The sequence below is a fragment of the Sceloporus occidentalis genome, unplaced genomic scaffold (assembly GCF_023333645.1).
Source record: "Sceloporus occidentalis isolate IW3139 unplaced genomic scaffold, rSceOcc1.0.p SCAF_10, whole genome shotgun sequence".
NCBI classification, from domain to species: Eukaryota; Metazoa; Chordata; class Lepidosauria; order Squamata; family Phrynosomatidae; genus Sceloporus; species Sceloporus occidentalis.
Genome location: NW_028316990.1, coordinates 20,448,834 through 20,562,250, shown reverse-complemented (window position 1 = coordinate 20,562,250; position 113,417 = coordinate 20,448,834). Strand labels below are relative to the sequence as shown.

Sequence of the window (113,417 nt, the reverse complement as noted above, 5' to 3'; positions counted from 1 at the left end):
CCAAGCCAGAAGCACAGCAGCCCAGGGGCCTGGATGGGGAGCAGCCAAAGGCCAGCTTTAAAAGGATGGGGAGCAGCTGGTTCCTTCCGTAGGGACACATCCCACCGACACAAAGCCAAGGGTCCCTTGATGGGAGAGCAGCCAAAGGCACACAAGGCCAGATGCAAGAGCTCACAGGCACAGAGGCATTTGGACCGAGCCAAAGGCACAAAGAGATCTTCCATGCAAGCTCCACCTGGGTCTTCAGCCCAAAGCCCCAAAGCAAGGGTCCCTGGATGGCGGCCGAAGAAAAGGCACCCAAGGCAGGTGGGCTCCTCCAGAGCAATGTTGTGGAAAAGAAAATCAATTTGGAGGTGTCCATTCGATTTCGTTTCTGGTCAGCGTTCCAACATTTCAGCACCAACGTAGCCGACTGCGTCTGCATTGCCAAACCCAATGGGTTTCCCAGGGAGAGCTCTAGTTCCTCTGAAATTATTTTTAGCTGAGATTCACCGATCCGGCAAAACCAGGCCATGAATGCACTCGATGTTTTCAGAAGCCGACACAATTGGAGGCCTCCCAAACCTGGCTGTTATCTTTGGTTTCAAAATCTCCGTGCAGAAAGTTGGCACACCGCTCTTTCACGGTTAAGTATGGCTGGCACTCATCGCCCGATGTTTGCATCATGCGCTCATGGATTTCCTTTGGAGTTTATTATTATTATTATTATTATTATTATTATTATTATTATTTTGCAGAAACAGGAACTTCATGTTCAGCACTTGAAAGCGCTTTTCCTTAACTGGTTCGGTCAATGATCTGAAAGTTTTTAGACATTAGAGCTACAATCCGGCAAATTGGCAGTTTACAATATGGGGGGAAAACATCACTTTTTCAAGGTGTGGTGACAAAATTACACTCAGGTTTTGGGAAGTGGATCAGTTCTGAGAGCTTGAAGAGCAGCAGTGGGCAAAGCATGGCCCAAAGTCTGAGGATTCGAACCTTAGTCTCCCAAAGTCCTAGTATAGCACTCAAACCACTACACCACACTGTGGTTATTATCACTATCACTATCATCATCATCATCATCATCATCATGGTTCAAAGTTTAGCAGGTGTTACATTTTAGAACCTCTGTGGTTTCGATTTATCCAAGACGACACTATACTTCTATTGACGCAGCCTTGAATCGCATTGGCCTTTTTAGCTGCTGCATTGCACTCTTGGCTCATGTTCAACTTGTGGTCTACTAGGACTCCTAGATCCCTTTCACATGGAGTCTCATTAAGCCAAGTGTCCCCCATCCTATATCTGTGCATTTCATGTTTTTTCTCCCTAAACGTTGTAGTATCTTACATTTTTCCCTGTCGGAGTTCATTTTGTTCGTTTTGCCCTAGTTTTCTAATCCATTAAGGTCATTTAAAATTTTGATATACACTCATCCCTCCACATTTGGGGCTTTGATATTTGCAGATTTGATTATTCACAGATTTGATTCACATGTTCTCTCTAGGAATATCTAGCTCCTCCAGTGCAACTCTATGGTCAACTTTAACTAAACGTTGCACTGAAAGACTTAGAGACTCCTAGAGAGAAGACTCTACTAGGCCTTTGTAGCTCCTCCAGTGCAGTTCAATGGTCAGTGTCTGTCGGACGTTGACCACAGAGTTGCACTGAAGGACTTAGCGATTCCTGGAAAGGTGTCCTCTCATGTAAAAACATGGTGTTTTTGTTATTTGCAGTTATTTCCATATTCACGGGGGTCTTGTGCCCCTAGCCCTAGCAAATATGGAAGGACAAGTAGTTAATATCATGCACTATGCAGTTAGATTTGCCCAAGCATCTGAGGAAGTAGGCTCAAGTCTACAGAAGCTGATGCCACCAACGTCTCTCTTGCACTTAGACTCCAAAGGTGCCACAAAGATCCCTTTGCATATTGATCTTATTGCATGCTTCGAAAAGGTCCCAAGTGAGGAAGTTTCCAAACTCTCTTCCCGAATGGTTCTCAAAGCCGTGGAGGCATCCTTCTTTCCCTTCCTCCATTGCCCCCTGTTGCCTTTCCAGCGTCAAAGCAACCAAGGTTGCAAACTGATTTCTCAACGCTAAACAAACCCACACATTTCCCATGTCTTGAATATATAGAGAGACACACACAGCGCAATGACTCACCTGGTTTAATAGGCCAAGGTGTAAATTTATGTAGCCCTGAAGACATTGCTTGGAAAAGGGTTGGCCTCACCTTGGCTTGGAAAAGATGCAAGTCACGGTCTCTCTCTCGAAAACAATAACCTTCATCTGCCCATCCCTCCACTTACATAAAGTGATGGGAAGTCAGGGCATGGCTCCAGTTGGGCCTCCGTTGTTGTGGCACTTCTGACACCTTGGGTTCAAGCCATAGGTGTGACGGCGACAAAGATAGACATCCAGGAAATTTTTAGGAGCCTGCGCTACCTGCAGATGGGGTTATACTGGAAGGAGGCAATGAGATGCCTTCTAACTTCTGGGGATTGCTGTCGTCACCTCAAATTTTATCTCAAAATTCATTAATATAAAGATAGCCATGGAAACCCACTGGGGAGTTGATCACACTGGGGCTAGTTTTGGCTTTAAAAAGAGATTAAATGCATTTAAAGCATCCTGCAAATAAAGCGAATATGGCAAGCAATTGCACAAATGATTATCATACAATAAAGTGGCTTTTGGGGTGCCTTACAACTCTATGGTCTCATGTCTGTCCTGAAAATTAAGATAAAATTAATCTTGACCATGCTGGAGATTTCCCATTCTATTGGCCTACCAAGAAGGGATCCTTACTAGTTGCTTTTTAATGTCCCCATTTTTCTCTCCTCTTCCCACTTTCCCTCATTCTCCTCAGTTTCCTTCAGTTGCTGCAGACAAAATTAGTTTGCACTCAGTTTATCCAGTTGGATTGAATAGAGGTGCAATGGTTTGGATGTCGGACTAGGACATTGGGAGATCAGGGTTCGAATACTGTCTCGGATATGCAAACCCATTGGATTACCATGGGCAAGTGACACTCAGCTTCAGAGGACGGCAATGGCAAACCCGCTGTGAAGAAACTTTCCAAGAAAACCCCATGATAGGTTTGCCATAGGGTCACCATAATGTCAGAAATGACAACGTTGAGAAGAGAGGAGATGCCAAAATCTTGCCCTTCCCAGCAGGTTCTGGCAAAACCAAACTGTTGCAGCCTTTCTTAGGTTGTGTATTTTTCCTCTTTAATAACTTCTGCCATCTTGACCAGTCTGTGACATTGCTTGGCCCATTTTACATTGGAGGGTATGATGATTTCTCCTTGAGAGCAAGTTCCTGGCCGCTGGTAACCCGATGCCCCATTCCTCTGCATTTCTACCTCTCCTCTTGTTGACGGAGTGGATCTGCCACCTTGGCGTTTTTCATCGCAACCCATGGGCCCCGCAATTAACGCCACAATGGAGCCAGTCCTTCCCGGGGGTTCTTCTTCCTTGGTCGTGAGTCTCCTTATTGACACCTTCTGTCCGCAGGTGTATTCGTTGCTGGCCCTATTGCAAAGAAATCCCCCCAGGAGTGTACCAGGACATCTCGAGATTGGCATATTTGAGATCCGTACATGTCCAGAGAGGACTACCTTTTCAACTGTTTTGCAGAGCAAACTGTGGATGGAAGCAGCGGATAGGCAGAGCTGGATTTGTGTCGCCACGAAGCACGACGAATCTGCGGTCTTTAACTAAGGAGCACGTTTGTCCATATTAATCTTTAATATCCCGTCCGCAGCATACTAGGCATACTCCACAATGCTCAGAGGAGTCCAATTGATTTATTACCTTTAAGGGCACCAAATGCAGTTGCTACTGAACTACAATCCTATGCACACTTACCTCAGACTATTGCCTATTGCATTCAGAAAAAAATATACTGTATATACTCATGTATAGGCCTAGAAATTTATTTTGTAAGTTTGTTGGCATTGTTTTTCTTTGTCATTTACATCCTTCATGACATGCCCCTAGGTTTTGCCTCCGACTTATCCATGGGTCACATCAAAATGCATAATTTTGGCCTCAAAATCTGCCCTTGACTGATACATGAGGTTGACTTTTCTTTTGTTTTATAAAATTTCATTCCTGTGTGCTTGTTGTAAGCTAGTTGTTTTTGCGTGCCTTCCAGTTGTTTCCAACTTATGGCGACCCTAAGGCGAATCTATCATGGAGTTTTCTTGGCAAGATTTGTTCAGAGGAGGTTTGCTATTGCTTTCCCCTGAGGCTGAGAGTATGTAACTTGGCCATTTGTGGGTTTCCATGGCTGAATGGGGATTCAAACCCTGGCCTCCAGAGTCGTAGTCCAACACTCAAACTGCTACGCTGTGCTGGATCCTGCTTTTTGTAGCTGGTGTCATCTATTTGGGCAAAGAAGCTAGGATTTGGGGGACGCAGACTAATCATGCTGCAAACCTGAGTCCTCATTTCCTATGCAGAAATCTGACTTTTTGTCCTACCTGATCTAATGGGTCCAAATGTCTCCCCCACTGACCCATTGTGAGAGCACAATGACAGTCCATGGTTTATTGATGGCTTCTGGGTAACACAAGCCAACAGAGGTGGCTCTGGGCCCGGCTCACCGATAGAAATTTGACCAGGCATGAAATAATTCAAAGATGGAGGGAAGGGGGGCTGAAAGCATGCGCAGGCGCAGAAGGGACCCTTCGCTCTCCAGCCCAGATCTATAAAAGCAGGCAGGTTTCTCAGGTGGAGAGCATCCTGCCACCTGGACGCCTCTCTCCCGTTGCAAGAAAAGGCATGGCCACCTTCGTCCCGGTAAGAAACCTGTCGTAGGATTGTTGTTGTCGCTCTGTGCCTTCACGTTGTTCCCAACATATGGCAACTCTAAAGCAACCCTATCATGGCTTTTTTGGTTCAGAAAAGGTTTGCCAATGCCTTCTGCTGAGGCTGAGAGAGTGTGACTTGCTCAAAGTCACCCAGTGGGTTTTATGGCCGAGTGGGAATTGTGGGGTTCATGGCCGAACGGGGTTGATCACCTCCAAGGATTAATATTTGCAGTCCTCACTTGCCAGAATTACTCTGCCCCAGTGACAGACGGTGGCTTCCATGTCAGTGGGGTTACAAATCCATTCTAGGTTTTGCATTACTTCAATGGGGCTTTCCATGGTGCTGAGGCTAGTTAGGACAACGTTCAGGCCTTTAGGAAGGTCTTTTAAACCCAGAATTTAACCTGGAGTGAATTCATTGCCTCACAGACACGGGAACTACAAACTGCTCCTACTCTGCCTATGCTGTTTAAAAGAAGGGAAACCATTTCATCCTCACATACTTGCAATGGGTTTTTCCCCTGCTGCAGGAAAAAAACAGATATTTCCCCATAATATTCCTCCCATACTAGCGTGATCTGAAGCATTGCAAAATAATTATTCTGCAGAGAAAAATATGTGGCGTTTTTACTCTGAAAAACAGTTCTCTCTGCAGATGACTGGTTTCATGCATGGAGGAAACATCCTGAACTAGAAACCTGTTCTCTGCACAGAAAACCCAAAACAGGGTTTTGTGTGGTTTTTTTGCACAAAAAGCCATGCGATTTCTTTGGCACAACAATCCCTCTGCAATAATTCAGGACATTAGAAAACCAGAAGGAAACTGCACAAAATTCTCACTGATCTTTTATTCTTCCTATGAAGGTCGGTAACTCTTGAGAAACTTGTTTCTCAAGTTGGGAACGAATAATAGCAAATATTCTTCCTATCCGGCTATTGTTGGTCATAGGGGATTCCTTGCTTTTTTCCTTATGGTTAAAGAAACATTTTAGTTAAATAGAAGGCACAGGGCTTCAGAAATATGGGAGAGCTATTTGGTGAGAATGGAGGCAATGATGGTTTTGGCTCACAACCAGCTTTCTGAAATGGATGTAACAAGAAGCCAGTTACTATCTTGGATTAACTGATTGGATTGATTTGCATCGGAGGAAAGAGACCAAGTCTCCGAAAGCTTATGCTGCAATGTCTTTTGCTCCGTCTGTCTCAAAGTTGTTACAAGATCCTTTTGCGCTTGGGTTGACTGACTGATGGAAAATTAACTGGTCAATACACACACACACACACACACACACACACATCCATCCATCTGATTCCTAACTATATATGAGGGGATCTAAAGGTGTCTTACAGGTATGAACATTTGTACACCATTTAAGCAAATTAAAGCAATTCCCAGTTTCGTAGACATAAGTTTATTTACTCAGATGCAAAACAAAAAGATCCTTCCCGCGCAATCCAGTATGTCTCAATCCTTTGTGAGGCCACACAGGAGATGGTCACTTTTGTAAGTTTTTAATTGCAGTGTGCTTTTAAATTGCAAGCCGCTTTGAGTGCCAAATTTTGGGGGGGAAGCGGAATAGAAGTCATCATCATCATCATCTCCTGCTTTACCTTCCTCCCCAGTATGCCTCCTGCTATGGGAACAAGCAAGCAGTGCAACTCCTGGGCCGCAACAGCTACTTCTCCCTCTTTGCCAATCCTCCCTGCTTGATCAGCCAGCGCCAGCGGTTGTCATGCCAGGCTCCGGAGATGACTTTACGGCAGATCACCCAATTGATCCGGGTCCTGAGGCAGCTGAACCTCCGAGACGCCAAGGGGAAACAGCTCCCTGGCTCCCAAAGGTGAGTGACGCCCCAAAACATCCCAAACCCACACAATAGCCATGCCTTTAATTGGCCAAACAAAATGCACCAAACACATCATGTAAGCTTGTGAAGCTCCACTGGCTTCTTCATCAAGCAAAGATGCTAAGGATCATTCGTTGTTGTTGTGTGCCTTCGAGTTGTTTCCAACTTATGGCGTCCCTAAGACAGTGGTGAATCTATCATGGGGTTTTCTTGGCAAGGGTTGTTCAGAAGGGGAGGGTTGCCATTGCCATCCTTTTCAGCTGAGAGTGTGTGACTTGCAGGGTGACCAGATGTCCTCCTTCTCCAGGACATGTCCTACAGTTCAACCTACTGTCCAGGAGGAATTTCAAAATGTCCTCCATTTTGAGCATGACTAGGCAGCATGAATTTACATTATTGTTTTTGCTTTTATTTGGTCAAGTGCCACATTTTTCTTGAATGTCCTGCATTTTGCAGTGGCTTGTTCTCCTTTGCGGTTAGGACATCTGGTCACCTTGTCCAGTGGGTTTACATAGCCGAGCATGGATTCCAACCCTGCTCTTCACGTGTTCTAAATCCAAGGTCCAAACCTTTGTGGAAATTAAAATGCTATCAACCTGCTGCAATTTTACAATTTGGACACACCACTTAGGCTGCATCTGCAATGCAGAATTAACGCACTTCGACACCTCTTTAAATGCCATGGCTCCATCTTGTGGAATCCAGGGATTTGTTGTTTCTAGTGGTGCCCAGAACTTGCTAACAGAGGCTAAACAGCTCTCAAAACTACAAATCCCAGGATTCCATGGCAGTTAAAGTGCTAACAAACCGCATCATTTCTGCAGTGCAGATGCAGCCCTAGGGAGTTAGTTTATACTACCGAGTCTAACCTTGCAAGCTTCACTTGGTTCTTTTGCTCTTCCTTTGCCTTCCAGGAGCCGATCCAGCAGTTCCTCCACAGAATCCCAACAGTCACAAACTTCGGACCAGCATTGCCTGTCCTGCTTCCACCCGAGACGCAATTCTGGCCCACCTTGCGTTGGATGATGAGCTGTACCACCAAGAAGATCAGCTCAGTATCCCTCTTCCCTGCTTTCTTTCACTTCACCCTCAAATAATATTAGGGAGACCACATTCAAGGTGGCCCAACTAAGCAGAAGACCACCATTTTCTTCCAGAGTCTGAAACCTAAGCTTCACTGGACCAGGAAAGGCCCAAGTCTGGACTGTCACAGATTTATTATAGCATTGTTTATTTTTTGTGAGCTAGTGTGCATATCAGATGCATGAAGCGTTCCCAGCGAATCTATGCGCCTGTTCACTTTCATGCTGAGAAGAGGGAAGGTGACAAGCTGTAAAACTATTTCTCTCTGATAATAGGCCTGCTATCTGAGGATAACACTTCATGCATCTGGGGAAACTGGTGTGGTGAAATGAAAGCATCTGTCACAATAAATCTGTAAAGGTTGTAAAAGCTTGACAGTGTGGAGATAAGTTGTTTTTTGTGCTGGGAGACAGGTTGTCTCTCCCCCCCCCCCCCCCCGCACCGAAATACAACCACCTTCTCCGAAAGGTTTCCATAGATAAATGATTGGCTGATCTCAGTCCAGTTCAGGAAGGGTAGACCAGGGTTCTAATCCTTGCTCAGTCATGGAAGCCCACTGGGTGATCCTGGGCTACTCACACACTCTCAGCCTTAGGAGAAGGCAAACCACCTCTGAACAAATTGTGCCAAGAAAACCTGTGATAGGGTTGCCATACTTGAAGGCACACAACAAAGGATCTAAGCAGGGCAAACCCCAAGTGGCTACTGTGAATGGAGAGGGGCAACCCAGGCCTTGGAGTGTTACGGTAGACAATGATCGACAACTGGATGAGAGACGCACTCCCATGACCACCCATAAGCCATGCTAGTGTGTCAGTGGGGCACTGGAGGGACCCTCATGTCATTTCCAGTCACTGTTTTCACCTGAAAAGGCTTTTGTGGATGCAGGGGAACAGCTTGAAAACACACAGAAAAATTGTCCCTAAGTTGTCCAGTAATAAACAAACCAACAAAATGAAGGGCAGCTCAGGAAGCTTTAGGGGGGCTTAATGAATTGCAAAAGTAGGTCTCAAGGGACCACATCTGCACTTTCCACACCTCTGCTGTAAAAGGATGCTGGAGCACATTTCTGGGAAGAGCCTGGCAATCTAAAAAGTTTTAAGAAGGAGCACAGAAGATGTAACGCAGACTTATGTACTGCCTGCTATGTGAAATCAGTACCGAGGGGACCTACTCACATGTCCACCTTTGGAGCAATTCAGTGGGTTCACTAAACATGGCAGGGACGACTTCATCTCGAATACAAGCATTCTGTTACTGGCAAAAAGACCGTGACTTGCAAACTGCAAAAAGTGAGACAGCGAGGCCGCTTTATAAAAGGTTCTCATTTTATTACAGAATATACACAAATACACTCTCGTAACTACAAAGCTTTGAAAAATGACAACGGAGGCAGCTTCCATGCTCTGGATGGGCTCAGTAAGCCCAGATCCAGGTACTGAAGGTCCAAGCCCAATCCAGTAGAGCTGGAGCTCAGATTCTCATTTGTACAAAAATAAGGTTTTTGTAAATTTTCCTGGCAAGAGAAGATTCCCTTCGCTTGGCCAAGTCTCAGGACTAGAATGCATTTCAGCATCAAAAACACAAGATATTAGTCTTGTGATCATTAATCCCAATGACCATTGGTGCTTTTTCAGTTCTCAGGCCCATCTTTCCTTGCAGCATCCATTCCTAAGTTTGACAGACTGGCTGATTCCCATCCCACAACTACTGCCATTCCTTGGGAAAGATGCAAAGGTGCACACATACACACCCTAAAGCACAAGGATACAACTATCATTTTAAAAAAGGGACCAAATAACTCAGCTTCATTAAGCTCTGTCAATTCAGCTGTTTTGAGTTTTTTATAAAGGAGGCCCCTGAAGAGAGAAATGAAAGTTCTGCCCACCACTTAGGGCATAGCTCACTTTGTACCCTGGCACTACCCTGTCCATGGGGGAAAAAGCAATTAATTTAATCAAGCCAGCATACAAGAACAAAGTGCTCTACTGTGTTTTAGTGGGAAGCTGTGTTAGCTTTGATCCTTCCATTTCTGCAACACAAAGAAAATTTTAAGCCAAGGAAAGGCAGTTTTGTGAAGGAAAAATATTAATACCAAGCCCTCAGGCTCCCAGCTGTGGTGCCAATGTGTCTACCTGATTCTTCAAGAGCATTTGCTTCACACCTCACGCTTGGATACTTGCTCACGAAAGCCTCTTTCAGTCCACATTGCAATGATTGCCTTCTGAACGCAAAAGTGTCTTTCTTTGAATTCTGGAGAGGTTTTCCTGAGGCACTAAAGCCTCAAGGAGCTTGTAAGAGGCTCCTAAGACTACCAGTCACCCATCCCAACAGCCCAGAAGACCACCAGTAATCCATCAAGAGCACAGTCACCCATCTGAGCAGCAACCTGGAAGAGGCAGAGCCTCTTGGCTTGTCATCCCTACTGAGTCCATGGCCAGTCCAGTCGAGGTTTTGGGAGCAGACGGTCAGAAGGTGCTCTCCAGCAAACAGTGGCAGCCACAGCCCGTGGGACACACTTCCTGGGTGCGGAACCACTCCATCATGTGGCTTGTGTGTCCCCCATGCCCACAGGTCAGGCAGAAGTTGGAAGAGCCTCGCACAGCCACATGGCAGATGGCGCACTGGAATGCAAACCCCTTGCAGATGGCGCATTGGATACCACGCACCTCACTGCGGCAGTAACTGCAGTAGACACCAAATTCTGCCGAGAGAGCAGAGGAAAGATTGTCATAAGAGCCCTAAAGCCAAGATGATGACAAGAGGGGCCTCTTCCAGCAGCAGGCAAAGCACAGACACTAGGTTTGCCCCCAATCCTGCATTGGTCCCCCAAACTTCCCATTTCAGAAAGAAACTTGATGCAACATTCAGGCAAACAACCCAATGTACATCAAATGTGTGCCAACCAACCAACCCCCTCAAAACATCACAGAACTCCACATCCCCTTATTTCCTCTCTGTTTCCCCTTCAAAATACCAAGAGGAAGCAACACAGCATCACTTCTGGTCATCATTTTGGAAGAGAAGCACAGAGGAAAGAAGGTAATTTGGTATGCTCAGGGGGGAGGTAGGCCCACAGGGGTTGGTCAATTTGCTCCTGCCCCCATGTAATTGCCCACCCCTGGCTTATATAGAAGCTGGAAGCCTTCGACTATCATGGGTCCCTCAGCCTTCCACATGCAAAGCCTGTGTCCTACCATAGAGTTATGACTTCTCCAGAGGAGGGTCCAGAGCCAGGCTTCAACTCACCAATCCCCTTGTGAGGGTCAGGGGGACAAGAGACAAACTTGAGCACTTCGGCTCGCTTCTCTCTCAGGCCCCAGCGATAAAGGATCTCTCCATAGCACTTCTTGAAGTCATCAAACTGCTGGACATTGGCCGGGTCCAGAAGCCTGGAGGAAGAACACAAGAGTTCCCAACCTCGCCAGAAGTGGAAGCCAAAAGAGTGTGTCATTCGTCCTGGCCTATAACAGCCCGGCTCCTCTATTCTCCTCCCAATCCTTCTACTGGGATTTATAAACTAAGTCATAATATCCTTGAGAGACGGTGCTCTCTCAGTCCCAACACTGTTACAGCTCCAGCGAGGAAAAACATAGGACACAGCCTTTTCAGTTGGTATGTTCCTTCAAGTCATTTCTGAATTATGGTGACCCTAAATCTATCATTGGTTTCCTGCAGCTGAAAGTGTGTGCCTTGCCCAAAGTCACCCAGTGGATTTTCATGGCTGAGTGGGGATTTGAGCACTAGGCTCCAGAGTCAGAGTCTGAAGCTCAAATTAGTACACCACACTGGCAACATACACTGTACATATATACATAATCTGAGTAGCTGCAGAGTCTCCATCAAAGCCAAATCGAGGAATTGAAAGATCCAACAAACTCTTTCTTACCTTTTGTTCCTGTCGTGCTGATCCTTTTCCCGATCTCGGTGGTCAGGGTAGGCCAAGTTCCCCAAACGGAAGTCTTCAGGAGACGATTCACACCAAGCTGGCGTGTGGTCTGCCTCTTTGTTAACTGAGGAGGTCAAAGAATGGTTAGCAGGTGGTGGGCAACCAAATTGGTCAAAAGTCACCAAGGCCTTTGAGGAACAGTTTAAGGAGGTGAGCATATTTAACTTGGAGAAGAGAAGGCTGAGAAGCAATATGATAGTCAGCTTTAAATATTTGAAAGGGTTGTCATGTAGAACTTGGAGAGAGCTTGCTTTCAAACAGACTGAAAAAACAACAACACATCAGCATAAACCACCACAGATAGGATCCAAGTTACAAAAAGGAATACTGCTTGGAATGAGCCACTTCATCCAATGATATTTCATGGATTCCTAGATTCTTAAGACAGAATCTGAATCATGAGAGTCAGTAATATCCGGCAGACTGTGCAACTGAGAGATGATGATACAGGTATAACTTGGTCAAGAAAGCCTCTTCTAAATAGAGGTATTCCAAAATCCCCCCAAAATCCAAAATTTCAAAACACTTCTGATCCCAAGCATTTTGGGTGAGACTCAACCTGTATATACCAAAGTGGGTTTCAGTGCCAAAAAGCAGATACAGAACCCTAAAATATAAATGGCCATTCTGTCAACTATGTAAGAATATGATCCAAACAAAGATGGGAGGTAAGGTATCTAAGACCAGGGGAAGATGCAAGAGCTCCTTCCTCCAGGTATTTTGATGCAGACAGTCATCTGCCTACCTATATTCCAGCTGCTTGTGCTGAGCCCAGGGTCTGACATACTGGAACAGGAGCCTGAAGAGGTAAAGCTGGGCTGCCATGGAAGAAACAAAAGGACATACCATCACAGGTGGAATTGACATAAGACTAGGATTTGAAGGGAGAGAAGAAGTGGAGGGGAAAAAACAATGTCTTCCCGTACATATCGGCTGTGGCTAGCGGTGCGCTGAGGTAAGAGTCCCATGGGACTGAGGGCTCCCTGGGGTTTGGTTTGGGCTTCAAAGATGCTGCACAGCATGGCCAGGGTCTGTACATCATGGAGCTGGCAGTAATGTGCCACCCTGCAAGGGAAAAAACAATGGCTATGAGGAAAAGCCAAATCCTCTGGGCTTTTTGAGCATTTTAAGCAAAAATAAAATAAAATACTTATTGCCATGTCATTGCAATACAGTGGGGGACAGCACCCCTCTCTTGGGAGCCAATGCAGTCCTCTAACCCCTGACAATTGCCACTGCTGTGACACAGATATATAAAATGTCCCAAAGTGTGGTAGAAGAACCATTTCACCAGAATGCCAATAAGACTGGGAGACAGCCAATGAAATTACTGGGCAAGAGGGACAAAAGGAAGGATTCCCCTTCAGTTTCTAATCTAGGCGATCTGGTGTTATAAAAATAGGGTGATATCAATAATAATAATAATAATAATAATAATAATAATAATAATAATAAAACCTACCTTGTAAAATATGTAAAATAAAACCACTGTTACTCCCACCAATACAACAATTAAAATTCCTTTATAACAATAAAATATCCAGTGGCCCCAGATGGCTTTAGAAAGGGATTAAGACAATTTATGGAGGTCTATCAAGTCCTGAAGAGTTGATGGGACCCCACCAAGGGCAGCTTTCCTCTGAATACTATGTTCTGAGGATGGAAAGAAGTGTGAGACTGCTGCTGCACCACATTTGTGGGTTTCCCAAAGGGGACTGATGCTGCACAGGGGGAAGGGGAATGCTGGATAAGGGAGATCTGTAGTCTGAACCAACAGGGTTTCTTTCAGGCCCACTGATAATTATTTCCACGCAGGTATATATGGTTCCAGCTCCCCCAATGCCAACCACACCTTAGACTGCAATTACTGTGGTCACCAGCCACAGCACAAAGAATCCAATGATAAGGAAAAGTCCAGAGAAAGGAAACAAGGGAGCCCTTGGCACTAAGGGCTGTTTCAACTTGCCCCTCACACCTACTTTGCCCACCACTTTCCCATTCCAGATTTGGTCTTACAGAGACTCCAGAAGCTGGCGACCAAACGGATGCTGGGCCCAGGGGGTTTCCAAGTCTGGATCAGAATTTGGGTCGAGGCAGAGGTCAGTTGCTACTGTGGCCAATGACCAGACCTGGAAGGAAAGTTGTACAGGTCAGTGCCAATACCCCAGAGATGTTCACCTCAAGCTGAACAAGTTCAAAAACAGACTTTTTGCAGCTTAGACAAAGATTTCAAAATAGCTTTACAGTTGCACAACCCCTCAGCCGCACCAGAACAGCCATTTCTCTGCCTTGGCCAAAAAAATAGAGAGTAGGTCAAGCAGCCTTTGGGGCCTAATTTACACTTCACAGCTCTGTGGCAGCAACAAAATAAGTCCAGAAAAACCTGGACAGATGAATGAAGGGAAGCAGAATTCACACAGTGGTATATAGTGAGGGCCAGTTCCAATTCCTGGGGCAGGACTACAATTTGACATGAAACAGGAAAGTTGGTGATGGCAGGCAAAGAGCTCATCGTACCAAGAAAGAAACCAGGCGAAAACATCTCTTGCTGGGAATACAAGGGATGAAGGGATTCCCTCCTAGACACAAGCTCCTCACTCCCCATCCTAAAATGTTCTCCAAGCAGTATCGCTCAGTAGGGCTCTTGGACTAAGAACTGTACCTGCAAGAGATCCCTCCGCCCCACAGTCAACGCTGAAGCTGCGTTCTTCTGGCAGGTCTCCTGAATGTCAGCCACGTTGAGTCTGAAAGGGAACAGGGAGAGCAATTCATGGCCAAGGGATATGGTCAGAGCTTTCTCCACATGCCTTCTGTGGAATCACTAGCCCATGGGCAAAAAAGGAACTGTCTATTTCTCCCCCAGGATAGATAAGATAGAAACACCATGTTCCTGGTCTTTGAATGTTGGGATCTCACATGCACTGTGTTTTGTATTCTGTGTGATGAATGCAAAGGAGAAATGGGGGAAAGATTTAGGAATGCAGGCAAGCCAAGATAACCTTTCTGCTCCGATCAGGATGAACTTCACACACAAAGAAGAGCTGCCAAGTGAAATGGCCAGAACAGAAAGTCGAGGTCCTTAGCCCCTACAGACAGACCACCACCACACCGGAATGAATCCCTTCCACAGCTTCTACTGGGCACCTAGCATACCATGTCTGTATTCATGTACTCACATGTACAACTCCCCTAGTGATTTGTGGACAGGGAGCAGGCAAGATATGTCCTGAATAATCACTTTCCCAGCGGCTTTGATGGGCCGGTTGCTGGCATCGGCTCCCTCGCGTTTGCTCTTCCATCGTCTCGATTTCTACAGTAGACAAGGAGGGGTGTTATTGGCTGTGAGAGTGTCTTCTTCCAGGGTGGCAAAGCTTAGGAAGGACAGCAGACCATGGCCCTCAAAGCTCTGCCCTAACTAACCATCCAAATAGAAAGAGCAGCTAAGACACAGACAGAACTCCATAAAAGGCAGTCAGGACAGCAGCAAAGAGAGAAGGAAGAGCTGTTGGGTTTCAGGGACAGAGCCTAAAAGGGAGCAGAAGAGGCAACTAAAGCAGGAATGGGGGAGACTGCCTTATAGCAAGTCAACTCATCAGCCCATCTAGCTCAGTGGTGTTTACTCTGACTGGCAACAGCTCTGCAAGATTTAAGGTAGGAGTCCCAGTCCCATTTGGAGAAACATCTACTGTTTCCTTACCTGGAAACTGCTGCCTGCAGAGCACCTGCCCTGCCACTGAGCTAACATGCTTCCCCTGGAATAAGGTAAATCTCTACAAAAAGATATGCTCCTAGCAACAGACCAGATTCTGAAATGTCTGTCACCTGTGTCATACAGAAAGAAAAGTTTGCAAAAAGAAAACTTTTAGAGAACTCAAGGGGCAGTCAGCCTTGCAGTATGGTGAAAAGGGATAACTGTGTGGTCCACAGGCTTTACAAGGAGCTTTGAGGGGATTCCATGCAGCCCCTCAAAGGCCTGGCACCCTCTCCCAAAACAATTTGGTCAAAATGGCAGGGGCTTGGTTGAAAACAAGCCACTGTTCAATGGTTAGAAACCCCTTTATGGGGCTACTGTTGAAGGTGCATCCCAATCTAAAACAGCAAAAAAACTCACCCATCCCCAAAGGTGACCCAAAAGGGACACATTGCCACTATCGGTCACCAAAGCAGCAGCCACAATAGCATGCCTGCGGCCCTCTAGAAAAACAGCATGCCCTGCACCTCATGGCTTTTGGACATGCCCTAGGCAGGAAAGAAGACAGGAAGGAAAGAAAGGCTGGGAGATAAGTATCATTTTTTAAAGATATGGAGAAAAGTAAAAAGTTTAAGAAATAGGATATATTTAAGATCAAGATGAGATTAGGAATTGGGGACCAAAGTTACATCTGCTAAGGAGCAAGGAAAAAGAGGTCTGCTCTAGGCACAGGCACGAAAGGGAACAGATTCAGACCAGATGGCCATACTGAAGGAGATCTCAGCAGCCAAACAGGTCAGTGGGCTTCCACTGGGTTCACAAGAGCTACTGGTTTCACTGGGTTTCGTGATTTTTTTTGTACCTATGCCTATGTGTCTCAATGATGCTTTGCAAGATGATACAGGTGAACATCTTACAGGGACTGAGCACAGATTACATTTTCAGAGTGACTTCAGGTGTAAAAAACCCACCAACCCTTATTCAAGTAGCATAACACTCTAAAGGTGGAGGCACATATTGCCCACATCCTAACAACTTCTTGCAATGGGTTCTCTGGCCCCATCTCCTCCTCTTGAGTAGGAGAGAAGCCACATGAAGACTATCTAGCTGCCCCCACTCACTAATTTACCCCATATGGCTCAGTAACCTAGTAGGAAGTTACTGAGGGGTTTAACTTGCCATGGCATATCTGTCTCTGAACAAATCTTGTCAGGAAAATTCCATGATAGGTTCACCTTATGGTTGCCACACAACAATACAACAACAGACATAGAATGCTCAGCCAAAGGGGTCCAGTGTTTCCCCAAACTATAACAAAGGTTGGATGCGCATCCAGATATGCGAGAGACAGGCAAACAGTCACAAAGCTAATGGACAAACCAAGTACTTTTCTCTTCTTCTAAGCATCAGAGACACCGTGGAATGAGGTGTGGAAGCAGGAATGGCACTCCACAAGCACACAGCCAGCCTATGCCTGCACTAACACACACACACACTCATGGGAAGGGACAGCCATAACACCCCAAAAATAAAGACACGGAGCCTGCCCAAGAATAAGCCACTGGTGGCTTTGTAGCAACCACTGAGGTCATTTCTTGATCAGCAGGGCTTAAGAGAAGGAGGTCCCAAAGACCATTCTGGCAACCTGCGCACCGACGTCCTTCAGCCATAGATGAAAAGTAATGGAGCCCTGGATGCTTCCTGCTGGAAGGTTGTGCTACAAATGGTACAACACCTCCATCATGTTCTATTTGTATTAATTTCCCAATTATTAATTTCCCAATGGCGGCACATCATGCACATGACCACACTGGTACGGCAGTGTGCACATACCATTGGGTTGAATGGGGTGAGGCCATCTGCGGATGCTCAAATCTGTGAATGGCAAGCCCACAGATAGTAAGACCGACTGTACAAATTCTAGGATTCCTTAGCATGCAGCCACATAAGTTAAACTAGAACGAAAGTGCTATAACTGCTATACCATGCTGGCTCATAAACTATTGTTTACAGTCCTGTTTACTTTCCTATTACTACATTTTTACCCTCAGGAAGAGGTAATTGCAAAAGGTACCGTCACAGCTACCATAGACATTTCATATACTATATAGACCTTCATATGGATAAGTGGAGGGCACTGCTCTACCTTAGCTGGCAAAATGTCTTGGACTCATTCTAATGGTGATGATGACTGCATAGCATGAAGTTGGGAGAAAGACCTTCACATATCCATTCTATTAGCCAAACCACCATTATTGCCATGCAAAATGGAGGATGGGGCCCAGGCCCAGGCTTGGCATTGCCATAGGAGCCAACAAAGACAAATGAAAGTGAAGGAGTGAAAGTGCTTAGCATGCACACACATGGTCCACCATAGGCTCCCTTGAACTCCATCCTCACTCTAAATTTGCAAGAATACTTTTAGCCCTGAAATAATACAATCCAACCCCATATTACGGGTACGGCATGTCTCTCTAGTTTTCTTCCTACTTTGAAAATCTAGTTTTTCTTACAAAGGCACTGTGAGTAACATTACTCTTTATTTGAGAGGACCTCAAGGGCAGAAGTCAAATGTGGGGCTATGTCCTTTATCAACAAGAAAGCAGCATTCAGAGGGGATAAAAGTGGAGCAAATTTGGAGCACAGAAAAGACAGAGAAAGAGCCTGTTCTTCTTCCATCATTACCAAAGATTAAAGCAGGGATTGAAGTAAGATTGGGCTGCAGGTCAAAAGTGGATCCCAAAACTGTTTTGACGGCGTCCAAGAAACCCCAGGCTAGTTTTGAAAAAATTAATTTCTTTAGAAACGGCTCAAACATACCTGTCTGGGCAATTTGAGGTTTGGGAGGATGTCTGTCAAAACCAGAAGTGACTTTGAGTCACCTTTTGTTCTGGAAGAAGGCCTCTCCCGGGCCCAAAAGAGTTCCGAAGTGAAGCAAAAATATGGTGAAGTAAATTGGAGTGGGGTGGGGTAGGGGGTATGGTTGGCCCTTTATAGTTTGGTAAGAGGTATACAGTATGAGGCTCCCAGACCTCTGCCTTAAGAGAGACTCAAGGCCCTCTGGATTCTGCCAGATCTAACCTACTGAGAAAGGCCAGACGTGCACAGGTATTACCTTCGTTGACCCCCATTCCTCCCTCATTTCCAGCTATAATCCAGGTTCCACAAAGCCAGGCAAGTGGCAGGTTATTCTTGGGCCTGCAGGCAATGGACAAAGTTAGTCAAGGGCAATGGTAACGCAGGACACAGTACCGGGAAGTCGTTAATCGCTTGTATGGACCAACGCCGTCTGGCAGAGCAAGGAGACATCTGCACAGGAGTGTTTTTATGCCCAGGAAGAAGAAGAGGAGGAGGAGGAGGAGGAGGAGGGAAGAAGGAGAGCCGCCAAAAAAATAAGAGGGAGAAAAGAACACAACAGCTGAGAAACTCTGAGCTGAGGGTCCAAGGGGCTCCGAGTCGCAGGAGAGCAAAGAGGGCAGCCCAGAACCCTCGCTCCCAAGGGGAAACGCACCCTTTTCCATGGCAGTCACAAGGGGGGTAGGGATGTCATTGGTCACATTCAACAAGGCAAAGATGGGGAGGGCATAGCACAGAAGGAGTCGATTAACCAAGTCCAACCTGGCTCATCTGTCTGGAGTTGAACTTGTGATCCTAAAAGAAGCCACTAGCCCCGGATAACAAACTGTTTCCCCAGGGTCTGAGCTTCCTCATACCACCCTCCAGTCCTTGCTACTCGAAGGGGAATCTGTCAAGCACAAATAAGTGCTACTGGCAGGACTTTGAAGTCAGAGCCCTTGGGTTCAGAGGAACATGAGGCCCTGGGGACACAGAGGAGCCTGGGAAAGGAAGTCAGCCCTCCTGGCTGTGCTCACTGATGACAGACAAGAAGCAGCAGGAACGCTTTGCTTCCTTTGCTGTGTTAAGAGATCTCCCCCAGCTTGGTTATAAGTCACAAGACCAGACTGTTGCTGTTAAGTAAGGGTGGGCAAAGTGCGGCCAGGATCCAACGCCAGCGCTTCCATTCTGCTTTTTTCCAAGGAGGTTTATTTTTAAACTACGAGGGGGGAAGAACCTCGCTCTATATTTTTGCAGCTGTGATTCTCAAATTCTACTCTTGCGGTTGTTGAGATTTCACCTCCCAGATGTCCTATTCAGTATGGCCAATGCTCAGGAATTATGGGAGTTGAAATCCCAAACCTCTGATGGACAGATTTTGAGAAACAAACAGCTGCCTCATCTTCTGTCATATCAGCAAAGTTGGTCAGCACTGCTACTGTAAGGAACACTCTGAGAGATGGCCTCTGTCTGTCCTGTAACAGTATAACAGAGGCTGAGAGAGCTTCTTTACATAAATTGCCTGCTCATGAATGTGTGCTCCTGGTCCTCTTTTGAATGTTGCCTACTGTTGTGGCTGCCACCCCCAGGGAACGTATCCACCTATGGTAACTTTCGATGCATCAAAATAGTCCCTAAGTTTGACCAAAGGCTGGTGCCAAAAAATTATGTTATGGTCCCTGTTGGCTGAGTGAAATTTGGTGTCCAAATTAGCATAAACTCTATGGCATGTATGGCCAGCTCCCTGGGTTGCACTGGGATCCATTTTGAAGCAAAGGAATTTTCCAGCTGGGTCAGAAACTTCCATTTTAAGATGACAGACAGCTGCAGACCCTCTAGTTCCGAAAGCTACAAGACCCCTTCCTAGTGGTACCATTAGCTTCTGTGTCCTCACAAGGAAGGTTGGTTTCCTGCCACCCAACCATTTTACTGGAGAGCTCCCAGTGTGTTTCAGAAACATACCCAATCATTTGTCACAAAACCTCGCACCCTTAGCCAGGATTCAATATTCAGATGCCTGCTTTCTGTCTAGGCTGTATGTTAAGGGAATGTAGCAATTTTGCCCTGTGGCTTTTGCAGAAGAGCTCATCTGTCCTCTCAAGTCAATGAGAGATTGTATGCCATAGGCAGGTTTACTCTTTTATATTTGTTGTTTTTATGTACAGCGCTGTGCAAATCTACAGCGCTATATAAATGAATAATAATAATAATAATAATAATAATGAGATAGCCCTAAAGATACTTCAGTTTGTGCAGTTCTTTCTCATGTCTGCAAGACAATCCTGAGAAATTCCACTAACCAAACACTTACCCTTTCCTTGTAGTAAAAGGAGCTGATGGAAACCTGTTCCTTCTCGCTACGTGTGGGACTCCCACCGTACAAGCGCAAGTTGCCAGGGGTCTCTGTCCGGATCTTCATGGGAGTGATGAGGCCACTATGGTAGGCTGAGAGTGCCGACAAGGATCTGAAGGCAGGAAACAGTCCAGAAAGTCATTTGTACACACTGCACACTGAGGTTAGAGCCAAGAATATTTGAACATCTTGGGAATTTGCTTTCTATTGAGTCAGGCCATTAGTCTAATAATAATCTCCAAGATCTCAGGTAGGTGAACCTCAGCAGCTTAAATCCCAGTGAATGAACCTGAGAACTTCTACATATAAAGCCTGTGTTGCACTACTTTGCAAACATCCCAAAAGCCTTAATGAATTTATACTGAAATGTCTACCTCCCTCATTCTCATAAAAGGAAAGAGAATCCACAGTACGCAGAGCACACTACGACTAACACAAAACTTGTAAAATTGCTTTTAAGAAGAATGTGTGTGTATGTATGCATTATCACACTGATGCCACCCACAACTGAAGAGTGGTACTACTACAGTATGTGTTGTACTCATTCTTCTTCAAAGTAACTTTCCAAGTTCTGCCCTCACACCTCTTCCCACTGGGATGGTTTCTTTAAGTACAGTCTACTACAATTACTGATCTAGTTACCGGGGAGTTGGTTCTGTTGGAGAGACTGTGCGGTGCATTGTCATAGGTCTGGTGAAGTACACCAAATAACCTGCAAAGATTAGAGACTCACATTGAAGAATACAGCACACGATTATCAAATAAAAAGATGGCACCATCTGTAGATGAACTCTGTACAGTGAAATAAGCTCTAACAACAGGATGCATATCTCAAGCTGGCTCTAATTACATGGAAAGGCAACTAGAATCAAGTCTCTGAATATTTTGCTATTCTGATTGAGCATGGCATACAGTCCCAGATTAAATACACAGCATTTGGAGATCACAGTCTCTGTATTTATCTGAAACAGGAACTTGCTGACTCTAATAACTGTGAAGCGCATGGATGAGACCCAGAGAAATCCCATAAGACCAGCCAGGAACTTTGATATTCAGCATCTCCACTCCCTTGCAGTACACTTCCTTTCCTCATGTATTGCAGAAAGGAAAAAAGAAATTAGGCACACTGGGGAAATGAAAACCTCTTAGAAGCTCAAACAGATGAGTCAACCAGGGAGTGAATAGGGGCTGCTACAGAGAAAGTACTGTTGGGTGTTCACACCAAAGTGTCCTCACAAGGTGTTGGGACATACAAAAGGGCCTTGCTGAAGATCTTGGATTCAAGTATCATCATCCTTACTTTACACTTTTTATTTTTAATAAATAGCAATTGTTGGAGGACATTTTGGGCAAAAAGAATTATATTTTTGGGATGGATGGGGACAGAGGAAGGAGTCCCTTAACCTCTAACTCCCTAACCTCATGCTACTGCATGTGCCCTCCATGAGCACACTTTGCAATTTTAAAAAATTGAGCACAGAGCTGAAGAGATTACCCTCAGGTGGTCACATGCATCCTGCAGGCCACACTTCACCCAACCCCCTTGTTTAGAATCACCATAGTTAAACCTTAACCAACCTGCCCCACAAAACCGGGCTCCAGAAGTGCGTGGGAATGGAATATTGGAATCCTGATAGGAACCGTAGGCATTGGAGACCCTGGGAAAGGTTGGTAAAGGTGGAGTTACCGAGTTTGGGAGTGCGTAGAGGTTGCCAGAGGTGCTGTCCTCTTGGTTCTGGAACAGAAAAACCACACAAAATTGCATACACAGCCAACTTCATTTGGTCTTGTGGCTTCAAGACTACAGAACCAACAAAGGGACCACAATCCAGGGATAGAGTATGTGGCTCTCCCACAGCTGGTTTTCTGCACCACTGTCTCATATTTTTTTCAAGTGTTTGAACTGCTAAGAACTAACAATCCATTTCCTACCACAACAGACTCCAGGCAGGAGACCAACTGGCGCAGACATGGCTCTAGGCAGCACTGGTTCCGCTTCACTTTCTGCATGGATGTATCCTTCAAGATCTGCAAGAGGGCCCAGATGAAATTTGAACAGTTTGGTTCAGCTTTACCCTCAGCCTTCCCACAAATTTACAGACAAACTGAAGGTTCCAAAACTGAGGAGTCATCCTGAGACTCCTCAGGAACATAGCTTGGAAAGTTATGTTTAAAGTAATTTGTCCCTGTTATTCAGTTGGATAAACAAGCCGTGAACTTTTACTCAATGTGATGTCACAAAAATAATTTGCCACATTACTTATGCTGTACATTACTTTTCTATTACTTTCAGCTTAGAAAGAAAAACCTTTATGATAACAAAATGGAATAAAACACCTATTACGAATAATAATACTAATAAAAAGCCCCTAATTGTGCCTGCCATTTTAGGCCCAGAAGGAGCCTTTTTCCAATAAGGAAATCAACTGAAAATCAATTTGTAATCTTTTTTTAATATAAAAATTGCCAAATGGCAAGGGGGGGGGGGGGGGCTTGCATGAATCTCAAATTCTCCCCACCACACAGGCACTTTGCCATAGCCACCAGTCATCCCTAGCCACCCTCCAGAGATATGATTGCATACAGTCCCCACCTTGAGCAGCTTGGCTTTCATGGTGGAAGGGATGGTTGTCTGGTTGACAAACTGAAAGGAAGGGGCAGCATTGTTGGGATACTGTGCGGGGAACATCACCAGCATCTTCACCCGGTGGTTACTGCAATGCACTGAGACCGTACAGCTGCGATTCACTGCATCCATCTGCACACACAGCAACATCATGAGAGAGAGTTTCAAGTGAGAGGTTACATATGAAACTGTGAGACGCTTTCTTTCAGTGGCCTCCAAGGGGCCTAAAGCCACCTAACAGCTTGGAGCCTTCAGTACAGAGATGAAAATCATGTGGCCCTCCAGATATTGCTAGACTGCAAGGCCCAGAAACCCTAGCCAGCATAACCAAAGTTGGACTGCAGCTTCCAGCATCCTTCAACAACAATTGAAGGACTGCATGATTCATACCTTTTCCTCATTACCCAAAATATTTGGAACCAGTGTTATGGGTTTCTGAGTTTTTCAGATTTTGGAAGATTTACATATACATAGTAAGACATGTATCTACACATTTAGTAAGATATCTAGTTTGTGAGGCTAGCTATGCCCCAACAAAATCATCTGGACCAGAGAGACCAGATAAAGGAGCCCAATCCTTTCCGAGGAAATACTAGGCAGGATCTCACCAATTCCACCCTCTCAGAGCTCTAGTACAGTAGGCCCCCAAACATTCAGACCCCCTTTCCCCTCACCTCCATGTTAACGTTTCGGATCTGGACGTTGATCAGAGAGAACTCCTGTTGCAGGGTCTGGGGCAGCCCCAGTTGATCCAGCTTCTTCCCCACCAAGAGGCTTTTCTGGGAGTCATCTTTTAAGGCTGCCAGGGAGAGAAGGAAGTACTCAGCAAGAGCAGCATGTTTGTGTTCTGTCCCCTCACTTCACTCCCCAAAAAGGAGATAAACTAAATGCACAGGCTAAAAGATGGCCAAGGGTACACAGTGAGTCCACTCAAGGGCAGGGTTCATGCTGGCTGGCAGACTCTGGGAGCTGCGGTCCAAAAACCAGGCAAGTCTCTAAGAGCTGCAAACTGCAGGACTAGCAGAGGAAGTGTATAAAATAGAAGAGGTTTATGTCTACAGAAATTACTCCAAACTGAACTTTGGATCTATTCTGCTACAGCAGTTTTTTGAGGCATGTTTACCTAGCTTGGTGCTCTCCAACTGCATCAAGTCCCTGTTTCCTCCCAACATCCAGCTGCCATCATCATTATTTTGGCCCAGAAAAGGAGCGTCTGGAAAGGAGAACCTGGAAGGGCTGATACAGCCCCGAGACCACTTTTTATTCACCTGGGCTCTAGAATGACTCTGGAAAAGGCAGGAGAACATTTGCCTCACCTTCCTCCTCCCCATGGTTGGAGTTTTGCTGGGGCTCAGCATCTTGGGCAGGCAGGGACTTGTCCGTCTCTGGCAGGAGAGAAATTCCATCGATGAGCTCCTCCACTCCATCCAGGAGGTCATTGGAGCACAGCTAGAACAAGAGGCAGCAAATGCAACCAAGCAGCAAAAAAAGGCAGGCAAACCAAGGCAAGGATGAGAGACAAGAGAAAGAACAGCAGAAGCAAGGTGCAACTGAGGACTTGACAAGCAGAAAGGGTGGCCCTTGAGGACTTGGTTTCTGGCTCTATTGCTCGATTTCTGCTCAGCACTATAGATACTGATGGAGATATATAAGAAACAACAACAGTAATATTCCATGGCACTCAGCTCCTTATGTCTAGAGACCATACTAGTCATATCTGTATGATGCTACAGCACTTCCTTTCCTTTGCAAACACATGCTCTCTCCTTTCCATCCCTATTCTGTCCTAGCTAACATCTGTATGCTCCCTTGTTCTGTGACACTATACACTGTACATGAGTTTCAGTCACTCTCCCTCTCTCTCATCCACCCATCCAGTTAGTTAACCTCTGCAACAACCACAAAAGCATTTCCATCTCGCAAATCTTGGAGGGGGGAGAATGTTAACAGGGTTATCACAGTCTGACAAGCCAAATTATGCCAATCATTAATGTTGTCATTAACCACCTTCGAATAAATCCCAACTCACGGCAGCCCTGTGGATAAGACATCTCCAAGACCCCCTATTCTCCTCTGCTCAGGTCCTGTAAATTCATATCGATTTATACAGTCTATCCATCCAGCATGCTATCTTCCTCTCTTTCTATATCCCTTCATCTTTCCTAGCATTGTTGTCTTTCCAAATGAGTTGTGCCTTCTCCTGATGTGGCCAAGTACAACGGCCTCAGTTTAATCATCTTGGCTTCCAGGGAGATTTCAGGCTTGATCTGTTCAAGGACCCATTTGGGTTTTTTGGCTGACCATAGTATGCCCAGCACTCTTCCCCAGAAAATCATTTCCCCTCCTCCTGCCCCAATTCTCTTAGGGAAGGTCACACAACACTTTCAGAAAGTCATCTCAGAGGAAAGATGCTGCAAGGACATGATTTCTCTTTCAGGACCACTGCCCAATTGGCATTGAGCATAGTGGCTATGGTACCCAGGTTACTGAGAAAAAGAGAAGGATCTGAGCTACATTTGTAAATTAAACTGTGGGAACATTTCTGGGATGAAGTAAGAAAAGAGATGTTGACCAGAGATGCTATGCAGGCATCCTCCCTGGAGATATCTGAGCAGCTGATGCATTTCTTTGGATTTTTTGCCAATGCAAGCCACAAGGAATCTAACAAGGTAATTTCTAATTGATGGGTCGATTCTGTTGAATTCAACCCCAGGCTAGTAACAAAAAAGGAGTTTCATTATGACAGGTACATAAGACACCAGGATCTACAGCAGATCCACCAGAAATGGTCGCCAGGTGATCAGTACAGGCAGTGAGACTGGCCAAACTGTTTTTCTAGACTTCATTCTCTCAAACCTGCAAGAGGAAAGGATCGATCTGCCAACCACCATACCTACCCGCTGCAGCTGGCAATCAACACGCCACATCCGCAGTGTCTGATCTCGAGACCAGGTGACCAGCTGGTAATCCTTTGACCCTGAAAGGAAGACAGAGGATGCATTTCAGAAGAAAATTAAAACTAATCAATTTCAATAAAGGTAGGGGAAAGTTGGGTTCCTTTTGGAAATGCAGCTTAAACTTACATCTTGAGGCAGAGCTATTTGTTACAGGAATTCTGTGCTTTGTGGATCAAGAGAGGCAACCAGCACAAAAAGCCCACCATGTGGGTCTCTTGTGAACCACGCACCTTCCTTCTGCTTCCTCCACTGGAATTCCAGAACCACATCATCGTGTCCTACGAAGGTGTGGACTGGTGTGTTTAAGTCAAAGATGTTCCAGAGCAGAAGGCTGTTCTCCCTCCGCAGCTGGGGCACCATCACAGTCACCAATCCATTGCTAAAGGGCTGGGAAAAGATAGGAGGAAAGATTATGGCCCCAGCACTCACATAAAACACCTCAAAACATTTTGGACATGCCTTTGCTCCTCACAAGGCATGCATCTTCCTAATATGATGATCAACTGTATGAGGCATGTCATCCCTGAGTGGATCACAGTAAATTGTGTGCCTCTGGTCTTGTGCTAAAGGTGATGAAGCTTTCTTTCATAGAGCGTCAGTCCACAGGATCTCTTTTAACCATCAAGACATAATGAATCTGCTTTATCTCAAGTATGTCCTCTTGTTTAGGAACCACCTGCCTGAAAGACAGCATGGCTCATTTAGTCCAGAATGCTTTGCAATGATCTAACAACAGCCACACAGGAAGCTGCCTTATCTGCAATCAGATCCTCAGCCCATCTAGAACTGCAGTGTCTACACTAGGGACCATCAGTCTTCAGGCTTGTGGGATCTACTTTCTTTTTAACTACACTCCTGAGCTCCATCAACTGGGACTTATTGCAAAAGACACAAACTGAGGATTACAAGCAATACAAACTCCATCCTTACCGTGTATCTGGCTTTCCAAACTGGAACCTGACAGGCCAGGATATTGAGGTATTTTCGAGGCTGTCGGTAATCCCAGAACTTCAACAAAAGAGATAACAAGCCAGCTCAGGAGGAGGCAGCTTAACAACAGCAAAACACACACCCTGGGAGATCACAACATAATGAAATCACCACAACATTAACAGAGCCGCAAGTGAATAGATGGCTTGTAAAGTGAAAATTTTAATAGACTATCATATATTTTTTATAGTGCAAAGGTGTCTCTTGTAAAAAAAAAATGTGTATTGATATTTGGCAATGCATTTAGAGATACCATGTAATTGGAAAGGCTTAAATGCCTTGTCACTTTCTTGATGGATATTCAAAGAGTTTGGAACACCATGCTGATGGAAAAATTAACTGTAAGGGTAAAAGCAGCTACAGATAACCAATGCCACTTTATATTCTATGGGCTCCAACTGGATGTGGCCTTCTCATCATAAGGCATGTTAACACTGGTATAGCCTGAAAGAAATGAGGAGCACCACAGCCCTAGAAGCAGGTAGCTGTCAGGCTTCTTGGAGCCAGAGGAGCCCAAAAAATGTGTACCTAGCAGCCTGGGTTTGTCATCACTTCCACTGCTGTTTTGCTGCCCAGCCAGGCTGTGGGTCTAAGGGGGAGAGTCCCAGGGGAAGGCAACTTGGGTTCCTTTTTTCTCCCTCCATATATAACTCCAACACCCACCTACCTACCCTGACGGAGTTGTCCTGGCTTGATGTAGCCAAAATGTTCTCATTGTCCGGGTGCCAGTCCAAACCATGGATTTTGGAGAGATGAGCTGCCAGATACTCCACAGCGGTGCCTGGTTTCTGTAAGGAGAGAGAGAAAGAAACTTTGCATAAATGTTTGTAGACCATCAATCTGTAAAGCATATTACCACAATCTTGCTTCAATTTTTCCAGAAATGTTAATCTTTTTTCAAAAAACCTGAGAACAAACATGTTTTTCCCATAAGGCTCCAAAATTTCTAGAAATTTTACATATTTTACATGCCCCACATGAGGCAAATTGAAAATGAGGCCCTAAACATTCCTGTGGTTAAGATACAGCCATCTTGGCACATCTTAGTTCCTTGTCCCTACAGTGAAAGAGCCAAAGGATGTTACACTGATGGTACAGTGATCACACAGACCATACTGTGGTCTGTTTTTAAGTGAGTTCCTCCTACTTATGACAATACAGAGAGAGGGAGATTCAATGGAGCCTGGAGTCAACACTGCACCAGTTCAAAGAACCATCTTGGGATGTCAACAGGCAATCCTTTTTTCCTCAAAGAGGGTGAGTGAAGGACTCACCCGTTTGTCCCAAATGCGCACGTCCCCATCATGGCTGGTGGCCAAGCAGTTGGCACTCTTCTTATTCCATTTTACCTGGGAGGCTCCAGCTGCAAGAGAAGAGCATTCTGGGTTAACATGTATCTTTCAGAAACTAAATATCAGCATGCCAGTAGGGTCACACAGGTACAACAACCCTATTGGGAAAATTAAATAGACGGCCATTCAAAGCTATCAAGGGCTTCTATATTCTGCCTGATGCAGTCACATTCTCTCAAGCCTCAGAGGAAGGCAATGCCAAACCCCCCTCTGAAGAAACTTGCCAAGAAAACCCCATGATAGGTTCACCTTCAGGTTGCCAAAAATCAGAAATTACTTGGAGGTACACAACAACAACAACAACAACAACAACAACAACAACAACAACAACCAACTGCTGTGTGAAGCCAATATTTAAAAACAAACTTTTGACTGGAAAGTGTCTAGGGAGGAGGCAGACAGGAATCTGTATCTATGGGGAATGTCTTGATGTTTGTTTGTACTAGGAGGTAACAGGCCTCTAGGGTTGTTCAAGAAGTGCATGAACTAAGGATGCTGTTCTACCATTCGGTACTCACCCACTGCAGAGAGCGAGACAGAAGGCTTCCGGGTGTCTCTGAAACATAACAAAACTGGCACAGTTCAGTAAAGATCAGTACTCCCTCAATATATTTTCTCCCTGAATTAAAAACTGGAGACATTCCTTCATTCTTGCACCCCAAAAGAACAGGAAAGACTCAATCAAACCTAGCTGCTGTTTCTGCCTGCATCACTGATCCATGCAGTACTTCTGTACAATAAGGAGCATGCTCAGAGTGTGACTCATGCTGAAGATGCAGCAGCAACCGCCGCCACCCACCTCACACTTTGCCCAATGACAAATGACACAGAGAAACGGCAGGAAAGATAACTGAAAAAGGCCAGAGCAGTAAAGCATGCCGGGACATGGAAAGTGATCTTCTCTGTGGGTGGAAACTTTGGGCATTTAGGTTATATCTCTGGACACAGAGATGGTAAACTGGACTGTATGATATTGCTTCATCCTAAACCCACGCAAAACCCATTTCCAAAGATATCATGTAACAACCATTATTAGGAATGCTTCTCCCCTACTGGACCACCCTGCTTCAGCAATATGCCCCAGAAGCACTCACGGCAACTATGAAAGCCAGGCTTATCTTATCATATGCCCCCCTTGCTCTTACTTGATATCCCAGATGTAGATGTAAGTGTCAACTGAACTGGTAACCAACAGATCTGGTTCAAATACGGCCCAGTCCAAATCACTAGAGGAGGTATAAACAAAGAAGATATTAACTTTTTACTAAAAATATCTCCTATGTCTTCTAAGGCTTGTAGAAATTCTGACATCCTTTGGGGCTTCTTGCACTGTTGTAAACCTAAGACAGACCTATTTTCAGCCAGGGAGCAAAATGTTAAATGGCCTTCCATTTTACTTCCTAGTTAAAAAGGCCTCTCTGGGGATCTAATGCAACCCAGTGAGGCCTAAAATGTGGCAAAATTGGTCCCCAGGTCCCCTAAATTTCCACTACTTGTAAAAAATACAGGGTAGATACAGCCCTTCAAAGTCTCATGGGAGGCCAGTTCAACCTTCAACAGTTGGGTGATTTGGAAAATGATGTGGGCATGAACTCTGGATCCCCTACAGCTACCCACTCCATCTCAGTCCACCTATGAGAGATGTGAGCTTCTTCGGGACCATACCTGATCACACGTGTATGCCCTTGCAAAGAAGTGCCAACCTCTTCATTTCCATCTTTCCATTTATAGAGGTCCACTCTCTGGTTGCTCTGAAAATAAACCAGAAGATATGAAGAGACACCAAAACAGGTAACAAAATGTTTTGCAGCTACAGTTTGCTCCCAAGAATCTGAGCTTCCCGTCTTCCAAAACTGGCTGAAAGTACCTTGTTCTGAAGGCCATCGACTAAAGGGGGGGGGGGGGGGGACTCCCCAGCATTTGGTTACAGCAGTGCCCCCCTGATCCTTCCTTGAGTCTGGCGTGAACGCCTCAAGGTGATTCATTGATCCACTTCCTATTTTTACCTTTTTGGGAACAATGTAAATCACAGCTTTTGATCTTTTACGCCCCTTCACTGTTTCCAGAATAGCGCTCTCATTTTTAACGACTTATTGGTTTATTTATTTTAGGAAGATGTTTTATGGATCCCAAAATGTGTTGGCTTTTTGAATATCAAATGAGAACCATAAATGCCTACTTAAAACAACAGCAAACAAGCTATTTTCTGACTTTCAGTCTATGGAAGAGGTGCACCCTTCCCTGCCTATAACATTGCTTAAAATTACACACCACCATGAAAAAACTCCCATTTGTCTGTGCGACAACAGACAATGCAATACTTTCAACGTAATCCTTCAAGTGAAGCATCCAGACTGACAGGGTAAAGAATGCTCCAGCGTCATCTCTGCTATCAGTAGCTACTTACACTGAAAGAAAAGGTTTCAGTCATGTACATACCAAAAAAGCTATTAAAAGATGTTCGTGGGGAGATGTGCTGTTAGCACATCCCCCCCATTAGGCTCCTTGTGCAAGAGGGCAGGATAAAAACGTACAAGTGCATACATCTGTGTATGTATGCACACAGCCCCCTTCCCACATGTTAGTTGGACACTGGTGTTGCACTGTTAGCATCCAAAGGGGGAGAAATTATAGCTAGAGAATCAGGGTCAACAAGCGGTATACCGAAGCAGCGAAGTAGTGTGCGTGGCTCTCATGTGGATTCCACTGCACAGCTCCGATGTCCCACTTGCTCTGGCGGGAAATCTTGCGATGCCCATCGGCAGGTGAGTCTAGGTTAACAATGTAGAGGAAACGTCGCCTGCAAAGACACATGCAGAAAATGTCATACTGGGACTGGCTGGTGAAACACTTCCATCCACGCAGTAGAAGAACAAAGCATGGTGCTGACCAACTACAACTTAGCCTGGCTACTGGAATAGTAAAGAAATGTGAGAGATTTGGGGAGGGCGAAGGAGGAGGTCTTTATTACTACTTGTCAAATGTCTTTCATTATGTCTGGGGGCAGATTTACAGATGGAGGTGCTTAGCATGTGTTGTGGTGACAGACTTGCAATTCCTGCTGGGATCTCCATTGGGGAACACAAGACTATCCACTGATGCCTGAAAGCAGATTTTCAGTGTTACGAAGCAGGAGTTGAACCCTGAGGGAGCACTGTGGAGGGCAATCACTGTCAGGGCAAGGGCAGACAATGCACAAGGGATCTGGAACTGCTCCTACTAACAAAACGCTTCCTACATCCTTATGAGGACAACAGTGGATCTATAGTCATATTTATTTATTTTATATTCCACCTTTCTCCCAAATAGAATTTAAGGTGACTAAAAGATACAGCTAGAACACTAATGTACAATGTTCTAAAACACAGAAAAGATGAAGTCGGGGGGAAACCAAGTAATAGAAGCCACAAATAAGGCAGCATTAAACTTGGCTTTTGGGAAATGCTGCAAAGACAGCAGAATCCCATGTGAAACATTCTGGACCAGGAGAATGCAGGATGCGCCAGCTGGACATCAGGCTTCTGGAAGGGCTGGTTCGCTGGATGGGACTAAGAGAAAGTTAAGACTGCCAAAGCTTCAGGACACCATGTTCCAACATGGTGTCTGACATTGCACCAGTGAGACATTGCCAGAGAGAGCAGCGAGGCACATCTGCATGGGATGCTTCCCAAGAAGCTTAACAATAATTACAGAATAACCCATAAGTCAGACCTTTGACTTAGTCCCAGTAAAAGGCAGAGGAGGGTAGAAATGTGTTTCTGGACTTCACCATTTACTCCCTTCAGGTGGTGCTCCTAGGATTGAATGCTCCTCTCACCAATTCTGAAAACCCTGCACACAGAAAGCTAGCATATGAAGGAGCAAAATTTTAACCCAGCCTACATCCCCAGGAGACCCTTGTTTTCTACATATAAGGGTCATGTATCAAGGAAACAGCATTGCACCAAATAAAGCTGCACTTGTAATTTAGCAAAAGGTTCGCTGTCTCCTTTGCAGACTGCAAGAACTAGAGTACAATTTAGTGGAGTGCCTAGCCTGAGAGACTGAAGACGGGCTAATTTCTGATAATGTCAAATTCTACTAATAAATATTTAAACTGAATGCCTTCTCGTGAGGCTAAAGCTGGCTTTTTATCATGTAAGCAATGAAAACACATCTGCTCTGAAATGCCAAGTAGGCACATGGAGGACTCCACTACAGAGAGGCACATTTGAATGAAACATTTATCACAAGGTTCATGTTACGGCAGTTTTGGTCACAACACAATTTTCATGCTAAGTACCACTCAGGGAAGGCAAAAAGGAATGGGAATGAAGACCCTTTGTATCTTGAGAGCTTACCAGCCACTCACTCTTCTGACCGTGAAGATTTCAGAAAGAGTTCTCCAAACAATATTTTATAAAGGAAAAAAAGGAGCTAACATTATCAGAATGTTAAATCGTGTGTCGAATACCTATACATCCCTGTACAGCTTTGGTCCAGGATATCTGAAGAGCCATATCATCCGTGTATGACCCTGCCTGAGCAATACACCCTTTGCTCAGTCCCACTGCCTTTTCCAGACAACTTTGGTGACTAAAAGGGAGAGGGCCTTCTTGGTGGCTTCTCCAAGAGTTTGCAATTCCCTCCCTAGTGAGGCTACTATGGCTCCCTCTTTGCTCTCCTTTCTGCCAGCAAGTTAAAACTTTACTATTCTAGAAGACTTCTATGGATCGACTTCAATGGGCTTTTAATGGTTGTACTGTTTGTCGTTTTTTATATTACAGTGGCTCCTTATTATCCGCTGGGGTTTGGTTCCACAATTCCCTGTGGATAACAAAGAGGGCCAACTGTATGTCTTTTAATTGATTTTAATGGCTTTAACTGTACAGATGTTATGCATTTTTGCTGATTTTTGTTTGTTTGTGATCTGTTCTGGTTTTAATATTCTAAAAGCTGCCCTGAGCTCCAATGTTGAGGAATATGTGGGGTATAAATTAATAAAAACAACACTATATTCTTTAGACTGCTGCAAGCCTGTGGAATCACAGTATATGGACATCCTTGACATATTGTGAGACAAAGCATTAATGAAAAAAGGCACTAGTACAAATACATTAGCCCAAGGGTGGTGTGATGCCAAACTCCAATTGCATGCAGGCGATGAATGTCTGCATTGAGCCTTTGTGGTTATTAGGGAAAGATAGGGAGAGCATGCAGCTAAGACATTGGAAAACATATGCACAAGGACATCAGATGATCAGAAGCAGAAGGTCAGTAGCTGAACAAAGCAAAACAAATGCATGAAGGGATTCCTGATAAGGCAGAGAACAGCTTCAAATATCAGCAGCGTAGAAGAGAAAAGGGGATGTAAACTGAAAGACTTCACATTGAAAGACTAAGCTTGCCACCAGAAGTCAACACTTCTTCATTTTGGATCCGAGTGCCAAAATTAATAGGCTGTGCTCCAAGAACTCCATTCACAGTGTCACTCTTTCAGAAAGAAAAAAACCCACAAGGGCAAAACAGTTGAGGGCTCAGCAAAAATAAGAGGAAATGCAGTCCTCCATATCCATGGATTCTGCATCCATAGATTCAACTATTGATGGCTTGAAAATATATTTTAAACGTCCAAAAAGCAAACCTAGATTTTGCAATTTTATATAAGGGACACCATTTTATTATGACACTGTATATAAAGGGACTTGAGTATCCATGGGAGATCTTGGAACTAAGCCCCAGTAGATACCAATGGCCCACTGTTTTTATGTAAAGATTGTGTTTTAACTATGTTGTAACCTGCCTTGAGCCGTGAGGAGAGGTGGGTAAGAAATATCATCATCATCATCATCATTATATTCTTCCTATCTTGTATAATGAACCCCTGGGATTTATTGCCACAGGGTGTGCCAATTGTAACCACCTCAGCCTTTTAAAAAAACATTGGACAAATTCAGACAGAAGGAATCTTTCCAAAGGGAAGAGCTACTCAATAATAGAACTTCCATGTTGAAAAGCAGCATACTCTGGCAGCAAACAGGGCAAGAAGGCTGTGCATGAGGGCTTTGGACATCCACAACTGAAAACTGAGCACTGGACTAAAGGACTCTTGCATTCCTTCGAGGAGAAGTTCCTCTCTGTGCTTTTGTGCCTGGGATCCTGTATCAGTTCCTCCCCTTCTGCCCCACTGAGAATGAAAAGCACTGGGACTATGAAGGAGGATCCTTAAAGCAATCCAGGGAGAGGCCTCCTTCTGCCCTCCAACGTCCGCCTTCAAGGACTCTCCCCACAGCTGCCAGCATTAACTGCAACTCTATCCCAAGGATGTTGGCACTCACCCAGAAAGCACTGCATGCTGCCCAAGACAGTCCACAGACATTGCCGTCGCCTGCGGAAAGAAAAAGGGCAAGAGAAGTCAGCTTCTTCACACTCATCAAAACGTATCAAAATCATATATTGACTCATCAGGGAAATGAATTCTCTTTCCCTACATGAGGCTTATGGGGAAAAAAGAGAGACGGAGCATTGAAGTTGGCCCAGCTGAGATGAAACTGACTTGTTTAAAAATGCAACTAGAAACTAAGGTCATAATCCTGTATGACCTTACTAGGATACAAATCCCATGAAAAGCAATGGAGTTTATTTTTGTGTAGACACAAATAGGGTTGCAATGCAAGGAAGGGAGCTGGTCTGAGAGCAAGGGGAGGAAATAAATCTGCAAATGAATTGTTCCAGAGTTATAAATCCCCTTATCTCCTTGTTCAGTTTCTTTATTCCCTTTTAAATTTGTTATGATACTTTTCAAAAATGGCTTTTGAAACCTTGGGGGGGTGGAGGGAATCCTGATTTTTGACATGCTGGATGTGCAAGTATATTGCAGCGCTAGATAGCAATCGGTTTGGCGTGGGATGAAAGAGAAACCCAATAAAAGCCAAGGAGCGATGGAAAGAGGCTGCTTGAGAGGCTGCCTTCCAACATCTTGTCAATGTGACTGGCTGGGTCAGTAGGTAAACACAACAGCTGCTGGAGGAATGTGGGCTGCAGAGAAAGATGAGCTCAGCTCTGAAAAGGAAAATATGCCCCAGTATCAAGAAAACAAAAATAGAAAAATCTCAAGGCTCAGCCTTCGGGGAAGGATTTCTTTGTCACCTCTGAAAGGCTGCTGAGCCTAGGCCCAACCGAAACAGAAACAGGCCCTTGGAGCATCCACAGACTTTCTCCCTTTACGGAAGAGCACCAAATCAGCTGCAACATCAGTGAAGAAATGAGAGCCGCAAGTCATAGAACCCACAGAGTTGGAAGAGACCCCAAGAGCCATCCAGCCCAACCCATTCTGCCATGCAGGAAGTCACAATCAAAGCATCCCCATTGACAGATGGCCATCCAGCCTCTGCTTAAAGACCTCCAAGGCAGGAGACTCCAGCACCCTCCAAGGCAGCATCTTCCACTGTCAAACAGGTCTCACCATCAAGACGTTCCTCCTAATGTTTCGGCGGAATCTCTTTTCTTGTATCTTGCATCCATTCTCTGGAGCAGCAGAAAACAAGCTTGCTCCACCCTCAATATGGCACCCCATCAAATACTTCAACAGGGCTACCATATCACCCCCTCAACCATCTTTTCTCCAGGCTCAAGATACCCAGCTCTCTAAGTCTCTCTCCATAAGGCATGGTTTCCAGAGCCTTGGCCATTTTGGTTGCCCTCCCTTTGGACACATGGCTCCAGCTTCTCAACATCCTTGTCGAATTGTGGCGTCCAGAACTGGACACTACGCAGCTTCCCAACAGCTCCGGAAACGCTTTCGGGGTTGTGCTGCAAAGTCAGGCCGGTTCGACACTTAAGAATGGCGGTTTGGAAAGCTGAGATCTGATGGTTAAAGCTGCGCTCTGGGCCCACAACAGACTCCAAGATGCCAGCCATGGTCTAAGCACACCTTCTTTAAATCATATCCTAAACCTAGTCTAAACCATGACCCAAGCCAACCTGGTTCAAACCACAGTCCAAACCCAGTTTAAACCATGACCCAAGCCAACCTTGTTTAAACCATAGTCTAAAGCTAGTTTAAACCATGACCCAAGCCAACCTGGTTCGAACCATAGTCTGAACATAGTTTAAACCATGACCCAAGCCAACCTTGTTTAAACCAGTCTAAACCCAGTTTAAACCATAGTCTTAACCTAGTTTAAGCCATGACCCAAGCCAACCTGGCTTAAACCAGCCAACCATGTCCAACAAAACAGGGGCCTTAAGTATACCTTAGGGAGCCCCCCTGCAAAACCCGAGGGTTCCCCTTCCCTTTGGCCTGGAGCTCCTTATAGAAGGCGGACTACAACTCCCATGATCCCATCGCACACAAAACCCCGCCAGGGACGATGGGAGTCGTAGTCTGAGGGCCGCTGGAAGGGCTGCGGCCTAGGAGAGAAAGGGAAGGTAACTTCACCAAAAGGAAGAGAGGGAGGCTGAGAGTTACCTGAGAGTCCCGGAACTCGACCACAACATTCTCGCTGCTCCAGCGCGCCGCCATCTTGGGCCCCGCCGGAGCCCTCGACGGAGGAAGGGGGACGTTGATATACGTCACGCCTACGTCATCGCGAGCGCGCGGGGCGCGCCGGGAAACGTAGTCTTAACGAGAGACCCTTTCTCTTCTCGCGCATGCGCCCTGGCGACTTCCTGGCTTTGGAATGCTGCTGAGTGGCCAAAGCTCTGCTCTTAAATGCACTTTGTACGCGCTCAGAGGCTCACTCTGCTTCTGTTCCAGGGCAGAGAAGCTCAGTGGCAAAACTCAAGGGCTTGTTTTTATCTGCCATGCCAATGACATAAATACATATAAATCAACTGCATTATTTCTGCAGTGCAGATGCAGCCCTAACCTCTCTCCTGGTGTAACATTGTTTGTTTGTTTGTTTACTTATTTATTTCATTTATATGCCGCCTTTATCCCAGGGCGGCTCACAGATACATTAAAAAAGTCAGTAAAATTTTAAAAAATTGAAATCATTTAGGAATATAAAATCACATAAAAATATACAAAAGTTATTGTTATTGTTATTATTAAACCCAGTGTAATATTGTATAATGTTGTAATATTTATAGATTACATATATTTTATATATATTACAATATAAAACTATTACAATGGCTTCAATAATATATCAGAATAATATATATATAACATACACACATACATATATAACAGATATAATATATATTATTATTAAACCCACTGTAATATTGTATAATATTGTAATATATTTTGCTAAGATCAAGTGAAGTATCGTGTAGTTTGTGTAATATTATATATATATATATATATTATAATATTATATTTTATTGTATATACATATACAATATATAATAAAATATAATATTTATTTATATATATATTGCATATATTACAATATTATATTTATTTTATATATATATATATATATATATAATAAATACATATATTACGTATATTACAATATTATATTTTTATATATACATATATATAATAGTAATAAAATTTATATATATAATGCATATATTACAATATTATATTTACTATATATATAAAATTATAAAATATAATAATATTTATATATATTACATATATTACAATATTATATTTTATTATATATATAAAATAATAAAATATAATATTATTATTTATATATATATATATATATATATATATTACGTATATTACAATATTATACAATATTACAGTGGGCTTAATAATAACATATATAATAATATATGTAATGTATATAATGATATATATTATTATATATTAATAAAACCATAACTAATACTCAACTACCCCATTTAAAAAGAAACACCCCGATACAAATTATATATGAAATTCCTACTTGAGTAAAAAATGTGTTTTTAATTTTTGTTAAAAATAACGCAAACGGATTAATTCAATGTTGTACGAAGCAGAAAACCAGCAAGATGGGAGTGCGATATGTCAACATTTGCTTTGCCCCGGAGCGCATTCCCAGTTGCTGCAAGGATCTTTGCTGGACCTTGAGCTGCAACAATCCTGATGCTTTACTAGAGCCATAAATTCTTCCTCCATGAGATCAGGCTCCATCGGCACACTGCTTTTGCTTTGCTACCCAGGAAAGGGATAACATTCTTGCTGCATAAGATCAGGGAGCAAAGGGTTTTTCAACAGCCCTTGCTCCCTTCATGCCAGGTAAGCTTCGCAACCAGCCAGCCAGACAAGCTCCCGGCTTTGTGCCTAAAAATGTGTGTCAAGGGCTATTTTGGGAGTCCTCTTGGGCATAGAAGTGACTGGAGCAAGAGGATCCTTGCATCGGTTCCCTTGGATTTACATGAGGTCCTCATTTCCACTACCTTTTAAACTATTTGAACCAGTTGAAATGACCCGGGTTCGCACTTAATCCGAATCGCTGAAGCGGTTCGGAGAGGGGGGTCCTTGCTCCAGACCCATTTAACCCCCATAGCCCCACTTCTTTTCCGATAAACTGATTCTGCGCAATCGTGAACCGCAAGCGGGTCGGAATCGATTCAAATTTCCCCTTCGTCCGGCTGGAACCGAATCGTTTTTTGAATTGATTCATCAGTAAATGGGAACCGCAAGTGGGTTATTTTTTGATGCCAGGAATTGACACAAAATGCAATCGGGGCAAATGTAGTGGGAACCATGATCTCTCGCCGCATCGATCCATCGATTCGCATTGCGTGCCGATTTATCTGTAAGTGGGAATGAAGCCCAGGAATTGTGGCGGCGGTGGTTTTGTGCCTCCAAAACAAACCCTTTCCAACTTATGGCAGCCCTAAGGATGCTAAAACTGTGGGTTTTCTTGGCAAGGTTTGTTCAGAGGAGGTTTGACATTGCCATCCTCTGAGGCTGAGAGAGTGTGACTTGCCCAAGGGTCACCCAATGGGTTCTTAGGCTGATCTGGGAATCGAACCCTGGTCTCCAGAGTCATCGTCTAATGCTCAAAGCACAACACCACAATGGTTTTCCTCGGCAAGGAACTTCTCGTTGTGTGCCTTTGAGTCGTTTCCCACTCATGGCGACCCTAAGGCGAAGCTATCATGGGGTTTTCTTGGCAAGGTTTGTTCAGAGTTGCTCTGGCCTTTGCTGAGGCTGAGAGAGTGTGACTTGCCTAAGGTCATCCAGTGGGTTTCATGGTGGAGAAGGGATTCAAACCCACCCTGGTCTCCAATGGGATCTTGGTATCCGCTGGGGTTTGGTTCCAGGACCCCCACAGATACCAAAATCTGTGGATGCTCAAGTCCCATAATATATAATGGCTTATTATTATTATTATTATTATTATTATTATTATTATTATTATTTATTATTATTATTATTATTATTATTATTATTATTATTATTATTATTGCTACAGTGGGCCCTTGGTATCCACTGAGTTTGGTTCCAGGTCCTCTGTGGATACCAAATCCAGGGATACTTAGGTGCCATTATATACAATAGGGTATTGATATTAATATTACAGGGGTTCCTTGGTATCAGGGTTTGGCTGCAGGATCCCTGGGGATACAAAATCTGTGAATGCACACATCCCATTATATGCAATAGGATGTTATTGTTATTGTTATTATTATTGACAATATTACAGTCGGTTCTTGGTATCTGATGGGGCTTGGTTCCAGGACCCCCCCCCCCCCCCCCCAAATCCTTGGATGCTGAAGCCCCATTCCTAAGTCAAATGGTCTCCCCTGACATAAAATGGCAAAAGTCAAGGCTTGCTTTTTGGGGTGTGTCTATTTTCAAAATGGCTGGATCTGGGGATCCAAGGATCTGTGGGCCTGGGGTCCCCAAAGAGAGGCTACAAGACGCCGCTGCTGCTGCTGCCTTTGTCCCTTCTCCAGATGCGCCCGGACTACAACTCCCAGCATCCTCCGCGCGCCAGCGGTTAGCCGAGAGGGAGCCTGGGACTTGTAGTCTCCGATCCCATTCTCCAGCCAGGGAGCACCGTCAGAGCCTCCGAGGCCCAAAAGGAAGCCCCGGTTCCCGGGGGGAGGGGAGGAAGAGGAAAAGGCAGGAAGGAAAAGAAGAGGAAGGAGGGAAGGAGAAGTGCAAGGAGAAGAGGAGGAAGAAGAAGGAGAGAGGAAAAGGAGGAGGAAAAGATAAGAAGGGAAGGGGGAGGAGGGAGGAAAAGGAGAAGGAGAAAAAGGCAGGAAGAAAAAGAAGAGGGCGAGGAAGGAGAGGAAGAGGAGGAGGAAGTAAAAGAGGAGAGGAAGAGGAGAAGGAAAAGAGAGTCAGGATCGGGAGAGGAAGAGAGGAGGAAGAGGACAGGAAGAGAAAGAGAAAGAGGAGGAAGAAGAGGAGGGAAGGGCAGGGGAGGGAAGGAGAGGAGAGGAAGGAGAAGAGGAAGAGGAGGGGAAGGGGAGGGAGGGAGGAGGGGGCTGTTCGGCGCAGGCGCAGTGGGTGCCTCTATTGTCTCTCGCTGCTCTTGCCTCCGGTGGCCGTCAGAAGAAGGAGGAGGAGGAGGAGGCGAGGGCGAGGGAGGCCAGGCGTCGGAGGGCTCTGTGGCCGCTGCTGCCTCTGCCTCTGCCGCCGGGGGAGGAGGGCCATGTGGGGCCCGGGGCGGCGGGGCTCCCTGGCGGCGATGGCGTCGGGGCCCGGGGCGCCTCGTCCGGGGCCGGAGCTGCCTCTGGGCGCGTAGGGCGTCGGATGCTCGGGGGCGGAGGCGGGGGCGTCCCCAGGGGGCGCTGGTCCTCCGGCGGGGAGAAGGGAGCCGCCGCCGCCGCCGCCGCCGGGCGAGGGCCATGGGGGCCAAGCAGAGCGCCGCCGCCGGAGCAGGAGCAGGAGGGCGAGGGCGAGGCTCCCCCGAGGCAGCCTCCTCCGCCTCCGCCTCCTCCGAGGCCGCCCTGCCGGGGCCTGGCCTGGGCGCCTCCCGCGGCCTCCCCTCCGCCCTGGGCCTCCGCAGCCGCTCGGTCAGCTCCGTGGTCTCCGGCGTGGGCCTCCTGGAGGGCGGCAGCGCCAACGCCAGCCTCCCCTTCGGACTCTACGCCGCCGGAGCAGCCTCCTCCTCTTCGGCAGCAGCAGCAGCAGCAGCAGCAGCGCCTTCCTCGACGGCGGCGCCGCCAGCAGAGATGCTCCTCCGCGGGACGGGCCCCGACTCCGCCCCCTTCGCCCCTGGCAACGGTTTCCAGGACAACGGAGGAGGCGGCGGCGGCGGTGGTACCCAGAGGGACCCAGGAGGAGGAGGAGGAGGAGGAGGAGGGATGCTGTACCTGGGGCCCAGGGCCTCCGCCCTCGCAGACGCCCTCCCCATCCACCTCACCGCGCCACGATGGTTCAGCGCCCACAGCGGTGAGTGCCTGCCCTGTGTCTTGTCTTGTCTTGTGTTGGGTGTGTGTCCCTCAGCACAAGGTGACACCCACAAGTGTGGCAGAGTGACCAGACATACTGGCTGACATGCTCCCGCTCCACCTTGGGCCCAGGGGCTCAGCATCCACAGCAGTGACAAGTGTGTGTTGTGTGGTGTGTGCCACACAACTTCGGTGGTGTCGCAGCAGGGTGCGGGCGGCACCGAGTGACACCCAGAAGTGTGCCAAAGTGACCAGACACTGGACTGACCAACATGCTCCCACTTCACCTTGGGTCTGGTGGTTCAATGCCCACAGCAGTGACTTCAGGGAGTTGTGTGTGTTGTGTGTTGCATATGTCCTTCTTCAGGGGTGCCATTGAAGGGTGAGGATAGCACTGGGTGACACCTGGAAGTGGGTCACAGTGACCAGATATACATTGCACTGGCCAATGCATTTGCGCTCCATCTCTGACTTTAGTGGTTCAGCACCCACAGCGGTGAGTGGGGTGTGTTGTGGGGTGTGTGCATCCCTCTTCACTGGTGTCACAGGGTGGTGCAGATGGCACCAGGTGACACCCAGAAGTGTGTTAAAGTGACCAGACATACTCTGGCCAATACACTTGCACTCCACCTTGGGCCCGGTGGTTCAGAGCCCATAGCAGTGAGTGAGTGAGTGACAGGTGTTGTGTGTTGTGTGTGTTTCTCTTCAGTGGTGTCACAGGGGGGGGGGGGAGGCAGAGGGTGCAGACAGCATCAGGTGACACCCAGAGGAAGGGTGACACCCAGCCAGGGTGACCAGACGTACTCTTTTTCCCAGACTGGCCAATGTGCTCTTGTTCCATTTTGACCCCAGTGGTTCAGCACCCACAACGGTGCATGGGGTGTGTGTGTTGTGGTTTCCTGTTCAGTGGCATCATTGGGAGGCTGTGGACCAGGTGACACCCATCCAGGGTGGCCAGACATACTCTTTTCCCCAGACTGGCCAACATGCTCCCACTCCACCTTGGGCCCAATGTTTCATCGCTCACAGTGGTGAGTGCCAGGGGCCGTGTATATTGTGTGTGTTCCTCTACAGTGGCATCACTGGAGGGTGCAGACGGCACCACAGGACATCCCAGAAGCATGCCAAAGTGACCAGAGGTACTCTTTTGGCTGGACTGGCCAATGCACTTGCGCTGCACCTCTGGTCACGATGGTTCAGCACCCATAGCGGTGAGTGAGGGCCAGGGGTTATGTGTGTGTCCCTGGTCATTGATGTCATTGGGGGGTGTGGACGGCACCAGGTGACAGCCAGATGTGGGTCAAAGTGACCAGATATACTCTTTTTCCTGGATGGCCAATGCACTTGCGCTCCACATCAGGCCCCAATGGTTCAGCACCCACAGGAGTGAGTGCAGAGAGTTGTGTGTTGTGTGTGTACCTATCCTTTTTATTTAATTATCTTATAGACCGCTCTTATTCCTCCTCCGGTGTGTGTGTGTGTGTGTGTGTGTGTGTGTCCCCAGAGGTCCTCACCGCAGAGATCTCGCAAAAAGGAGGGCATTCGAGGGAAATGAAGGGCAGGACCCAAGAAAAGCTAAAAACACTACCAGAAATGTCAATTCGCACTTCTTCGGCCTGCTCAAAATGGAGGACGTTGAGAAATGGTGTGACCCAAGAAACGCTAAAGACATTCCCTTAAATGTCAGTTCATGCTTCTTAGGCCTGCTCAAAATGGAGGGTGTTGTGTGATCCCTCCTGGACAGAAGGTTGGGATGGAGGGAGCTGGTTTTGCCCATTCTTTCCTCTGAAATAGAGCCTATAACACTTGAGTCTCCCATCCAAGTCCTGACCAAGGCTGACCATGCTTAATTTCCAAAACCAAGCTGGATCTTGTGCCATGTCTGTGGTTGCCTTCAAGTCCCCTGGCTGCTTATGGTGACCCCATGCATTGAGTAGAATTTTCCTTGGCAAGGAATATTCAGAGCTACTTTTGCCTGTTCTTTCCTCTGAAATGTAGTGGAAGCACCTGGTATTCTTTGGCAGTCTCCCATCCAAGTGCTAACCAAGGCTGACTGTGCTTAACTTCCAAGATCAAGCTGCCTCTGATGCTATGTATGCGTTTGCCATCAGGTCCCCTGCGGGCTTAGGGTGACCCCATGAATTTTGCATTACAGTTTCTTAGGCAAGGAATACTCAGGGTTTGTTTTGCCAGTTCCTTCTTTCTTTTCTTAGAATACATTTATCTCATCCAATGCCATCACGGCACAGGCTTCATTTACAGCTGCTGTTCGCTGCAGCCGGAAGAAGGAACCCAATAACTAGTTATCTGAAACGGAAAGAGGTGAGAGTTGAGGAATTCACAGCTTGTGGACCTGTCTTTCTTGTCATCTTGCAGAGACATATGGTTACAGGATGCGAGGCTGGAGGGATCTTCTATTCTTAATCCACCAAAGTATGTTGATAGAGAGGGATGCTTCATTGGAAAAGATCAGAGTTTAAGGAAACTATGGGTCTCCCTAAACTGCGGAGTTCTAGTAAGCATGGGATAATGCTAGGCTTAAAGTAGAAATGGGCACCTTCTGTGGGTCAAGGGGCCAGTTTTCTGTTTGTGGGGACCACATGGGAAAAAGACCCATAACAAAATTGGAAGTCCACATATGGGATGGCCTTTCACACTATACAGTTATAACATTTGGATCCCACTTTTAACTGCAGCCTGTGGCATCATGGGACTTACAGTTTGCCGAAGCACTAGGCCCTGAGCAGACTGGCCATTAAGGCCACCTTGGGTGCAAAGGTGGGCCGTTGTGTCCACATGACGCATGCCCCGACTCTGCTTCCCAGGGTGCCATGATGCCATGTGCTGCTACGCACAACACGGGGTGTGATGGCGCTCTTCCGCGCTGCATCTATATAACACAGTGCTGCCAAGCTGCGGCAACTCAGCTATGGTGCCCTTTCCAGGGTGCAAAAAGGAGTCGCTTTTTGCGGCTCCTTTTTGCGCCGTGGAAAGGCTAGATCGGGGCCACGGCGTGCGGTTGCCGCAGCCCTGATCTAGCTAAAACAAGGGCGGCTCTATGCCATCCCTTTGGGGCTGTCTGAACAGTCTCTACATTATCTAGCACAGAATTATAAGCAATTCAAGAAACTACTAAGATAATTTGGCAGGGATGGTAAGATCTCCGACATGGAAGATCTTACCATCTGGTCACCATGCTCTTGTCTCACGAGAGCAGGCAATCCTACCCCCACAGAAAGGCCACTACCCACATAATGTGGGTACCCCACATAAAAAGAGCACATGGAAATGCTGCAAAGTTGTTGTTGTTCCCCCCTCCCCCTCACTGTATTTCAAGGAAGGCATATGCAAAAACTGATCAGCATCTCCATGCGAGGCAGTTTGCAACCAGCTTCTGGCAGGAAGTGGAGGAAGTCGCTTTCGCCTTGCAGCTGATTATCCTTTTTAGTCATCTATCTGGTCCTTGCCTAATTGACTTAAAATATCAATTAAGCTGGATGATGTCAGCCAATTGGAAACATACCGGTGGTTCCTTCCAAGCTCATTTCCTCCCCTGTTACATGGAGTTGTTTGTTTGTTTTACTTTTCCACCATGTTATCTTGCCATAGATTTATGTGGAAATGTCAGCGCTGCACATGGGAAGATGCTCTCGGTTGTCTTAATTTATCTTCTCTTTCTTTCTAGACTGTGTTGCAAATTCTTCTTATTCCTTAGGCTGTTGGAATAAGAACAGTTATCTTTTTGGTTATCTAGTTTGGGGTGGTTGGCAGATAATACTTAAATCGCCCCACAAAGCTCAAATAGTTTGTTATACAGTTCATTCAGTGCCTCTTCAAATTCCTGGCCCTTCATTTAATTTGCCGTTTTTTAAGAAAGGTAGGGGTGTGTGTGTGTGTGTGTGTGTGTGTTACAAACCTGTTTGTTTTATATTCATGAAGAAAAAAATCAAAGGTTTTAATATTTTGAATCAGGATCCAGTTCTATTCTTCCTGTTTTGAATCCTGGTCCATCTCTGCAAAAGTAGTATCACCGCCGTGATTTTAACCTAAATAGTTGATCAGTTCAGTATAGATTTGTGCCTTGTTGTTGTTGTGTGCCTTCAAGTCATTTCCAAATTATGAAGGAAGAGGGGAAGGAAGGAAGGAAAATAAATTATGGCAACCCTCAGATGAACCTATTATGGGTTTTCTTGGCAAGATTTGTTCGGAGAGAGCGGTTACCATTGCCTTCCCCTAAGGCTGAGAGAGTATATGTTTGTGCAAGAATTTAAAGATGTAGGAGCTTATCCCACAAAGGAGTTTATCCTGTGAACATCCCAGAAAAACCACGTAATTACGCGAAATGATTTCACACGACGTTGCACAAAACCCGCCATTAAAGTGGTCACAAAGGAGCATTAACATGCATCTTCTTACTTCTGGGATTTTGGCAACAATGCATTTACGATATCCCTTTATTTGTGCAATTGCAGGTGATAATCATTCACGCAATCACTCACCGTTTTTGCTTTAGTTGCAGGATGTTTTAAATGCGCTTTAGTCTCTCTTGAATGCCGGAATGAGCCGCAGTGTGATAAACTCCTTAGCTGTGTTAGTTTGGAAAATCGGTATGCGAAGGGACCTTGCAGCGCCTTTGAGACTAAATGAAGGATGGAAGTTGGTTGCATGAGCTTTTGTAGACTTGAACCTGCTTCCTCAGGTGCGTATGGATCCGAGGAAGGAGACTCAAGCCTATGAAAGCTTCCAATCTTTCTCTTCCGGTTAGTCTTAATGGTGTTGAAAGATCCCTTTGCAGACTGACCTGTGCAAGGTCAGCCAGAGAGTTCCCATGGCTGAGTGGGATTTCACACCTTGTCCCCAGAGTCCTGGTCTGACCCTCAAGCCACAACACTGCACTGGCTTTAGATTTCTGCTTAGTTCATGCTCATTTGCTCGGGACCAACTTGCACAGTTGTGTATTGTTTGGAGAGTAACCATTGCCTGGACCGAGCGCATCCTCGGTTGTTTACAGCTGTGATGTCTTGTTCGCTTGACACCGTAATTCAGAGGATGTCCCTGATCCAGATGAAAGATCTGTGTCTTCAGCGGCCAAATAATTAGGCTAATCTTCCCATTAATGTCTCCCCGAGCAACTGGACCATCTCCTGCTTTGCTGGCTCTGGGTTGCAACATTGTGAGTGTGTGTTTCTCCTGGTTTTGTGGCTGGGGAGGGGGGAATTTTCCTTGCAAGAGGAGGAGATCACAGTGAAGGTCATGGCTCACATTGCACAGAACTTATTATCTCCTCTCTGCTAGCTGCCGCTTGCCCTTCTTCTTCCTCTGACAGAAGATCTCTGGTTCTTGGCTCCGAGTTCTGGAAAGACGAACAAGAAAGCCCTTGCAAAATAATTGGGGTGTGGGGTTGCTTTTTGTCTTTTGTTGTCATCACAGCGCTCTCCGTTTTGTTTGCACAGCAATGTGGTATTTTGCATATAGCTCCAGGAGTCAGGGCTTAGCCTTCTGGGATGTTTCTCTGTTTTCTTATTTAATTAATATTCCTCCCTCTTGTAGAGGAATATCCCCCGTGGCATACATAAGGTTTTCCCTGGCATGCTTCAGTCCAGATGTTAAACTGACATAGACCTCTTGGCTTCATTGACAGCATCATGTTAGTCACTGCCCCAATTCCTTTCCTGGAAAAAAATGGATTTTATTGTTGTTAACTGTCCTCAGGTCGATCCCGGCGGTAGATGAGACATCTCTAAGATTTCCTATCCTTCTCTATTTAGGTCATGTAAATTATCAGAATATAAATACTGTATATACTCATGTATAAGTTTGGCATTGTTTTCCTTTGCATCGTCCTTTAGATCCTTTGTTACATGCCCCTAGATCAGTGATGGTGAACCTTTTAGAGGCCGAGTGCCCAAACTGCAACCCAAAACCTACTTATCTGTTGCAAAGTGCCATGTCCCTCTGGCTTTCCAGTAACAAATTCTGGCAAACTCTGTGTTGGGATGATGGCACATGTGCCCACAGAGAGGGCTCTGAGTGTCACCTCTGGCACGCGTGCCATAGGTTCGCCATCACTGCCCTAGATTTTAGCCTCGACTTATCCATGGGGTCATATCAAAATCCATAACTTTTGACCCAAAAACTGGCCCTCGACTTATACATGAGGTCAACTTATAGTCGAGTATATATGGTGTGTGTGTGTGTGTGTGTGTGTGTGTGTGTGTTCTGCAGGTTGCTTCATGAATAAATCCAGATGGCATTGCGGAAGAGTTGTCTTAACTTATTCCAAAAATCCACCCTAAGAAATTTGAAATGAACTTAACCAAAGTTAATAGGAGGCAGCTTAGAGACGCTCTCCTGCCTAAACATGCTGGAGTTTATTCGTTGGTGAGCAAAACAAGTTTTGCCAAACTTCTAAAGAATGCTCTTGCTTGCTTCAGGCATCCAGGAAAATAGCTGTTTCTAAGCCTTCCCAAACTGCGATGTTTTCTCTTATAAGCTAGGCTTTATCGGTAAGGTGGAGTTTCAACACATAACGCGGGATCAGTAACTTTCCAGGTATGGGTGCCGCTGCTTTGCTGGTCCTAAAGCCTCCCATTCTCTTGCGGGGTTTAGAGGGGAAAACCCAATCAAAACAAACAAAAACAGTTGTTTTGCATTAATGTGTCGGGCTACAACAATATAGGACTAAATCAGAAAATTAAGTAGCAAAATGCAATCCAGATGTTATGGCCATTGGCTCCAATAATAATTGTTCTTTTTTAAAAAAATGCAAGTTGTTTTGATTGAACTTATGTTAATGGAAGGATATGTTTCTGAATGGCATTTTTTCCACTGTAAAATAAAGTGATTCGAAAGAAGCAACTGGCACTGGATGCTGGTCTAACAAAGAACAACTGCCAATACATTATTAAAGTTAAAATGTTTAAATCCAAACAGTAATCCTTGTCCCAGTAAGAGGGCTGGAAAAGAGTAATAACTGCCAGACTGAATAGTCTTTTTTTATTTAAAGGAGGGTTGTTGTTTTTAAGGCCAGTAGCTGCAATGTGAGGAAAAGGGGGAGGTGGATGGATAACAAATATCAGAATACTTATGAAGAAACTCCCCGGAGACATTCCTAACGGAGGACTTCAGAGAAAAGACAGAAATGTTGAGGATGGAGCAAGTTTTGCTTTCTGCTGCTCTAGAGACTAGGACTGAGAGCAATGGATGCAAGCCGCAGGAAAAGAGTTTACATGCAAGTCTCCATATAGACCCCACTCACTTCCATGCAACATTAGGAAGACCTTCCTGATGGTATGAGATGTTTGACAGTGGAAGATGCTGCCTTGGAGAGCGGTGGAGTCTCCATCTTTGGAGCTTTTTAAACAGAGGCTGGATGGCCATCTGTCCCAGGGAGGGTTTGGAATGTGTATTCCTGCATGGCAGAAGGGGTTGGATCGGATGGCCTTTGGGGATCCCTTCTAGGTCTGTGATTCTATGACTGTAATAAGGTACTTTCATCTCGCTGCATTTGGTTCAAAGTTTTGGTTTCCCCCTAAAAGCGCTCTGAAACCAGTGTTGGATAACTTTTACTGCAGTCAGCCATACTCCAGGCAAAACACTAAGCAAAATTTGAAACAACAGCCCCAAACTTGTAGATCCCACTATGTCAGCCTCTGCCCATTGCATGGTTTCTTCCTGCTGGGAAGCATTACAAATCTTGGTTCCGGTCCCATATTTATTTATAGCGTTTTTACCGGACCCTTTTTTCCGAAACAGTTCTCAGGTTGTCTTTCAAATATCATTGGCAAGAGAGTCCCTGCTCTAAACCTTCCAGTCTTGGAACGGATGGAGAGAGAAAGGAGCGAGGAGGAAAGCAAGTACCCGTTTTTGTAAAGTTTCTGTTCTTATCATGACCAGCTGAGATGGAAAAAAAAGTATAGGTAGCACGAATAGGTTGGTTGCCAGCGAAGCGACTGTTTTGATTTTATTGTTCTGCGTTCTAAATTGTTCAGCTTCAGTGGGCTCTTCGCATCCATGGTTTCTTTATCCATGGATTCAAGCATCCACGGCTTGAAAATACTGAAGAAATACATCAATTCCAAAAAGCAAAGCTTGATTTTTGCCATTTAATATAAGGGACACCATTTTACTATGCCATTGTATTTAACGGGACTTGAGCATCCATGGACTTTGCTATCCATGGGGAGGTCCTGGAACCAAACATGGATAACCAAGGGCACTCTGTAATTTATTTTGCAAGTCGCCCCAAAGATTGCAAAGAAATAATTGCAGATAAATCTACAAATAGATGAGACTATGGAATGAGGGACTGGGCCCCCTTTTTTGCTTTTGTGTTCTTTTAACTTTTACTAGTCTAGGCCATGTCTCCAAAACTGGCGGCTGAGCAGATGCAATCTGAATCTTGTCTGAACCTGGAGAATTTTCTGAGTAGCTGAAGTATGTGCAACAGCTGGGACATTCCTCCCCCAATGAATTCGAAAACTGCGCAATGTGGGGTGCGCAGGGAGGGTTGCGAGGGGAGTGAGCAGCCATGGCTATATTTGGCTTCCTAAGTAATGTGGTGCTAGCCCTTTTGTGCAATTGCACATGAAGCCTTTCCACAACTGAACATGGCTGGCCGGCCATTTGTCTTGTTCCAGAACATAGTTCCAGGCCTTCCCAAAAGTCCATGCGGTGGCTGAGATGTATCATCCAGGTACGAATGCCAGGATTGTGTAGGATGGATCTGTGGCATTTAAACTGGTCTCAGATGGCTATAATTCAATGGCATGGACAGATACACCTCCAGCTGACTGTTTCACAGGATGAGCTCTGAATTTCCGGATCTCTTGACGTTGGAAAAGGATTTCCTGCCTTTCACTCTTTTCCATCCCTGCTTTGTGCTGTATTGAAATTTCTGGCTGTTCTTTCTGCCATCCCTCCCAGGAGACAGATTGCTTTCCTTTGCAAGAGAACTCCGGTGCTATAAAATTATAATAATAATAATTATTATTATTATTATTATTATTATCCCGCCTGGGAGGCTGGAAAAGCAAATGGTTATACTACAGAGCTCAAATGGGTTTTGGTAGCCTCACCTTCCATAGTCCTTCTTATTTTGGGCAAATAGTGGGGAAGCAGCACCCTTTGAATGGTATGGAAGCCTGGCCGCCACACTATCGCAGACATAATAATAATAATATCATTTCAAATATCATTGGCAAGATAGGAAAATGCAGTGGCCGCAGCCCAATAAAAGAGGACAGAAAAAGCTAAACATTTCACAAAACCACCAATTCCAGAATACCATACTATTGAGGCAGGTCAGTTAAAGCGGTGTCAAATTGCATTATTTCTGCAGTGCAGATTAGACCTTAGAAGCATATTTTTCTGACAACAGGCTAGTTTATGTGTTGTTAAATATTGATCTGGGGTGGCATAGGGTCCCTGGTTGATGAAACGAACTCTGCACGATTTGGGTTCAGCTTTAATTGCTCAGTTGTTGTTCTGCTCTGCGTTTAGTATTATCTCTGTTGCAGGAGACAGACAGCTCCATAATTCCCCGATCGGTTTCCTCTCTAATGGACTGGCAACGGTCAGTAATAAAATCTCAAGTTAAAGAGGAAATGTTAAGTAAAGGTCAGGAATCTCTGACCCTGGCTTTGGATTTAGTGTCTGAACGGAGTGGAAACCTGTTGCGGAAAATGGCTTAAAGGGCACGAGGCGTGCATTGCTGCAAAAAGGGACACGGATGAGTTTTTCTTCTGCCGGAGATCCAGTTCCATTTGTTTGTTTAAATTAATAATGACCTATCAATCCTCGCGTGAGAGCCAGCGTGGGGTAGTCATTTGGGCATTGGACTCTGAAGACCAGGGTTCGAATCCCCACTCAGCCATAGAAAACTATTGGGTGACCTTGCGCAAATCACACTCTCTCAGTTCAGAAGAATCAAAGGCCTTCTAAATCTTTACAAGAAAACCCTTTGACAGGGTCGCCATAAGTCAGAAACAACAAGCACACAACAACAAGAACAACAACCTTGTATAGTCTAAGGGAGTAGATGTAAGAATCCTAAAAATTATTTATTGACTTTAATTCAAAGGTTTATATCCCGCTTTTCTCGGATTCAGTGACAGCAGAAATGAGCAAAGAAATGGAAACTAATAAGCCAGCAAAAACAAAACAAACACCAAAATAAAAGTGTGATTGTGTCGTGTGGTAGTGATTTGTTGTTGTTATATGGCATCATTTGGCATGGATTTGCAGGGATGCTATGGACGAGAGACTTCCAAGAGCCTTGGTCATCCACAGTCCTTGCTCCGGTCTTGCAGATTAATTAATGAATCCCTTCATTAAATCCATCCGTCTGGAATACGGTCTGCCTCTTTCCTTACTGCCTTCCACCTTCCCAAGCAGCATTGTCTTTTCTAGTGAGTCACAAAACCCAAAGAAGCTATTTGCTTTTCAAAGCTTTGCCTTCCTACAGTACTTTTCCTTTGGGTTTTTTGGTTGTAGTAAGGGATACGGTGGAACCAGTTCTGCTTGGCGGCTCACAATTTCGGATCATAATAAATGCTAACAAATCTTGCAGTAGTAACTGATCCGGGTGTCAAAGAACGGGAACTGCCACCTGTACTGTGTTGACTGACAGCCCCTGACTTCAACCTTGACCTGCCATAACTCTCTCTATTCTTGTTTCTGCGGTCCCATAACTTTGTGGTCAGTAGCTGGGAGCCTGGGGACTTGGCACATGGATTCCAAGTGGAGCCTCCTTTATCCGAAACGCTTGGGACTGGAGGCATTTTGGATTTCAGATATTTTTGGATTGTGGAGTACCTCTATTTGCACATTCGGACATACGGTTGGCCCTCCATATCCATGGATTTAAGCATCCACAGATTGAAAATATTTGGGGGGGGGGGGAAATCATAGCTTGATTTTGCCATTTTATATAAGGGACGTCATTTCACTATGCTATTGTATTTAATAGGATTGGAGCATCCACAGATTTTGGTGTCCACAGGGGGTCCTGGAACCAAACCCCAACAGATACCAAGCATCCACTATAATATTAATACTGTATCAATATCCTAATATATATAGTTGGACTTAAGTATCCATAGATTTTGGTATTCACAGAGGAACTGAAACTAAACTCCAGTAGATACCAAGGGACCATAGTAATCATCATCATCATCATCATCATCATAGCCCATTGTATATAATAGGATTTGAGCATCTAAAGATTTCAGTATCCATGGGAATCCTGGAACCAGATCCCAGTGGATATCAAGAGCCCACTGTAATATTGTCAATAATAATAATAATAATAATAATAGCAGCCCATTGTGTATAATGGGACTTGCGTATCAACAGAGGACCTGGAACCAAAGTCCAGGGGATACCAAGAGCCCACTATAATATTGTCAATAATAATAATAATAATCAATATCCCATTGTATTTAATGAGACTTGAACATCCATGGATTTTGGTATCCATGGATGGTCCTGGAACCTAACCCCAGTGGGTACTAAAAGTCCATTGTAATGCAGTATCTTGGAGATGAGACCCAGGTTTAAATGCAAAATAATACATTTATGTTTCATATACACTAGAGAGTCCAAATTTTGGTTCTCCGGATGTTTTGGACTTCAACTCCCAGAATCTCCAGCCACTATGACCAGTGTCCAGGAATCCTAGGGGAGTTGAAGTCCAAAACACCAAAACAAAATACGGCAGCTGTATGTCCATATGTGCAAATACGGGTACTCCACAATCCAAAAATACGTTTGGGAATCACTGATGTACACCTCATAGACATAGCCTGAAAGTATTTTTGCACAAATATTTTAAATATATATATTTTAAGGGAGTCATTTGTGCCATGGTTTTTGGGGGGTAGATGGAAGCTGATTCATTTTTTAAAGCAGTAAATAATATCTGGGTCACTTTCTGTTGCAAAAGAAAGACCTTCCCTGGCCCTAAAGTGTCTCAGAGGTGCAAAAAGGTGACGAAAATGCTCCCCTCTTGCAATATTAGCCAAATGCTGGGCTGGATCATACTTTGGGGTCCCTTCCAAGTCCAGACCTCTGTTATTCTTCTCCTTCTTCTCCCAAGAAGGTTGTTGACAATGTTTTCTTCTGTCGTTTCCCATAATGGCATGCCAAGCCTATCTCTGACAGCAGTTGCCTCTAGCCTTTGGCGGAAGCGCAGGTGTTTTCTTGGAAGGAAAGCTGTTTTTCTCCTTTTTGGTGGTGGAGAAAAGCCTTTAAAGTGCAACTCCTCATGCGTTTTCATGTGCCAACAAGCCGGTAATGCAGCTAGATATTTATCTAGCCAAAGAATCATTTATGAGGCTTTCTCTCTTGGTCCAGCTACACAGTTGGAGGAATTTGGGCTTTTTGCTGGGGAGCGACTCCATAAACTCAACTAAAAGGGAATTTTTGCTATTTGTATTTATTTGTGAGGATGTGCATTAATGAACATGTGGCCAGCCTCTTTTCGTGGATTTGATGAATTCACATTTGTAGTACAAGGAGGGCAAATAGATATGAACTTACATAGGAAAGTTAAGACAATTAACTGTCAATGCAAATTTGCAAAACAGCATTTTGCATAATACACTTAAGTGTGGACTGTCCCCAGGAAACACAACCTTGTTGTCATAAGTAAACCAGGAGATGGCAGGCAGCCTGGCTTGTGTGCAGATGTGTACCGTAAGATTTGTGTCTCACAAATCTAGTTTCGGGGCACTACATCTTTAAGCATTAAGCTGATATCCTACTGAGTGCGCAGATAAGTAGACTGAAGTGAACTGGCATTGGAAACAAATGCATTGCAGGCCACAAACAGATGCGTACCGTGAAACAATAGGCGCTGTGTCTATTAAGGAGATGCCACTGAAGTGGATGCGTCTCCAACAAAGACGGTTTCTTCTCTGCCCTTTGCCAGCAGATCCTCACGTGGAAAGTGTCTACAGATGCAAATAACTACAAATTTTGGGGTGCATACACCCCCGCCCCTTGCGCTGCCTGTCACAATTATGCTCCTCCTGCTGAAAATCTAGACAGGACCATATAAAAGCAAACCCTCCACAAATTACTCCGGCTATATATTTTTGTATAAACATGTTTATAATGGATAGCTATCTGTCGGAGATGCTTTGATGGAGATTTCCTGCATGGCAGAAGGGGGTTGGACTGGATGGCTCTTGTGGTCTCTTCCAACTCTAGGATTCTATGATTCTATGATTCTAATGCTTGTATACCAGTTTATTGGCCCTAGGTCCTTGCGGAGGATTTGTTTTCATGCTTTAGTTTGAGGATGCCAAATATATTTCATTTGAGATTCATAGCTTTCCACACAGAACTAGCTTCCAGGCTTCCCTGGGATAGCAAAGGGATTTTATCCCAAAGGATGGGGAAAATTGGGGTCCATCAACTATGTCAGCATCTCCTTTAAATATTGGGGGAATTGCTTAACTCAAGGAGGCTTGGAGAGGCTGGTAACATGGGGACCGTTTCCATCTATTTATAGTTTATACCAATACTAACTGCTGGAGGACTCCCAAGTTTGACGAATATAGAAGTTCTTTATTTGGACATATGCAAGAGTGCAATCAAACAGCAACACCATACAGAACTAACTGAAATAGAGGTGCATAAACTGGTTAGCAGAAATGGTCCCTTGCCTTTGTTCCTCACTATGCTTTTGGTGACCCTTTCCTCCACACAAAGGTAATCTACTTTTCGTCCTGGTCCACTCCATTGTTGTGTTTCACCATCAGATCAGTGCGCGTAACCCACACACCCGCACACTGTGTGAGAGTGCGAATGCTGGTTTCCCATTGAGCCCATCCTGGAGCAGGTGAGGATTTGGGCAGGCTTATAAACAGCAGCACTCCAGATGCTCAACAAAGCAAGGCTGAACTTGGGTGCCCTGTATAAATTACACAGATGGAGTCTTTCTTGTCTTTTGGGTGGCCTCTCTTGAATAATTGGGTAACCCTTTTGCATATTTTGCACAATGTATTCCAGTTTTTCTCATTGCGGAGGGCAGCTAGTAGCCGCATGGCGCACAAAAGCCCCAGCGGCATTCGCTCCTCTCCAGGGGAGAAAGGCGCATACACTCAGATCGTAAGAACCATTCACATCGCACACTGGGTTTACATTAACATGGCATTACTTATACTAAAAATCTTAAAACATTTGTTAAATTCACCAAAACAATCAAACAGGTATTTTCTTTCCTAACATCCAAAATGTACCATTTGTTACTTCCTTGTCCGCAGTCTTTTGAGTGTTCTCAGTTTTTCAATTTGTTAATAATTGTTAATTATTTAATTATCAATGGTTGTTTTAATAACTGATAATTCAATTGTATTTTGTTATTACTGATGGGAGGGCTAGGGTTATAATGTTGTATTGATATTATATTGTATTGATCTTTCAGAGGAGTGGGCTATAAATAAATATTATTATTATTATTATTATTATTATTATTATTACTTTTTTGCGCTATCTCTTCTAGATTATATACGGTTCATCTATGCTTTTCTATTAATATACAGTGCTCTAAGAGGCATTTGTAAACCCTATATAATTTCTATTCCCTGGGTTTATTTGCTAGCAGATAAGACAATTGCTTTTTAGTTATCTATCTGTTACTATTATATTCCCCTTCTCCTCTTTCATATATATCAAAATCTTGTTTATACACATAAAAAAGCCTGGATTGTCAAGAAATTGAATTTTGCAGTTTGCACAATATACAGTATTGCATTGCAATTAGTGATGTTGAATAGGCCAAACATAGGACATGAATTTCTGCTTGACAGTCTTCTTCTAAAGAGAGAAGCACTCAATTCTTAGTGGAACAGATTAACAAATAAACACATCACTAAGTTTGTTTCTGTTTCACAAAAATCACTTACTTCTCAATTACTCACAAGCACAGGTAGTAAATATACCCCCAAAATTGTGGTAAGTTACCTGTGCCCACAGACTCACATGTACCCTTTAGTGGAACAGAATATTCAACTGGTTGTAATAGATAAGATTTTGCAAAGCCATAAACAAATATGCATAAAAAAGCACACACTCCAGAAAAATAATTGTAAATGGATTCATAATTTCTAGGATTTTAAAATTTCTGGAGCAGATGGTAAGGGCATAATAGGGGTTGTATTCCATTACAAGGTGGGAGCGTTCCCAGTTCCCCATTCCTACAACAGTGGACTCTGAGTAGACCTACCTGTCTAACCCTGTAATCTCTTTTGCTATCTTCCTACTCCTTTCCAGGTTTCAAGTGCCCCATTTGCTCCAAATCCGTGGCTTCCGACGAAATGGAAATGCACTTTATCATGTGTCTGAGCAAGCCTCGCCTCTCCTACAATGGTAAGCAAGACCAGTGCATGCCGTGTGTATGTGTGTAGAGATTGTTGGGAGAAACAAGTGCAAGGTGGACATTGCTGGGAAACCTAGGTCCCCACCTCACCTTTGTTGTTGTTGTGTGCCTTCAAGTCATTTTTGTGACTTAGGGCTTTGGTGCCACAACAAATCCCAAGATCCCACAGCATTGCACCATGGTAGTTAAAGTGGTGTCAAACTGCATTAATTCTGCACTGCAGTTTGGAGGGCCACTGTACCATGTCACCTTTGTACTTTGGGGCACGTTGGAGTGTTAAAAGGAATCGCGCTATTTGCAGTTGTGTAGCCCATGCACAAAAGTGCATGAGGAGTGGTGTAGCCCTAAAGCTTTCCTTGGCTAGTTTTGGATGCCCTTTGCCCAGGAAGAGAGCGGTTGCTGCTTTGCCCATCATGGCTGCATTGGCTCCCAGCTTGGCAAGGGTTTCATGATATTATGCCTCTCCCCCTTCCCTTCCCGAAGAGCGAGTATGTCTGCCCCAGCAACAAGGGGTGGGCAAAACACCTGCTGTCGGTGCCAGGCCGCGCCGTCCTTCCAGCTTCTCCAATGTTACACAGGGTCTGCCCAGGCTGCGCTGCTGGCAGAGACAGTGCCAGGCGGCTCCCAGGGCTCTGCGTGGAAGCTGGAAATCAGGTCAGGAGGAGGAGCTGGCTGTCCGACCGACAGACCGTCCGGCTGGGCATCCCTGCTGCAGCCTCTGGGGGTTATTCAGACATTGCTTTATTTTTAGTGCAAGAACTATGCGAATAATCTCACTCACACGTTCAGGGTTTGCTGTTCACACTATAGAACCACATCTCCATGCATCTCTGCAAATTCTGTTGCTGGCACGTGCCGGTGCTACAAATAAAGATGGAGTCCTTATTGTTCAAGCAGAGGACTCCGAAAGCGATTGAGCAAAAATAGCGTCGTTCCCACTATGGAAAAGCATCTTCAAATTGCGTTCTTTGCACATGCTGGTGCTGCAAATAAAGATGGAGTCGTTATTGTTCAGACGGACGGCTCCGAAAGATAAAAATCTTCATTGTGTTTGTGGTAGTGCAGTTGTTGTTGTTTGCCTTCATTTCTGATTTATGGCAAACCGAAAGCGAACCTATCGTGGGGTTTTCTTGGCAAGTTTCTTCAGAGGGGGGTTGCCAGAATGTCTTCTATTCTGAGCATGACTATATATGAGTGCTTTTTGCTTTTATTTGGTAACGTCATCCATTTTTTTCTTGAATGTCCGATGTTTTGCGGTGTCTTGTCCTCCTTTGCGGTTAGGACTTCTGCTAAGAGGTCCATTCCTGTCTTTTCTTCTCCCTCCAGATGATGTGCTAACCAAGGATGCAGGCGAGTGTGTCATTTGCCTGGAGGAACTTCTGCAAGGGGACACGATAGCCCGGCTTCCATGCCTGTGCATTTACCACAAAAGGTAAGAGTAAGACAGTATCAGTCTCCTTTCTCAGAGGTTCTTGGACATGGAGCAACATTGGTTTGGCTTTGGGGCACCCTAAAAGAGGCTGCATGGGATTCCCCAACCAGTTTTACCTTTGGGGGAATCTATGGGTAGGTGTCCAGCAAAGAGGGGTTTCCTTGCCAGGAGCTTGTGCCAAGCAGTGGTCCAAACCACACTGCAGAAATAATCCAGTTTGACACCACTTTAACTGCCCTGGCTCAATGCCAGGGAATTTTGGGAATAGTAGTTTTGTGAGACATTTAACCTTCTCTGTCAGAGACCTCTGGTACCAGAACAAACTAAATCCCAAGGAGTCCCTAGCACAGAGTCAGGGCACTTATAGCAGTGTCAAACTGGATTATTTCCACAGTGTGGATTGGAGCAGTGTGATGTCTAGTGATGCCTCCTTTCCTGATACCTGCCTCCTCTTCAGTTGTATAGATTCTTGGTTTGAAGTGAACAGATCCTGCCCAGAGCACCCTTCAGATTGACCCTGGCAATGCTTGCTGAACGCTCCCAAGGTGAGATTTTGCCAATTTTTCTCTCTGGGTCTCCTTGTAAGTATGTCAGAGACAACTGGATTCTTTTATCTGTCTTTATTGGGGTTTGGATGCTCTTAATAAGGAGGAAACGTCACACCACCGCCGTCCCTGGTGTTCTTGGAAACGTATTCCCTTACCTTTTGGACATGGAGGGCTTTTTTCTCTCAACAGGGTGTCCCATCAACCATTCTTCCCACATTCAATCTCCTCCAATAGAAGCTCTGGAAGCCACTGGGATGGCAGTGAAAAAAGGAGACGGGGGAAATGGTGTTCTCTTCTGAAAAAGGGGCAGATGAGACGTCCCCATCTCCCAAAAGGAAAGAGAAGCTGCTGCATTTTTGAGGCTGTACCCAGAGAGAGAAAGAGGGGTCTGGGTGTTTTGGGCGCAAGAGCCCAGCAGCCACTTCGCGAACGCCACCATGATGTTTGTTTGGGCCAGAACTGGCCGCTAGCCGAGCATGGGAGCCACCGCCGTTCGAGGAGAACTCACACTTTTTTGCACTGACCAGGCGGTATATATTTCCCCCCTTTTCTCTTTCTCCTTTCCCCAAATATCCCACATGGAATTGGAAGAGGAGTCCCGCCACTTGCCTGTCCCGTCCCTGCACCGCACCCCGAGGAGGAAAAGGCCTTTTCCGTCACGTTTTTTTGACGGCGTCGTAGGTTTGTCTTTTCAAGTGTTTACAAAACAAAAAAACAGCCATTTTTGTGTCAACAGATGTGTGTTCCTGGTGATGTTTACAAGACTGCATCCTCTCGGCCTCCCAGCGACAGTCTCTCGAGGAGTTGAGAAGCTGGATCTCCCAAGACCCTCCTTGACCTTCGCTCTTCCTCCCTTGTCCCCCCAACCAAACCCACCCTTTTGATCCCGGGGACACCCCCATTTCATTGCCAAAAGTCTTGCCCTCTCGGTTTCCCCTTCCTCTCTTAAGTCTCGGTTTGAACTCTCCGCGCTGGGATGGCTTCGGGCGATTCTGAAGGGCTGTCGCCATTCACAAGTGTCCTGCTAAGATGCCTGAACCTTTCTCGGTCCTTGTGTGGGAAAACAAAAAGGGTGATTTCTTTTTCTTCTTAAAAGCAAAACACAACACACACACAAACACACACACACACACCAGTCCACATTTGAGCACGAAGCAGAGACCGTCTCAGCCATGGAGGGGGAAAGGAAAGCCCCTGCAAGTAGCTTCCATCCAGCAAGAAAAAGGTGTCTGTATTTATATAGCAAAATGACGAACTTTGAAAATGACAAAAAAAGAACAAAACAAAAACATTCAAAGCTTGGGAAGAGAGAAACTTCCCCTATTAGTCAAAGTGTTTTGATATGGTATTAAATAATGTTCAATAAAATAGTCACTGTTATTTTATTTCGGTTGTATTCTTAAGTTGTCCAAAGGAAACAGGATGCAGGAGTGTATACCTATATATATATATTTACACACACTCATCCCTCCATATTGGTGGCTTTGATATTTGCGGATTTGATTATTCATGGATTTGATTAATATGTTCTCTCTAGGACTGTCTAGGTCCTCCAGTGCTACTCTATGGTAAACTTTAACTAAATACTATACTAGGCATTTGTAGCTCCTCCAGTGCAATTCTACGGTCAGTGTCCGTCGGTTGTTGACCACAGAGTTGCATTGGAGGACTTAGAGTTTCCTAGAGAGGTGTCCTCTCAGGTAAAAACATGGTGTTTTTGTTATTTGCATTTTTTCCACATTCGCAGGGGCCTTGTGCACCTAACCTTAGCGAATATGGAGGGACGTGTATATATTTGTTATGTTACAACTGGCTAAACAGTGGGTATGCCTGGGGCAGGAGCAGTGCAAAGTCTGAAAGTTGTGCCATGCATGCATCCTTGCAGTGTTGAAACTTTTGCTGTCAGTGGGATGTCACCAAAGGTTCATTTGCTCAGAGAGCAAAGAATTTGGCAGCCAATCTCTGCAAGGGTTGGAAATGCTATTTGTTTGTCTGGCAACAAAACCTCATGTGGATGGCGAGGACTGGCATGAGGCGAAGGGATGAAGAACTTGGAGCAAGAACGGCACAGATCCGTCTGCACACCAAGAAGGAACCAGGTAAGGAACTTGATGGAAAGAACTGACAAGTATTGAAGAAACCCAAGGCATCTACAGGTGAGAGAAAGTGTTGTCACGGGCTGCTGCCACACTGCAGTATTAATGCAATTTGACACCGCTTTAACTGTCATGGCTCCATGAATCCTGGGATTTGTCATGCTCTGTGGCACCAGAGTGCTTTGGCAGAGAAGTTTAAATATCTCGCACAACTACCAATCCCTGGATTCCATAGCATTGAGCCGCATGGCAGTAAAAAGTGGGGTCAAACTGCATTTCTGCAATGCAGAAATGTTGGCTGTGTGACTTACTTTCCTGCTCTTCGTGGATGGCAGCAAAGGAACAGATGATGCAAACACAATGATTTATCTGGCTTTGAAGATTTAACAGGTGGTGCCCACACCTCTTCAAGCAGATGTTTCCAAGCCATAAGGGTGAGAAAGCAGCATTTCTTTTCAGTTACACCTGAGGCTCCCAGGAAGTTGGTTATTCAGCAGCCATAACCACAGCCTTGTGGCTTTTCTTCACAGCGCTGCCAGCTGCATGCACACCTCCCTAGATCAGCAGGTTTAGTTTAACCCATCAGGTAACAACTGGGTTTTCAATGTGAAGTCGAAGGCTTTCATGGCCAGCATCCATAGTTATTTGTGGGTTGTTCAGGCTCTGTGGCCAAGTTCTACAAGAGTTTATTCCTGACGTTTCGCCAGCATTTGTGGCTGGCATCTTCAGAGAATGCCAGAGAATCATTTCAAGTTGTTTCTAACTTAGGGCGACCCTATCACGGGGTTTTCTTGGCAAGATTTGTTCAGAGAGGGCTTGTCACTGCCTTCCTCTAAGGCTGAAAGAGGGTGAGATTCCCTGGCTAAGCAGGGATTCGAATCCTGATCTTGAGAGTCATTGCTCAAAACACTACACCATGCTGGCTGTGTATGCAGAGCAATTGCAGGGACACAATAATGCCCTAGAATAGTGTGTCACTGGGCATGGCAGATGGCACAATAAGATGACAGGTTTGCACTTTCCCTGTTTCCCATGTTGTGATACGATAGTATTCAAGTGTCAGGATTACATACTGCCAGCATAGTGCAACCCCACCAGCGGATATTTACATTATGCTGGAATGACAGAGGACTTTGGCCTTAAGAGCAGTGCATAAATAGCTTCATGCTACGAGACAGTCATGGGCCAAAGGCAGTATGGTCTAGTGGTTTGACTATTGGACTATGGCTTTGGAGTTTGGAGATCAGGGTTCAAATGCCCCACTCAGCCATGGAAACCCACTGGGTGATCATGGCCATGTCATGCTCTCAGTCTCAGAGGAAGGCAATGTCAAAGCCCCTCTGAACAAATCTTGGAAGAGAAAACTCAAGGCACTCAACAACAGCAACAACATGGGCCAAAGACAACAAGTAGACCACAAGCTGAACATGAATCAACAGTGCGATGCGGCAGCTAACAAGGCCAATGCGATTTTAGGCTGCATCAATAGAAGTATCGTATCTAGATCCAGGGAAGTAATAGTGCCACTATATTCTGCTCTGGTCAGGCCCCACCTGGAATATTGTGTCTAGTTCTGGGCGCCACAAATCAAAAAGGACATTGAGAAACTGGAGCGTGTCCAAAGGAGGGTGACTAAAATGGTGAAAGGTCTGGAAACCTTGCCCTATGAGGAACGACTCAGGGAGCTGTGGATGTTTAGCCTGGAGAAGAGAAGGTTAAGAGGTGATATGAGAGCCCTATTTAAATACTTGAAGGGATGTCATATTGAGGAGGGAGCAAGCTTGTTTTCTGCTGCTCCAGAGACTAGGACCCGGAGCAATGGATCCAAGCTGCAGGAAAAGAGATTCCACCTCAACATTAGGAGGAATTTCCTGACAGTAAGGGCTGTTCGACAGTGGAACACACTTCCTCAGAGTGTAGTGGAGTCTCCCTCCTTGGAGGTCTTCAAACAGAGGCTGGATGGCCATCTGCTGGGGATGCTTTGATCTGGATTTCCTGCATGGCAGGGGGTTGGACTGGATGGCCCTTGCGGTCTCTTCCAACTCTATGATTCTATGATTCTAGACATGTACCAGCCTTCCTTCCATTGGCACAGCAGCCCCTTTCCTACCCAGCCCAGCTGCAGATCCACCCAGGTGCTTCCACAATATTTGTGTAAACAAACACAGCTCCAGCTCTTCCCCAGATAAACACATGTAAGGTTTATTTTTGTTCCACTCGTTTATTTTAGTTCCACTTGACAATACAGATCTGTAATGCAGATTCTGACAGTTGACTGCTGAGTCAACAAAATTCTGCCCTTCAAAGAAAGGTACAACTGCATGAGGAATCGTCACCACTTTTAAAGTACTTGAACAACCCAGTGGCAAGTGTACAGTGTGCAAAGCTCTGCATTATCTGCAATGGCCAAAAGCCTCTTTGACTCTGGCAGAGGGTAAAACACCACGGGTACACAAGACACAATGGGAGCCAGTGTGGTAAAATGGTTAAAGCACTGGCCAAGGACTCAGTCTTGGAAGCCCAATGGCAAATCACATTTTCTGCCTGAGCCAAAAGGCCAGGGCAAACCTCCTCTGAAGAAATGGTGCCAAGAAAACCCTAGGATATGGCCGCCATAGGTATGAGTTTACTTTAAGGCACATAAAAACAACAATTGTTCGCACAGATGTTCAAAGTGCAAGGAACCATTTTGGAGCAGAGACCCAGGAGGGTGATTTTTGGACCAAAGAGCTTTGACTTTGATTGATTTATTGTGATCTCTTTGCTTTATTATTAGTTTTCCAGCAAGGGGGGGGGGCAGTTAATTCCCTCTCCATGAAGCCAGGCACCAATGAAGAAGGAGCATTCCCCATCACCTCCAACCCACAGCCAACTGGTGCCAGAGGAAATGGAGCTGCATGCAAATCCACCTTTTTAGTTTGTTAAAATTGTTGTGCACTGGTTACTTCCTTCTGCAATGTCTGAAAAGCTCTTATGCTGGTGCAAACCCTGGCAGAAGTCAGCAAGATGGTTCCAGCCTTATTTCCCTTTGGAGAATTACAGTGTCCATTATTATTTGAGAAAGTGGAAAGTATGTATGATCTGTGCTGGTTTAATTTCTAATAATGTCATAGAGATGGGCTCCAGACAAGCGGTAGCATATACCCATTCTCTTTGTATGAGATGTTGAGTCAGCTGCAGTTGCTCCAAGTCAGAGAGGAAGGGTCCACTGGGCCATCTCAGGTTGTCACAACACCTTTCCGGGGTTCATGAGGTTTTTCGGGTCTAGCGCTGCCTTGATCTGCCGCATGGTGGAGAGTGCCACCTCGCCTACTTCCTCACGCAGAAGCTGACGCTTTCCCAGACCCACACCGTGTTCACCTGTGCAGGTGCCATCCATCGCCAATGCCCGCCTGAGGGGGAAAGGGCACAAAGTCCAAGCAAACCCCAAATCCGTCTCCACCAGTACCAGGTTTTCAATGTGGCAGAGCCAGAGGAGCATCCACCAGGTTCAATCCCAGCATCTCCAGGTAAAGCTGTTAATCCTATCCCCATCTCCACTTGATATAGACTAATCTTCCCTCACCTGATGTCCTCCAGATGTGCCAGATGACAACCACTACTATCAGCCAGCACAGCCATTGGCCATGCTGGCTGGGCATGATGGGAGGTACAATACCAGGTTGGGGTAATCAATCCTGAGCTGGATGGGCCAATATTTTTGTCTTGTTATAAGACAGCACTAATAAAAGTGGTAGTCTATGGACTGGTCAAGGTCCCTGCTGCACTCACTAACACGCTTCTCTTTAAGCAGTTATCAATGGCTAGCTAGCATCTTACTTTTTACAAACCAAAAAAGAACATTCTTTTTAAAAATAATGGTTCTGCACTCTGCCTCTTTCCCACTAGATATGAAAAGACTGCTCAACATGTCATAAAATAAAATGGTGACAGCCAAACTCCCTGGGCCATGATTTGCCCCATGTTCCTTGTCTGTGGCACTCCTTGCCTAGAGGCCAGACTTGGTTCTACCTTTCCAGGCCAAGCGTGGCCAGCCGCAGCTGCTGTTTTTACTTTCCCAACAACCCAGCCCTGGATTGCATTCAGATAGTACCTGCCCAGACGCTGTGCAAATTCCGCCACTCTCCCTCCTTCGTCTGCAGGATTGTGGATCAGGAGGCAATGGAAATTCCCATCTCCGACATGGCCAACAATGGGACCTACAAATGCACATCAAGAAAGAGTAATCCTGTCCCGTGACCCAACTTTCCCTACACTAGTTCACAAGAGACTAGTCCAACACTCAAGCCACTGCACCATTCATCACTATTATTCTGCACACTTTTCATGGGGTGCGCCATTTTGCAAGACTGGTCTGTCCTGCCTTCTGAGGAGCAGAGAGAGCAATCTCTGTTGCTTTCAAACCACAGACCCACAGCTGCTCACCTGTAAGCTTGGACTCCAGCATGTCTTTCTTGGTTTCCAGCAATATCTCAGGGAGGCGGGAGATGGGAACACATACATCAGTGGAGTAGCCCTGCAGAAGAAACGTGGGGTGAAGCTCTCTTGGGGAGAGGGAAGCACACATTTCCACCCTTTGCCTAGTGTCACTGATTGAGTTTCTTCTTTCCCTAAAGTGTGTTTCTTAAATGCTTACCACAAATGAAATGCCATGTCATACAGAAAGCTAACAACTGGAAGCAAAATGAACACTCTGGAAAACAACCAAGGCTACTCAGATGCAAGATTCCAGTCTTAGGAGGACAGAAGCAGGATATTGTGACTAATTTTCTATTGTATAAGGGGAAGGAAATGGTATCTTGTTGGCAAACTAAGAGAAGCGTTCATGTTGTAAGGTCCTTCGTAACTCAAATTCAAACTGCAAAGTGGTAGAATTCAAAGATATAGCCATCTTAATCTGTAGAATCAGTATGTAGAGAAATCATGTAGCATCCTTTGAGACTAACTGAAAGAAAGAAGTTGGCAGCATGAGCTGTTATATATATTTCTGTCCCTGGTTTCCACTCCACTGTTTGCATCTGGGAAAGTAGACAGAAGTCTACGAAAGCTCAAACTGCACAGTGTGTTTTTAAAAAACTGCTAAGCAACCTTGCCCTTCTCAACCTGCAACGCACCTTGCATCCAGGGCGGAGTGCCAAGGCTGCATACCAGGCATTGTGCCGCGCCGTCCACAGCTGACTGCGGGCCTCCTGCTCCTGTGCCCATGCAAAATCCGACCCACCATTCGACTTCACAATCTCTCCTGCAGAGGTAAGCCTTGGGTCAAAGCCCCGTTGCCGCAGCTAGCACAAGAGTTTTGGGGCAGGTCATACAGTCATTATATGTGCATATGTACTCCTCCCAGTTCCTAGGCTTCCCTGAAGATGCGGGGCGTACCTGTGGCTTGGACTTGCTCCCCGACACTGTTTTCAGTGCCATGAAACTCCAGGAAGAGAGTGGGAAGCTCTGGGTAGTTCAGGCCACTGTAGTGGTTGCAGGCGCCCATCATGACTTCATCCAGGAACTCTGGGGTGGAAAAGAAAAAGAGGGACACTGCTTTAGCGTAGTATCACAGTAGAGCAGAGGTGGACAAACTGTGGCTCATGGGTTGCCAAGTGGTTAGAATCCAAGAGCCATTGACCAGCAGGAGTATATTTAGCATCCTAATGAAATGGGAACCACCAGCTACCGTCATCCCCAGCTCTCCCTGCTCCTGCCCCAATGTCGCCTGGGGAGATCTGTGTTCCACTCACCAATGCGAGCGATGGGGATGCCAGCCTGGAGGACCTGCACGGTGCTGTCCACAGCCGCTTTCACAGTGGGAAAGGCACAGACAGCAGCCACAGTGGCTTCGGGGATGCCATGCAGACGCAGCGTGGCCTGAGTGATGAGACCCAGCGTCCCCTCTGAGCCCACAAAGAGTCCTGTGAGATGGTAGCCAGCCGCACTCTTTCTGCAAAGTGAGGAAAGACTCATGAGGTTCAGAAGGCAGAATGCACAGAACAGCAGAAATTGGGAAACATACAGCCTGGGGGGTGCCTAGCCCCCAGTCCCTCATATCTGCTGTAGCACCCTATAAGGCTTCTGGAATGGGCTGGAGAAGGCAGTTCTGGGGGGGATTAGATGTGTGTGGATGATTTTGAATATGGAGGGCCTTCTTGCAACAGGGTTCAAGCCATAGCTTCATGCAGTGCAGACCAGCGAGATGAGAAGGAGCCCAAAGGAAGTCGCAGGCGCACTTGGGGACACCCACTAGAGAGGAATTTAGCAGAGTACCTGGGCCTCCGGTTCTGCCCAGCTGTATGAAGCACCTTCCCGTCGGGCAGCACCACTCGCAGATTGAGCACGTTGTGGCGCATGGTGCCGTAGCGCACAGCGTTTGTGCCGGAGGCAGCAGTGGCTGCCATGCCACAGAGAGAGGCATCAGCACCAGGGTCTGGAGATAAAAAAGCACAGCTAGCTGGAGGCAGCAAGAGAAGCCTGTCCGCCCCCATCCCTCCAAAAGTTTCCCGATTTCCTATTGTGAATGCAATGCATCCTAAAAATACCTTCCCTAAGGCAGTACATTGTGGTAAAGCAAGGGTGGGTGACTGCGGAAGGCTGAGTGTGGGGCACATTAGCACCCTGGGAAACTTTGGAGGTTCACACTTGCTCACCCAAGAAAAATATATATGACAAATTGCCCCAAAGACCTCTAGGCAGAATGGGGGAATTTCCATCCTATTTTGGATTTCAAAAAAGGCATTACTCAAGCTTAAATTGGCCAAGCTGGGTCTGCTGAATTTGGTAGGAATGCACTCCATGCCATCTAGTGGACATTTTGGAGCAGCTGGGCTGGGTGCCTCCAAACATAGTGGGCATAAATGCAAGTGTGGATTTCCATCATACATGTATATACACACAGATATATTTGTGTGTGAGTGTGTGTGTGTTGCAATAAAAAGTCTAGTTGCTCAATCAGAGAATGCAGACAGCCTTCGCTTATCTTCAACAATAATTTATTGGCGTGGGACTTTTCAAGAGCCATTTATAAGTCTAAATAGGAGCCAAAAGCCATTTATGAGGCTCACCAGAGACCCGCTCGGCATCCAATAACTGTCACTTATTTTCCAGAGTAGATGTTTGCTTATTATACCCATTTCCAAGTCTTCCACAGGAATGTGCATAGACAGGGATCCCCAAATGTATGCAGGCATTGGGTGAAGTTCATGCCTGGCATAGCTTTGACTCAATGAGGCTGAGCTGGCAATGTATTTTCCTGTGTTACGTGTGTCCCCCATTTAGGGCCTGGTGCAGCAAGTGCTGCAGGTGACCATGCCCAATCCCACCAAAGATGCCCAACCACACTCCGCATGCCACTTCCCTCAATGCCCTTCCAGAATCATCTTTGCAAGCCAGGCATACCTACGGGAAACCAGAGACCGCTGCCTCGCAGGAAGTTGTTCAGGGCCTTCCGAGTCACTCCGGGTTCGACAGCGACGGTGAAGTCCTCCGTGTTCAGTTCTGAGATCTGGTCCATTTGGGTCATGTTAAAACACACGCCACCCTGTTCGCGGAAGGGGATAAAGTTAACAAAAGACGCCATGGGAAAGAGAAAAGGAAAGGAGGACCAACAAAGGGCAGGATGGGCAACATATTCCCGCAGCTGAAGAAAACCCCAAATCACCATCTGCACCATAAAGGCCAGTTTGCTATTATGAGAGAAAGGGGTGGCATCCTGTTAGTGACTTACGAAGGCATATGTAAGACCAAATTCCATGAGCCTAGCGCACCATTGTGGTCCCTGGGGAGGTTGAAATCCCGTATCCCTCCTTCTGCCCAGTCCCCCTGGGAGTTGTGCCATACCTGCACAGCACTGACGCCGCCTTCCAGCCCAGTTCCAGTGCCAAAGGGGATGATGGGAGCGCCATGGCTGTAGCAGGCCTTTGCCAGCAAACAGACCTGCTCCACGTTCTGCGGCCAGACCACGGCATCCGGTGGACGGCAGCTAAGATGGCGGGACACAGACAGCCATTGTTGGAGCTACTTCAGGAATTGGAATCAGGCCTAGACTACTTTAAGCCCCAGTTTAAAACATAAAAACAAATCCCTGTCTGGATCTTTCAATCCATCCAAAGAGAGGCAGGGAAGGGAGGGTCCTGGGAGGCCCCGGTCTACCTGTGCATGGACTCATCATGACCATGTTGCTGGCGAACTGCTGTGGCAGTGGAGAGGTTGGCATTGCCCACCACTGCCCTCAGGGAGTCCAGGAAGTCTTCTGTCAGCCAGCCCTATAGGAAAAGGAGAAGGAAGGAAGCAGAGGGAGGAAAGCAAGGGGCAAGGAAGGGAGGAAGGAAGGAAGGAAGGCCAGCTGCACCAGGAGACAGGCCTCTGGGGCAAGAAGAGGAGCACTTGCACTAGATAGCTGCCTATCTATCTATCTATCTATCTATCCATCCATCCATCTATCTGTCATCTCTCTGCCTATCTATCTATCCATCCATCCATCTATCTGTCATCTCTCTGCCTATCTATCTATCTATCTATCTATCTATCTATCTATCATCTGCTTATCTCTCTCCTATCTATTTATCTATCTGCCTCTCTCTCTCTCTTCTTATCTATCTATCTATCTATCTATCTATCTATCTATCATCTATCTATCTATCTATCTATCTATCTGCTTTTCTCTCTCTTATCGATCTACCTATCTATCTGCCTCTCTCTGTTTCTCTACCTACCTACCTATCTATCTACCTATCTATCTCTCTATCTCTCTATCTGCCTGCTTACCTGTCTGTCTGTTTATGCTATCCTATCCAATATCCCATCCTCTCTGCTCTCCTTGCTCCTGGCTGCCTTGGTACCTTGTCTGCTGCTGCTGCTGCTGCTGCGGAGGAGGAGGAGGAGGAGCAGAGGCTCCTTCGGGCGATGAAGGCGAGCCTGGCTGGCCAGCAGAGAGCCATGGCCGCCGGGGAAGGCAGGCAGGCAAGCAGGCAGGAAGGCAGGCAGGAAGGCAGCAGCAGGAAGGTCAGGCCGAGGGCGGAGGAGGAGCAGGAGGCGAGGGCCGGCCAAGCCTCCCGCCCAGAGTCCAGACTAGTCCAGACTGGCCCAGGCAGGGAAAGCTCCTTCCTTCCTTCCTTCCTTCCTTCCTTCCTTCCTTCCACCCCGGCCTTCAGTCTCGGAGAGCATCTGCCTCAAGAGAAGGAGCCTGAAAGGAAGGCAGGAGAGGAGAGAGAGAGAGGGAGCCTCCTTCCTTGGCATCAGACCTCTCCAAAGGAAGGAGAGCAGAGTCCAGGGAAGCCCCTGCTGCCAAGCGCTTCCTTCCAGCGGGGAGCCTCCAAGGGGCTGCAGCTAGATCTCTCTCTCTCTCTCTCTCTCTCTCTCTCTCTCAAGGACTGATGCCAGAGACTGAGACCCCCAGAGCCTTCCCTTTCCAGCCCCAAACAGCTCGGCAGCCCAGATCTTGCAAATACTGCTTTGTGTGCAAGAATATCACAAAGCACCACACTAGAAGAGTTGCATTGGGAGTTGTCGTTCCAGAGGAGCAGAGAGGGCAAGGAGCCCTTTGGGTTGCCAAGGGGAAAGAAGGAGAAGCAGCAGTGGCCAGTGGGCTTCACAGAAGGTCCATGGCTCTTTCCCAGGGTGCCTCCATCCAGCCTCCATTGATGTCAATGCTGCTAAAAAGCCTTACAGCTGGACAAAGGAGGAGGAGGAGGAGGAAAGAAAGGGCCCTTGGCTTTGCCAAGAGAGGGATGCCTCTGCGATTGGCACTTCCATGTGTGTGTATGTATACACACACATACACATATACACAAACACATACATACTTCTGTGTGTGTGTGTGTGTGTGTGTGTGTGTGTGTATATATATACATACACTTCTGGCTCAGGGCTTGAGAATTCTGGGAACTGTAGTTTTAGGAGACACTTAGCCTTCTCTGTCAGAGACACACACACACACTTATATATCTACACACATAGACACACTTGTATGTGTGTTTGTTCATGTGAGTGATGGGAACTGCAGTCCCAAACCCAGTCCCTGCACTCTCTAAGGGCGCCACCCATTTCCCTATTGTCCTGGAGCGCCCTCTGGCGGCAGCAGAAAGGACGAGTTCATCGCCAAAGAGTCATCGGATCATTGCTCTTCGGCGCCCTCCTGTGGCTGCATTCCAGCACATCTCCGAATTCCCAATTTCCAGCCGTATAAGAAGAGCCGCTAAAGAATTGGGAAATGTGCTCGAATGCAGCCACAGGGGGGCGCCGAAGAGCAATGATCCGATGACTCTTTGGCGATGAACTCGCCCTTTCTGCTGCCGCCAGAGGGCGCTCCAGGACAATGTATGTGTGTGTGTTCATGTGAGTGATGGGAATTGCAGTCTGCCAATGTGCTTCTAGATCCAAGGTGCTTGGGTTGACCTTTGAAGCCCCAGACAAGCTTGGGGCCTCCATGCTTGAGGGCTTTCCATATATATATATATGCCTGCCTGAGAACTGAGATCTGCTGCCAGTGTGGAATCATAATATACTTGTGTGACACTGAAGGTCAAGAAGAACCACAGACAAGGGCCATAGGTTGCTGGCTTTATTCTTCCTTAGTCAGGGACAGCTATGAGTTTTTGGCCAGGGTTTCCTCGATGAAGGGAAGGAGCTCCGTCACGCGGGCGTAGACCCCTGGGCTGGATGGGGAGCAGGTGGCACTGCCCCAGGAGACGATGCCCACCAAGGTCCAAGCCCCATCCTTCTGGCACACCAGTGGGCCACCGGAGTCACCCTGTCGGCAAGGGAAAATCAATAGAATATCAATAGGGGTAGTTTTTCTATGGGGGAAGATATGGAGTGGGCAGCCGATCTCTGAGCTATAACATTTCATAGTGAACTCAGCACTCACTAAGCGGTTTACAGTCTGTAAACCCATTGCCCCCAACAATCTGGGGACTCATTTTACCCACCTACAAAAGGACGGAAGGCTGAGTCAAACTTGGAAATTGCTTGGGATCGAACTCACAACCTTATGGCTGCACTACTGCACTGCTGGCGTTTAACCACCGTGACGTCAAGGTTCCCTAAATAATGCAGTTTGATGGCACTTTCATTGACATGGCTCCGTCCTATTGAATCCTGGGATGTGTAGTTTGGTAGTAACAAGCTCTCAGCCTTGGAGGAAGGCAATGGCAAACCTCCTCTGAACAAATCTTGCCAAGACCACCCCATGATAGGGTTGCCATAAGTCGGAATTGGCTCGAAGGCAACACAACACACACAGAGTGCCAGAGGTCTCTGACATAGAAGGCTCGGTCTTTCACAAAACTACAGAGCCCAGAATTACATAGCATTGAGCCGTGGCAGTTAAAGTGATGTCAAGCTGCATTATTCCTGCAGTGCAGGTTAAAGCTCAGAAGAGGGGTGGCATAGCCATAGAGGGGAAACTGGTAGGATAGGGTTATAAAGGGTAGGGCAGTGGATTGTTTTGTGCTGTACCCCCGCCATGATCCACAGGGAGAGGCGGGAAATATTATTATTATTATTATTATTATTATTATTATTATTGTGGCACAGAGACGAAGATGGGGACATACCATGCAAGAGGAGGCCCCTGCAGCCCCGGCACAAACCATGACGTCCGTGATGCGGTTGCCCCAGTATTTCTTGCATTCTTCGTTTGTCAGCAAGGGAAGAGTCGCTTGCTGAAGCTTGTCTGGAGTATCCTTGTCTGCAATAAACAGGAGAAGATGTTTGCAGAAATGCACACCCACACGTGCATACATACATACATACATATATAGTAATAGTAATAAAATTTATTCGGTCTTTGACCAGTATAAATATATATATATAATTTCAGGCCTTACTTGTGTGTTTGGTCAGCCCCCATCCAGTGGTCACACAGTTCATGCCACCGGGGAAGTCATCGGTCACTTCAGGGAGGCAGACCGGAGATATGCGGGTTGTCAATCGGGCCGGAGTGGCGAGTTTCAGCAGCGTGACGTCATTTCGGACGGTGAATATGTTAAATTTCGGGTTCTTGAAAACCTGCCGAAGAGAAGGAGACCATTTGGTTCAGTCCCGACAGGAGATAATTTCAGCTTGGTCTTGCAATTCCTGGCAAATTTAACAGCCTGATTCTGTGCAAATTTGAGAGCGTTTAAACAACAATTGATATGCCATAAACATGTTCCTAAAATGGCAAGTTGGAGGAGAAAGGGAGGAAACCCAGAAACTGGTGGGAAAGGGTTATAAAGTTCGAAGAGCAGACCACAAACAAAAATGCACTGTTTGTAATAATATTATTAAGGCCTGGAACAGAGTTGGTCCAAAGACTGAATTTCAAAACCGGAGCAGAACACACTGGGAAACATTGGATAAAACTCGATGTAAACAAGAGATATGGGTCTCAGGATGTCAAAGAACCCAAAAGTTTCATTCTAAGAAAAAGCCAAATATGTTTTGGCCAAGAGATATTTGTGCGACGTAATCTTAAAATGGCAAGGATGGTTGCAGAAGCAAACAATGCTATTATTAATTATTAATTATTAATGCAAAACGTCTATTATTTTGGAGGGGGAAATTGAGACCAAAAAGATATTTGGTATTTTGGAGCAAAAAAAGACCAAGTCGTATTTGGAATCCCAGGAGATCCGCCTCGTTTTACCTACTTGGTCAATCTTTAGGACCTGAACGTCTTCACCGGAATTGCGTTGGTCGAATTCGCCCAGCACCACGCGGTGGCTTGTCCTGCAGAAGAAGAGGGAATTATGAATGTTGATAGGATTTGTTGCTGCGGGCCTTCAAGTTGTTTCTGACTTACAGTGACCCTATGGACACGATTTGCTCTGAGAGGGTTTGCCTTTGCTTTCCTCTGAGGCTGAGAGAGTGTGACTTGCCCATTGTCACCCAACGGGTTTCATGGCTGAGATGGGACTCAAACCCTGGTCTCCAGAGTCATAGTCTAACCACGGCACCATCCTCGCTCCCATGGATAGGAGGTCCACCAATTAAAATGGCCAAAATGTTTCCCCGTACATAATCTTGGTCATCCATACCTTGCAGAGTAGGCAAATACTGCTGTCCCCCGAAGGATGATATAGCATGGGACAGTGATGTGGCATTGGAGAAGTTGGGGGACGATGGCTTGGCTAAGTGTCAAGACATCTTTCTGAATTCATGGCGGAGCTGAGGTCTGACTCAAACCTCACCTCTGACTCAGACCTCACCTGTGCCATGAATTCAGAAAGATGTCTTGAGGTTTAGACAAGGCAATATCCAAGGTACTGAGTGCATGGAGAGGAAACACTGTACCTTGGATAGCATCTCATGGTTCAAGGTAGAACCTGAATTGGATTCACCATCTCATTGATATGGAAGCCATAATCCACCACTGCCCAGCCTAACTAAAGCAAGAGAAATCCTCTGAGAACATCCTTATCCATTTGTAATCTTGAGCCCCAGAAGCTCTCTTCCAAGAAAAGGACCGCATTGGGTGAGTGGCCTCTCTCCTACCTGACGTTGCAGTGGGCAGCAGTGACCACCCAGTTTTCGTTGATCAGAGACCCTCCGCAGAAATGGAAGCCAGTGCTGTCCTGGGGGGCGGAAGGGAACAGGTGAGAAGCTCAAAAGGATCCCAAGCCGCTTCGATGTTCAAAGCACACTCTTTGGAGGACATTAGTCCTCTTTGCACTGGATTGAGCCAACACTTAGGACTTCCAAAATGACTTCCCAACTTGTTTTTTTCCACTGGGAAGTCAAGAGCTACATGATGAGTGGGTCTCATCCTGGACGTAAGTGGGCTGAATCGGTGCATCCGCTACTACTGACGTTCTTTTCTGCCAGCAATCATCATTGTCATCGTCATCTTCATCATCATCAATCCTCATAATCTCATGTGGGATTTATACTGTGAAGATCGACAGCATCAACTTCACAGTGAAAATGAGGAATGGACTGAATATGTGTAAACATTCAAAAATGGTTGGGTTTATCTATATCAAGGAGAATCCTATATGGGTGAAAATCTTTGCAGAGTAGGACTTCAATCAAAACTTTATTGCTTTTGACCAAAGGTCATTGCACAGAGTAGGACTTAATTCTACATGGAAAACGCACGGATTTATTTATTTATTTATTTTGCAAAATGCCACATATATATATATATATATATATATATATATATGTGAGAGGAATGACATTTTCTGTGCCCCAAACAAGTGTCTTTTGCAGAAAACAGCATTTTCTGCCCAGAGGATAACATAAACATCTCAGTCCATGCAGAGATGAAGGTAAAATATATCATCATCATCATCATCATCATCATCATCATCTTCCATGGAATTGTTTAATCCGCCAAGCCAGTGATCATCATCACAGTTCATGGTGGCATAATCAAATGATGTACATTGCACAAAGAGACAATTCATGGTGTGCCCTGCCTGCCTCATTGCCTCTCTCTCTCTCTAGTCCCAAGCTCCCAGCCTAAGCAACATGCACACTGGGTTTTTACCTGCAGGGAGACTTGCCAGGGCCATGATCCAGGCACTGCTTCTTCTCCATTGACAATCCGTGCGTAGCCACTGAGGACAGGATGGATGGCCGGGACACCACAGCCTGCCAAGAAAGTAGACATTCACACCTAGAGAAATTCCTTGGTTTGGATTCCAAAGAATTGCATGCTGGGCTTAATCTCAGCCAGGTCTCAACAAGGATGACGATCCATAACCTGTTTGCAATACCAGTGCTCACTTCTGCAGCATGTTGAGTCCTAGGGTTGCTAGCTCAAGACTATCTGAAGACCTGAAATCACAGGACTTACAGAGATCAGTAAACCTAGATGTTGCCCATCCCTGTCCTGGCTCCAAGTGGAGAAGCCACTTTGTGTGATGCTTCTTTCTCAGGTACAAAATGGTGGCTGGTACCTGTTAGGCACCTTTCTCAGCCAGGAAAAAGAGTGGTCAGTGTTGCCTCTTTCTCCTTCTCCCTGTGACCTGTTCCTTTCCCAGGCTGCTGCCACACTGCAGAATTAATGCATTTTGACACCGCTTTAACGGTCATGGCTCCATCCTATGCTAAAACTGGGACTTTGATGTGGCACCACGGTTCTCTGACAGAGAAAGCTAAATATCTCCCAAAATGACAAATCCCAGAATTCCATAACACTGAGCCATGGCAGTTAAAGCAGCATCAAATTGCATCAATTCTGGACCATAGATGCAGCCCCGGTCCTATCAAAGACAGACCCTATGGAGCTCACCATGGGCTGCGCTAAAGAAGGCGAGGCAGAAGAGGGGCCAGATGGGTGCCATCTTGACTTGTCAAAGAAATCAGATTGATGGAAGAGCAGCAAGTCTTTATATAGAGGCCCAGGAAGGCTTGGAAGGGGAAAGCGGGGGTGAACCGGGGCTGTTTTTCCATCGTCTTATTATCTGGCCTTGATGCCTGGCTCTGGAGGGACCATGGATGGGATCCAGGTGACCTGGCACAAGGGCAGTCACAGGTGATGGACAACCGGTTTCTGGTGTAGCTGCTGTGGCTACCTTTAGCTCTTGTTTTCCATTGGAAATTGTCTGATGGCACAGATATTATGTTGGGTGCCAAGTGCTATTCTCTGTGGCTGTGAAATCTCTGACCAAAGCCAGGTGTGCCTTCAGAGGAAGGTGACCCAGGTGTCCCCTGAGATTATAGTGACAGAGAAGGACAGCTGGGTGTGATAACAAGTCCTGTGCGCTGTGTGGCTATGATTTAGATCTCCATTTTTGTGGCTTTGACTTTTGTGAATTCGATTATTCACGGATTTCATTAATATGTTCTCTCCGAGCAAAATCTAGTTCCTGCAGCGTGACTTTATGGTCAAAGTTTGGCCGAAGTTGTGCTGGAGGACCTAGAGATTGCTAGAGAGACCATTTCTCCAAGCATTTTGTAATTCCTCCAGCACAACTTTATGGTCACTTAATAGCAGATCATGACCATAGAGTTATACTGGAGGACCTGGGGATTCCTAGAGAGGTGTTCTCACAGGATAAAAAACCAGTGTATTATTATTATTATTATTATTATTATTATTATTATTATTATTATTATTCCCACCTCTCCCAGGTGGATTGAGGAGGGAAGGCCCCCGTCTCCTGCAACCTTAGCAAACTTGCCTGCAAGGTGCAGAGATTGCATGGCATGAATTCTCTACAGTTGAGTCCAGGTAGAAAAAGTTTCCTTCCCAGCTGCAAAATGGAAAAAGTCCAAGGTGAAATGGAAGGAGGCCCCCAAATTCTACCACTTCTGGACTGGCCCTTGGAAACCATTCATCTGCGATCTGTCTAAAAATAACCCCAAAGAAAGTGCCCCCCCGCGTTCCTGCCAATGTTCGATCGTGCTATCTCAGGACAGGTGTGCTTCTTCCCAGGTGCCCACTGGCCCCAGGCGACCTTTGCTCTGTGCGCCGAGTATAAAAATGGTGGAGCCACCAGGACTTCTTCCAAAACCTTTGTGCTCAGAAACAGCATGGCTGCCCTGTGGCTTTTATCCTGCCTTGCACTTTTCAGTGCCACCCAAGGTAAGAATCCACCGGCTCCCAATTTGGGGCTCTGTCCTGGAAGACATCAGGTCTTCCCATGGTTGGAGTATCTAGGCATGGTCTGATGGCAGTCGCTTGCAAGAGGTATTAATCCGTGCCTCTGCATTGCACACAGATACTGGTTTAATCCCATCTTTACTGCTATGGCTTTTGAAATTGCAAGATTTGTAGCTTCATTGAGATGCTTGAAATCCTCTGCTAGTGGGATATAAATGTGATAAATAAAATAAATTGATGGGGATGTTGCCCTCATTGTTGTCCCTAGGCTGCGGCGTCCCCAAGATCCAACCCGTCCTCAGCGGCTTGACCCGCATTGTCAATGGAGAGGAGGCAGTGCCTGGATCGTGGCCCTGGCAGGCTTCCTTGCAGGTAACAGTCGTGTTTAGGAAATGCATTCGTTTGTCAATTGGCAGCTCCTCTTTCAGTTTTGTGGGATTTTGTTTTGGTCCCTTGCAAAATGGAATCACTGTAAAGAGGCCACAGTGGCTCTGATCATGTGCAGAAAATGCTCTCTCTTTGCCGCACAGCTGAACCAATTTGGGAGGATAGGTTTCTGTTTTTAAACCTTTTCAAGGTTTATGGGTTTGGGGGGCCAAAAAACAAAAGCAAAACGGCGAGGTGCTTGGAGTTTGGGCTGGTCAATGGGGGTCTCAAGGGTCGCACTCTATTGTTGAGGGCCCTGAAGGCATACAATTCCCAGCTGTGCTGTACCTGATCCCGATCCGTCCGGGTCTCACGCCACTTCCTTCTGTGGGCCTCTCTTGCAGGAGAAATCCGGGTGGCACTTCTGTGGCGGATCCCTTGTGAGCGAGAACTGGGTTGTGACCGCTGCTCATTGCGGGGTGACGTGAGTACATAGCCCTGCCCTGGTTGTTTGGGGGATATTAAAAGGGAGGGTGAGGGCAGAGTATGCAGAGCTAGGACATCGTATAGCTGAGGCCATATAGACCTAAATACCCTCCTAAAGGGACCAGATCATGTCTGATCTTGGAAACTGAGATTTGGATGGGAGACCACTAGTGAATACCAGGAGCTGTAGGCTACATTCCAGAGGAAGGAAATTGCAAAACCACTTCTTGAGTATTCTTTGCCTAAGAAAACCCCATGAAATCCATGGGGTCACCATAAACTGACAGGTGACATGAAGGCATAGCACATGTATGTTGCACAGAAGGGTTGCATTTTAATGAAAAAGCAGATCTCCAATGACTTCACTGGCCTCTTGGCAAATCCCTCCATTTTTCTTTATTTGGGGACTGCATATTGCAGCAGAACTATGTTTCTAGGCTCATCGTGTTGAGATAAAATGTGGTTTAGGCACCTTTATGGTAAAGAAAGGCCCCCAAATATCAGCAGTCAATGTGAATATAACAAAAACAGAGGTGCCATATGAAGGGGAAACCACTTGCCAAGTTGATTCTTCTGTCAGCTTATTAAAATGGTATAAGATGAAGAAGATCTTGCAAAATCTGAGTTGCCTTAGAAGATAAACTTAACTAAACTTACGCTGCTAAATAGATTTAGGATTTTGCATGAAGACCTTGCAAAACCTTGGCTCCTTTTCCAGAAAGCTAAACAGCTTCTGTAACCTCTGGGTGCAGAAGTTTATGCACATCCCCAGACACAGCATTTTTATCAAGGGTCACCAGATCACAGCCTTTCGTTGCTTTTTCCAGGACCTCCAACGTCGTGGTGCTTGGCGAGCATGACCGCAGCTCCTCCGCGGAGAAGGTACAGAAGCTGTCCATCGAGAAGGTGAGTGAAGGAGCTAGAAGAAAGTTGCACTGTGTCTGGGATGTCAGGGGACCCTTGGAGAAAGTAGCCACAGTGAAGCCCCCAAACTAAGGCTGCATCTACATTGCAGAATTAGTGAAGTTTGAACCAACTCTGTTCCGTCTGCGGGACTCCTTCATTAATTGCCCCACTCTTGTTTTTGGCCTTCTCTCTTTCTCTCTCTTGTTCTCCAGGTCTTCACTCACCCCGAATGGGACCCCGTGGCCATCAACAATGACATTGCCCTCATCAAACTGGCTACCCCTGCGGAGCTGACCGACACCGTGTCCCCCGTCTGCCTCACCGATGTTGTGGATGGGTTCAAGAGCGGAGACCTCTGCGCCACCAGCGGATGGGGCAAGACGCGCTACAATGGTGGGTCTTGGCTGGGGTCTTGCCAAGCACAGGATAAATGCTGGGATATGAGTGAGGGTTCCTTTTGGACTCTAGGTTGAACAGAAAGGTATACAGGACGAGGAGATGTGTGGACAATGGGCCCTCCACGTTCACTGGGGTTAGGGGCTCAAGACCCCCATGAATGTGGAAAAAACACAAATAAGACTTGGATGGGAGACTTGGATGGGCTCTGCTCCGCTCTGAGCCCACAACAAACTCCAACTCCCAGAATTCCATAGCCCTGAGCCAAGGCAGTTAAAGCAGTGCCAAACCGGGTTATTTCTCCAGTGTGGATGCAGCCCAAGACAGCAAGGAAGGAAGAACAGACACAGTTGGAGGACATCTTGGAGGGTTTGGGATTGTCTTCCAAGCCAGCAGTGATGGCAATGGGCATGCTAGGGGCGATGCCAGTTACTGGTCTGTCTTGTCTCCCGCAGCATTCACCACCCCCAGCAAACTGCAGCAAACAGCTCTGCCCCTTCTTTCCAATGAGAAATGCAAGGAATCCTGGGGTGACAACATCTCAGACTTGATGATCTGTGCAGGGGCAGCTGGCTCCTCTTCTTGCATGGTGAGTGAACTCCATTATACCCAATGCACCCCTAACCCCTTAATTTCCCCCATTGCCCTGATCATTGCTATTTGGTCAACAGAAGCAGGTTGGCACCCACAAGCAAGGCATGGAAAGTTACTTTTTAAAAAGGAACACCATAGTTCCTATTACTCATTACAGTGTTTGTCACTTGATGCACTGTTTGAAAAGAAAGTTGCCCCATTAAAGGTCTAGTCTCCCTTATCCTGAATTCCGAAATATTCCAGAAACCAACTTTTTTTTTCATGGGTGGCTGAGACAGCGACACCTTTGCTTTCGGATGGTTCGGTGTGCACAAACTTTGTTTCATGCACAAAATAGTTAAAGAATATTGTACAATATATTCTATAAAGCTACCAAGGAGGCAACCTTGGAAGAACATTGTTATGCATCACACACACACACACACACACAAAGGCTAAAGTGGTTCATTTCGGCCCAATTTTTGTTTTATGAACTGGGCCCTGTGCAATAGCCCACACCTGTTTTTGTGTTTACAGGGTGACTCTGGCGGTCCTCTGGTGTGCCAGCAAGATGGCGTTTGGAAGCTGGTGGGCATTGTCTCTTGGGGAAGCAGCCGCTGCTCCATCACCACCCCAGCCGTCTACGCTCGCGTCAGCCGCCTCCGTGACTGGGCTGAGGAAACAATGGCCAACAACTGAGTTTGCCAGGTGAAAAATAAAAAACAGTTTCTTCCTCATGGCCTGCGTCCTGGGTTTTTTTGCTTTGTGAACACCACACCACATGAAATAATCTTGGGCTTGTGCTTCACAGTGTGTGAGAGAGGACCCATTTCTTCATGCATGTCTCTCGGATACCACCAATCCCTTGGTACTTACTGTTTTGAGCACCATTATGAATAGGGTTCCCAGGTTAAGGACTGTCCCAGATTTTGAGATTTCAGCACCTAACCTGAGATGCAGGATGACCGACAGGGCAGATTTCAACACCAAACCTGAGATGCATAGATGACCAACAGGACAGACCCTGGTAATGTTATTAAGCAAACAGACACATTGGAGGGCTTCCTCCATTACCCCTGCCTTGCTTGGATTCTATGTTTCTTTATTTGATTTAAATAGTGCCCATTAGCCAAACAATTTCAGAATCAAACTGCAGGGGAAAAAATAATTTGTCTTTTTGCTACCATCTCCGGATGCCCTTGGGACCCTATAATGTCCTCCCTTGCTGGTCACATAAATGGGCCCAGATCCAGACCTGTCTGGCACAGAAGTCTCTGACTGCAGACCATCTCTGAGAGGAAATGAGAGAGGAAGGGACCCTCATCTTCCTCCCCAAGGCTCTGTCCTACAGCAGTCCGGCAAAGTATTTACAGTCCATTTATAGGGGATGGTTTCCCAATAAACCTTCTCCCCTTTAAGATGGGCTACTTCACATGGCTGCCAGCTGCCCCAGTGCCATCCGGAACTGCTGCGTGCTGTTGGCCAAGTCGTGGACCCGTTCCACCATGTCTTTGGCGGCCGCAGGGGAAGGGTACTGGAGCGCAGCAGTCTTGGTGGTGGCCACAATCTCTTTGAGCATGTCACAAAGAAGGTTGCTGTAGTGGGTGACCTTGTGGCGCACGGTTTGGTCCTTGGCCTGGCGCGCAAGAGTGTCCCCAATGAAGACCAGCTTGTGGGCGCTCAGGATGACGAACTTGCTGTGGGCCACAAAGATCTTGGGTGGTTGGTTGGTGCTGACGGCTGTGAAGAAGGCGTCCACGGCGTTGGTCAGCGTGGTCAGGTTGGCCTCACATTGCTCTAAGTAGAACAGTAGCAGCTGCCGGTCAGAAGGGCACCGGGTGGTGCCACCAATGCCCCCCTGGACATGAGCGTAGTGTTGGGGTGGGGTCCAGTTGGACAGGTCATTGTCGATAGGCCGCGTGACCTCTTGCTCCAGACGTTCAAACTGCTTCAACTAAGGGCACAAAACACACAAAATGGCACATGAAGTAGAATATACATTACACATACACGCAACAACCACCTGGCCTCTTTTTCCCCACCGATCACCTAAGAAAAGTGCAGTGCCAGGCTGGCTTTCCTTAGGCTTTATTTATGTCTTCATTTATTACAGATTGAGTCTCTCTTATCTGAAATGTTTGGGACTTGGATTTTTACAGATTTTGGAACATTTCCATGTACATAATGCAAAGCTGTCACTATCTCAGCCCCCCATGCGCACAATTTTGGAATATTTCAGATTTTGGAATCCCTATAAAGGAGTCTCAACCTGTATAATATTTATATCCTGGCATACAAACAAACTCCATTCAAGAAGTTTTAACAACTTAAAACATAAAACAATAAATATTATTTAGTTATGATTTATCTAAGATATTTCTACATCACTTCCCTGCTTACAAGGGCTCTGGAAGCAATGAACAAATAAAAACAATTAAACAGTACATAGATAAAACATTTTTTTTAAAAAAAATCCATTAAAATACTTTTAAAAACCGTCTAAAAATAATCCTAAATTACAATTTGCAGCTAAAACAGACCAATTTTAAATATTAAAGGTGATGTTCAGCATCACTTTTTGGGAAGCTCAAAAGAGGTAAAGCCGAGCTAACTTCCTTGGGAGGAGAAGACCTTGTTATGTGTACCCACCAAACTAACTTCACAAGGTTTTGGGCTACATACCAAGGCCTTTTTTGACAAGCTCAAATTTTTTTCAGGCTCGTATGGGAGGAGGCAATCTTTCAGGTACCTTGGGCCCATTCTGTTTAGGGCTTTGTAGGTCAAAATGGGCACCTTGCCTATGCCACTAACTGGAGAGTCCACACTACTGACCTGTTGCTGCTCCAGCTGTCCTTTTCCTTGCCGGATGATATTGCCTCTCTCCAGGAGCTCCTTCTGGGTCTTCTCAAACTCCTCCTTTCCCTGGTTTAGAAAACAGAAAAGTAATTAGGAGGATGCTTAAGATGCAGAACATATAACAAAAGGAACCTGGTTTCACTTCTGTGGACAGCAAACAACATGGAGGATGGTCCTTCACTTACACCAGCCAACTAACCTCTATGACAACCAGAAAAAGACAATGAAGACCAAGTAGTGTAATTTGCACAAAAGCTCCAAAATCCTCAGTGGTGCAACGTTCACATTTCCAGTCCCATGATGCTGTCGAAAGAGAAGAGCTTCTCCTTGGCTATTCTCAAAACAGTTTTTCAGCAAAAAGACTCCCCAAAAGGGACCATAGCATAAAAAAAGATTAAGAACACACCTATTTTAAACATTTTGAATTGTACCGAAAGTTTACTACTACAGGAAACCCCCAATTATCTGATGGGTTAGGGACTGCAGCACTGTAGGACCTGGAATTAGTCAAAAAAGCAGGACCCATGAAGCGAATATGAGGATATTGTGGTGGTTTGCTTGGGACTGCATGCACTGCTTACGAAGTCTCTGACGCCTTTTCTCCCTGCTCATCTCACTTTGCAAGCATCCCAAGCAATCCTCTGCAGGCAAGAAGAACTGGCAAAAGAGTGGATCCCTTGCTGAATTAACAGAATTTGCCCTTAATTTACACGCATTGAAAGAGCGAGTCATCAGATAATGGAGTGTCGAAATGTGAGGGCTTCCTGTATTTTAATATTGATTTTTGTATGTTTTTAGATACATGAGGGTTTGTTTTTTTCTTGCACTCTTTTAATCTGTAAATGGCCTTAAGCACCAGTCCTCATGACAAAGGTGCTATAACTAAAGGATAAGAACTAACAACCATTTTTATTAATAATTCTTTGATTGACTGATTAATTGAAGTATAGCCAGCCCTCCACATCCACAATTATTTTTATCCACAGACTCAATCATTCGCAGCTTGAAAATATTATATTGAGCATCCATGGCTTTTGCTATCCACAGGGGGCTCTGGAACCAAACCCCAGCAGACAACAAGGACCCACTGTACTATCCGAGCAACAGTCCTCCCTGATCTGTTCAGATGGCAACACACAAACAGTTCTCACAGCCCTAAGTCTAAGCCACCTTTGACAGGGGCATGGTGCGAAATGTTGCCCTCCCCTCACTGACAAATGACGGTCTTCCTCCCCACTTCCAACCCCACCTGTAGATGCACGTAGTCATAATCTTCCATCCAGCCGCCCTCGTTGTTCTCGTATTGCCCGTCGGGCGAGTCCTGGGCCAGAAACTTGGGCGGTGAGGGCAAAGGCCGGGACTGGATGGTGCTTGCCTTGTCAGTGGGTGCCGTGCCATGGTGGCTGAGTCCGCCATCCCCAAGTGAGGCTGGGGGCGCCTTGGTCCGTCTGAAGAGCAAGGAGGCATTGCCATGAAGGAAGGAGGCCAGCTGCTTTGTGTCATCTGGCACTCCCCTTGAGTACATGACCAAGTGCTCCAGGTCATCCAGGGAGCCAGGCTTCGTGGGCACCAGGGCAGAGGATGCCCAGCCGCAGCTATCCAAGGCCTGGCTGTGCCTGAGCAGTGCCTGGTAGACCTCCTCCATCTTCTGCACCTGTTTGCTCAGCTTGGCGTAGAGGGAGCGGTCGGACGCCTGCGCAGCGTTGCTGACGGCTCCTCGCGCAAACTCTAACAGTTCCCTGAGTGCCCCCTTGATGCTCTCGACTGCCCCTCGGATCTGGGTCGTTTGAGTCTCCATCTGCTCGGGGCTGCGCCAGTTGCTACTAATGAAGGACATGAGGTAGGAGACAGCTGTGCCGACATTGCTCTGGAGCCGGGCCAGCGTCTCCATTGCAACGTCCTGGTCAAGATGGAGCTCCTTCTCGGTGGCTTCCTTGACCGCCACAGTGTCCAGAGAGGAGCTGGAAAGGTTGCTGCGGTTGCTGCTGGTGCTGGAGGCTGAGAGGCGCTTGCCCTCGCCCAGCTTGCCCTCCCGGTCCACCTGAGGTGGCACGTCGTAAATGTAGTCGCCTTCCCCATCCTTGCTGCCCACCGGGAGTTCACGGGGCACATCGTAGACCTCTTGGCACGAGGCCACCTTCCTCAGGCCGGGAGGCACATCGTAGATCTCCTGGGTATCAGGGATGGCTTTGCTCGTGGCTATCACCGCCGCCGCCGGAGGCACGTCATAGACATCTTCGGGCAAGTAAGGCTCTACCGGTGGCAACCCTGGTTGGGCAAGGATGAGTGGGTGCCTTGAAGGGTCAAAGGGCTTGGCTTTGCAGAAGACGGGGGGCACGTCATACGTCTCCTCCCGTGTTGGACCGTCTGGGACATCCTTGCTAACCGAGGGGGGGATGTCGTACACCTGGGAGGAGAATCACAAAACAAGAAAAGCATGCTTCTATGGCGGCATCACAGAGCTAAATCTCCCAAACACCATACCCATAAGGTCAGCCTCACTGCAGAATTTCACAGTTTTCCAAAACACTACCCAGAATAAGAGCCGCAGCCATCCCCCAGCCCCTGCCTCTGCACAAACCATGCGTCTTTCCCCCCACTCACCATCTGCAGGCCTTTCTCCACACTGGGGGGCACATCATAAATCTCCTGGGAATGAGCCAGATCCCTGCTGTTGGGGCCCTTGGCCAACATGGGAGGGGTGTCGTACACCTAGTGAAAAGGAAGAGGAGGAATCTGTGATGATACAGATTTTTGCAATAAAAACACATACAGGCTAAATAGCTCACAAAACTACAAATCCCCAAATTCTATAGCACTGAGGCTTGGCAATTAAACCAGTGTTAAGCTGCATTAATTCTGCAGCATAGAAGCAGCCCATGGCTACTTAGCCATGGATACCCACTGTATAACTTTGGGCAAGTCACATTCTCTCAGCTTCAGAGGAAGGCAATGGTGGCAGCCCTCTGCCTCTTGAAGGAATCTTGTCAAGAAAACCCTGTACTAGATCCTCCCCTGCTTAGGGCCGCCATAAGTTGGAAATAACGTGAAGATGCACAACCACAATAAGAGCCCCAAAGATCTCTAAATGGAGCTGTACACACCAAACTTGCCGCCTAACGCTGTACATACAATTCATCTATCCTGCTTCATCAATTAGCCTCAGTACTCTGACTGTGTGAATGCAACTACTAGATCTCCTGGGTTACTGACTGTGAAGCAGAGAGGTTTGCTCCTGCATGTACCCAACCTCAGGCTGGACCTCCGTTGCCCCTTGTGCCATCCCTAGAGACCACTGACCTCCTGGCTGGACTGGTTCACCAGCAGGGCCCGTGTTGGAGGGACGTCGTAGATCTCTTGAAGGTGGCGTGGGACGTCATACTCATCCTTCTCTGCTTTGGGGGAGTCGTAGACGTACACCTGCCCCACGCGTGTGGGGACTACCACCTGCACAAAAAGAGAAAAGGCACCTGTGAGTTTGCTGGGCTGGAGACATGTAAAAAACTAGCTGGACCATGGCTGCGATATAAACACACAACACGAAACAAGAGTGTCTCCTCTGAATAAGCAAAACGCCAACAGAAAACCACAGGGGGCAATAAAACTCCAAACAGATAATAGAAGAAGTGTTAACAGGACAGTAAATAATACTGCAAGCAACACAGGGAATGCAAAACAGCTCTTTGGTGGCAAGCAGCTCTTGGATTATATTTTGCTTGCTTGTCCTTTTCACACGGACGTCTGGACAGACTTGGATATTTATATGGTTCCAGCTTTCATCGAGGAATTCAATACCTGACTTCAGGACTGTGTATCAGTATTGTTTTATAATTTGTTATTTGGCTGTACACATAGTCCCCCCTCCATTCTTGCGGTTCTCAGATTTGTATCCCTCACTTATGCGTGAGGGACGAAGGGGGGTGGGAATTAATGGGGTGCGTGCCCACGTCATGCCCCCATGCAGGCATGCCTATATTCAAGTCAATGGAGCTTAAATATAAGCAAAACTCCATTTTCGTGAGGGGGTCCGGAACAGATCCCCTGCAAAAAGGAGCAGCGGCTATATATATATATATATATATATATTTGCAAGTGTTATGCATTATGAATATAGCTGTTTGTTGCTTGTATACACTCTTAAAAGTTGTGATCTTTAGTAACGTGTTGACTATAGGCTTCTGTTGTTTTGTATCCCCTGGGTTATTCCTTTGAGTTTCTATTCATGTTCTGGTACAAAGACAACCCACTTGGCATGAAGGTGCCTTGGATTATCCAGAAAAGGGCCCAAAAAATTCACTCCTTGCTCCAACCACTACACCATGCTGAATTCAAAGACATAGCCAGGTTTGATTTAGGGTTGCCATAAGTTGGGAAGGACTTGAAGGCACACAAGAGTAACAATCACGCAGGGTGCATTTAATCCATCCTCCGGCAGAGGGTGATGCCAACCACGCAAGCGCCTGATGATGGGAGGAAACTCCGGGCAACTTGCGGCAGCAGGAGCCACATCTCCAGGGAAGGCAGGGATGACATCATGTTCTATTCCTGGATCTGAGCAAACGCACGCGGGGCTTGGAGTGGAGACAGAGAAGCACAATGAATGCTCATTCCCTCGCAGAAAGAGGGGGGGATGAGGGAGACTGCAGTCAGGGGCCGCCTTCCCGGCTGTTGCTGATTTGCAGAGGCCTCGGATGCATGGACCCAGCCAAGTCCAGAAAAAGAGGCACATTGCAAGTCAGGTTTCATGTGTCCTGCATGCGCATTTGCAGATACAGATACACACACAGAGAGAGAGAGAGAGAGAGAGAGAAAGAGCACAACATAGGAGTGCCATAACTTGGAAATGATTTGAAGGCACACAACAACATGGTCCCCCAAAGACTTCCAAATGGACCTGCAAATGGTAGTAGTCAGGGAGGTCTCTGGTTCAGAGGGTCGCCAAAGTCAAACCTGACTCAAAAACACATAACAAGAAATCCAAATTATTTCCTCTCTCACCTGCGATGCAACCTCAAGTCTCCTCCTCAAAGCATACAATTGCAAATTGTTGTCGCTGTGTGTCTTCAAGTAATTTCAGATTCATTGCAGCTTTATGGTAAACCTATCATGGGGTTTTTCTTGGCAAAATTTATTCAGAGGTGGTTTGCCATTGCCTTCCCCTAAGACTGGGAGAGTGTGACTTGTCCCAGGTCACCCAGTGAGTTTAATCATGGAGCCAGGAATTGAACCCTGGTCTCCAGAGTCACAGTCCAACACTCAAACCTCTATGTCTCTCATAGTTGCAAATAGGATTGCCTGAATTACAGTCAGTCCTTTGTTTTTGCAGGAGATCTGTTGCGGACCCTCCGCGAAAACAGAAACGCGCAGATATTCAAGCCCCATAGGCTTGAATGGGGGCCCATTTTAACTCCCACCGTTTGCTCCTCGCGAGTAAGCAAGGGTTGCGCAGACGGAGGGGCAACCGTATATGCATTCCTTTCCTCCAAGCAATGGCAGATTGCACAAGTAACACAACTAACCTGTTTTATTACAAACAACCAAGGATGTCTGAGGGCACCTTAGAAATTAAGGAACAAACCACAGCAGCATAAATTCAGAGACCGGACTGTCATCAAAGGAAAGAAGTGTTACCTGCATTGGCAGATATATATATTTACATAGGCATAGCGGGTGGGGGGACGACTGTAAATAATCATATTACCCAGAAAAATGAGGGTCAAAGGAGGACACCCATTAAACAGAGAACTGGGTTCTTGCTCGCCTTTGCATGCCAAATAAAAAAGCTTTAACGGCCGCATAAAGTCGCCTGTGTCATTTCCCCCATTTAAGCGCCGTTCCGCAACGAAATTTTGATGGCTTGTGGCAAAGTGCCACCTCAAGAGCTGGAGCTGCAAAGGGACACAGAGGCGACTGTGTCCCTTCCAATTTCTTTCACCCGCGAGGGACAAGGGGAAGATCTGTCGCTTCACCCGCGACCAAAATGACAGAGAGAAAGGGTACCTACTTGAAAAGGGAGTACAGTGCCCACTGGGTCCAAACCTTTGCTGCTAAAGCATTACAAACGATTGAGTTGCATACTTGTCATTCGTTCCTTTCCGCAGTAACTCAAATATAAATGCATTGCTTTATAACTGTAACATAGCAAGGAATAACTTTATCTTTTTTTTGTGGTACACGCTGCAGAATTAATGCAGTTTGACACCACTTTAATTGTCTAAGAAATCCTGGGATTTGCAGTTTTGTGGGGCACCAGCCCTCTTCGGCAGAGAAGGCTCAAGACCTTGTCAAACTGCAAATCCCAGGATCCTACAGGATGGAACTACAGCACTTAAAGTGGTGTCAAACTGCATTATATCTACAGTGCAGAAATAATGCAGTGTCAAACTGCATTATTTCTGCAGCCATAGTCAGACCCTTATTTTTAGCATTATAGGGAAGGGTGGCCTTGATAAAAAGTGGAGGAGGAACATTACACGGTTCAAGTGCTGGCTCACAATGTTGTTATGTACCGAGACAACTGCAAAGTAGACCAGAAGAGGATACAGTGGCCCTCCACATTCGATGCGTTTAGATGCACAAGACTCCCGTGAAAGTAGAAAAACCACAAATAACAAAACCATTATTCTTTTTTTGTTTACCGGAGAGAACACTTCTCTAGGTATTTGTAGGTCCTTCGGTGCAACTCTATGATCAACATGTGCCAGAAGTTGACCATAGCATTGTGCTGGAGGACCTACACATGCCTAGAGAAGTGTTCTCTCTAGGAACCTCTCTAGGGCCCTCCAGCACTACCCTTAATGGAATTTGACCACAAAGTTGTGCTGGAGGAGTCAGAGATTCCTAGAGAGAACATATTAATCAAATCCGGGAATGATCAAATCGCAAATGTGGAGCGCTGACTGTATATTTAACACCACAGGCCAGCAGCTTTGGGCCTTCAACTTCTCTCCAGCCAAAAAAGACAACTAACACATCAACTACTTTAGTTACTCTGGTGCCCCCACGAACTACAAATCCCAGGATCTCACGGAATGGAACCATGGCAGTTTAAGCGGTCTCAAACTGCATTATTTCTGCAGTGCAGATGCAGCCTTAGCAACTGGGCAGAGTGAGGCATTGCAGCTGGAGCTAAAACTGCTTCTTGAAAAGCAATTGCTGTGCAAACTCTCCAAGCCACGGTTGGGTTAAAGCGCTAACTGTAGCCACTGTTGCTGGTGTGGCACTAACCTGGATGTATGTCACCCTCCCACCGCACCCTACGCACACCATCTACACACCCCACAGATGTCCTCTGGCCTGTCCTCAAAGGCAGGAAAAGCAAACACAGTCAAGAGAGGGAGGGACAGGCAGGAACCTGGCAGGCAGGCAGGCAGGCAGGCAGCTTTGGCCTTGCTCCAAGCCGGAGCAAGCTTTCCAAATCGTTTCTACCAGCTTTCAAGGTCAGGCAGCAAAAGCAGATCCAGAGAGGAAAAACACACACAGAGGCAGCCACTGGGAAAGTAGATATGTGTGTGTCAACGTATGTCTGTGCAGTGGTTTGAGTGTTGGATTATGATGCTGGGGGAGCAGGGTTCGAATCCTGGCTTAGCCATGGAAAGCCACTGGGTGACCTTGGGCACGTCACACACTCTCAGCCTCAGAGGAAAGCAATGGTAAATCCCCTCTGAAGAAACCTTCCAAAACCCCCCACCATAGGCTTGCTTTGGGATCTCCGTGGTCCAAAACACACTGCAGTAACAACCCAGTTTGAGACCACTTTTAACTGCTTTGGCTTAACTCTAGCGAATCCTGGGAACTAGGGTTTGGTGCGACGTTGAGCCTTCTCCGCCAGAGAGCTCTGGTGCCAACAATAAACCACAGTTCCGCAGGTTTCCTAGTACTGAGCCAGGGAAGGCTCAAACTGGATTATTTCCGCAGCGTGTTTTGGACCCATACGTCAGAAACGACTTAGAGGCACACAACAACAACAACAACAACAACAAACAAAAGTGTGTTTGCATTTGGAAATCAGGAGGAAATCTGTGCATTTTACAGAACTATGCAAGAGGTGTCTAATTCAAGGGGTGCCCCTGTTTCCTTCCAGATTTGGCAAAAGCATCCCATGGAAGCAGGAATGAATCCCTCTCCCTGCAAAGACACCCCTCCACTCCAAACTTTATCTAGCCACTGGCCTCTTCAGGATGGATAGGGAGGCCTCAGACCCAAAGGGAGGTCATTTCCTTTCCCAGGGATGTACAGGAAACCTCTCCCAGTGGCCTGCAGCAATACCAACCAACACCCCCATCCTCTAACACAACCCAGCCAATGCAGACCACCACCCTCTCCACCTTTTGCTGGGTCAGTTCAACCCTTGGCCATCTGCTAATGCTGCCTCTGTGGCATTTCTGCACTAAATTTCTGCATTAAAGCCAGCCTTTGGTGGGAGTCTTGCCTGGAGAGCTCTCAGCAAGAGCAGCCAAGGCACCAGCGTTCGGGGGTTTTGTCCAAATGCAACCGCTCCTATTAAGGGTGGACTGGGGAAAGGGGAGATAAAGAAGGGTGTCTGTTTGGCATAGGGGTAGTGTCACGGGTGCCAACAAATGGGGTCCCATGTTGCAAACAGGATGGCAGGCCAAAGCCATCACACACGCAGTTCTGGCCCCCCCAATTCTAAAAGGGTGTTGAGAAGCCGGAGCATGTGTCCAGAGGAAGGCGACCAAAATGGTGAAGGGTCTGGAAACCATGCCTTATGCGGAGGGACTTAGGGAGCTGGGGATGTTAAGGCTGAAGAAGAGAAAGTTAAGGGATGACATGATAGCCCTGTTTAAATATTTGAAGGGGTGTCATGTTGAGGATGAAGCAAGTGTGTTTTCTGCTGCTCCTGAGAATAGGACCAATGGATGCAAACTACAGAGATTTCAGCTCAACAGTAGGAAGAACTTCCTGAGAGTAAGAACTGTTTGAGTCTGGATGGCCATCTGTCAGGGCCAGGGTACTTTGATTCTGTGTTCCTGCATGGCAGAATGGGATTGGATTGGATGGCCCTTGGGGTCTCTTCCAACTCTATGATTCTACGCTTGCTCTCCAATGGCATCCCAAAATCCTTTGCTACCTGTGGCTACAACCGAATGCACCTGGGATGCTTTGGCCCTGCAGGGATCCAAAGTATTCCAAGTGAGTACTGACCAAAGCAAAATAGAGGGGTACTATTACTTCCCTTAGTTTAGACACTACACTCATATTGATGCAACCTAAAAGTATTGGCTTTTTAAGCGTCTGAATCACACTGGCTCTGGTGTCACAACAAACTACAAATCCCAGGATTTCACAGCATTGAGCCATCAAGGTGAAAGCAGTGTCAAACTGCATTATTTTTGCAGTGTAGATGCAGCCCTAGTCCATCATTCAAAGCACTGCACTACCTTGGCTCTCTGAAGCCATTAATACCTCTGTTTTAATCTGTGTTGTAAATACGCCGACGGTCCCATATTGGAGAAGCGATGGAACAAAAATTAATTAAATAAACAAATTAAAAGCAGGGTGGAGTGTTTTTTTCCCCAAGTGAGGGAAAGAGTCACTGAGAGGACCAGCCCTAACATGAGTTAGGCAGAATGAAGCAACATAGTTTGGGGTGCCATGAAAAAGCATCAAATGTTGACATATATTTTTTTAAAAAACACACTCTTTATCATACCTTTAAAAATTCATTGTACAGTACTTTTCTTGCCAGGACTAGCGAATAAATACTTATGGGTTTTTTCTCCCCAGCTGCCAAAATAACCTGTCCAGCTTTAGAGATTTGATGAGGTCTCTCTGTGTTTCTGTGGCACCATTTTCTGTTTTCAACTTAGGCAGCAAAATGGCTTGGACCAGCCCTGGCTGCTGGCTTTGAGCATCTGACTCCCTTCTTTTGCTCCAGAGAGACAGCTTTGCAGAGACAAAGGAAAGCAATTGCATCAAAAAGCACCTTTGCTATTAAGCTTTTGGCCCAAGGCACCCATTCCCATCCCTTACTTTAATTAAGGCCAAGAGTATGTCGCTGACCTAATGCATATTCTTTCACTACTTTAATTAAGATGAGTATACAACACTGAGATAATGCATGTATTTAATCCCCCCTTTTATCTGGCCTCCCCCTTCCTTTCTCTTCCACCATCAAATCCATGTGTCAAATTGCAATAAACCCCTCAGGGCAGAGGTTTATCTTTTGCAAAGCACCATGCACAACAACAGTAAAGTGTTGTTGTTGTTGTTATTTCACTAGGATGCACATGAGAGCCAGGGTTCTGTAGTGGTTTGAGCATTGGACTATGACTCTGAAGAATAGGGTTTGATTCCCTCTTCAGCCATGGAGACCCACTTTGAGTGAGTCATACACTCTCATCCCCAGAAAACCCCATGATAGGTTCACCTTAAGAGAATTACCTTTGGAATATTGTGTCCAATTCTGGGCACCACAATTAAAAAAGGATGTTGACAATCTGGAGTGCTTCCAGAGGAAGGTGACCAAAATGGTGAAAGGTCTGGAAACCAATAAGCCCTCCAAGGAGCGGCTTAGGGAGCTGGGTATGTTTAGCCTGAGGAAGAGGAGGCCAAGGGGTGACATGATAGCCCTGTTTAAATATTTGAAGGGGTGTCATATTGAGGAGCGAGCAAGCTTGTTTTCTGCTGCTCCAGAGAATAGGACATGGAGAAATGGATTCAAGCAACAGGGAAAGAGGAAAAGAGATTCCATTTTAAAAAGGTGATGGGTCCGGTAACCATAAAGCCCTATGAGGAGAGACTTGGGGAGCTGGGTCTTTGGCCTGGAGAAGAGAAGGTTAAGAGGTGATATGATAGCTCTGTATAAGTTTTTGAAGGGATGTCATATTGTGGATGCAGCAAGCCTGTTTTCCGCTGCTCCAGAGAATGGGACATGGAGAAATGGATGCAAGCTACAGGAAAAAAGGTTCCACTTAAACATTAGAAAGAACTTCCTGACACAATTGCTGTTCGACAGTGGATTATGTTGCCTGGAGACTCCTTCTTTGGAGGCTTTGAAACAGAGGCTGGATGGACATCTATCACAGGGAGTACTCGGTGCATTCCTGCATGGCAGGGGGGTTGGACAGGATGGTCCTTGGGGTCTCTTCCAACTCAATCAACAACAACAACAAGCTGCAATGGGCAGTTGCTGGACCTACCTTCCCTTGAGTCTTTGGCGTCTCCCAGCCACGTCCATCCAGAGAAGGAGGCACTTGGTAGATCTCTTGCCCTAACCCAGCGGGAGCTGGGGGCACCTGATAAACATCCTGAGGTGGACTAGCTGGTCCAGCTGGCACCTGGTACACATCCTGGCCTTGCGGAGGGCTCTGTTTTGGGTAAGAGGACGCCTGTTTTCCTGGTGGGGACTGGAAGGGGCTTGCAGGCAAGGAGCCCTGGTGGAGGTTGGCCACCTGGGCCTTGGTCAGCGCTGGCACTAGGTAGACATTGTCTTCTTGGGGAAGATAAGAGGGGTGCATAGAGGTGTACTGAGAGGCGGGCGATAGCGGCGTGTAGCCCCCTTGGTGGGGATAAGCCAGAGTTGTTGGTCCTGCTGGCTGCGGGGGCAATGGCTGCGGCGGCGGCTGGTGGAGCGGCAAAGGCTGATTCTGCCCCTGGACAGTCCCTGGCAGATGTTTCTTGTCGTACATGCCCACCAGGATCTTGAGACGGTTCCCCGGGACGATGCCCTGCCGCCCGTGGAGTGAACAGAGCCACCAGCCATCCAGGCCTTGGGTGTTGCGCTCCAGCACCGTCATGATGTCGCCTTTGCGGAAGGAGAGTTCGTCCGGAGATTCGGCCACATTGTCGTAGAGGGCCTTGGCCAACACATTCTGGGAGGAGAGAAGAAACAGAGAAAATGTTTCAGAACACATCAGGTTGCTGGGGATGGGAAAGGATATCTTAATATAGTGGTCCCTCCACATTCGCTGGGGTTAGGGGTGAAGAACTACCATGAATGTGCAAAAACTGCAAATAAAAAAAAAACCCAAAACATTTCTCCACCCACCTGGCTTCCAGATTGTGAAGCATTCAAAATCCATTAGATGCGGAAAAGCTAAACGTCTCCAACCCACTTTATGGAAAGGGTCTTCCAGCCTGCAGTCCAGAGACTAGAACCTTCCTTCCATCTCACATAAAGCTGGCTACCTCACCCCATTCCAGGGCAGGATGTGCCAAAGCTTTGAGTCACCTAGAGAATTCCCTTTGAGCCTCACCCAGAACTATGACAAGCTGGGAGTGAGAGTTTGCTTCCTCGAGGCAAAAGTTTCTAATCTAAAGCCATGAAGAATGCGGGGGAGGAAGACTGGGGTGCCAGCTTCCTTGATGCCTGAATGTCACATCTTCCAGCTCTGCTCCATCCATCCATCATCATCACCATCATGTTCTCCTAGAGGTCTTCAAAAAGAGGCTGGATGGCTACCTGATGGGAATGCTCTAGCTAGGTGAGTCCCAAACTTTGGTCCTCCAGATGTTTTAGACTTCAGCTCCCAGGTGGACCAAGCTGGCTGGGGCTTCAGGGAGCTGAAATCCAAAATACCTGGCGGTATTTTTGGGAATCCTTGTGTCCAGCTTGAGATTCTGAAATGAGCCGTGGATTGAAGAAAACAAAAATAATGGCCACAGAGGACTTGTTGTTGTGTGCATTAAGAGTCATTTCTGACTTACGGCAACACTAAGAAGGGCCTGTCATGGGGTTTTCTTGGCAAGGTTTGTTCAGAGGTTTGCCATTGCCGTCATCTGAGGCTTACTTGCCCAAGTTCACCCAGCGCATTACATGACCAAGCTGGGAAGCAAACCCTGGTCTCCAGAGTCATAGTCCAACAATCAAACCGCTGTGTCACACAGTTATTGTTATGTCAAATATTTTTAAGTTTTGGTCAAAGGAATGCTTGTTTAAAAAAAAGAAGTCAATTTGCTCAGAAGGGAAATCTGCATTTTATTCCATAGCAAGAAGCCAGGAGAGGACACAGAGCTTTGTTTGGAGTCCTTGTCCCATCCTTAACATTGGTTTTGAATGCTATGTCAAGCTCAGGCTTCCTGTTCTGCATTTCCTCCCAGGAGACCCAAGAATACGTTTTCTCCAGCAAGAGCACTGTGCTTTGGCCTTTTGGCTAGCAGGAAGCCCTGCCTTTTTTGTGCTAAAAAAGCTGATCCTTGCATTTCTTTATTTTTTAAAAAAGTTTTCTGCACAAAAATGCCATGTTTTCCAATGGGAATAGTTTGTGAAAACTGAAGTTTTCAAAGACTTTCAAAGAAAATCCCAATGTTAAGGATGAGGCAAGGACTCCAAACAAAGTAGTTTGCTCTGTGTCCTCTTTTGGTGTCTTGCTAAAGGATAAAATACAAATTTACCCACCGAGCAAAATTAACTTCTTCTTTTTTTTACAAGCATTCCTTTGACCAAAATGTAACCTTCGACTTAACAATAAAACGTGGCATAGTGGTTTGATTGTTGGACTACGACCTTTTATTCCCAAAGAAAGGAAAGGAGTAGCTTTACTTCTTTCCTTTCTTTGCAGAATAAAATCAGCAAAGAAGTACCTCCTTAGTATAGACACATACACTCTCCATAAGCTTACATCCCCAACCCCCCCCCCCCAAAGTTCCCACAGATTTGATGCTGGCTTTCAAGAATTTGAAGTATTTCCCAAGCCTGCCTGAACTATACCAGACGAGGCCTCTTTCTCAAAGAGATAACATAACAGGAAAGCCGGGGACGGACGTTGCGCGGGACAAGATCTGCATCCCACCCGCCCCAAGGGAGAGAAGGAGAAGGCAGATGGAAGCGGAGCCTCAAAATGGACAGATCTATGGAGGAGGCAAGAAGGAGGCAGGGAGCGTAGGCTGAAAGGCTTGCTATTGCTAACCTCCATGGCCTGGGGGCCAGGAAGACCCTAAACATAACCAGAAAGCATCTGGCCAAGAGACCCACAAAGATGGGCGACACACGTCCTGCTCCCCAGCAGTTTGCTCCAAAACAGACGACCAATAAAAGACATAGCATTGCTATTCTGTCTTTTTTACATATATAAAGTGTAGGAAAGGAATATAGAAGCAAATGTATAAATAGAATGAATCATTGATGCAAGATTTGCTCTGGTGCCACAACAAGCTACAGTCCCCAAATTCCATAGCATTGAGCCATGGCACTTCAAGCGGTGCGAAACCAGATTATTTCTGCAGTGCAGATGCGGCTGCCACAGCAAGGAGGGGGACAAATTGTTCTCTGCTGTCCTAGATAGTAAGACCAGCTCTAATGGCTTGAAGTTACCAGAGAGAACATTAGAAGAAACTTCTTGATAGTAAGAGTGGCTTTGGTTCCCCCATTTGTGAAATTTTCTCTCCAAATGCCCCTGAGAGTATCAATTTCTTCATATCACTTTCTGTAGGAAGAACGCCTCTCCTGGTCCTAAAACAGGTCAGGAGAGGGATGTGGCACAGTTGTTCCCATGCATTTGGGGACAAAACAATGTTAAAAAATTGGGGTGGTGCTTCCATCGCCCCTGTTTTATGCACACAAGGAGCATATCCATGAATTCATGGCTGATACCACATTTTGCTTCACAGCTTTTCCACACTCATCCCTCCCTCCATGCTTGCAGTAGCTTTTTTTTTTTTTGCAGATGAGCCATAATTATCAAAAGCAACAGCTTGCCTTGTCCATGTTGCTGTTGCTGTTGTTGTTAGGAAAACAGATGAAGAGAGATGGCCCAGCCAAGCTCCTTCACTGAAGGGGGGGAATAAAAAGAAACCCCGAATAATGTGCTCAAGACAGACCATGGTGGTGCAAAAGGGAAACCATTCCTTCTTTTCTCTCCCTGCAAAAAAAGAGGCCGTACGGTGGAGAGGAAGGAGTTAAAGTTCACCTTCCTTCCAGCCCCTGGAATGCATGATTAATGCTACTTAAAAAATAAGCAGCCCCAAACAGCCCTGGTTTTCTCAGAGAGGCCCGGATTATTACAACACAACTCCTTCGGCTCATGCAATGGCTTTCCAAAGTCATCTTGTACAAGGGTGCGTCTCTCTGCGTGCGCATTGCTCCGAGAGCAGAATGAATGAATCATTGACGTAAAACCCCTTTTAACAGGATCTGAGTTTCCTGTTGGATCATCTCCTAAGAAAAGGACCTTTAAAACAGAGGGCAAACTTCTATTTCTATACCCTTGATCAGGGGCTGGCAAAGGGAAGGCATGGGCTACAGATCCGAGAGCTAAACCAGCTGTCGGAATATGAAACACATTTGAAGACCTATTTCTTCCGCTAACAATACAATTTGTTGTTGTTGTTGTGTGCCTTCAAGTTATGGTGTCCCTAAGGCAAAAATATCATGGATTTAAGTCCACGGTTTTGTGCTGATGACATTTTCACGCATGTCCCAATCCCCCAGATGTGGAAACTCTTTGAATAATGTATAAAATGCTTGCAATGTTGTCCAACACAAGAGATAAACTTTTGGCATTATTTCATGCTCCTGTGTGTGTGAACAAAATAAGTGATTTAATATCCTTATGTCACTATGGGACAGGGACGTAATCCAGATTTCAAGGGGAGGCCAGCAGGAAAAATAAATTGGTAAATCCTTCCCACACCTCCATTGCAAGACAACTTCACTGGATGCTGCAGAGGATAATCCACAGCTCAAGTTTCAAGGCAGAAAATGTCTTTTTTCATCAAGGGGTGTGTAATGTCTACTCAAAGCCTACCCAGGCGTTTCAGCCACAAACCCTGCTGAACTCTTATCATAAGTTATTCAAAGGTTGGTTACTGTTATCCTCTATGTAGCTGCAGACAACACCCTCCTATGCGTGCCAGAGCTTTGAAAAATCACTAATGTTGACATGAGCACTTCAGCAAGTAATTGCACTCAGTCACAACATGGGCTCCCTGCTTGACTTCCCACCCACCTCCTCAACCTCATAAACAATTCAGAAGCCAGAGTAAGCTATAGGACAGTGATGGTGAAACTTTTAGAGGCCGAGTGCTCAAAGTGAAACCCCAAAACCCACTTATTTATTGCAAAGTGCCATGTCCATCTGGCTTTCTAGTAACAAACTCTGGCAAACTCTGTGCTGGGGCGACGGCACATGCAGCCACAGAGAGGGCTCTGAGTGCCACCTTTGGCATGCGTGCCATAGGTTCGCCATAGGACTTTAGCCCAGGATGAAAACTGGCTGTGCAACTAGGACCGGAATCAGTCTGCCGGTGTTCAAGCAAATTCAACACAAAACCTACGTTGCCAACAAGGCATCATCAATAATATGTACTGTAGTAGAAACTGGAGACAGCTCTGGTAATTTTAATGGTTTTGTAGAAAAGGGAATTTCTGCAGGTCTTGCCTGACAAGCCATAGCTGCTTATCCTAGAATCATAGGAAGATTATTATATTATATTATTATTATTATCACACCAAGGCCAATTCAACAATAACCACCGTATTGAAAACAAAAAGCTGCAGTAGCACAATAGCGCTCAATATGTTCGCACATTCATGCAATCACATGATAAGGCGACATAAAACCCATATAAATTGCAAAAGGAAACCTTGGTGCATTACAGACTGCCGGATTGCGGCGGTCTGCTGCCACCGCCGCTTGCACCGTCCGGGAGCCGCAGCCTTTAAACGGCGTGGCTCCCGGACGCTGCTGAGAAGGAGCGCGGAAATTGCGCTCCTTCTCAGGCCCCGGAAGAGGCGCCGCAAAGTGCAAGGGGCGCATTTGCGGTGTCATTTCTGGGGCGACATGTGCGGACGCAACGCATCCAGCACGTAAAGTTGGCGGCGCCCGTGTGTATAGGGCGTCACCATCTTTACGCCCTCGTCACGTGCTAGGGGTGAGGCCGGTGTGGACGCTAGGTCCTCGGCCAACCCCTAGCACATGACGGGGGCGTATTAAAGGCCCGTCTATAACGCGCCCTTGATTTTTGCCATTTTATATAAGGGACACCATTTTACTATGCCATTGTATTTAATGGGACTTGAGCATCCACGGATTTTGGTTTCCATGAGGGTCCTGGAACCAAGCCCCCACAGATACACCAAGTGCCCACTGTACAACCAAGTACATGGACAGGAAAACACTGTGCTAAAACCAAGCTGAATGCTCCAGTGAATGCACCACTCCTATAGATCCTTCTTCTGCCTCCTGTGACCACAAATTCCTTGCGCCAGCTAGAACATAGCTGTGGTTATTCAGCCCCCGGCCAATCCTCCTCGCAGGCCCTGGCACAACCAACCCACCCACCAGCTCTTGGGGGCCCTGGACAACAATGTGCTTTTTGTATCAGCGTCACTGCAGACAGGGCTGGGATTGTCCCAGAAAGGCTGAGGCATGGGGACTGGGGCGGGAAGCGGAAGGGAAGAGATCTGAAATACCTGCGACTCTATTTGATCCTGGGAGGCCTCAAGAGGGAGGAAAGGGCAAGGCAAAGGTCTTTGCTAGCCAGACCTTTGCATGCCCCGGTCCCTTGGGCAGAGAAACCAGCCAGGCCCATACAGGGCACCCTGAAGCTGCCAATGCCAACAGCTGCAGATGCTCAATATGTGTGTGTGCGCAACAGTGCAAAGGTATTTCAGGCAGTTTGCATTGCAGCATCCAACGCCTGTTCCTTTTAGCAATCCACTTCCTGAATTCTTTGTGGGAAAGGTCAGTTGGTCAGTCTCTCGACATGTTCCTCATCCTCTCCTTCCTTCATTATCCCTGGTCGCTCTTTCCTTTAAAACTTTCAAAGGCTGCAATAAGCTCTCTGAGGAACTAAATGCCTTTTTGTTTGCACATATCCACCTACTCACTTTTTGCATGGCTGGGCAACCGCATGAGGGCCACAAGGCCAGTCTTCCATTCCCAACAACCCTGCAGGGACCACACAACGAAGACCAAGACCAAGTGCTTCTGGCTATAGACAGGAATCCTATAGGCAAGTAAATGAGTGAAAAAGTTCTAATTTCCCCTACAAAAATCACCAGGCCAGGTCCAAGTGCTCCCATGTGCACAATGCTTTCTCCACATACCGTGTGTTTGTGTGTATCCGAAACACCAAAGCTACCAGTGTGTAGGCTTACCGCAACCTCAACTCTGGATCAGACATTAGCCACCAAAGCGCCGCTAATTGTCTGAACTGGTTTCCACATGGCCCTCGGGGAGAGGATCGCATGCTGGCTTTGCAGACGCATTTGTGGCCTGGAGCCACAGACTGCCCTCTTCTTTTTAAAAAGCTGGTTTATTAAAAACCAACAAATCCAGAAAGTGTGGCTCAGAAAACAGCAGCTCTTGTGGTTGGATGCCTTTCGACCATTGTGAACTGCTTCCTAATCCTAAACTGCTGCTGTATGTTTCTTTAATTAAAAATTAAAAAATATATATTAAAATAATGCAGGAGAGAGTGTCAAGATGTTGCAACAACAACAACAACAACAACAACAGTTATTTCTTTCCACCTCTCCTCAAGGCTCAAGGTGGGGTACAACATGTTAAAATACAAGACACTATTAAAAATCCATAACCCCACAGTTAAAATATAGTACTGTGAAATCATTAAAATACACTCATAGGAGTTTTAGTGTGTTGAGTCTTGGACTACGACGCCATAGGATCTGGGTTCGAATCGCGGGTCAGCCATATAAACCCACTGGCTGATCTTGGGCAAGTCACACTCTTTCAGCCTCAGAGGAAGGAAATTGCAAACCTCCTCTGGATAAATTCTGCAAAGAAAGCCCTGAGACAGATTCATGTTAGGGTTGGCATACGTCAGAGACAAACTGAAGTTACACAACACAAACACACACTTGCAAGATCTCTGTGATAAGGTGAAAGATAAAACATGTCCAGCTCAGGGACCCTCCCCGCATGCGCCTCTTTCCCTGTTGGTTGTGTCACAACAATCTACCAAGTTCTCAACCTGAACACATCTCCTGAAGTCTGTTTTACCGACCAAGATCTAAACACAGAGAACTGCCCAGAAGGCCCACAATAAATCAAAAGTTAGGGGCATGACTTTGAACATCTAGAGCTGCCAGGGTTTCAACCAACAAGGGATGGGGGAAAACTCAAGACGTGCAGCAATGACAATTTTATCTTTTTTTCAAAATCCATACTTGGTTTCTTTTTTTGACACGCGTCAGCAATCCTGAAATCTGTTTTAATTGTATCATAATTATCTCTTTTGGCTGCGAGCTTCAGACTCTCCTTCCAGCAAATTGGCCTCATCTTTTCCCAAACTGCCCCCACATACCCAAATACTGGATTTTTGGCATCCCATTCAGTCTTTATAAAAGGACGTGCTTTTCAGCTCTCAAATAAGGAATATCCCTTGTAATAAGGGACACCTGCTAGTCCTTTTCTTTTGGCAATGCAACTCCTTCCAACGTCTCAGATCTGGACTAGGGCTTGTCCTGGTGATACCAATGCCAGGAAATGCAGCCTGAAGCGGAGCTGTCACTCCTCCATGTCAGATTTGTCTCAGTGACCCAGAAAATGAAGGCTGTGCACTCGGTCACCTTCCAGAGTCACCCAAGGCAACCGCCGCTGAAATCGGATCTCCGGACTTGGAGGAGGAACGGCAAAAGCATGGGAAGGGAAGTGGTCTGGAGTATGCAAGTCTAGCACATGATGGATAAAAACCACACTTCCCATCGCAGCTCTGCATGTTATTATGAAAATAATAATAGTAATAATAATAATAATAATAAGCTCCGAGTGTTACTATGAAAAGGCTGTCTCCTTGAGCTCTGTGGCATTAGCCTGATACAGTGATGTGATTTGTCTGGAAAAAATAGAATTGGGGAATATTTGGGGGGAAATTTTAAAAATTAAAAAACCACTGGAATTTTACCTCTCTAGGAATTTTTGGGTCCTCCAGAGCAACTTTATGGTCAACATCAGCCAGAACCTGACCACAGAATCATCCTGGGGCACCTAAAAATGCCAAGAGATGTATTTTCTCTAGGAACCTCTAGGTCCTCCAGTGTGACTCTATGGTCACCTTCCAGCTGAGTCACATTAGAGGACCTACAAATTTCTAGGGATAACGTATCAATTAAATAAGTGAATAGTCATATCCGCAAAAGTCAAAGCCGCAAATATGGAGGGCCAACTGTACTATATTAGCTTATCGTTGTTGCAAGACAAAATAATGGTTTCCAGCCATGAGCTAGAAAACGGCTTCTCAGGTCAGGCAGCGGTGGGCATGAAAAAATGACAAAGACACACTGCTGCAGACCCCCATGGCCAGCATCACACTTAAAGTGGGTCACTCGTTCTGACACTCGCAGTGTTAGCATGCTAGCAATCCATGGCTCAGGAGCATGTTACGATCTCACAGTGATGATGTCCCCATGTATAGGAACCAGCAACATAAATGTGTCACACACCAGGGCAGGGAGACAAAAAAGCCTGGCCTCGGATGGTTTTATGTGGCCAGAAAAACCAGGAATCAGATCAAGTGTGAAGGAGTTCTTTGTGTGTTACACTAGGACTCTGGGAGACCAGGGTTTGAATCCCCACTCAGCTATGGAAACCCACTGAGTAACCCCCTCTCAGCCTCCAATGAAGGCAAGCCTCCCTTTGAACAAATCTTGTCAAGAAACCCTGGGATAGGATGGCCTTAGGGTTACAATAGGTTGGAAGGAAGTCAAAGCCACACAACAACAACAACAACAACAACAACAGCAACAGCAAACAAGAAGCACAGGGAAAACAGGCGAGTAACAGAGGAGATAAAAGCTGTAAACTATGTAGTGGGAATTGCGTGGGCCGCATGCAACCCACACAAGAGATCTTACCAAGAGCAATCAAAGGTAAGATTAAAGGTTTGGAATTGAAGATGGAATCGATTAAATTGAGCTGATGATGGAATGATTGTATTGGAAGATACTTTGGAATCAGTGCTACCACCGCTACTGATTGTGTGTGAATTTAAATCAAATTCAGGATTTAAAACTAATACGCCAAAGACTAAGATGTTGGTTATATACACAATATATACACAAACTAGAGGCAACATCTGGCTCAGTTGCAGATGGCTTCAACAGGTCAGTTTGTTGTCATTATCATGATCTTTGCCATAATTATTTATACTCTGCCATTTCCCTAAAACTGGGATTCAAGGCAGATTATTCTTTAAGGAGGAACTTTCCAAGATGTACAAGAAGGAGATTGGTGCACTGAAGTGGCATCACTAGGGGTATGTGGAGGGGTACGGCTCACACCGGAGTGACACCTCAGAAGAGGAGTCATACCTATTTGTTGTGGGATGAGAAGGAGCAGATGCACCCCTCCAGGCTTTGCTGTGACGGTGGCAAAGGTGAAGGGGTGAAAAGACCCTTTTGGCCACCATCCCATCCCCCAACATCAGATGTAGGGATGCCACTGGTGCATCCCAGCACCTTGCACAGATAGGTAAACCTGACACTACGAAGAAAAGATGCCAGGGAAGCCAGGCATTCAACCCTTGAAAGTGTATCAGAAAAGCTCTGACGCTGGATCAGACCCAAGTCCTAGCTCATCTCACGTTCTCTTTTCACAGTGAATGACCAGATGGCTGAAAAGAGAAACCCACGGACAGGAAGGCAACTGCAACCCTTTTCCCTGCCTTCGCACCCATGTTCTGGAGCCACTGACATATCCAGAGACAACCCTCCTGCACTTGCTGCTCAGCAGCCTGTCCAAACATGACTGCAGTGCTGTGTAAGCCATTCCTGCAGACTAGGAATACTGCAAAGGGCTGCGTGCCTGCGCAAGTCCCACTCCAAGAGACACGGGGAAGGGCAGCGGACCAGGGAGGAAAAAGCCAGTCCAGCCCTATCCCTTCGCCAGAGCCAAGCACTCCCCTACTTCCACAGCCATGGTTGTGATTTATGGCAACCCCATAGAAGCGTGCAGCAAGGTGAGCTATGACATTTTCCTGCCCTATGCTCCCTGGGAAGAGGTGCGCTTCCAGGAGTCACTGAAATGTCACACAGACTGCAGGAACGGCAGCTTTCTGACTGTGCTCAGCAGCGCATGACCGGAGCATGCTGTGCCCAGCATTTTCTATAACACGGCGCGAGTGCACCTGCTCTGAATACTTGCCCACTGACTGCCACATTCAAGCCACAGCTGTGCCAAGCTGCTGTTGTCACCATCATCATCCTCATCATCCTTATCCCATCAGTTTTACAGTATACCAGGCATATTGGAGACCTTCACTGACTTGGGTTCTGTCCAAGAATCTATAAATTATTGAAGGCCATCTTGAGTCTTCTTTATTTGAAATGCTTGTGACCAGATGTGTTTTGCATTTCAGATTTTGGGAGGTTTTTTTGGAATACACCCATCCCTCCACATTTGTGGTTTTGGCTTTTGTAGATTTGATTATTCACAGATTTTATTAATATGTTCTCTCTAGGAATCTCTAGGTCCTCCAGTGCAACTCTATGGTCAACTTAAACCAAAAGTTGCACCAAAGGACCTATAGAGATTCCTAGAGAGAATGCTCCACTAGGATTTGTAGCTCCTCCAGTGCAATTCTATGGTCAATGTCTGGCAGGTGTTGACCACAGAGCTGCAATGGAAAACCCAGAGAGGTGTTCTTTCAGGTAAAAACATAGTGTTTTTGTTATTTGCGTTTTTTCCACATTCACAGGAATTCTGATTTTGGAGGATTGCAGAAGTCCAGATAAGGAGTAAAGGAGACTCAACCCGTATCGTCAGATAATGTGACACATTCCAAGCAGTGTCACTTTTGGCAACTGTGCCCTTGCAATCCTATCTATGATTATTTCATTGAGATATCTTGCCAGTCTGCAGTTCCAACTGATGGCTCCTAAGGCGAACCTATCACAGGGTTCTCTTGGCAAGACTGGTTCAGAGCGGTTTTGCCATTGCCTTCCTCTGGGGATGTGAGTGACTTACACAAGGTCACACATTAAGTTTCAATAGCTGAGTAGGATTCAGATTGTGGTCTAGCCCAACACTGAAGCCACTGCACTATGCTGGCTCTTCAAACACCTTGGCTCCTATCTATATGGCATTGCTCTCCAAAGTACCCGGACGCCAGCCTTTTAGCGAAAAGATGGAGACAAAGCAAAAGGGCACTTTGAGTCTCCCCTCTTCCGCCCTGCCCTGCCTCCCTGACCCCAGTCAGGCAGTAACTTTACCATTGGCTTCTGGTGAATGATTAACACTGGGTTGTTCAGCAGAGCCTGATATAGTTCACGTTGCTGCAGGCAGCACTGCTTGGCTTTCACCCAGCGGTCTCTGCCCAGCCAATTACTCACCCAGCTCTGCCCGCTGGTGCCAAAGGAGGGAGGAGGACCAGCCGAGCCAATGGCAAACAAGGCCATAAGGATGGGAAGCAGGGAGGACACAGCTGGCTCCACACTCCTCTCTGCACTTTATTCCATGGGGAAGGGAGGTAAAAAGGATGACATGTTTGGAGCGCAAAGCCTCCAGGAGACACTAAGGGCCCAAACAGAAAGGCCAAAATAAAGCTGCTTTGGGTCACTTTGGAGGTTTGCTGTTTAAAGAAAACATGCATCTTAAAAGGCCAGAAGCTGCACCAAAGCTTTGGTGCAGCTTCCGATCTCTTAGGATGCATGCATCATTTAAACAGCATACCTCCAATGTGACCCAAAGCAGCTTTATTTTGGCCTTTCTGTTCGGGCCCTAACCCTCTGGAAGTGAATGGAAGGAGCTCTGGGGTCCCAAACTCTCCATTGCAAAACCCCAAAGCAGAAGAATCCAAAGATATAGCTGTGTCGTCTGTAGAATCAGTACATAGAAGGCTTGTAGCATCTCAGAAAGCACCTTAGAGACTAATGCAAAGGTTTTAATGTGAACCTTTTTGTGTAATTACGCAATTTTTCTGGGATATTCACGGGATAATCTCCTTCGTGTGATAAACTCCATAGACTGATATTAATGCCTTATGTTTATTAAGTATATTTATACAGGGACTGGCAGCCAATGGTTCAGGTCTACAGACCATCACTATGAATAGCACTACAGTAAATCACATGCAGCACGGAAACATTGCAGCCAGGAGACAGTAATACTGGGGAATTCCCTGTGACAAATGGTATCAGCTTCTCTTCCATGATGATCTCAGAAGATTATCAGAGGAAAGAAGTGGAAGAGAAGGCACTGAAACCTCATAAAGCTTCCCTGTTTTACACCGCCTGGAGCACAGGAGAAAGGAGTCACTGAGACACCCCAGATTTAACATCAGATGCCTCTCATCCTCTCCTAAATATCACTCCTTTCAAACCCTACTCCTATCATCCTTGCTTACCTTCCCTTGACTCAGGGCATCCTGCCAGGAAATTAACTTCCAAGCCTGGGAAAAAACCTTGGAACAAAGGCCCTGGTAGCGTTAAGAAGGGCATTTTTAAAAATAGTACCCTGTCCTTCTGGATTGGCACAATGGATGCAGAGGAACAAGACGCACAAATAGAAAGAGCTGGGCACCAAACAACCCTTGAATGTCTGCAGCACCTGGCAAAGAAACCTGTACAAAACATGCACTCTTCCTAAGCGTCGCCTGGAAGGTACAAGGACCCATGTGTCCCCCTTCCTTCAAACTCAAGCCTACAAAACCCAGAATTCCATAGCAATGAACCATGGCAGTTAAAGCGGTATCAAACTGCATGAATTCTGCAGTGCAGACACAGGCTTTGATACTTCCATACCACTATGAATGTACCCAGAGCTTCCCAGAATGTACCCGGAGTTTCTGCAGGGTCCGACCAAGTCGCTTTGCCCGTCGAAGCTGACAACACTGGGCTAGATGCAACCAAGATGTGATGCAGCATAAGGTCAGCTTTCTATGATTTCTCATGCTTCCTGAACTCCCCTCGCAAACAACTCCAAGCAACCCATGCACTCAACACTTAGTAACATGCAGCAACCTGGGGCCCTTTTGCAATCGATAATCACAGCACTAGGATTCCACTTTAACTGCCATGGTCATCCTATGAAATCCTGGGGTTTGTACCTTGTGTTGGCTCCAGAGCTCTCTGGCAGGGAATTCTTTCTAAACATCAGACCCCAGGATTCCTTAGGATGTTGCCATTGCAATTAAAGTGGAATCATAGTGCTATAGTTGCCTACTGTGAAATCCATTCATGAGATCCAGCACCGGCTGATGAAAGAGAGCTGCCATGCCCAGCGTTTGAACTACACATAACTTTACAGAGTGGCACAGAAAGGATTTCACATGCCGTACAGCATTCAATGCTAACCCATTTTAAGGAACGCCTCCCTCCCTCCTTAAGTGCAGGACTCCCATGTTTTCCATTCCCTCCAAGCATAAATGCCTGTCTTGTCAGCCAACGACCCGGCCTCCTGTGAATTCCCTTACCATGGTTCGATCGGAGTCTTCCCCCTTCCCATTAAATCCGTACACCATTCCTATTATTTCAGAAGATCAAACAGCTACTAGCGCCAGGGATCCAACAGCCAGCAACGGTGTTGCTGCTTCCTCGGTTTGAATGCCTGCCACGACCATCAACTGGCACAAGAAAGAGAGAGAGAGAGAGAGAGATGTAAACACCAGCTCCCTGATCCAGAGTCCCTCCCAGCGTCAGCTGGCCATCTCCATAAGAGCTGACGAAGGCAGTGCCTTTTCAAACGCACAAATCAGAGAGCATTTGTCTCCTCCAGCAAATGCCACACAGCCAGATGACTCTGCCAGAGGCCTGGATTCTCCCCCATAGATAACCCATGATACTAGATAACAAGACTGCAATCCTCACTATGTTTACTACAGCGTAAGCCCCCGAGGGAGAAAACACTAGGTCTTGGATGCCTTTTGGATCATCCTGTAAGGATGCCATCCTATAACCATTTACCAGTCTTACAGGACTGTGCTATTTAATGAAAAAAACATATCGGCCTGTTATTTTATATTCTGCGGATGCCGAAGGATTGCATGCCAGTGCTTGCCCAAGACTCGATTCTAGCCTCATCTATCCAACTGAGCCCTGCCAATGATCATGAACAGGAGTTCTCCCTTACGGACAAATAAAATACTGCAGGCATCTTGGGCATAGGAGCACAATGCCCTAGAGCAGCGGTTCTCAACCTGTGGGTCGTCTACAACCATCGGAAAAACACATATTGCCAATGGTCTTAGGAACCGAGACACTCCCAGTATTCTGCACCACTGGCTACACTGGCCAGGGTTCATTGCAGTTGTCGTTCGACAACATCTGGAAGGGCACACATTGCCCTCTGGACAGCAACCTATGATTCCTTCTAAGCATCTCATTGAAAGCAAAGGGATGCCAAAACTCTGGCTGGATGCTACTCAGAGCTGGAAAGCTCATCTGCGTTGCATCTCCTCCAACTTCTCATCCCGACAATATGCCCCAGGAAAAGTACAGCAGCAGACAGTGCCTGCAGGATGACTCAGAGAAGCAAGTCAAGCCAGGTACCTGGAAGGAAGAAGGAGAAGTAAACACCCAGAGGGCCACCAGTAACTACTAGGAGGAGGAGGAGGAAGAGTCTCAGCAGCAGCAAAACATGTCCTGGGTTAGTCAAGTGCAGCCTTGCTCCTGTTATGCTCTGTTGTAAGGGCTCGCCATGCTATCTTGTGAAAGCAAATACGCACGCCAAAAGACACCGATTGTGCAATGCCACACATGTTTACTCCGCACTGCTGTGCCCAACTATTTGATAGTTATATTTCATTTGTGTCTCACCTTTTTCCTACTACGGCCTTACTCCTTGCTCAGTGTGTTCAACACAGATCTCTATGCAACAAAAGTGTCCCTTTGGCTAGAATTCTCTGTTGGTTACAATTCTCATTTTGTAGATACAAAAATAGAGAGAGAGACAGAGACATAAATGGGAATGAATGGAGATTATGCCCCCAAACAAAGGGAGATACAGGACCACTTCCACACAGCCAAAGCCAAAGAAACCCTGATTCCTTGGCAAGATTTGTTCAGAGGGGATTTGCCATTGACTTCCCCTGAGGCTGAGAGAGTGTTACCTGCCCAAGGTCACCCAATGGGTTTCCACAGCAGAGCCAGGATTCGAACCCTGGTCTCCAAAGTCATAGTCCCAGCACTCAAACCACTTGATGCCACACTGGCGCACTCTATCTATCTATCTATCTATCTATCTATCTATATACAAATACATAATACACACACACACACACACACATATATATATATTAGCTTACACTTTGTAAACTGCTTAGTGCATTGGTAAGTGGTATAGAAATGCACTTGCTATACAGTATGTACATTAACATGTTTACAAATATATTTACAAATATACATATTTGCATATATACAAACACACCCACAATTTAATTTATTATTATTATTATTATTATTATTATTATTATTTCTCTCAGGGGAGGAAAAAGGGGGGGAGGCCGAGAAGGAAGGAAAGAAGAGAGGGAGGGAGGGAGGAAGAGAAGGAGGGAAAGAGGAAGGAACTTGGTGCTGCTTCCCCTCCTTAGCCCCCAAATCCATCCCTCACAGACACAGAGAGCGAGAGAGCCTCCGGAGCCTTTCCCTCCTCCTCCTCCTCCTCCTGCTGCTGCTGCTGCTGCCGCCCAGCCAGCCCCCTCCGAGGAGGAGCCCAGCACTCAGCCTGGGCCTCTTCCTCCCCCGAGGGGCGAAAGAAGGGCCCGAAGGAGCAGGAGCGGAGGGGGTCCCTGGGGGCCTGAGCCCCGGAGGAGGAGGAGGAGGAGGAGGAGGGCCAAGGGGCCGAGGAGCGGGCTTCTTCCCTCGGAGGGTTTGGGAAGCCCCAGCTGGCTTTCCCCTCCTTTGGGGGGGATGAAGGGGGCTCCCCCAAAACCCCCTTCGGCTCCTGCTCCTTCGCCTCCTTCGCCTCCAAACCTCCACTTCTTCAGCCCCCAAGCCCCCCCTTCAAGTCCGGCTCCTCTGGCTCCTCAGCCCCCTCCAAGCCCCCCCCCAGGACCGGCTCCTTCCCTCCTCGGACCCCAACCCCCCCCCTTTCGCTTCTTCAGAGACCCCCCCCAATCGCTTGACCTCCGGCTCCCTGGCTCTCAAAGGCCCCCCCAAAGCCCCCTCTCCTTCGCCTCCATTCCCCCTCAGGTCGAGTACCTCAGCCCCCAAAGACCCCCATCCCCCTCCGCTCCGGCTCCTTGCCTTCTTAGCCCTCCAAGCCCTCCCCCCAAGCCCCTCTCCTTCGCCTCCAAAGACCCCCGAATCCCTCCAAGCCCCGGGAGCCCTTCCCGAAGCAGCCTTGGAGAGGTCGGGGGCCCCCCAGGCGCCCCTCTCCCTTCCCCCCGAGGGCCCCGGGGCCTCACCAGGTAGTTCATCTTCCCCGCGGGGCCCCCCTTGCCGCCGGGTCTCCGCTCCTCAGCGCATCCTCCTCCTCCTCCTCCTCCTCTTTCGGGGCTCCTTCTTGGCCTCGGCTTCTCCGGGGCAAAGGCCCAGGGAGGCTGGAGGCAGCGCAGGCCTAAGGGTCGGAGCAACTCAAGCCTCCTCCTCCTCCTCCTCCTCCATTTGGGAAAGGAAAGGGAGAAAGGAGGCTCCGGAGGGGGAAGCCAGGCTGCCTCTGCTGCCTCTTCTTGCCAGGCACCCAGCCAGGAATGAATGATGGAGGGAAGGGAAGGAGGAGGGCTTTCTGACGACACCAAAGGGCCCTCCTCCTCCTCCTTCTCTTCCTTCTCTCCTCCCTCAGAGATCCTGGGAAAAGGAGAAGGGGTCCCCAGGAAGCCTTTCCTGGGCTCCTTCGAGGTTCCTTGCTGACTCTCTCTCTGAGGGCAAGGGTCTCCAGAAGAGCCTTGGCACTGAGGCTGAGAGAGGGTCCCTTGCCAAGGGCACCCCCCCTTCAGTGGGTCTGGAGACAGGGCACTGCCCTCCTCTGAGGCTGAGAGAGGGTCCCTTGCCAAGGGCACCCCCCCCCCTTCATTGGGTCTGGAGAAGGGCACTGCCCTCCTCTGAGGCGGAGAGAGGGTCCCTTGCCAAGGGCACCCCCCCTTCAGTGGGTCTGGAGACAGGGCACTGCCCTCCTCTGAGGCGGAGAGAGGGTCCCTTGCCAAGGGCACCCCCCCTTCAGTGGGTCTGGAGACAGGGCACTGCCCTCCTCTGAGGCTGAGAGAGGGTCCCTTGCCAAGGGCACCCCCCCCCTTCATTGGGTCTGGAGAAGGGCACTGCCCTCCTCTGAGGCGGAGAGAGGGTCCCTTGCCAAGGGCACCCCCCCTTCAGTGGGTCTGGAGACAGGGCACTGCCCTCCTCTGAGGCGGAGAGAGGGTCCCTTGCCAAGGGCACCCCCCTTTCAGTGGGTCTGGAGACAGGGCACTGCCCTCCTCTGAGGCTGAGAGAGGTCCCTTGCCAAGGGCACCCCCCTTTCAGTGGGTCTGGAGACAGGGCACTGCCCTCTTCTGAGGCTGAGAGAGGTCCTTTGCCCTAGACAGCCCTCCCCAGCTCCTGAACTAAGGTCTGAAGCAGCACAAAATGCAGGCCTAGGACTAGCCTCTTCCCTTTCTTGCTCCTGTTTGCCTGAGGAAGAAGCAGCCAGGGCGACTGCGAAAGCTGGCAACATCTCCTTATGCATTTGGGTTGGCCCCAGAAAGGCATCCTTGTTGGGATGGCATTGGATTGACTAGATACCCCTTCCCCCAGTGGGTTTGGAGGGATTGGATTCGAACCCTGCTCTCCCAGAGTCATGCAGTCGACTGCTCAGACCCCAAAACCACATTGGCTTATGATGGCGACCCCAAGGAGAGGCCTGTCGCAGGGTTTTCCTGGGCAAGTGACTCCAGAGGAGCATTGGCACTGCCATCCTCTGAGGCTGAGCGAGTGTCCAATGCCCTCATTTTGCCCGCTCCCCTGCCCTTACATCCTGGCAAGGTGCTCTTTGCCTCCTCAGGGGGTGCTTCCCATGTGGGAGACTTATTGCATATGGGGAACAACCAAAATGTACAAAATACATAATGCATTGTGTATTTTGTGCATCGGCACCATAGGTGTCCCTGTTTTGTGGGTTTTGTATGTTGAAGATTTCTTACTGTGTTTGGTTTTACTGTGAAAGAGAGGATGCCAATGTGTCCCCCCCTGTCCTGCCAGACATATTGCCGCCATAAATAATAATAATAATAATAATAATAACAATAATAATAATAAT

At 46.6% G+C, this 113,417-nt stretch overlaps 6 protein-coding genes across 9 annotated transcripts; 2 read left to right on the top strand and 4 right to left on the bottom strand.

Annotated features, from left to right (window-relative positions):
- Positions 1–7,505: 7,505 nt before the first annotated feature.
- Positions 7,506–37,045, bottom strand: WDR59 (WD repeat domain 59). Of its 2 annotated transcripts, XM_089476834.1 has the most exons (26): positions 36,937–37,042; positions 34,805–34,854; positions 31,152–31,287; positions 30,153–30,238; positions 29,633–29,713; positions 29,006–29,043; positions 28,410–28,498; positions 27,807–27,923; positions 27,076–27,153; positions 26,376–26,532; positions 26,086–26,165; positions 24,505–24,637; positions 23,863–23,987; positions 23,156–23,320; positions 22,495–22,590; positions 22,141–22,297; positions 21,205–21,274; positions 20,521–20,674; positions 14,860–14,993; positions 14,346–14,427; positions 13,700–13,812; positions 12,610–12,748; positions 12,429–12,501; positions 11,624–11,747; positions 10,984–11,126; positions 9,042–10,438 (listed from the first exon to the last, which is right to left on the bottom strand). In XM_089476834.1, the coding sequence occupies exons 1-26, from the start codon at positions 36,988–36,990 to the stop codon at positions 10,203–10,205; spliced, it is 2,910 nt and encodes a 969-aa protein (XP_089332960.1). In that variant the 5' UTR covers positions 36,991–37,042; the 3' UTR covers positions 9,042–10,202. The 2 variants fall into 2 exon arrangements, with proteins under 2 accessions (XP_089332962.1, XP_089332960.1); XM_089476836.1 differs by lacking the exons at positions 9,042–10,438; positions 10,984–11,126 and adding an exon at positions 7,506–7,681 and having other exon boundaries at positions 36,937–37,045.
- Positions 37,046–41,132: 4,087 nt separating this feature from the next.
- Positions 41,133–60,499, top strand: ZNRF1 (zinc and ring finger 1). 2 transcript variants are annotated; one of them, XM_089540585.1, is made up of 5 exons: positions 41,133–41,766; positions 57,045–57,140; positions 58,477–58,582; positions 59,040–59,127; positions 59,867–60,499. In XM_089540585.1, exons 1-4 carry the CDS (start codon positions 41,220–41,222, stop codon positions 59,095–59,097), a joined length of 807 nt encoding a protein of 268 aa, XP_089396711.1. In that variant the 5' UTR covers positions 41,133–41,219; the 3' UTR covers positions 59,098–59,127; positions 59,867–60,499. The 2 variants fall into 2 exon arrangements, with proteins under 2 accessions (XP_089396711.1, XP_089396710.1); XM_089540584.1 differs by having other exon boundaries at positions 59,320–60,499.
- Positions 60,500–63,418: 2,919 nt separating this feature from the next.
- LDHD (lactate dehydrogenase D) lies at positions 63,419–70,248 on the bottom strand. The gene is made up of 11 exons (XM_089540676.1): positions 70,052–70,248; positions 69,363–69,475; positions 69,051–69,192; positions 68,610–68,751; positions 67,482–67,641; positions 66,959–67,158; positions 66,603–66,731; positions 66,341–66,468; positions 65,652–65,742; positions 65,320–65,425; positions 63,419–64,618 (listed from the first exon to the last, which is right to left on the bottom strand). Exons 1-11 carry the CDS (start codon positions 70,148–70,150, stop codon positions 64,453–64,455), a joined length of 1,476 nt encoding a protein of 491 aa, XP_089396802.1. The 5' UTR covers positions 70,151–70,248; the 3' UTR covers positions 63,419–64,452.
- A 1,523-nt stretch (positions 70,249–71,771) lies between these two features.
- On the bottom strand, positions 71,772–78,302 carry LOC149306081 (chymotrypsinogen 2-like). Its single transcript, XM_089540677.1, has 7 exons — positions 77,324–78,302; positions 75,685–75,788; positions 74,688–74,767; positions 73,844–73,922; positions 73,040–73,220; positions 72,767–72,900; positions 71,772–71,961 (listed from the first exon to the last, which is right to left on the bottom strand). Exons 1-7 carry the CDS (start codon positions 77,343–77,345, stop codon positions 71,797–71,799), a joined length of 765 nt encoding a protein of 254 aa, XP_089396803.1. The 5' UTR covers positions 77,346–78,302; the 3' UTR covers positions 71,772–71,796.
- Positions 77,481–81,171, top strand: LOC149306080 (chymotrypsinogen B2-like). The gene is made up of 7 exons (XM_089540678.1): positions 77,481–77,727; positions 78,014–78,117; positions 78,516–78,595; positions 79,425–79,503; positions 79,716–79,896; positions 80,355–80,488; positions 81,010–81,171. The coding sequence occupies exons 1-7, from the start codon at positions 77,535–77,537 to the stop codon at positions 81,169–81,171; spliced, it is 933 nt and encodes a 310-aa protein (XP_089396804.1). The 5' UTR covers positions 77,481–77,534.
- A 25-nt stretch (positions 81,172–81,196) lies between these two features.
- On the bottom strand, positions 81,197–111,876 carry BCAR1 (BCAR1 scaffold protein, Cas family member). 2 transcript variants are annotated; one of them, XM_089540674.1, is made up of 8 exons: positions 111,595–111,876; positions 108,664–108,813; positions 94,491–95,162; positions 86,629–86,775; positions 85,933–86,040; positions 84,578–85,735; positions 83,305–83,394; positions 81,197–82,426 (listed from the first exon to the last, which is right to left on the bottom strand). In XM_089540674.1, the coding sequence occupies exons 2-8, from the start codon at positions 108,709–108,711 to the stop codon at positions 81,902–81,904; spliced, it is 2,748 nt and encodes a 915-aa protein (XP_089396800.1). In that variant the 5' UTR covers positions 108,712–108,813; positions 111,595–111,876; the 3' UTR covers positions 81,197–81,901. The 2 variants fall into 2 exon arrangements, with proteins under 2 accessions (XP_089396800.1, XP_089396801.1); XM_089540675.1 differs by lacking the exon at positions 108,664–108,813.
- Between the last annotated feature and the right edge of the window lie 1,541 nt (positions 111,877–113,417).

Excerpts from the sequence above, each read along its gene's own strand:
- BCAR1 (XM_089540674.1), bottom strand. The coding sequence starts at position 108,711 with ATGGTGTACGGATTTAATGGGAAGGGGGAAGACTCCGATCGAACCATG. Across the intron at positions 95,163-108,663 it reads AAGACTCCGATCGAACCATG|AATGTGTTGGCCAAGGCCCT; the intron begins GTAAGGGAATTC and ends CTCTCCTCCCAG. Across the intron at positions 86,776-94,490 it reads CGCCAAAGACTCAAGGGAAG|GTGGTAGTCCCCACACGCGT; the intron begins GTAGGTCCAGCA and ends CTTTTTGTGCAG.
- ZNRF1 (XM_089540585.1), top strand. The coding sequence starts at position 41,220 with ATGGGGGCCAAGCAGAGCGCCGCCGCCGGAGCAGGAGCAGGAGGGCGA. Across the intron at positions 41,767-57,044 it reads ATGGTTCAGCGCCCACAGCG|GTTTCAAGTGCCCCATTTGC; the intron begins GTGAGTGCCTGC and ends ACTCCTTTCCAG. Across the intron at positions 57,141-58,476 it reads GCCTCGCCTCTCCTACAATG|ATGATGTGCTAACCAAGGAT; the intron begins GTAAGCAAGACC and ends TTCTCCCTCCAG.
- LOC149306081 (XM_089540677.1), bottom strand. The coding sequence starts at position 77,345 with ATGCAATCTCTGCACCTTGCAG. Across the intron at positions 73,221-73,843 it reads AGGTCCTAAAGATTGACCAA|GTTTTCAAGAACCCGAAATT; the intron begins GTAGGTAAAACG and ends TCTCTTCGGCAG. Across the intron at positions 72,901-73,039 it reads GGGGCTGACCAAACACACAA|ACAAGGATACTCCAGACAAG; the intron begins GTAAGGCCTGAA and ends TGTTTATTGCAG.
- LDHD (XM_089540676.1), bottom strand. The coding sequence starts at position 70,150 with ATGGCTCTCTGCTGGCCAGCCAGGCTCGCCTTCATCGCCCGAAGGAGC. Across the intron at positions 69,476-70,051 it reads CAGCAGCAGCAGCAGACAAG|GGCTGGCTGACAGAAGACTT; the intron begins GTACCAAGGCAG and ends CTTTTCCTATAG. Across the intron at positions 65,743-66,340 it reads CACTCCGCCCTGGATGCAAG|GGCTACTCCACTGATGTATG; the intron begins GTGCGTTGCAGG and ends TTTCTTCTGCAG.
- LOC149306080 (XM_089540678.1), top strand. The coding sequence starts at position 77,535 with ATGTTCGATCGTGCTATCTCAGGACAGGTGTGCTTCTTCCCAGGTGCC. Across the intron at positions 78,118-78,515 it reads CCTGGCAGGCTTCCTTGCAG|GAGAAATCCGGGTGGCACTT; the intron begins GTAACAGTCGTG and ends CCTCTCTTGCAG. Across the intron at positions 79,504-79,715 it reads AGAAGCTGTCCATCGAGAAG|GTCTTCACTCACCCCGAATG; the intron begins GTGAGTGAAGGA and ends CTTGTTCTCCAG.
- WDR59 (XM_089476834.1), bottom strand. The coding sequence starts at position 36,990 with ATGGCGGCGCGCTGGAGCAGCGAGAATGTTGTGGTCGAGTTCCGGGAC. Across the intron at positions 27,924-28,409 it reads TGCGCATTTGGGACAAACGG|AAACCAGGCACCGCTGTGGA; the intron begins GTGAGTCCTTCA and ends CTCTCCTTACAG. Across the intron at positions 26,166-26,375 it reads GTGGAGGAAGCAGAAGGAAG|GGTCAAAGGATTACCAGCTG; the intron begins GTGCGTGGTTCA and ends TCTTCCTTTCAG.